At 35.3% G+C, this 144,179-nt stretch overlaps 2 protein-coding genes across 5 annotated transcripts in view; one reads left to right on the top strand and one right to left on the bottom strand.

Moving 5' to 3' along the window:
* Positions 1–422: 422 nt before the first annotated feature.
* Positions 423–121,470, top strand: Phip (PHIP subunit of CUL4-Ring ligase complex). Of its 4 annotated transcripts, none has more exons than XM_075965114.1 (41): positions 423–663; positions 769–827; positions 962–991; positions 1,182–1,241; positions 16,329–16,479; positions 16,567–16,665; positions 32,490–32,650; positions 47,546–47,767; positions 48,041–48,141; positions 50,061–50,131; positions 50,882–50,982; positions 51,071–51,111; positions 51,938–52,036; positions 52,974–53,127; positions 53,520–53,654; positions 65,314–65,442; positions 66,871–67,096; positions 70,350–70,487; positions 70,950–71,133; positions 75,318–75,435; positions 80,608–80,748; positions 85,282–85,358; positions 88,096–88,327; positions 89,990–90,109; positions 90,623–90,730; positions 91,167–91,291; positions 91,418–91,500; positions 94,279–94,390; positions 94,550–94,611; positions 96,650–96,805; positions 97,538–97,658; positions 99,880–100,005; positions 102,678–102,747; positions 103,021–103,071; positions 104,318–104,467; positions 107,232–107,384; positions 108,048–108,211; positions 108,679–108,938; positions 109,477–109,674; positions 115,962–116,591; positions 121,240–121,470. In XM_075965114.1, exons 1-41 carry the CDS (start codon positions 624–626, stop codon positions 121,281–121,283), a joined length of 5,502 nt encoding a protein of 1,833 aa, XP_075821229.1. In that variant the 5' UTR covers positions 423–623; the 3' UTR covers positions 121,284–121,470. The 4 variants fall into 4 exon arrangements, with proteins under 4 accessions (XP_075821229.1, XP_075821230.1, XP_075821231.1 ...); XM_075965115.1 differs by having other exon boundaries at positions 75,321–75,435; XM_075965116.1 differs by lacking the exon at positions 121,240–121,470 and having other exon boundaries at positions 115,962–116,732.
* A 17,921-nt stretch (positions 121,471–139,391) lies between these two features.
* Positions 139,392–144,179, bottom strand: part of Irak1bp1 (interleukin 1 receptor associated kinase 1 binding protein 1) — a 10,994-nt gene continuing 6,206 nt past the window's right edge. Inside the window, exons 2-4 of the mRNA XM_075965118.1 lie at positions 142,669–142,734; positions 140,046–140,176; positions 139,392–139,947 (exon numbers count right to left, since the gene is read on the bottom strand). Of these exons, the coding sequence (XP_075821233.1) occupies positions 139,677–139,947; positions 140,046–140,176; positions 142,669–142,734 (468 nt within the window). The 3' untranslated portion in view covers positions 139,392–139,676. The remainder of the gene's footprint in view (positions 139,948–140,045; positions 140,177–142,668; positions 142,735–144,179) is intronic.

A 144,179-nucleotide genomic window follows, 5' to 3' on the forward strand; every position in this document is an offset into this window, starting at 1 on the left:
TCCTCCCGGCATTTCCCCTCTTTGGGCAGTTTTGCTTCATTTGTTTCCTATTTCTGCTACATAGAAACTAACTTCCATCTCAGCCCAGCCAGCGCCGCTGAATAGAGCCTGTGCTGCGGCTCCGTGTGCGTCAGATTCCTCCGCGCAGCCGTGCCGGCCCCCTCCTTCCCTCCCTCCCTTCCTCCCTCCCGCGGGCGGCCTCCTTAGAGAAAGCGCCAGCCAAGCAGCCCGCCGTTTCGGCTCCGGCATCTTCTCGGGCTGCCAATAGAGAAATAAGTCGCGGCCCGGGCCGCCCGGAGGGGTGTCAGCGCGGGCGTTAGGCCTAGGCCGAGGCACTCCTTTTCCCGCGGGGGGCGGGGGCGGCGAGTGCGGGCCGCGAAGGCGCGGACTCCTTTCTGTGGCGGAGGGATCCCGGCGGAGGCGGCCGCAGCCCGGGCCGCTGCCTGAGAGTTGTTGTTTCCTCCTCCTCCTCCTCCTCCGCCTCCGCCGCCGTTGCTTGAATGGTGGAGCCGAGGCTCGGCTCGTGAGCACACACTGACAGCTACAGGGCAGGCGGCGGCACCGTCCCCGCTTCCCCTCGGCGGCGGGCTGTCCCGCCGGCGGCCCCGAAGTGACCCGCAAACATGTCTCGTGAGAGGAAAGGCCTCTCGGAGCTGCGATCGGGTAAGTCGGGCGCTGCGGGGCCGCCGCGCCGGGCGGACTCGCCCGCGGGCCCCCGCCCCCCGCGGCCGCTCAGCCCGTGTCTCCCCGTCCCTCTCTCCCGCGCAGAGCTCTACTTCCTCATCGCCCGGTTCCTGGAAGATGGACCCTGTCAGCAGGCGGCTCAGGTAGGCGGCGCGCGTCGCGGGCCGGGCGGGCGGGCGCTCGCGGTGGCCGCCCGCGGGCGTGGGGGAGGGCGGCGGCGGCGGCGTTGCCGCGGCCCGGGGCGCGGGGCTCAGCGGTCCCCGCTTTGTTGTTGCAGGTGCTGATCCGCGAAGTGGCCGAGAAGGAGGTAAGGGCGCGGCGGGTCGGTGCGTCCCGCTGCCGTACGGCCTCGGTCGGGCCGCTGCGCGAGCCCGGGCATCGAGCGGGGCGAGGGGCGCGGGGCGCGGGGGTCCCCGGCGGGGCGCGGGCCGGGCTGGGGAGGGGAGCGGCGCGGGCCGGGCCGGGGGCCGCGCTCACCGGGCGTCCTGTCCCCGCAGCTGCTGCCCCGGCGCACCGACTGGACTGGGAAGGAGCACCCCAGGACCTACCAGAATCTGGTGAGACATTCCCAGCGCACAGCAAAGAAACTTTTCCCCGAGTCGAATAAAAATTGAATTTCCCGCAATTTTTTACAGAGACAAAAACTTGGCCTCGGAACGGGAAAGCTGCAAAGGCCACGGGGAGGGTTGGGAGGCAGGAGCGGGGGCTGCGGGGGGCGGCGGCTGGGGGTGCGGACGCCCCGGGGCCGCAGGGGCCGTGGACAATTTATTTGTGATATTTTGTTAATGTGCTAGAAATAAAGATACGTCATGAGTGTTGTGCAGTGCAAGGCCGGAGGAGGAGGGGCCGGCGCGCGCGTCCGTGCGGGCGGGCGGGCGCGGGCGGGCGCGCGCGCGAGGCGGCGGCGGCGGCGGCGGCAGCGGGAGCGGCGCAAGCCTAGAGAGCGCGCTCGCCAGCTCCTCGCTTGCTCTGCACGCGCGGCCGGCTCAGCTTTCTCCAGACCCACACAATAGCTAGTGACTGACTAACTGCTCCGAAGTGGCATTAGCATTTCACAAGGAGGCCATTCAGGCAACGGACGAACCTTGGCAAGATTTTTCCCTTTTTCTTTCCTCCTTCTCCTCTTCCTTTTGCTTTCCGTAGATCTAGACGTAGATTTTATTTATTTTTATCTTTTTTTTTTTTCGGTTGGAGGCGTTCAGATAGATACTTGGTCTTACCTTCCCGGCGGCACATTTTGCATTTACAAAACCATACCTGCCGAAGTATTAATTTAGAAGTTTTAAAATGCGTTTTCTAATTTTGCTGATTCTTGGGGTATATTCCCTTCTTTTATTAAAAACTCAGTAATGAAGGGCATTGAAGAGTTTGATTTTTATCTACATAAGTTGCCGTGGGCTGGACCTTGGGTCTTCATTTTTTTGTTTATATTGAGATGTTTTAATTCCTTGAAAAAATACTTTTAAAAATAGTTGGTGGGTTTTGCAAGGCAATAATTGTAAAAAAAAAATTGCTCCTACAAAATGGAGCTATCTCTTGAGTATTGTGAATGGAAAGGAAAGTCTTGGTGCTAGTTTACTTTAAAGGAGCTGTGGTTTCCGCAGCATCCTCTGTGTACACTGATTGACGTTGTTTGTACTAACGTGTTGAATAGTCAATTATAACAGGGGCCATCGAGCAGCTGAAATTTAGACGATACATTGAGAAAATGTTCTGAGCCGCTTGTGTCTGCTCGAGGTAGTTGCGGTCACTTGTGTTGTCAGGGCTGTCGTGAGTAGGCAGTTTTTTAGTAGTTGAGAATGACTGTCTTAGGTGAGGTGATGGCATAACCTGATTCTCATAGCTTTTGTGTGGTTTTGCATAGGATTCGCATAGCTTTTGTGTGCATGTGTTAGGATTTAATATAAACCATTGATGACTACGGGATTGTTTAGGCTTAAGAAAACCGAGGGGAGACTGTTTTGTATCCATGCCTAAAGTTCAAGCAGCGATTTAGGGTAGTTCAGTCAATACTTGGGCCAATCCTAAAGTGATTGGTATTTGAAGTAAACTCCAAGGTTTACTACTTGCAATATTTTAAGTTAAATACTTTTTTGGCAAAAATCTTCAGTATATTTCCATGTCTTCCTTGCTGTTTAAGAAAAATCAACTCTAAAAATACTATCAAAAAGATACGGCGTGTTTTACCAAACTCGTTTTTTCCTTTCTTTTAAAAAGCCCACAAATTCCAAGTCACTACAAATTGCTGTCCTTTTAACTTTAAGTGTTTTAGATTTTTGATCAAAGCTACTAATAGTGTTTGACTAAATAATGGGAGTGGCTAATCGGTATAGGAATATCATTTTGTTTTTCTGGTGAAAACACTAATGCAGATTTAGATTTAGACCTAATTTAATTTTAGAGAGGGTTCTCATCGGCTCAAATAGTAAAATGAAATATTCAGAGTTTTTCAGGTTTCTTAAATTGTCTTTGTTAGTGTGTTATTTATGAAGAGCCACATGCTTTGTACGAAGGTGGTTTTTCTTGCTGAAAAGTTTTTTATCTCAACAATCACCATGGCTTTACTCTAAAGACAGGTAAAAACTCTTAACTGGAACTTGCAGTTGATTCTTGTTCTCTTTTATTTACTCAGCATAAAACTGCTGAGTGCAAGGTACCCTTTAAAGTACTTGTGCATCCATCAGTCCCATTGCTGAGATGTGTGAGAATATGGCTGTGTTCATCTCATTGGAATTGCAGTTTAAGTTAGCCTTAAGAATATTTTGGTTGCCAGGTTTCTGAGCACATTAGTAGATCAGGAAATTTTCTGTTTTAATAAACACATGCAAAGTCTCTTGCATATTCTTTTATCTTAATTTAATTTCATAATTTATAACCTAAAGTTTTACTTTTTGTATGCATCAAATTGAACAAAAATTGCCTTAAAATTATCTAGTGTGTGAAAATGTAGTTTCAGTAGTTTATACTTGTACATGGAAATGGTTTGTTGGTGTATTAACCGATGAGCTGAGCAGTATTTTAAGTGGAAAAATTCATGTGAAATTGGAATTTTCTAGACAGTCTTTAGGAAAAATATGTACGTTTGTACTTGAGTTTGAAAATAAGTATTGATCAGCATTACTTGGAATACATTGATTGGAATTACATTGGAATCAGCTTTGGTCCAGAAGAAAATGAAGTGTTTAGTGCAGTTTTGAAAGTTTTATAAGTTAAAAAAGTAAAATTCATACATGTATGTGTGTATATGTATATATGATTGAAAAAGGCAATTCTCAAGAACTGAGAATTTTGTCTTTGCTATTAAAAGAATGTGATGGATTATTATCTGGTCGAACACTTAAAATATTTTAAAAGTGAATGGAATTCAATAGGATATTAAAATTGTTTTGAGGTCTGATTTAAGTTTATTCAGAGTTTATATTTTTTAACCTACAATTTTTTTAAGGTAAAGGACATTTTTCAAGTATTCATCAGAATTCTTTTAAATGAAGCCAAGTATTAAGCCAGAAAAGTATTTATTTTTTAAGATAGGCTGGCCTTGAACTAACTCTCCCAGTGTAACTGAGGTTGACCTTGATTTTCCTGATGTTTCTGCCTGCACTCCCAGGAGTGCTGGGATTACAGAGTGGTTTATGCAGTGCAAGGAAATGAACCAAGGAGCTTTGTGCATGTTTGCTGAGCACTTCACAGATTGAGCTAGCTACATCTTCAGTCCGTTCACATTTTATAGAGTAAGAGGTCTATGTTTTGGACAGTGTTCTCAGCTTTTTACTATGGGATTTCACTTACCTCAAGGTGCAGCCTTACAGTTGGTTGGCCTGCGTCAGCTTCCCAAGTGTTGGGGTTATAGGCTCATTTCCTAACTCAGTATTTGAATTTGTTGGTTCTTTAGTTCTGCTTCCCAGTTGCCTCCTTAATTAGTCATGATTGCTCTTTTATCAGATATTAACGTAGATTATTAAAGTATTTTCACTAGACTTGGGATGCTTTGATTACATTACTTCTTAAAGTTACTTCTTTTTTCGGTTGAGTTAAAGTTTTGCTAATTTAATAAAATGATGTAATTTTTTTGCTTTAAAAAAATAATCACTTTCCTTCCTTAAACTGATTGCATCTTACCTAGGTATCTTTTTCTCAAGGTGAAAGATTAGAAGTTAGGAGATATGGTTTGTTGTCTGAAACCTGGTGTTATGGGAAAACTAATTTCTCTCGCCTTGGTTATTTGTAACCATATATGAAAGCATGGACTGAAAAGTAACTAAAACTAAGTTTTGAGTTAGAAATAGCAGTACATTGTTTTTAAGTTCTTAGCATTTATGTTTGGAGTTTAGTTTTTTATAATGGAAAAATTAACCTATAGAAATGATGCCAGTTTTGGAAACTGAATAAATGCTTTCCATAGTACTATTCTTTGGTGGTCATCCTACTTTGGTTTCTGTTGCTGTGATAAAACTCTGCAAGGAAAAAAAAGCAATGTGGGGAGGAAAGGGTTATTTTATCCCAGAACTCCCAGGTCACTATCCATCCCTGAGGGAACTTGGAGGAATTCATGTCAAATACCTGGAGGCAGAAACTAAAGAAGAGGCATGGAAGATGCTGCTTATTGACTTACTCCCTGGTTTGCTTAGTGACTTTTCTTACACAGTTTAGGCTGGGCCTACCTACAGTGAGCTAGACCCTCATCAATACATGGTCTCAGGATGCTTTGATGAAAGCCGTTCCTCTTCCCAGGTGTGTCAGGTTGACGACTGAGTTATTATAATACCATTTCTTCTTGTAAAGATAAAGATTTCTGAGATAGTAGCCGAATTGTAAACCACCTCTTTATTACTCTGTAACTACTGTGTTTTTTCACTTTGGTTTAAGTAAGTTATTGGTAGCTTCAGATTTAGAGATGAATAGAGGGTCCTGAATAGAATTTACTTAAGTATATGTCTTAAGTATACAGTACTTAGAGTATGCTGATTAAAGTGAGTGTCATGGAATTAAACTTAGAGGTTATTTTAAAGAAAGCGCTAGCATAGTCGAGTGTTAAACTAGAAATTTCTGGTCTGTATTAAGATACTTTGAGATTTGTATAAATCTTTTCCAGGTTGAAAGAGAGCATATGAAGAGGTACATATGTGTTGGTAGCATTACAAGGCTTTCATGGGTTTTTCCCTTCATTTTTAAATTCTTTGACAGTTTTCATACATGTGCATAATGAATTTTAGCTGCCCCTTTTTAAGAGTTTCAATTAAATAATAAGCTTAGCTTGGTAGTTCATGAAACTGGACTTTTAAAATGATTTACTGTTATAATTAGGGATGAAATGTGTTAGGTAAAAAAGGAAAATAGTATGTGCTGAAGGACCAAAACTTCATCTTTTTTTATGTATACAGTTATTCTCTTGGTACTTGGTATCATTTTTAAAAAATTGGATTCATTTATAAAATTTATGTGTGTACTTGTTGAGTGTGGGTTTTTATGCATGTGTGATTGTGAATGTCAGGTCAACCTTGACATGGTGGTCCTTAGGCTGTCTAGCATGTACCAAGGATCCATCAACCTGTTTGTCTTTTCAGAGCTAGAATTAATTACAAGTGTGGTTACCTGATATTTTTTTAACAAGGTTTCTCTGCACCAAACCCAAGCAATTAATCAACTTTATCCCCAAGCCCTATACATTTTTAAATTAAATGAATCCATATTAGATTCTTAATACATTGCCAAGTGAGGTGGACATAGAGGAATATTGGAATTGTTCCTTTCCTAACTGTTCATATAACTGAGACAGAGGAGTATCAAATGCATCCATTTGCTAATCTCTAAAATGGCCTAATAATGACAAATCCACCTTAAAAGGCTGGGAGTAGTAATGGGTGTAGAGTTTGGTTTGCTCTTGGCAACCACAGTGACAATAGTAAAGGCTGTAGAACTGTGTGGTGGTGTAGAAACTGTAATGGGATTTATTGTATCAGTTATTCATGGCATTACAGGTGATGGTAGCATGTTATAGAGGCAGTACCAAAGAATGCATGGGTTCTGCCACAGTTGGTATGACGTCCTGGGTTTCTGTCATGAATGGAGAGCATGTATATGACTTAGGAAAGGGTATAGTGCAACAATGCACAAAGTAAGTACTGTGAGCGGGATTGGTTGACTCTGGTTTACTTTTGGAGTGCAGAAACACTAGTTTGTAGGCAACTTGATGAAACACCTGTCTGAAACTTCCATCTATCTCTACGTGTCAGGTGCTTTAGTTATCTTGTACTGAAAGCTGAAACAGCTAAAAATGAAACTGGCTGTTTGTTAGTATTATTACATTGACACTTTTAATAATAGCAGTTTAAGGATTTTTCCCCCTTATCTTTTCATGAGGGGGTATCTTTATCAGATTCATAAATTTGAGTTTTAAATTGTACTCTAATATTAATATGTTTGAGAGAATTTATTGTACATAGCAAATATTTAATTTTAAAAACTCAGGGTGTTGCTCTGAATTGAGCATTCCTGCTTTGCTGTATGGAGAAATCTGAAGAGGTTTTTTTGTTTTTTTTTTTTAAAGCAGAACAGTCAGAGTTTATATGAATAAAGTTGAAGATATTTATGTTGTCATTTTCTTTAACTGACAGGTACTGTATTGATAAGATAACTGAATTATCTAAATGTGTTCTTTTGATTGAATTCTTGAAGACAGGCATTCATGTTATGTTTGTTTCCAAATACTTAGTAAGTAAAGTTCCCAGATTAATTTTGATATTGGCAAGGTTCTGTGTTGTTAAGCATCTTATAAGGAAGTGATGAAAATTTAAGAATTCTCAAATTAGTTAACCTAACTTAGAAAATTTGATTTATAGATTCTATTAAATTTTTAATGCTCAAGCTTGTGTGATTACTGGGGAAAACTAAAGTTTTGAGAAGGAAACAGTACTATAAACTGTTGGAATCTGGAGACCCGGACCTGATTAGTTTGTCTCCTATTTTCTGAAGATAAATTCTTGGACAAATTTACCTTATAGGTAGAGTTTTCTACATTTGTTAGTAAATCTTTAGTCTTTACAAAAAAAAGATTAAGTTTTGAAAAATAGTTGGCACCAAGATGTTTTTTTGTGGAGAAGATAGTAAAAAGTTACTTAGAAAATGTATCCTAGCTTTAAAAATGATAAATAAAATTTAACTCATACTTCAAAAATCATAACAGCTTATAAATTTGGAAGTTTTGAGACTTTTAGTTTTAAAATTATGTAGTTTTTATGAAAAGGCTTATAAACAGTGAATATGTTTTTTGTAATTTTTAAAGTACTAGAATAGTTAGAAAAATGAGAGTTGTATTCTACTCAACTGGTCTTTTATAATGCAAAATACAGAGAGCAGAAGTAGCCAGCCCTTTTGATCTGACAAAGATTTTTGACCTAATCACATGGAAGGAGTGAATATGAAGTATTTTAATTAAAACATATTAGTGCTGAACATTGATCATCATTTTCATAAATATCAATTTGCTAGAGGAAAGGACATTTTTAGGTCAACATAGGAAAAACAAGTAATTGAAATGACTATTGAGTTAACTTCATTCTGAAAGTTCACTGGATTTTATATTGATATGTAATTCATGTGTATATGTAATCCAGAAGTAAAACTGACAAGGGGGACAAAGGGGACTAAAAGGAGTCTGGATGAGAGAATGTCAGGTAGGGACCTGGGGAGAAATATACCCAGTGTGTATTATATACTTGTATGAAAGTTTAAAAAAATAAAGCTATCCCAAACAGTTTCCTGGATTAGGTAATATTTCTTCCCAATATATGGGTAGTCACTATGTAATATACGCTTGGAGTGTCCTTAAAGTAACAGTAGACTCTTTACTGTGTAGTGCTAAGGGCATCAGATGGTTCAAAGAATAAATTAGTGATGCCTTCTTTGTGGTGATGAGGACACTTAGATTTAACAGTGCTTTCTCCATTCACTTTGTAAGTCTAATGCCTGGCTGCTTTGACATGAGATGTCTTTTTCTTTTAAAAGTTGAATAAGAAGTTCTTTTGGTAAGTTGAGACAGGGTTTCTCTGTATAACCCTGGTTGTCTTAGATCTTGCTGTGAAGACCAGGCTGGTCTCGTAACTGCCTTTGTCTGCTTCCCAAGTGCAGGGTTGAAAGTTGTACCTCACCACTGTCCAGCTGAATAAGAGAAGTACTTAATCATAGTATGTCTAATGGAAATCATTGGTTTTCAGTTTCCTTATAGCAACATCCTTCTGATGATACCTTTTTTTTTCCTTAAAAAAACTTAAATATTTTATGAATGAGTACTCTGCACGTATACCTGAATGCTAGAAGAAGGCATCAGTTCCTATTATAGACAGTTGTGAAACACCATTTGGTTGCCGGGAATTGAACTCAGGACCATTGGAAGAGCAGCTAGCATTCTTAATCGCTGAGCCATCACCTCTCCAGCTCCTGATTACACTACCTTCTGATAATTGCTGAACTTAGTTTACTTTGCTTTTGCTGTGGTAAAAACCATGACCAAAAGCTACTTGGAGGAGGAAAGGGTTATTTCATCTTACCCCTTCATGTTACAGCCCTTCACTGAGAGAAGTAAGGACAAAAACTTAAGTGAGGCAGGAACAGAAACAAGCCAGAGAGCAGCACACTGGTTTAATTCTCCTTGTCTGCTTTCTTCGACAATACGGGACACCTGCCCAGGCGTCTTGAGACTTCCCACATCAATTTTCAGTGAAGAAAATGTTTCACAGACTTGTCTATAGATAATCTGTGCATTTTTTTAAAACTGAGTCACCTCTCTCACACAACATTAGGTTGTGTCCAGTTGACAGAAAACTGACCAGAATAGCTTGCTACCCAGAAACAGATTGGTTTACCCAAAGATGCAGATTAACCAGCCAGCCAGCTTAGTTTTGTTCCCTTTTTTCCTGGTATGCTGCAATTCACATTCTCAGATGATTATACCATTCAAATTGCAGTTAATAATTCTAGAAATATTTCTTATGTATGATCTGAGAAAGAAGTGATAAACATGTAATTTTGACCAAAGTGGAAAAGAAATGAGAAGAGCTGTATTGTTTTATAGAGAAGTTTTTACTCTGATGTGAAAAACATTGCTATAGACCTATGGATCATTCTTTGGAGAAAAGGGTCAGTAAAGTGCTTCTGGATTTTAAAGCCGAGTACCCTGCTTTGTAGCATTTTGTGTGGAGGGTCCATGGTTGCAGTTTTCCACATGAGTTCTAAACAAGGAGACTCCTAGGATTCCTGGCGTCCTGAGGAAGTTGAATGACCAACGCTAAGAATAGATGTAAGTTTGGGAATTAGCATAATAGTTTCCCAAAGAGAATATGTAGTGTGAGGAAAACATGTATGGGTTTGGGCTCTGACAACTAGGATCTCAAGGAACACCACTTTGTGGCCAGGTAGAAGAGGATCAACCTGTAAGAAGGAATGGATCCACAGATAGAGCAAAGCCAGAGGATAGCTTGAAAATTAAGGCTAGATGATGGAAGAGACATTAAGATACTGATTTATTTAAAAAAAAAAATCAGTAGTTAAGGTGAACTTCAATGATGCTTTTGTTTTTCTGGTGTTTTGTATTTATTTTAAAAATAAACTTGGGATTCTACTTTCAACATTACTTTTTAATAGAATTTTGTATTAAAGTACTTGGGAGCCTATATGCACTTAGGTCCAGTGAGAATATTTTGTGAACTCATGGTGATGTTAATGACTTTGATACAGTCATTATCATGATTTAGATCCCAGTTTTCCCCGCACTTGCTTATTTGTGTATGTGTGGGGGGCATGTTACATTCAGTGTGATTATTATTTTTATTATATTTATTCCCCAATATATTAATGAGTCAATATGTAATGTGTAACTTGGGATATAAAGTAACAGTTGATTCTTACACCAGGTCCAATGCTAAGGACATTACATGTGGTTTAATTTATTCAAGACCATAGCCAACAAGTACAGGGACCTCTTACATTGTCCTTTTATAACTACTTTCACTCTGTCTTAATGTCTCTAACCTTTAACAATGCTTTACCTGCTTTTCATTTCTAAAATAGTATCTCAAAAAGTGATAGAACTTGAATCATATAGTAGATAATTTTGGGAGATTGCACCACCCACTAGTCCTTGAGCATTTATTCTTGGATGCTTTTTGTTTTAATTTATGCAAATGAAAGCTGTTGACTGAGGCAAGAGAGTGAGAGAAGAAATGAGACTAATAATGAACTATCAAAAATAAAAAGAACATATCTGATGAGGCAAACACTAGAAATGCATCTGGATGATTAAAGCTGAAAAGGGGATGGAGAACAGGTTAGGATTTGGGGGTTTTGTGAAGAAACTTGAGGATATTTAAATGTAGGCATGAATAGGAAGGAGCTGGCTGAGAACTTCAGACTAAGGAGGACTAGCTTATGGTTTGGGTTTCTTTGAAGTCAAGTTAGGATTCATAGCATAGATAGAGAATTTAGATGTTACATATTAAGAGGAACAATTGCTCTAAGAAACAGTAGGTTAAGTTGTAGCTTTAGGGATTTGATGGGGGGAATAGCTCCCCCCATAAATAGATGAAAGGAGGTATGGAAAAGGACTCAGAGGAGCTTATTGTTAGTCTCTTTCACCCCCCCCCCCCCCACCTTTGGTGATACCTTATAGACTGCTGAAGAGAAATAGTGACACCAGAATGCTCAAGTATGTATTCCTTGGGGCTACTTACGTTAGCACACTTTAATGTTTAACACTTACGTTAGAACAATTTAAACCTGTACTTTCCTGTTTAATTTAGAATTTCATTTGGGGAATTTTCTATGGCTTTGAAAAATGTTTGAAACCACTAGAATAAAGCAAAACATTTTTTTTTCTCTATTTTGATGTGCTAGAATAAGTGCTAATAAAATGTTTTCAGTATTGGGTAGTGGCGAGGTCAGCATTTCTTTATTTGTTAACTTGTTTGTTTGCCTAAATAATCATTTATTAACCCTCAGAAGTAAATCGGTCTAATCCTGGGTCTTACACAGGACATAGACAAGTAAGTTGATTGGTGACGCAATGAGCACGAGACCTTTAGAAATTCCTCCTAGAGAGGCATAGAATGAATTTCTGATGAGGATTATAATTACCATTAGATTCCGACTGAGGTTTAAAGTATCAAGACTTATAAAGAATTGTTGTCCTCCTTTTTAATTGTTGCTGCCTTTTAAACTATAGCTGTCCTAGTCAGCAAGTGCAACTCTCCTGCTCCCAGCAGCAGTTGGGCTGCAAGAGTGGGTTCCCCAAGCCCCAATTCTTTTAAAGCTACCAATGGAACAGATCTAAATCTCTGTTGCTCTAAAGAATTTGAGATTCAAAGGTTGAATCTCTCCCTAGAGGCTGAATAGCAAGCAACTCACCTTCTGGTATCTCCCATGAAGTTTTCCTGCTCCTGCACCTTTCCTTATAAACCCTTCTCCACCTGGCTCTCCCTACTACTTCCTGTCAGCTAGTTGCTGACTCAGCCTCCTGATCACAGGTGACTTTTAATCAAACACGTCCTTACATCATTAAACAAATGTTCCAGAGCATAAACAAAGGTAACATACCTTAAAATATTCTGCAACAAAAAATTAAAGTACATAACAGTGCAATGTAAGGGTGATTAAGGGAAACTTGAAAGGAGAACAAAAGGTGTGCAGAAAGAAGGGACTAAGGTAGTATGAACAGCTTATGGAAGGACGTGAATTTTAGATATGAGAGAATGAGGTTTGGAAGTGGCTGGGTGAAGATTTCTAGTAGACATGTCAGTTTCTATATTTAATAGATCAAAAACTGGGCCGGACGGTGGTGGCGCACGCCTTTAATCCCAGCACTTGGGAGGCAGAGGCAGGCGGATCTCTGTGAGTTCGAGGCCAGCCTGGTCTACAAGAGCTAGTTCCAGGACAGGAACCAAAAGCTACGGAGAAACCCTGTCTCGAAAAAAAAATCAAAAAAAAGATAAAAAACTGGAGAAAGCATAGCATTTAAGAACTAAATGTCTCTTCTAACTTGAAAGTGAAATTTGAGTTTGAAAAATTGAAATAATCTGCATTATCAAAGAAAGCTTTAGTCAGAGTGTATTCATAATATTTTATTAAAAGGTACAGATCTGTAGAAAAGGTTACCAGTCTTACTATATGAAATGTATTCTTCCTGCAGATTGTAAAACAATACCGTTATGAACTTCATCTTGCTAAAGTAAGAAGACTGAAAAAAATTGAGTGGTTTTAGAGGTCATATTAAAATAGTTATATTTGGGCCAGAAAGATAGCTCAATGTTTTAAGAGCATTTGTAGCTCTTGCTGAAGACCCGAGTTGAGATTCCAGCACCTACGTTAGGCATCTCGTAACTGCCTGTAACTCCTGTTCTTAGGGATCTAATGCTTTCTTGTCTCGCAGGCACTGGTGGCATACAAACACATAGAAATGTAAAAAAAATTTTTAAAGCAATAATTGTACAAGTTTTGATTTGAAGGGCACATTATAAATACTCCAGGCCTTTTTCATGTGAAGTTTACTTTTAAATTTTTTTAACTTAAGGTATGTGTGTGTGTGTTTTATAGCAGGTATGCTGCTCTAATCACTCTGTTTATTAGACCTTTAAGACAGGGTCTTCTACTGATCCTGGCACTAGACTATCGGTAAGCAAGCCCCAGTCAGCAGTCCTCCTATCTCTATCCTCAGTTATAGGCATGCCTGACCACCTCTCGATTTTCTTGTGGGCTTTAGGGATTTGAACTCGGCTCCCCATGCTCACTCAACAAGCATCTTCTCAGGCTTAGTCATATTTTCAGTCCACCCGAGTTCTTTACAAGGTGAAGGGTGATGTTGGATACATATGTGTTGTATGGTTATCAGTCAGAATTTAGCATATCCATCCCCTGATACATTTATCATATCTATGTGTAGTAAGAACATTCAAGATATTTTGAGCTACTTAGATAACTTTGCTAACTATAATCACCTTGTAACCAGAATCCCGAACTTTTCTGGTGCTTATCAGACAAAAGTTTAAATATAATTTTAAAAATCTTTGTTTTCTTATAAATACTAAAGATAATTTAGTTTAAGAAAAGTTTAAATATAATTTTAAAAGTCTTTTGTTATGTTTTCTTATAAACACTAAAGATAATTTAGTTTACTAATGTGCTAGTTATTAGTGTTTTTTTTCTTTTTCGGTTTTTGAGAGAGGGTTTCTCTGTGTAACAGCCCTAGCTGTCTTAAAGTTGAAAACAGATTTATCTGGAGTCTCAAAGGCTTTACTGACACTGGCCAAAAGAGTATATTGTACATAATTTGTAATGCATATTTTATTAAAGCTCTTTTTTTCTAAAGAGATTCATTCTGCCAAGCCTTTTTGCTAACAACTTACATATATTCTAGACTGTTGTTTTTAATTATCAGTGTGACAGTATGGTTCCATGTTATCTTCACAACAGGAATGTCTTCTGGAGTAAGATTTCTCTTAATTAGCTTAGTGTTAGACAGATATTTATTAGCCAACATTATAAAATATTTATGTGCTGGGTGGCGGCAGCGCATGCCTTTAGTCCCCAGCACTTGGGAGGCAGAGGCAGGCGAATATCTGAGTTTGAGGCCAGCCTGGTTTACAGAGTGAATTCCAGGACAGCCAGGACTGTTTTGCAGAGAAACCTTGTCTCAAAAAAAAAAAACAACATATATACACACATAGGCGCGTATGTGTATAATAAAACCTAAAGATGTATCTTGGTAGTAGAATGTTTGCTTGCATGCTCAAGGCCTTGAGTTTTATCTTCAGCAGTGAGGAAGGGGAAAATAAAAGGAATAAAGCAGATAATATATCACGAAAGGATTTATTTATTTCCTAGCCTTCAGGATTATTTTAAGAAAGTCATATTAAGATTGCCCAGTGGGTGAAATCCTTTACAATTTGGGCTTAAGGCTTTTAGGCGTGGGTTCAAGGCCCCTTTTCAGTACTACAAATTACTGTGTTCCTTTGTTAATGTGTGTTACATTTTACTGGTGTTTGTCATTAATGTTTCATGTTCTAGACTTATTAAATACCAGTATAGTAATCTAATTTGATGTAATCATAGGTAATATCTATCTTACAATTTTTCAAAACAAATTTATACGGGAAGTGGCTTTTTTCTTTACCTTTTTGTGAATCTTTAATATCTGGCTTAGACTATTAGTTTTTGTTGATTCTATTGTGAAATCATAAGTCATGTATGTGGCCTCTGGAATCTACTACCCCACACAGAAAATGGCAGGGAAAAGGCAACCTAAGTGTTATTCTTAGTTGTGGTTTTCACCTGAAGAGTCATCATTGGTTCTCAGCATCTTTTGAGAGCATCTTACTTGAATGGTTATTTTCTATAATAGGACATATTTTATAACTTCGATAGGTAAATATAAAGTTGTGAGATAGTATATTCTAATTTAATTCATTTTAGATTTTGAAAAAAATTACTAAAAGATGAAATATTGAAAAAGAGGTGCTGTGGGAACTCCTTCAACCAATAGCCTTTAAGATACTGGCCCATTTTGGGTGTGGTCAAATGTACTATATATACAGATGTAAAAACGTGTGCAGCCCCTTGGCTGCTGGATTCGATTCCTGTTTTCCGCTCATGCAGAGGACTGCTGATCTGTGAGTCTACCCCTAAATAAAGCTACCTTTTTTATAGTCCATTCTGAGCTAGCATGGGACTATCTTATTATAATCGACAACAAACATGTTTCAAAAGTTAATCAGGTGTGTGGAGTTCTTAATGTGGTCCATCTTTTTATAGTAGATTGCTTATTTTACGGTTGAAACTTGTTTAATGCAACAGTTAGAATTTTGTCTCACGCGCCCCCCCCCCCGAAAGTTTTTTGGTAAATTAAAATTTTAGCATGATGGCGTGATGGTGCACACCTTTAATCCCAGCACTTGAGAGGCAGAGGCAGGCAGTCTCTTAGTTTGAGGCCAACATGGTCTATATAGTGAGTTCCAGAACAGCTGGAGCTATGGAGATAAACCCTATTTCGAAAAACAACAAAAGTTAGCATAGATGGTATATTAAATATCTTTTAGCTTTTTATAATGAGAATCTAAAAAGACTAATTGTTTTTAATTTAATTTTGCATTTTATTATTTATAATAGTTTCAGAACATTGACTTTATGGGTTTTTTTTTTTTTTAAATCTTTTTGCTGCTTTAAGGTTTTAAAAATCCCTATTTTTAATCTGCACCTCCCGACTGCTGCTAGGGTTATAAGTGTGTACCACCAGGCCTATAGTATCTGAGATTAAAAAAAAAAACAACCCAGAACATTATGCACCCTCGGCTACCCCTGCCCCCAAACTGTGTGTTTATCAGTGTGTAGTATTGGCACTGGCTAGCATGTTAATTTACAGAACTACGTTTAGTTTACATGAATTTATAGCAACTTTTTCTTCCTCAGTGTACTGGATGATAGGGTTACTTTGTTATGTGAGTTAAGTGGTTTAACAAAATCTGAACATTATCTTGGAGTGAAACAGTGTTGACTAGCCTAAACAGTATAATTTTTGAATCTCTTTTTACTTAACATTACATAGCAAATATTTTTGTTTGTTTGGACATAATAGGTTCCTATGTCTTTTTTTAACATAATAGGTGAAGTATTATAGACATCTTGCACCTGATCACTTGCTGCAAATCTGTCATCGACTAGGACCTCTTCTTGAGCAAGAAATTCCTCAGAGTGTTCCTGGAGTTCAAACTTTATTAGGAGCTGGGAGACAGTCCTTGTTACGTACAAGTAAAAGTATGAACTTTTTTTTTTTCAATTTAGACATTCTTTTTCTCAATTTTATAGTTTATTTTTGTATTTATAAAATGTATGTTTTGATAGGCTGCAAGCATGTGGTATGGAAAGGATCTGCTTTGGCTGCACTACATTGTGGAAGGCCACCAGAGTCTCCAGTTAACTATGGTAGCCCACCTAGCATTGGTAAGTTGAGTTTACTCATATCATGTTGTGATGTCCTCTAGGTAAAAGACTAATGAAAATAAAGTTTTTAGTTACTGTGATGTCACAGAGCTTTATATTATGCATATCAACATTCAAAGATGAGAAACTTCTCAGATTATGTAAGTAAATAACTTTAATAATGGTTGTAATGTACAATTATAAATTATAGGCATTGTTTCTTATGAAGATTGGGCATCTCAATGTTTTATTTTTTCCTCAAACTTCCTTACTAAAAGTTACATTATGTTCATTTAATTAGTATTATAATTCCAGTTCATTGTAATCTTAGTAAACAACTAGTTTGGTTTTCTTTTAATAAGCATTACATATTTTAATCCAAAGTTTCAAAGAGAACGAATTTGCAAATAAGTTTTCCTCTTGAATTGCTTTTTAGACACAGCCCATTGCCTCCATTCTACTTAGACTTTCTAGACATAGCCTATCACTTCTTGTGAATTTATAGAACGTTCTCAGGTATAGACTTCTTGATCTGTCTTATACTTTTCTCTCTTCCAGTATATTGTCTAGTATTATAATCTTAGCTTTATGACTTTACCTTTACTCTTCCTAAAACAGTAATAAAAAGGTAAATTATGACATTTTAGAGATATTTATTTCATCTACGATTATGTCAGCCCCTGGCTATTAGAGGTCTTCTGCTTGTTCTAGCTTCTTTTCTCACATGCCCGCTCCTGCCTGATATTTTTTAGTGGGGCCGAAAAATTCTTAGTATTTTAAAATAATGTCCACTTCATTATTTTTCCTTTCTAGAGCTTCAGTTAATCAAATAAAGATTTTTTTTTTAGTCTGTTGCTCTCTTTTCTGTTTACAATTTTTTCTTTCTGTTACGCATTCTGGATCATTTCATTTTACCTGTTTTCTAAAAGTATCCTGATAATTTGTATGTTATATAGTCATAGTTGGCTCTATTTTTTTTAATCTTTTATTGGTAAGATTTATCACCATTTTAGTATTAATCTAAGATTAAAATTAATTCTATAAAATATGCTATACTGCTTTTTCCTATTCCTTTCTTCCCTTCAGTTCATACTTTATCCCTCTATGCGTAATCCTCACTTAGCACCCCTCACCTCAGCATACTCATCCCAGTCTGCTTTCTCAGTAGCTGTTCTCCTTTCACAACTCAGTTTCTTGTGCTTTCTTCATCGTAGGTGTTAGCTTAACAGTCTCACAGTTTGTGATTAGTCATTTTAAGCATCTATTTTCTTTACATTTTATATTGCCCTTTGCTTCTTAATTTATCTCTCTTTAAATGTACTTCTCATTTCCATTTGACATAATGCTAACTTAAAATTCTTTTCACTTTTCTATCCTCTGGAAACATTGTAAAAACTTTGTAAAAGGGGCATTGCCCCTCCAAGGTCATTTTTTCCTTTCTTTTTTTTTTCTTTCATAAAATAGGATAATTCTTAAAGCTTTCGAAGATGTGTTTGCATTATACCAAAGTTCTTTTTAAATTTCCATTTCAAGTTACAGTTGACAAAACAAAGGAGTACGTTTTTGAAAAATGCACAATTTCCATGGGGATTTTAGTACTTACAAAGTTGTGCTTTCAGTTCTTAAGTAAATAATTTATCACATTTATTTTTAAGTTATATATGAGATTAAAAATTCCCCCATCCCATGATGACAAGCAACTTACTATGAATTCAGATGCACTCACAACTCCTTTCAGTTCTCTCTATACCTTTTCCCATAGTGATTATTGAGTTTGGTGTTGTGTTTTCATCTTTGTAAATGAAACAGTTCGTCATCTTTTCATTAGGTCTTTGATTTTTTTTTCAATTTCTTCAAAAATCCTTTGAATTTAATATTTGAACATTTCCTGGAAAAATTTTTGGAAATTGGATAATTCATAGTCAGGCTAAGTAGATTTTATATAGATATTAGTGCTTTATTCAGTTCCTCCAGTAAGACTCAATGAAATAAAATAGTCTCCTGTTATAGGAGGAGTGGGCCTGCTTCTCATCCCAGCCACCCGGCTAACTTAACCCCCAAAATAATCACACAGAAATTGTATTAATTAAATCACTGCCTTACCCATTAGTTCTAGCCTCTTATTGGCTAACTCTCACATCTTGATTAACCCATTTCTATTAAACCTGTGTATCACCACGTGACTGTGGCTTACTGGCAAGAGTCTAACCTACGTCCGTCTCAGGCAGAAGATTGATGGCATCTGCCTGTCTGCCCTCCTTTCCAGCATTTAGTTCTGTCTACTCCGCCTACCTAATTTTTGCCCTATCAAAAGGCCAATTCTTTATTCAACCAATGAAAGCAAAACATAGACAGAAGGACCTCCTACACCAGTCTCCCACAAAATAATTTACTTTTATTACATAAATGCTTTGATTGCTTAGGGACAGCAAGTGTAAATAAAGGTTAGTGTAAAATAGTTTTGAGTTTGCAGAACAAGTGGTGTCATTTGCATATCATAGCAGCTCTGTTAAGAGACCCCTTTTAGAACACTCCTGCATTGCTGGTGGGAGTGCAAGCTGGAATAACCCCTTTGGATATCAGTGTGGCAATTTCTCAAAAAATTAGGAAACAACCTTCTTCTACCCAGCAATACCACTTTTGGGTTATATCCAAAAGATGTTCAACTGTGCCACAAGTACATGTGCTCAGCTATGTTCATAGCAGCATTATTTGTCATAACCAGAACCTGGAAACAACCTAAATGCCCCTCTACTGAAGAATGGATAAGGAAAATGTGGTACATTTACACAATGGAGTACTACACAGCAGAAAAAATAACGACATCTTGAAATCTGCAGGCAAATGTATGGAGCTAGAAAACATCATTTTGAGTGAGGTAACCCAGACCCACAAAGACAATTATCATATGTACTCACTCTTAAGTGGCTTTTAAACATAAAGCAAAGAAAACGAGCCTACAAATCACAATCCCAGAGAACCTAGACAACAATGAGGACTAAGAGAGACATACGTGATGCATCTAATCTACATGGGAAGTAGAAAAAGACAAGATCTCCTTGGGAGAGGGTTGAAGGGGAGGGGAGAAGTAGGGAAGGGAGCAGAGAAAAAATATAGAGCTCAATAAAAGTCAATAAAAAAAGAGACCCCTTTTATTAATGAAGACACCGAATTGTAGACTTGGTAACAAATCTAGTGCGTTCCCTGGTTGCTTTGATTTGCAGCTTCTGCATTTAGTTTTATATAATTATTATATAGCACCCTTTTACTTCCGTGAAATAACTTATGCTTTAACATACCAGCTGTGTCCATGTATTATTTGAGAAAAGCAATTGTTGGAAGTGTGCCTTAGTATAGGGACTGTAGAAATAATGAATTGTGGCTATTTTCTCAAGTTTATGTATTGTCAGATAAGTACTTGAATTTGAAATCAGGGACTCAGTTTCCTAAGAAAATTATAGGAATCTTCATGTGTTAGACTTAGAACTGAGGATGATTTTGAACTTGAGATTCTCCTCCCTTTACCTCTTGAGAGCTGAGATTGTAGGTGTGTACCTTACCACACCTTTTCTCACGCAAGGGATGGAACTCAGTGTTTTCACTGTATGAGAACTCTACCAACTAAGCTACATTCCTAACTCCAAATTTTGTAGTTTGAATAATTGGATTTGTCTTACTTAATTAACTTTTACTGTTAGTTGCATCCTTTCCAGTTTCGTTTTCATTGCTGCCACAATAAATTATCTTAAAGCCAAACTTATGTTATTCTGTGCATTTCTCACTGAAGACTTGAATGCATTTTCACTGGAATTTAGTTAAAATGCACCTGCCACATGTTCTTTGTCCTTTTGTATTTTGTGTGCTAATCATCCTAGACTTACTTTGGGGCTTTCTCTCTTTTTTTCTTTTTATTGAGATTCTCATTGTGCATTTCAGGCTGACTTTGCAGAGTTAGAATTACAAGTCTCTACCACCTTGTCTAGCTCTGTCACTGACTTCTTGGAATTTTTATTGCATTTATTTTGTTTGTGAGTGGTGTGCCCATGCATGTACTACACATGTATATGGAGGTCAGAGAACAACTTGTGAGGATTGATTTTTTTTTTTTTCTTTTCATTTTCCCCACCATGTTGGTCCTAGGGATTGAACTCCAGGTAATTCGGCTTGTCAGCAAATCCCTTAACCCTTTTCCTGTCTCCACTTTTTTAATGTTCTTTAAGGCCTCAGGGTGCATGCTGTTCTCTCAACTTGGGACTATATTCCCCTCCTGTCAACATATTTTGTCTATTTTCAGTTTTTAGATTTCTAGATAAGTTACTTCAACTCCCCCCTCCCCATATGTTTGGAACCTTTACTATATGTTCCAAAATTTCTTGATAACATTTACCATTGTTTGTACCAGGCACTTTCTTTTGGGTCACCAATCAGCTCCCAAATTGTGACATGGAGACGACTTATTAGGCTTTTTTTCTGGCTAGCTCTTTTAACTTAAAATAACCTGTTTATCTACCTTTTGCCTAAGGGCTTTTTATTTTTTATTTCCCTGCTTCTTGTGTTTGGCTGACTGGCAGCTGCTTGCTTTCTGACCCTGGGTGTGTCCCCCCTTTCTTTCATCATTCTTCTCTCCTTTCCTTGCATTCTTCTCTAGCCTAGGTTTCTTCTCCTAATTATTCTCTCTGCCTTCCAGCCCTGCCTATCTCTACTGCATAACTATTGCCTGTTTAGCTTTTTATTAGACCAGTCAAACATCTCAAGATACCTTAGGCAGGCAAGGTGAAACAAATGCAACACACTTTTATATAATTAACACACACATCCTTACATTGTTAAGCAAATGCAGCATAAACAAATGTAACACATCTTTGCCCAATTAAAATAATATTCTACAACAATCTTATAAATTCTTATTTTCTGTCTTTCTTCCTTGCTAAGCTCAATCTCCACAAGTGTAAGTACCATGTCTTCTTTGTTAACATCCTATTGCCTAAACTTGGCTCAATGAGCTCTGTAAATGTTAGTTGGCAAAGTTAAATGACTGAGATGTTTGACATAGAAAAAACTATATAACGTTTTAAGGGTAGACATCTAAGTTTGATCCCCAGCACTAACGAAAAACTAATTTTTATTTTTTTCTGAGACAGGGTCTCTCTGTGTAGCCTTGCCTGTCCTGGAACTCATACTGTACACCAGGCTGGCCTCGAACTTAGAGATCTGCCTGCCTCTGCCTCCCAAGAACTGTGATTAAAGGTGTCCCTCACCATACTTGGCCAAAAACTAAAAAAAATAAAGAATTTTTATTAAAATAACTTGATTTTTTTTTTGCCAATGTTTAAAATTTAAAAGTACTCGTTTACTGTAGTATTTTCTAGTTGAAGTAGCATCAGATTGATTTCTAGTAAAGAAAATGGGAAATAAATACCATCTCTAGGAATAATAATAGTCATTCTTTTCTTTTTATGTATTTGGCTCATGTAACTTTTTGTATAATTCCTGGGATTATCATTTCTTCCTGCCTGAAATTTCACCTGCTTTGCTTCTTCTTTTTGGACCTCGTTCATCTCCTATTTACTAAATCTGTTTTTCTGTTTTTTGTTTTTTTTTTTAAAGTAAACCAACTGAACACCAAAACTGAACATGTGAGGATTTTTAGCTCCTAATTATACCAGTCCTTTTATTTACATTAGTAAAATAAGGAGGAAAAACTTTCATGGTTATTCTGTTGCCCAAGAGATTATTTCTGTCTTCTATTTCCCATTACTTCTCTTAATTATTATTATTAACCTGATTATGAGATTGTCCATTTAATACTGTAATCATCATCTTTGGCTGAAGTTGGAGCTGTTCATTATGTATTTTGTCTTGCTCTGCTCTAGGTGGTGCTGTAGAAATGAACCAAATCATGTTGAAATATTTTCCATATGTTATCTGGCCTTCAAATTGGGATTTTTAGTTTGTCATTTTCTGTACATGTCTTTATTAAAAGTATCAGAATAATTTTCATGTTTCTAGAGTGCATTAGATTTTCCCTTTTAAATCCTAAATAAAATAGAACTTAGCTATCTTTGATCTATCTTTTACTTTAAAGTACAGTGAATTTGTGTGTGTGGGGGGGAGCATTCCTGTGTAAATGTATGTATGTGTAGGTACAAACCCATGCATACACATGTGGAGGCCAGAAGTATATCACATGTCATACTCTGTTGCTCTTCATCTCAGTTCTTGAATCAGGATCTCTCATCAAGTCTCTTGGATATCACTGTCTCTTCCTCTTCAAGCACTGAGGCCATAAATGATGTCTGGCTTTTATGTGGATGCCCTGGTCCAAACTCAGACCCTTATGTATGCCTAGCAAACATTTTACTTTCTGAGTCAACCCCTCAGTGAGAGATTTCAAACTTAAAACCAAATGTAGTCGAAGTTTCTTTTGGGTTGCCATTCCGCAAATAATGACATGGAAACTTATTAATTATAAAACTTGGCTGTTAGTGTAAGCTTGTTTCTAGCTAGTTATTATAACTTAAACTGTTTCTATTAGTGTAAGTTCTGCCACGTGGCTTTTTATTCTCCATTCTGTAAGTCCAACTTGCTGTGTGTCTTGCTGGTATCTCCCCAGCACCTAGGTTTATCTCCTGAGTTCCTCTCTCTGCAGAAATCCCGCCTAACTTCTCCTACCTAGCTGTTGGCCACTCAGCTCTTTATTAGGCTAATCAGAATAAAACAGTGAGCATTTTCACACAGTGTGATCAAATATCCCACAACAACCAAAGTTGAGGGCCTGTTATGCTTATCTTCTGCTTACACATCAGAATATGAGATGATGAAATTTTTTTGTTGTTGATTTTGCTTTTTGAGGTGTTGTCTTCTGATGGATTCCTATGCTAGCTTTATGCTTGCACTCTTTCTGCCTTGTCCTCCTTTATGCTGGAGTTACAGATGTGTTCCATTGTGCCTACGAATATGTAAATTCTTTATATCATTTTTAGTCCATATAAAATTGGCAGTGGGCAATTTCTGTAGCATAGTATATCTTCATATTATTTTATCCTTTTAATGCTTTTTGGGATTAAATTTCTTGAATCTTAAGTATTTCCTATTAAACTTTGGGTGTAAGTTAATCTTTTTAGATATTATAAAAAGAATGGGAGAAAGCTTGGAAAATAGAGAAAAGCTTTTGAAAAGAAATGAGTGTAATTGGTTATGTGCTATTATTTTGGTATATTTTCTTTTAGTCTTTTCCTACTATTGATGTAAGCAACATGGAGTATACTCTAGCATCATGGTGTTGGGATCATTACAATTTACTTCCAGTTTTCTTTCTGTTGAGGCATATAGTTTTCTTATGGTAAAGATAAGAATATATGCACAGTGCTTTGAATAGTTTCTAGAATGTAGGATAGTACTCAGTAAATGTTACCCATTATGAGCCATTATTTCCAGATACATTGAATTGACATTTCTCAGCATTCTTGAACTTCATATGCTAATATTTAACTTTTAAAAAATACAATTATTTTTGTTTATGGGTACATCTGTGCTGCAGTGCTCCCATGAAGGTCAGAGGGCAACTAGTAGTCAGTTCTCTCATTCCTGGGGATCAAACTCCAAAGGCTTTGGGGCAAGTAATTTTAACCATTGTATCATCTTTTTGGCCTAGTTTTTATGCTATTGAAGTCCTTCTATCATGACCCTCTCTAGCTGTAATGACTGGAAGTTGATAGCTTTTTTCTTCAGTGATTTTTTTTCCCCAACATATTTGATGTATAGTTTTTAGTGTCATACCTTAGAGATTTATAACTAGTGTTTTGTTGTTTTTTTACTGCCACTGTCATACATCTTTTATATTAGAAGCCTTTTGTGGTCCTTTGAAATAGCATCCTGAGTAAATTAATATGCCATATTAAATACTTGATACCATGCAGTATATTTGTGTGATAGGAATCCTGAAATCACTGTTATCCTGTAAGGACAACTATTTGTTTAGCATGAACTCTGGATCATAGAGGAATTGCTCTCTGAATGTTTGATGAATACAGAACTATTTCACTAAAATTGAAGATGGACATGATAATTTGGGATTTTTAGCTCTTCGTTCTAATTAAAGTTTAGTTTCATAGATTTCCAAAGTCTTTAATACAGATATTGATTGTAAGCCTTATTTATATTCAGAAAGCCTTTTTTGACATAATTACGATTAAATTGAAACCTAGTTACAGATTATTCACAGTTCATTCTTTTTGTTTTAATTTAGGAAATATTTAGGTGTATTATTATAAATCCTACTTATGTAAATATTTTACTTAGTTAAACTCAAAACACTCATCTGTGAATGTTTGTAAACCGTGGTCGTAGAATTAAATTAGACGAAATAGTAAAATAAAATTAATATACATTATTTGAAACAACCTTCTGTGAAAATGCCCCAGTGTTACTTATCTGAGTTCGTATTTTGTATTAAAGAAAAAAAAAGACTTGGGTTGCTCAAATTGTGCCGAGATACTTTCTGTATTTTGCCACTTCATTTTCTTCTCTTCTAATTGTTCTTTTACAGAAATTGTTTCTCTGGGTTTGGAATCTGCAGCAGCGTATCTTCTTGAATTCTTTAGGTTGATAGACAGGCTTTGCTTTCGTAAATTTGTAGTTCCGGGGACCTCCGGTTCTAATGTTAATGAGGAAACAACTTTCCTACGTGAGATTAGGTAGTATATCAAATGTTATATTCGTCTTAAAGAGCTTTTAAAAATTATAGTTAATTTTGATCTTTGAGCTTTGGTACTTTATTTTTTACTTGAATGCTTGTACATTACTTTGCAAAAGGAGAAAAAGTCTAAGATTTGAGAGGGAAACAGTATTCCTGCTTTAGTATTTATTTGTTGATTTTGCCATATGTATTTTTTTTTTTTTACTGTCATTGAAAATGTAGTTACCAGGCAGGCGGTGGTGGTTCACCTCTTAAAAAAAAAGTTACTAAGATTGTAGATGCTGGTCTGTGACAGCTGTTTGTGTGCTTGTGCATGTGCATATACGTATGCTTTTTCCTACCTTAACTGAACTTGGTAAAACTAATGCCTGTATAATAAATTAAACTGGGGTAACATTGCTGAAGTTTATCTAAAATCACCTGCATTGGAGATTTGATCCAGCTATAAGAACTTGATAATGAAAGATGTCAGTTCATGAGCAAATGATTCTAAATTGAGACTTGCAATATTTTTACTTAATTTCTTAATTTACTTAGTTAATCAAGATTGAAATAGTTTAAAATAGACTAATGAAAAATACCCAGAAATATTAAAATGCCATTAATTGTAAAACTAAAATGCTTAGTAATGGCATAGATTAGCCTACCATAATTGTTAATCACAGTTTAAATAGAAAAAAGGAGAATTATTAAAATTTAAAGGCTAGATACAGTGGTTAGTTATTTAGGGGAGTATAACTGTTCTGTTGCTGTGAAGAGCCACTGTGACCAAGAGGTTTAGTCCATTATCATCTTGGTGGTGAGCATGGTGCCTTGCAGGCAGGCATGGTGCTGGAGAAGCAGTTGAGAGCTATATCCTCATCTGCAGTCAGAGAGAGACAGAGGCACACTAGGCCTGGCATGGGTTTTTAAACCCACTCCCAGTGGCACTTCCTCCAAGGCCACACCTCCTAATCCTTTTAATCCCTTCAAGAGTTTCAATCCCTGGTGATTTAGCATTAAAATGAGTCTCTGGAGCTCATTCTCATGCAAACCACCATATTCCATTTTCTGGCCCCCATATGCTTGTGGCTATATCATAATGCAAAATATATTTAATAGTCCAGCTTCAAAAATCTTCATAATTTTTCATAGTTTCAATACTCTTCAAACATCCAGAGTCTCTTTTGAGACTCAAGGCTGTCTCTTAACTGTATCCCCCTGTAAATAAAAAACAAAACAAAACCCATACTTCCAGTATATAATGGCACAGAATAACATTACCATTCCAAAAGAGAAGAAAGGGAGCATAATGAGGAAATATTGTATCAAAGCAAGACCGAAAACCAGCAAATTCTGCATCTTCATGTCTGATGGCAAAGTGCTCTTCAGATTTACAACTGTTTTCAGCTTTATTAACTTCATACTTGTCTCTTGGACTGGTTTCACACCTGGGCTGTATCCTCAGCAGGTATCCCATGCTTCTGGCATCTCCAAGTTTTGGGCTCTCCAACACAACCAAGGCTCCACCTTCACAGCTTGATGTAGGAGCCTCTGAGCATCCATGTAGACACCCCTGCCACATGCCTGGCCTCAGCAGCTTTTTTTTTTTTTTTTTTTTAGCCACAGTGGAAGATTGTTAGAACCCTTTTCTTGATTCCTTGGCTCTAAAGCCAGAACAATGTGGTCATGACTAAAGCTGCTAAGTTCTGCTTGTTGAGACTAGAACTTAGCCCCCCCCCCACTCTCCTTCTTTCTGTTACTATTGGTCTCCTTCACTGTAGCATGATTAATAAAAACCCAGAGACAGAAATTGGGGTTCAACCTGATGAAGGCCAGAAAAGCAAAAACAGCCAGCCACTGGTTTTTACCTCTACTTCAAACAGAAGTAGAGATCTTGCCTCCAGGAATCTCAGAATGAAACTGTGTCTTGAGAGCTGTCTCCTTATCCCTTATATTTCTCTCTAGGGCTGGGATTAAAGGTGTACACCACTGGGATTAAAGGCATGCCAACTAGTGTGGCTTCTGGGATTAAAGGTGTGTTATCACTGCCTGGTCTGTAAGGCTGACCAGTGGGGCTCTTTTACTCTCTGATCTTGAGAAAGCTTTATTTATTAAAATACAAGTGACATTTCATTACATTTCACTGCTTACACTTTCCTGTAGTTCCTTTTCAAAGTTAGAAGCTTAACTGGGTGGAATCTTGTACTGAGGTCATACTCCTTTATTCCATTTATATATGAAGCTATGGAGATAACTCTCAGAAACTCACTTTATAGCAGATGTATTAAAAGCCTAAATGAGAAATGCAAACAAAAATTTATGGTTATTTGTTGTACTGTTTTCTCAGTAACACTACTGAACTAGGAGAAAGTGAGAAAGGAAAAATTGCTAATAATTATTGTATAAAATGTGATAGTGTCAAAGGACAGCATTACATAAGCCAAGTATGTTGTAGAAAATGGAAATGATTTTACATAACATATCTGGAGGAACTGAAGTTTGTAAAGAGTAACTTACTTAAGCTTGTAAGAACTCACAGACTGAAGCAGCATGCACAGGTCTGCACCAGATCCTCAGTGTGTATTTTAATGTATGGCTTTCAGTTTAGTTTTTTTTTTCATGAGACTCTTGAGTGTGTAGACGAGAGAACATCTGATTCTTGTGCCTTTTCCTTCTGTTTCTTTGTATTGTCCAACTTCATTGAGATAGGTTTTGATTTATCTTATTTCTTAAATTTTGTTAAATTTTATTATTATCTTTTAGCCTGTTCTTTTCTAATGAGAGGTAGGAAGGGAGTGGGTAAGGATGGGAGGGAGAGGTGGGAGAAACTGCAAGGAATAGAGGAAGGGGAAACTACAATGAGGATATATTGTGTGAGAAAAGAATATTTTCAATAAAAGGAAAAAAGTAACCTGCTTAACATTTCTTTTGTCAGATTTGAATACAAATACTGCATAGGTTTTAAAGTAACTATTTTTGAACAAAACTTGTATAATTTATGAAATCACTTTGAGTGGGGGTTTTGCATTGTACTTTTGTATTATGTTTTATTTTCTAAATTGACTATACACCAATATTGTGACTAGAGAAGTAATTCAGTTCTTGAGAAATAGCTGGAAGAACAAAGTGATTTGTTTGCGATGTTTTGCGTTCTGGTACAGAAATTAATGGGTTGAACTACATACAGCCTGATACTTTACATGCACAGGTATTTTGCATACACAAGTATTTTGTATAATGTGGGCTTTTCACCTATGAGAGTCAGAGCAATTGATATTTCAGTGGCTAATTTCCAAAATTTTTCTTTTTTTTTTTCAGAGTGAGGTTGAATATTTATTTAGTGGTTATGAAAGGGAGGGGAGAAGGGGAGAAGAGCAGAGAAAGGGGGGGAGGAGGAGAGATGGAAGCCGGAAGCTACCTCTCCGAGCGACAGAAAAGAGCCCAAATTTTTATTTCATTACTGATTTATTTTTAGAAAATTGAGTAAATATAATTTTGTTATGCTCTTTTCTATTTAGCAGAGTAGTTGAAATACAAAGCAGTGTTTGGAGATTGAAAATACGTTTTATTTATTAGATACAGAGACCCTCCGTTTTTATTTTTTCTTAAACCTAGTTATTTTATTACTATGTTACTTATTTGTTAATTCACAAAATACACGTTGATCTAAAAATAGCCAAGTTTTAGACTAAGTACAAAACAAACAAAATATATTATCTATGGAGTTATGTTGTATGTATGTTATGGGAAGAGCCAGGAAATAAATATGCTATATACAAATGTGATTTTATCTGTAAATGAGTTTTTTATTAAATAAATACATAACTACATAAAGGGTATCAAGGGTTACCAGTGGTGAGAGTGTATTGTGATTTTCAACAGACAAATCAGTTTTAGTTTCATAGAAAGGTGACAGACATTTGAGGAAACATTAAAAGAACAAACAAACACCCCCTTCCAACCTCCCACCCCCACTGGGCATGGTAGGCAGAAGGTACAACTAGTGCAAACACCCTAAATTAGAAGCATGTTTGATGTGTTGGAAGAACGGGGCAGGTCATTAGGACCTGAAGCTGACAAAGTAGAGAGAAGTAATAAATGAATGCACACAGGTAGTGGACTACTTCTTAGGGTTGTTTCCTGTTGATGTGGTAAAATACCCTGTCAAAATCAGCTTAACAGGGAAAAGGTTTACTTGGCTCACAATTACAGGTTACAGTACTTTATTAGGAGGGAAATCAAGACATCAGGAACTGGAAATAGCTAGTTATATTGGATTCGTAGTCTAAAGCTGAGAACAGTGAATTCATTCATGCATGCCAGTGCTCAGCTTTCCCTCGCAATTTTATATAGTCTGGGATCCCCTGCTCAGGAAATGATTCCACCCACAATTACGATGTGTTTCCACACATTAATTGATCAAGACTGTCTCAGACATTCTCACAGGTTAGCCTTACTATGGACAGTCCCTTAGATGTGTACCCTGGAGACCTGCTTCCTTCTTGTCATGTTGACAGTTAATAGTAACCATCATGTGAGACAAGTTTATGTACAACCTGGGTAGGTCCGTATTAAAGGAAGTGAAAATACTGTAGGTTTGAATAGAAAAGGTGTGGTAAGCATGAGACGTGAAGTGGGAAACATTTGAAATTCACTAGTCTGCCTAGAGGGATATCTTTTTGTCTTGGGATGATAAGAAAGAATTCCCAAGGGGGAATGATTTAGTGTTATTTGGTAGAATTTAGAAATATTTCATTTTTTCTTAATTAGGAAGATAAACATACTTTTTGACGAAGCTTATATTTCCACTTAAAATTAGAACTATAAGTAACCTCATAAAGGAACAGTTGCTTTTTATCCCATTATATCTGTTTAGCCATGTTCATTTAAAACATTGGTGTTGTATTCTAGTGAAATTTTAAAATTTTTGTAATTTGAGACATTTACTCAATATAATTATTAGAATATGAATAATTGCCATTTACTTTTCCCCCATGAAACTAAGTTACATTAAACAACGTTATATATCTTACTAACCAAGATTCACCTATATTCCTTTTTGTTTAAAAGGCTCTGCATTTGCTTGTGAATGAAATACAAAGTAATTTTTATTTTTCGGTGAAATAGATCTAGAAGGATAGATAGATGTTATAGTAATGGTATAATTAAAAAAGTGAAGTCATTGAGTCCTAAATTATCTTTTAATTTGTAAAAGTAACCTACTTTGATATAGTTGTCTTTTTCCAAATTTGACCGCAATTGTATTTTAATGTTCTTTCCTCTTTAATTCTTACAGTTCTTTGAATCACCAACTCAATTACCTGGTATCTCTATATATTATTTCCTTACCATGTCACATCTTTAGTGCTGTTGATAGGGTCATAACTTACTTGAAAGCATAATGTTTTCTACTACAGGATAGAATGCTAACTAATTAATTACTTGTTAACTGTCACTAAGTGTAGTTAAAGATAGTTTCTTGTGTTTCTAGAATTTTTTTTGCAGACTTCACTGTTTCAGTCATGTGGGTTTTTTATTTTTTCTAGTTGACTCATATCTAATTATAGTTATCTTAAAAATTGACTAAAGCCCCATTTTTAGGCACTAACACTTTTTCATGTATAAATATTTTATCAGTAATTATTATCAACTTTGAGTTTTTAAAAAGTTACAACTAAAAATTTTGATACATACTATTGCTAGTCATTGTGAAATAATAGTTTTGATATTTTAATTTTCTTTAACAGTTGTATCTTTATACCTGAACAATGTTAAATATTCTTATATAGTTTGAGGTTCTAAACATTTATAAGTTTTTGGATAGAAGGAATTAAAGTACATCTTGATAAAACTGTCATCATTGGTGTTGCATGTCACGGTTATTTTCTTGGGGTACAAACAGGTGAGTCTGACATGTCAGTGGTCTGTGGTATTTGAATAATATGGTTTTATTTTGCTTCTGAAGGATAGTTGATAACTGGTTTTGTGTACACAAAATAAAATTGGAGCCAAGCATTATATGGTTTAATACTAGGTTATTTCTGTGTATGAGGAATACATGTCAGAGACTAAACCATCATGGAAACTACTGACTGTTCTGTAACTGTAAATTACTGTATAACCTGTTTAAACTTAACTAAGTTAATTCACAGCTCTCAGATGACTTGTAAATGTTTTCAGGTGTTAGATTATTGAATAACATTTGTAGGCTAACAGTAGGCATTTGTTGTATTCAAATTTATGATTTTATACTGATAGAATATTAAGCGTGATTTAATTTTCCTTTGAAATAGTGTTACTTTAAAACCCGTGAGGCATGCAGTTTTGTTAGCGTTTCAGCAGGACTCACACAAATGTGTGAGCCAAAATTGTATGTGGAAAAACTACCAAGATTCTTTACAATATACCTGAGATACCTTTGTTTCATAAGCTGTAGGGTATAATTGCTAGACTCTTAGTTTGGGTTAAATAGCTTATTGTGTGTGTGTTCATGTGCATGTGTGAGAATATACATAGTATGTGTGTATACATAAATGACACATACTGCTTTTAAGAAATTTTCTGGTTAAGTGCAGGTGAGAAACTGAAGTGATAACTAGCCAATATAGCTGGCATGTGCTTTGGGGGAAATCAGCCGCTTTCTGTTAAAAATAAAAATTAGCCTAGATTTATTGGGTATACCTTCTCTGTACTTAAGTTATGTATAGGAAGTAAATACAGTAGTTATTAGGTTAGGTTTTTGTGTTGGAGTCAGTGTAGAAGACAGAAAGAAGATCAGCTTCAGTCAGCTCTTGAAGTCAAGATCCCCAAGTGACTTCTGTTTTCACTCATGGAAAGGTTTGTTCTAAATCATTCTGGGAGACAGAATATTTGAGTATTATTCAAAGAATTCTGGCCAAAGAGTAAAAAGTTTGAGTTTTAATCCTAGCTTTGTGTCTTACTTATATTGTGACTTTGGATATAATCATTTGACTTTGTTTTTTTTTAAGATCAGAATAAAGAGCAACTATATTGTTTTTATCGTTTGAGGACTTTAAACTAAGAGCCATATAGAAAGCATTTTTTGAAAATCAGCATTTTATAAATGAAATGACTTCTAGAAATCTGAATTTAAGAAACACAGTTTCTTTCTGGAGTACATTTATATTCCCCGTTTTCTTGGTAGCGGATACTCTGTTTTCAAGGAAGCTGAATGGGAAATACAGACTTGAGCGACTTGTTCCAACTGCAGTGTATCAGCATATGAAGATGCATAAACGAATTCTTGGACACTTATCATCGGTGTACTGTGTAACTTTTGATCGAACTGGCAGGCGGATATTTACTGTAAGTCATCTTTAAAGTCTTATCTTTTCTGATAGATAAAATTGAAGAAACATTGCCTAAATGAGAACTTGAAGTAAAAATTTTGATTTTTTTATCTTTTAATGGGAATCTGGAAATTTGGGTAATTTTTAAAAGCATGCTCTAAGAAGCTCTAAGAAGTTTTTATTTAAATTCAAACTTTTTCCAAGTTCAGAAGTTCCTAAAGTATAATCACAGTTACACATATGTGGGTCACTTATGTATTTCTCAATATTCATCACATAGGCGGATGGTCGGGCTTTTATAAAAGGTTATGTCATATTTTTAAGACCCTGGGCAAATTGTAGGAAAGTATTAATCTGCAGAGAACCAGTTGCTAACCTGAGAACATTCTCTTTAAATGGTGATAGGAATTCTGAGTATATCAGATACTCTTTGCTTGGGATTTTGATTCCTCACACCTGATTCTCTAATAGCCGTGATTCTAAAGAGGCACTGGGAGTCGTTTGTTCTGTTCTTTCTAGTGCGCTGTGGGGGAAAGGAGTGGAGCATTTCTGCTGTGAGGGAGAAAAAACATTTTGGAAGCATTTCAACTTACTTTTTTAAGTGCCATAACTATTCAGTAAGGATAATATTTGTCTTACTACTATGGTTGTACTTATTAAACATTATCCTGTGGGCTGAAAGTGTGCATTCACACAATCCTTAATTGTCTTTGAATCAAGAAACTTCAAATAGAAATTCCCATTTTTGACTTTGGGGAATTGCTGCTAACTTTAAAGATTTGTTTTATTTTATATGCATATGAATGTTTTGCCTGCACAATATATGGGTTCACCTGGTGCCCATGGAGTTCAGAAGAGGGCATCAGATTTCCTGGAAATGGAGTTAACATATGGTTGTGAGCATCCATGTAGGTGTGGGAATCAAGCCTAAGTCTTCTACAGTAATAACATAGACTCCTCACTACTGAGCCATCTCTCCAGCTGCTAATTTTAATAAAACTAACAATTATTATAGATTTTTTTGTTTTTCCTTCCATAAATTTGCATTTAAATTGAGAACTACCTATTCAGTTATCTATAGAACAGCTAAAGTAAAGAATCTGAAGGAATTTTCTTCTTTTAGTCCATTGGGCATTTGTACTTCACTTCCACTATCAATATTTCCTACTTTCACCTTCTATCACCTCCATTGGTTTTATGAAGGAAAAATAAAAATTTCCAAACTTCCATATAGATCATTAAATTCATGAAGAGCAGTTATCTGTATTTACTTTATGCTTGCTATATCCACATTAGTAGTTGACTTTTAAATTGTAATTGAATATCAATCAACCTAGCTGTTAATTTATTATGTTAATGTTTAGTTTTCAAAACCTAAATCATGACATTTCTAATATATGAAGCAATTCCTTCAAAAGTAGTAATAAACTAAAATAACAAGAAAAGTATTATGTTGGTTTTTATACTTTGGTGACTATAAAACATTTACATCATTGTCACTTTAATTATTTAAAAACAAAAATCATAGATTTTCTATTTTTGATGTTAGTAAAGTACCTTACAGGAGTTTTAAGAAAAATATGGATTGTAAATATCAAATTTATGCAGGATTATCTGATTTGATAGGAATTTGATGCGTAATCTCTTGGAATGATTTGAAGGAAACAATGAAATAATATATTTGTTCCTATTTTCTGAGCTTAATAATATTTTCAGTACAGCATTTGAGAGTATTTTGAACCAAGAGATAGTCAGATTAACTACCTTTGGCTCAATCTAGCCTACCACTTGTTCTTATAAATACTTTGTTTTTATAAAAATAAACAGTTGCTTATATACTGAATGTAGTCACTGTTGAACACAAAATCACTTTTTACATGGTTTCTTACAGGATTATATGGCCTGCAGAGTTAAAATTATTTATTATCTGGCCTTTTAAGAAAATGTACATCTCAGGGCATTTAATTTGGGAAAGAAGAAACTTTTCTGGTTGTTTCTTTAGTTGAAGGCATACACAACAGGAAAGAAAAGTAACATTAATGTTTATATGATCTTACCTAGACTTAAAAGATACTTTTAAGAATGATATATAATTTATTAGTTGTGCTAACTCTCAGTTTTCATTCATATGGTGATTTGTAGTTATATATTTTGAAATAGTACCTTGGAGTAAAATGCTAATGAACCTGTTTTTTTTTTGTTTTTTAAAGTTTATCCTGTGTGTGCGTGTGTGTGTGTGTGTGTGTGTGTGTGTGTGTGTGTGTGTGTGTGTGTGCATGTGCGTGCGTGCGCGTGCGCCTGCCCGTGTGCTCGTTCACTCACATTAGTTTATGTGCAAGTGCCTGCAGAGGCCATGTGTCAGATCTTTTAGAACTAGAATTAGAGGCAGGTATAAGCAGCTTTATATGGGTGATAGGAACTAACAGGGTTTTTCAGTATATGCTCTTGATTTCTGAGCCATCTTTTTAGTGGTGAGTCCTGTTTTTTCAATTTACTTTTAGCTTTGTATTATTACTTCAATGGGTGGGTAACAGGCCACATTTATAACTACACGTATTTACCTTGTAAAGTCAAAATGATAATGGGTATTTTCTCATTCAGCTTTCTAAGCATTCAACATAATGAACTGACTGGAACTTTACAGTTCGGTCTTGAAAATTGAAGAGGGCTAGGTAAAGCTTGTGACAATAGTTCATGACGAATAGAAAATTGAGGTCTTAATACATTGCCATAATTTATTGAAATAACAATTCGGTAAAGGGCTAATCAGTATTTTCTTTTAGTACATTGGGTATTCTGAAACTTTCAGTTTTATTTCTAAGTTGCTAGTTCAGATATATTGAAGGCTTTACCAAGGGACTATTTCTCTTGAGCCTTCTACAAAGGCCCAACTATAGGCAGGGTTAATCCTGTCCTTAAAAGCATCAGGCTTGCTCTCAGAGTGCTCTAGTCACAGCCCTACCTCCTCTTAGGAAAAAGAGGGGAATGGATAACAGTAGCAGCAACATAATGGGGTTTTTGTGGTAGTAAGTGAAACACTGCATATTATAGTACCTGTCAAAGGGTACAAATAAAAACCATTAAGCTTTAGCTATTGCTGTTAATTTCTAGACAGACTTAAGCAAACATTATCTATTTTTACTGTCTTAAATGCTTGTGTGATGTTAGAGTTTGAACTCAGTGACTAGGCCACTGAGCTATCTTCCAACCTGCAGCTAATCTCTTGTTCATAAATGCTATGAAAAGTTCTACAGGAAATCCTTGTAATTGGTAAGTGAAATTTTCTTTTAGGAAACAATTATTATTTGTGCTAACTTACTTTAGTCATTAATATTGTCTTAGAATATTATTTAAAAGGAAGGAGGTAGCATAATTGTGAGTTAATATACAAGTTAAAATTTACTTTCTAATTCTTAATTTTGTAATCGTTTTACTTGGTTTCAGATTCACTGCCTGAAATTATGTTTATGAAAGGAAAACAGAGTTGATGAATTCTCAGGACTTATTCAATAATACAAAAGTTCATTGAGCATATAAAAGACAGTGATCACAGCTTGGTGCAGTGATGCATGCTTTTAATCCCAGTATTCCAGAGGAGGCAGAGTCAGGTCTGGCTGTATGTAGAGAGTTTAGACCTGCCAGGCACATATAGTGTGCGGGGGTGGGGTGTGAAGGACACCCCTTTTCAGACACGTAACATGTATTTTTTTTTATTGAGATTAAGGCAAAGGAATGTAAAATACTACATTTACTAAGAGGCTATAATAAAGAATATGGGTTGATGTATTTAATGAATTTGAGTCCTTTTTTTTTTTAACCAATCACGATTCTAAGAATTGGAGCTATAAAATTTGAAGACACCTGTTTACAAATAGTAAATGGACAGTAATGATACCATATGATACAAACTTTCTGATATAATGTATTTGATTAGGTCCTTGATTCAACCTTACTGTAGAAAATAGGTAATTTGCTGGAGAAGTAACACTTTAGCTGAATTTACTGGATATTACAGAGTTAAAGAAAGGCATTTACACACTCTGAGAAACTATAATATATAATTTTGCAATATTAGATATAGCTCAGAATTGATAATGGCTTATCATTGAGCATGAACTAGAAATGCTGATGGAACAAACACACCAGGTTCCTGTATGACCTGCTGAAGAGTAAGTTTTCTGAATGCAAGAGAGAACAGGTGATTAAATTTAAAGTATATATTGCATTTCTGTAGGAGTTAAGATAGAGTTCTTAAGAACTCCTACAGAAATCAGGCTGGTCCGAAATTCACCATCTTTCTGCTTCATGTTCAGCCAAAATGCTGGGATTATTGATGTATGCTTCTGTTTATAGATCCTGTTATGATATATGGATTAAACAATAGTGATGTTGGGGTGGTGTAAACTGAAGAGGTTCTGGCAGTGATCCATAAAACAAAGCAGAGCTTGAACAGTTACAAGGAAATAAGAATAAGCTTAGCACATTGAAAATAAGATTTAAAAGACTGGCATATGCCTGCGTGTGCACGAGGACAAGTATGAGAGAATATATATTTAACTTGTTTAATAGGAAGTCATTTCATTTACTGTGTCAGGCTTTTAAGCAGAAATGTCTGCTAAGTAGGACATGCTGCTCTTGTGTCTGAGAGGCCTATGTGGGAAGTCAAGTACACTTTCTTAACAGTAGTGGGAACAAGAATGAGATCTAGTCTACAAGATTCAGCTGAAAAATCATTTATATGAAAAATAACATTACAACTGAAGAAAGCTTAATCTTCAACTTTTAAAACTGACAGGAGACATAATAATTGGGCTGTTGCTTCTGATTCTGGGGGTGGATAGTAGGTAGGCAGAGAAGGGTATCATAGAAGCCAAGAGGTGAGGTTTTCATGAAAGACACAAGAATAAGGCAAAATAAGACTGAAGGTATCCTGTGAGTTTGCCAAAGTTGTTAATTATTGCCTTGATCTAAATGTTTGTGGTCCCCACCCCCAAACTGCCATTTCAAAAGTATCTTAAAACCAAATCCCTATTAAAAGATACACCTTATGTTCATGGTTAGGTCGTGACTTCATGAGTTGGCTGGTTTCCTTAGAAAGAGGCCAAAGGGGACTTCTTTGTCTCTTGGGCAATGTCTGTTAGAAGTTGCCACTTGGGAAGTAGATATAGAGCTTTTTACTAGAAACTGACTCTCTTAGTCTCTGGGTCTTAGATTTACCTGCCTCTAGAACTCTGAGCATTTAAGTGGCTGTTTATAAATTACCCACCCCAAGGTATTGTTAACAGTCGCTCCAGTTTATTAAGACAAAAAAATAACTTTAACAGATGCTAGGTGTCTCTACTTCTGTTTTAGTTACATTGTTATTTTCCCTATGCATCAAATGCAGACCTTTCTTTTTACTGTTCAAAACCTTTCTACTACCTACTTACTCCCTTTGCTAGGGATAGGATTGTTTTCTCAAACCATTCATGTGGTTAATTTCTTTATTAGCAGGTTGAGGTTGAAGATCTTGACATAATCTTGTATTATGCCCCAAAAGGTACCAATTGTTTAAGAGGAAAAATTGGAGGTGAGAAAAATAGTAACAAACACGACCAAAGTAACCTTATTAGTTGTAGGATATGTTGACACTGTTCATTTTGAGAAGTGTTCTAATGAGGAAAATGTAGCCTTTGCAAAAGGCAACATCAGCTGGATCTGGTCAAAAAGACACATTCTGCACAACTGGGTTTTGAGACATTGTACAGACCATGTTATAAACTTCTGAGGACATAAATAAGAAGGAATTACAGGTAGGGGAGCCTGAAGAAATGTGACATTTAAGTATAATGTGTGTATGAAGTCCAGTGCAAAAGAAGAAAACAGTATATTATGAGCAGGGCTGACAGGCTGAATGGATCCTGCATATTAAAGATAATATTATTTATAAATAATAAAGATAGTATTTATATTAGCTAGCTTCCTTATTTCAGAGATTGTCCAGTTTAAGGAGGAAATGGTGTATCAGGTCTGCAACCTACTCTTAAAAGAATTCAGAAAAAGTCTGTCTCTCTGTCTTTGTCTCTCTCTTTCTCTAAGTAATTGTGACTTTTTTCCCCTTTTAAAGTAAGGGAAAGATTTACAGGTTTATGTTTTAATTTTAAGGTCAACTGAGCAAAATTGCTCTGTTCCCAAATGTATATAATTTTCTACATGTATAAACATGAACTTTATCACATCTCTATTATATTGGATATTTTCATTTAATATTTCACTTCCTTGTCACATAAAAAATTTATTTGTGGATGTGTGATGTGAGTATATGTGTACATGTATGTTCATGTGCTCATGTACAGAAGCAAGAGACTGTTGGTATCCTCTACTACTCTTAGCCTGTTCTTTTAAGTGGAGGTCATCTCTCTCTGAACCTGGGCCTCTTACTTTCTCTGATAGGCTAGAATCCAACAAGTTCCGTGTTCTTGTTGTCAATCCCTTTGAAGCTGGAGATACGGGCACTAGCAGAACACTTAGTGGATCCTGGGATCTGAACTCAGGAAGCACTCTTAACCCCAAGTCATCTCCCCAGCCCCTATACTTGCCACTTCTAATTCTCTGGCTCTTTGTTTTATAACCGCAACTGTAATGGACTTTGGAAAAGATTGTTTACTTACTAGGCAAGAGTATTTACTGAATAAGCCATATGAAAAATAACTAAAGTTCTAAAAGCTTTCCTTTTTAATAAATAACAAGTAACTACCTTAATTACATTGAAACTTGCTTCAAGAAAGTAAAATTTGTGAATATAGATTCACAAAAAATACGTGTTTTTTTCTACATTAGATTTATGTGGTTTGTAGCTTTGTGTTAAAGCTTAATGAAATTTTTATGTAGAATATACAGCATTTGTTTTCTGAAGTTTGAGGAAAATCAGAAACTCTATTGCATTACAAAATAAAAGCCATGTCAGACCTGTAGCAGTTTTCTTCCTCAAAAGAACAAAGCCATATGCCTCCTAGGATGTATGTTGCCTAGACTTGTATGCAAAAGAATACTTGTAGCTTTCCCCATCATGGGCTTTGTTACTCATCATCATCATCACCGTTATTATTATTTTTAAGTATGGCCATTTATGGGGATTCATAAAATTTTAAATGTTTTTAGATAAAAGGAAGCAATTGTTATTACCATCACTTCTATGTAATATTTAAAAGAATTAGATAAAAAGCAGTAATTCCAGCATAAAGGCCTGTCTTAAAGGCACCTTTCTTTAGTGTGATAATGTGTGGTCTTTTCAATTTTAGCACTAGAATCAGTGAACTTATAGGTTACATTAAGCCAAATTTTGTTTATATCCTAGTTTTTTATCAAGCCTTTATACTCTATTGTATTTTCAGAATGAAAGTATATTTTAGCTTCTTTGCCTCCATTCTTCATTGACAAGATATCTTGAAATAATAATTTAAAAACTCATTAAATTTGATCTCTTTTTAAAGATTAGGTAAGCTAAAGACTGCATAATTTTTTGTACCATATTTCAGCTTATACTAGGTTTAGTGACCTTAGACAACTAGAAACATGGCAGTGAGCACTTTTCAAGGTAATTATATTATTAAGTAAAATAGCTACTTATTTCTTGTCCATACTGTTTTGCGATTAACACTATATAACATTATAACTGGACTTAGAGTGACCTCCAAAATAATGGTTCAGTTTTGTAGCTAGTCTGATTTTTTTTTTCGTATTCCTTGTAATTATGTACAGTAAGTGGCACCTCTGTGCAGTTATATCTGCTGTTGTTGTCATGTTTAAACTAATAACTAACTTCTCTCTAACCTTGACCTTCTATTATTTCTCTGGACTATTCAGAAACAGGGTCTGTCAATTGAAGTTCTCTAGTAAGAACTTAAGTAGGTTACATCCTTGCTCTTAACACCCTCTCTGATTTTCTATAGATTAAGCTTTTCCAGATTTAGATGCCAGTATCTGGGTATAATGTTCTGTAACTGATGGCTACCAATTTCTACTGGACATTGGGACTTTACTGAAAAAAAGACAATAAAAAAACAAAATAAAGACAATGCCAGTCAAGATGTTTGTACTATCTAAATATACCTAAATGCTATCTAAAAGTATTAGGTTTTTTCACTGTTAATTTTGGAATTTTTTTCCTTAATTTTATTCAAAAGTTTCTTAACTTTGTTCACATTTTTGGTCTGTCCTTTTGTTCCTTTTTCTTTTCTATTTTCTATTATTTGTGTTTGTTGAGGTTGGTTACACAATTTTTTTCTGATTTGCTTTAAAAATTGTTCTCAGTACTCCTTTATACATATTTTAAATTCATTTTCTTTTAAAATTTCTAGTGTGAAAGTAATGAGTTTCAGTATGACATTTTCATGAATATGTGTCGTTCAAATTTGTCACCCTCCTCTACTATCCTTACCCATGTTCCTGTCATTTGGCTTGCTTCCTTACTTGGAAACACCTTCCTGTATAGTCCCTTCATTGCTTTCATTTCCCAAATATCTATTACCTATTACTCTTACTTCCCCTACCTTTTATTTAGAAGTAAAGGAAGGAGTCCTGTAGAGAAATAGGGGGAGAGTAAAGTTAAATATAAAAAGAGGAAAGGATAATAGCAAGGGTAGAAGAATGTTTTGGGGAGAAACAAGAGATTGTAGTAAGGAATGGGCTGCTTGTTGGTTCCCAGCCGCTTAGCACCGAAATAGTCACACAGAAACTGTATTAATTAAATAACTGCTTGGCCCATTAGCTCTACCTTCTTATTGGCTAATTCTTAAATATTAATTTAACCCATTTCTAGTAATCTGTATATTGCCACATGCCTGTGGTTTACCCGGTAGAGTTCCCAGTGTCTGTTCTGCATGGCTTCTCTAACTTGCCTTTCTCCTCCCATGTTATGCTATAGGCCAAGCCAGTTTATTCATTAACCAATAAAAGCAACACGTAGACAGAAGGACCTCCCACACCAACAGATTGTATATTTTTTTAAGTTAAAATGAAACAAAACAGTTCCCAATAATAGACTGAAAAGAAAAAATACTACTTAGTAATGAAAATAGTATAAGTAAAATCAGGTGGTATATGAAGAGGAACTAAAACAAAAGCTTTTTAAAATATTTTAAAACACCAAGAAACAGAAATACATCTAAAAGTGTAATAAGTACACTTCTTTTTTAACCAGAAAAAAATATGTGGCTGTGCTTGATGTCACACACCTTTAATCTCAGGACTCAGGGCCAGGTGAATCTTTCTGTGAGCTCTAGGTGAGCCTGGTCAGGGTAGTAAGAGATTGGTTTTTTTGGTTGTGGTTTTTTTGAGCAGGTTCTTCTTGGGTTCTCTGATTTGAGATGGCCAGTTATCTAATATGAAGGTAGAGAGTGTCAATTGAGACTCTTGTATTTCCTATGGTTTGGACTGGTGCTGTATCTGTATTAGACAGCTATCTAATGTTTGTAGCTCTCCTTCTTTACCTACCAGGAACATTTTCTGACAACACTGAGCTTTGCAGTCTTCAAGACTGCCCTAGTTCTCTCACCCTCCGCACACTCCCCAGACCATCACTGCTGGTGTGGCTATTGTTTTATCTGTCTTCATGCTTTTCAAAGAACTCTTGAGTGTTATTCATCTTCATGCAGTATTTTTGCTCTGTAACAGTTAGCTATAGATGCATGGCTGCAAAGGTCAATCTGCTTGTTGTCCTCAGTAGCATGGTTGCAGAGGTTTCTCGGTTGGTGTTGTTAGCCACCGAGGGCAGGATATCTCTGATGAGGTACCTCCTGTCCTTCATCTAGGCTCCTGCCACCTGATCTTTACAACAGCTTTCCTAAACCTTTCCTCACTCAGTGGCTGAAGTAGGCCAAATTATGACTTCCCAAACCTGATCTCAAGCTCTTACTGTAGCTTAGTTTTTAGTGATAGTCTCTCCCTCAAGATGATACCCAGTTGCTGCCCATCACATTGAGTCAAACATTAGATTTCTACCCACTAGAGGAATTACTTACTATATCTCACCAAAACCATCATTTGAGTTGGCTGTGAGGATAGGGCTTTAGACTCTTGAGAATAAAGTCTAGTTTTTCTTGTTCTCATTCTCCTTCACATGCATGTATCTTTCCTACATATATCTTAAATATATATACCTTGTTGATACTGAACCTTTTCACCATTTATATAACATTGTTCTTGTTTAATACCTAATATGATTTTAACATTTTCCTCTTGTTAGAGTCTGATGTCTTACTCTTTGATTTATTGTTAACTCAGTATCATTTGGTGCTGCAGTTAGGCTTAAGAAAAGAAAACTTGTTTAAATTCTGATCAACAATTTGATCTGTTTAAAGAATAATTTTTAGTCAGTTTTCAACTTACCTTTCACAGTTATGTAAAACACGCGTGTAAGGTATTGAAGCTCTACCTCAGCAGTGATGCACTTTTCTTGCACTGGGTTTAATCCCTGGTGAGCAACAGTAAATAAATAGAATGCATTTATAGTGCATTTATGTATCTATGCTTTCATTTTGGTCTGTAATTTTCTTTTTTACAGCATATCAGTGTTTCTGCTTGCTTATATGTATGTGTCCAGGTGTGTACCATGGAGGTCAGAAGGTGTCATAGTCCTTAGAACTTGAATTAGAGACAGTATGAGTCACCATATGGACCTGCTCCTCTACAAGAGTAGCAAGTGCTCTTAAGTGCTGAGGCATCTCTCCAGCCTACCATGCTTTGTTTTTGTTTTTTTCCAGATAGGGTTTCATGTAGTCTGAGCAGGCTTCAAACTTAGTATGTAGCCAGGGATGACCTTGAGGTCATCTTCTGTTTTTCACATGTTGAGATTACACAAATCACAAGTGTATCTGTCCACATAGTTTATTGTATTTTTAAAAATGTTTTCTCAGAGCTGGAGAGATGGTTCAATGGTTAAAAGCATTGGTTGAGCTTCCAGATGATCTGGGTTTGATTCCCAGCATCCACATGATAACTCCAGTTCCAGGAAGCAGTATGCTCATTTCTAACTTCTACTGACCCTGCATAAATAGGGTATATAAACATGCATATAGGCTACACCCATGCTTGTTAAATGTTTTCTCAATAGTCTATGTTCCTTTCTGGTTGTTTTCTGTTTTTATGGTCATTTGAAAAGATCCTAGTTGATTTTTTTTCTTTCAAATTTCCTTAAAGAAATTATTGATCAAAAGTAATAAAGCACGAGGTAGAATCTGCTTAGGAATACTTAGTGTTCTGTTTGAAATTCTATTAAGATTTATATAGGAGCAGGGATAGGTCCCTGAGTAGTATAGTAGAGATTTCCTAAAGTAGGTGATTAAAAGTTCTGTTATTTGATTGGAGAAAAGAAAGATTACTTTGAATATTAAATATGTAAGGGAGCATTGCCTGCTCTTCCAAAGGTTCTGAGTTCAATTCCCAGCAACCACATGGTGGCTCACAACCATCCGTAATGAGGTCTGGTGCCCTCTTCTGGCCTGCAGACATACACACAGACAGAATATTGTATACATAATAAATAAATAAAATGTTAAAAAAAAATAGCTAGTTCCAGAGCAGGCTCCAAAGCTACAGAGAAACCCTGTCTCTAAAAAACCAAAAAAAAAAAAAATGTAAGGGGAAGTATACTTTATTTCTATTATTGGTATTTGTTTGAATAGGAAAGAATAGTAGTATTAAGTTGATAAAATTATTAGATAATAAGCTAGGAATACAATTGGAATTCTTAGGATTTAATTTGTGAGACGTTGTCGGAGGGAGCCCAAGTTGCCATTATTTTTGTTAAAGCTGACATTTTTATCAGAAAGCTAAAAGTGTTCATAGTTTGTTAACAGGAAATAATTTTAATGGGGTGTAAAGCAAACTCTTACCCAGATTCATAAGAACAAAGTGAATCATACCAATATTTGGAAGCAGAGTTATATATGTTTTTGCTTTTACCTTGTGTTATATGCATGTTAGCATAAAATTCTATTTTTTTATATTAAGTGATGTTTTAATTGTTGGAACCACAAAAATAAACTAAATAGTCTATGTTGGAATCACTCAGAGTATTGTACTTGTGACAGCATGAATTCACTTGTGACCAGAAGGTCTCCATGGATTAGGACTTAGCTTTGACTTCCTTAGTGGAGTCTTCCTTGACCGCCCAGCCAAGTCAGGTCTCTACTCCATAACACAGCACACTGTTGCCAGGTTAGCCGGCTCTGGTAGCAGCTCACAGTTCTTCATAGCTCTTTTCAAAGCTACAGTTCAGATTGGTGATTCTGAAGGCACCATAAGCTCCTAGGGCAGAGCCCGCTTGCTTAGTTGTTTTATTCTATTGTCTCCTCATTGTCCAGTGAGGGGCTTGTCCCATAGCAGGTTTGCATGGAGGAGGGATAGTCATGGGTTGTTCATTCAGTATAGCTTCCCATTTTCAGTCACGTGGACGTCAGCCCTGCCGCTCATACTCGTCCTCCCTCCCTCTCTCTCCCTCATTCCTTTATCTGCTGGTCTTGGTCTTATGAGTCCAAGTTGGCCTGAACTTCTGATCCCCTTGCTTCCGAGTTTCAGGTCCTGGGATTACAGGCACTCACCATCTCACCCAGCTGTTTGTTTTCTTGTTGTGTATTTTCACTAGTGGAGATTCTCCTGTCCATTACAGAGAGTGAAATTTTCCTTACCTTCTTTGTTGTGGGGTCAGCTAGTGGAAGAATTTAGGCAGTACAGTTTGATGGATCAGAGAACTGAGGTCTGCTGCCTTCTATACTGGGAAAGATGCCTTACCTCTCTTGCCTTAATTTCCTCAAGGTGATAAAGCTCTAAGCCTGCCACCCTCGGGGCGTTGTGAGGACGAGGTGGTTACTGGAGACAAGAGAGCAAGCCATTCGACCAGGAGTGACTCTTGTCTGTATTTACTACCTGTGACTATTGATAGGCACACCTTAGATTTTCAGTTGCTTGTATTTTCTCGTTTTCTAAATGGAACAAAATTCTGTTTTTGTGATAAATACAAGTCGGAACTAAATACAGTCAGTTGTCTCGATATTTTGAAGGAGTTGATTCCAGGCCCCAGGCCCTTTGTGGATGGCCAGGCTCCATGGTTTGTTCAAGTTGCTTATATAAAATTGTATATAATTTGTTTACAACCTTGGTTTCTTTTCCCATGTACTTTAAGTCATCTCTGTATTACTTAACAAGAGCTAATGCAATTGGCGAGTGCCTTGTAATGAGTTGTTACATCTTGTTTGTGGAAAGGACTGTGCATGTTTTGCATACATGTGTTTGTTCTGAATACACTTGTTTATTAAAAGCGGTAATGGAAAGTGGTGACATTGCTTTGCTTTCTGTTTTGGAACTGAAGCTAGAGTGGAGTGAATGGGTTGACTCAATTTATGGAATTAAGAGAACTTAGTCAAATGAATGTTATAAAGCCTTTTTGTATTTACCAAGTACTTGTGCTAGACAGCAGGAGAGACTTGTTTTTGGATGTCAAAGACTGTTGTTCTTATTTCCTTACCACAGGTGCACAGATGGACTTTTTTGTAATCTTTCTCTTCTGCTCTAGTAACAACTTATTATTTTACTTTTTACTGTTTACCATTTTAGTAGCAAGTTATTCATTTTACTTTTTACTGATTACCAACTTTGAACTGATTTCCTGTTTTCTAGCCTTATTTACAATGATGACAAAGTACCCTTTGAAAAATATATCTAGTCCTGATACTCCCCTATTTGAATGCACATTATAGATCATCATATTTCTTCATTTTTCACATCATTGCTTTATACTGTAAATTAGTGTGCAGACTACTTGCTACTTGGTAACTATTCTAGTTTGCCTCAGGACTCAACTGTAGCTAGTTTGTATTTAAGTGGACAATGTTTTAGGGTATATTGACAGAGTTTGAATTAATATGCATCTTCTAACTTTCACTACTTTGTATGTGATCATGTACATTTCATATCTGTATTTATTAGTATGAAGCAGAAAACTTGTTTTTTGCTTTTGTAGGTTCTCTTCTGATCTAAAGGTCTGGGCTTTTTGTTGTCGCTTTTTAATTTGCATTAGACTGGAAGTTCTTAGAAGAATGGTTACATGAAACCATAGTAAACCTAGATCCTGCCAAATATTCAATAATTTTCAATTTTAACTTAAAGTATAGAAAATGTAGCAGAAATACTGATAAGTTTTAAATTTCTAGGATCATTATATGAGGATTGATGACATGGTTTATAATGTTTTAGATGTTTGAGATTTTCATGTTAAAAGATAAAAGTAGAACCCAGAAGTTCTTATCTCTGTTTTGGATTGTGAAATTATAATATTTATTACTAGATAAAGAATTTTCTAGGAATAATTTCCTTAAAAAGTTCTTACTTAATTTAAGCTAAGTAAGTAATTTATGTGGTTATTGGCTTCATAAAGCCAAACCTTTTTTCTGAACAATGGTTTTAGCTGATGTCATATAATTTTAGCTGAAGATCAGTGATAGTAAACTTGTTTGTTACACTTTGACTTTCTAGAAGCTTTCCCAAATTACCATCTTTTAATTTTATATAGCAAAATGGCATATATGATATTAGGAACCAGTGTATAATATATTTGTTTTGCAATTAAGTCTTATTACTGTAGAAATTCAAATTCTTTTGTAAGATTGGAGGTGGACCAGGTAGTTGTAAATGGAACCATTGATGCATGACAGTTATTGCCTATGTCTCTTATTGCTTATGTTTACACAGATTTTAATTATTGAATGATTTAATAGAAAAGGAATTTGGGAAGAAGAGTAGTACTTAAGATTTTCTGATTTTCAGTGCCTAAAATGCAGTTGTTGATATATGGACATAACTTATTTTTTTATATTACAAGTTGAATTATTATTTATAGGATTATTTCTATCAATGTGTCTATTCTAATTTCAAGGGTTCTGATGATTGTCTTGTGAAAATCTGGGCCACAGACGATGGAAGATTGCTAGCTACTTTAAGAGGACATGCTGCTGAAATATCAGACATGGCTGTTAACTATGAGAATACTATGATAGCAGCTGGAAGTTGTGATAAAATGATCCGTGTCTGGTGTCTTCGGACTTGTGCACCGTTGGCTGTTCTTCAGGGACACAGTGCATCCATTACATCACTACAGGTAATTGTTTTAAACCCTTTTAAATCTTTTTTGCTTAAAATTTAATTAAGTTTTATGAAGTCAGTTATGATGTAACTTTATCTAAGGTAAAACAGGAAAGTATTCCTGCTTTATGAATTGTATGAACTTGTGATGTAGTAGCAATCGTGAATTTGATTCATTCTGTGTTTCTGGTTACTATTAGTTTCTATTAATTTGGTTTGTAGGGAGAGTTTTGTTATTTGGACTGTCTTTGTTCTTGTAAAGACTGTTTCCCCTGTGATTGCTTTTCAGTTCTCACCATTGTGCAGTGGCTCAAAGAGATACCTGTCTTCTACTGGGGCGGACGGCACTATTTGCTTTTGGCTTTGGGATGCTGGAACTCTTAAAATAAAGTCAGTTGCTATTTTATTTGATAAAATAAGTGTGTTTAATCATTGAAAGTTTAAAAGATAGTCCACAAAGGGAATATATTTACTTTTTTCTTTGAGTAAATAAAATAAGCTTTTTCCACTAATCCCTTTCATTTTTATGCCTCACCATTTTTTTCATGCTTCAGTTTTTCCCCCCTCATGCCTACTGATTTTAGTTATCTTTGTCTTGAGCCTAGTTGTTTCTTTAAAGGATATATGTTTTTATTTATTTATATATGTCTTCCTTGTGCATACCATATAATTTTGTCTCAGTAGCTTAATTTTGTGCTGAGAACATATTAGCATTGCTAATACTATTCTTTAGAATAATTTAAATTACATTACTGACTCTAAACATTAAATTTATTTTAGATTTAGGGAAAGAGCTAAAGTTTCATTATGCTACGTTTAGATAACATGTTCTATGGTAGCACTTCAAAGTTTTGCTTTCGTTTTCTGTTAATGTCTTGGTTTGTAGAGGTGGAAAGATGGCTCAGCAATTAAGAACACTTATAATTCCAGTTCTGGGGAATCCAGTGCACAATTCTGACCTTCATAAGCATCAGGCACACATATGATAGTGGATATACATGATTAAGAGGCAGAATACTCATGCAAATTAAGTACATCTATTTTTTTTTAATTTTTAGTTTATTGAAAGACCAGGGTAGCAGAACAATTTCTTTTTTTTTTTCTTCTCTTTTTTAAGAATGCTGAAGAAAAGCAAGGTTAAATGGTTTTCTTATAGCTAAAAACCATTTCTCAAAGTTGGTTCCAGATAGTACTTTGCTTTATGTGCCATTTTTTGGAAATAGGCTCTCAGTATGTAACCCATGTTGGCCTGAACTCATGGAACCCAGGCTGGCCTCAGCTTTGAGTAGTCATCCTGCTTCAGCCTCCATTAGAGTTATTGTCATACTTTAAATCTATAATGTTACTTGAAACTAAACATGTCAAAGTTAATAGCCTAAAACATCTGCAGTGTAGTTATAACTAGTATAAATATAGTTGAATATAATCTATTATTTGAAGGAATTGTACTGTTAACGTGGGTCATATTGCATTCAGATTTACTTTTAAATTCTTGTGTTGTGGAAGAATATTTTGTCATGTTGTATTAGAAGGTGAACAAGAACTCGGTAGATGGCCTAGTTGGTAAAGTGCTTGCTATGCAGGCATGAGAACCTTAGTTTGGAGCCCCATCACACTGTCAAGAACTATACACAGATGCACATCTCTTGCCTCAGGGACCAGGAATAGTGCTGGGGCAGAGATAGGACGGTGACAGGGGCTTGCTGTCTATCCAAATCAGCCAATCTGTGAGATCTAATATACTAACAGACGTTGTCTCAAAAATGAGATGGAGTCATTGAGAAAGATGCATATTGTCAGCTTCTGGCTTCCACACACATACATTCATGGGTTGTATACCTGTTCATAGCCACCTCTCCCACCCAAACACATACAACGTTAAACAGGAAAAGTTATATAATATAATACATATAAACCACAGAGGCAACACCTATTTTACCAGTGCGTTCATTTTTATCATTAATTTATTTCCTTATATAACTGTATGTTGCTGTTCTTATTTCCTTATATAATTGTATGTTGCTCTTCTATCTTATGAAATTTGTTGAAGTTAATTAAAAGTGGGTATAATTCACTTCTAAAATAATTTAGGGTTGTTCAGTGTAGTAATTGATGTATGTATCAGAAAGTACTATGGAATTTATCTCTAGAATTTTACTTGTCTGCTGATAGTATTTTGATTTTGGCGTTGTTTTTAGGAAGATAGCCATCTGTTACCTATTTAGTTTTTTTCTAAAATCAATTTTTAGATGGAATTACTTCTTGTGTTTCATTAAGACTTTTAAATGATTTTTTTTTTTTAATTAAAGTCCAAGACCTACAAAATTTACAGAGCGCCCTCGACCTGGAGTTCAGATGATCTGTTCTTCATTCAGCGCTGGTATGATTGTTTACCCTTTTAGTTTTCAACTTTAAATTGTGCATTAGAAAGAATTAAAATTAGGAAAATATTTTGTTCTAGAATATTGTTCTAATTAGTCTTCTGTAGTAGTATTTTAAATGGTTACCAGCAGATTTTATAACCTAAGTATTTAAAGTGAATTGATAATGAAAATTGGGTGAATAGATTAGTATGTAATGTTCCCAGTATCTGTTCCCCCAACCGTTTTTATCTACCCTTGTTCATTTGATAATTGTAGGTAGCGTATGGACTGAGGGTAAAGGACAGAAACACATGCTGCTGCCATCAAGACAGTGTTTATTCTAGTTAGACCAAAACATAGACAAACATAGGCTCTTCTTAGGTATTTTATTTTCATACTGTGAATTCATGCTCTTTTTCTAAAGCTACATTGTTGTTTTTAAGGCTCCATTAAGTGGATCATTCATCAAAAGTACTTAAAATGTTTTAGTGTGTATAACAATTTGATGTTGTGAGAGTATTGTTCTCGAGATGAATAAAATTGTCATACGAGCAGTGATTTTTTTTTTTAAGTAAAATATATATGCTATAGTATTCTGACATAAGTGAATTTTGAGAACAGGCTCGTATTATTGTAGAGTTTGTGGGCACGTTACTGAGGTAGTTATAGAATAGGAGTTTGATAGGTGGATAAGAGGTAAAAAGACTTAGCAAAGTTAATAGTATCATGTGGATTCACTTATAAAAGTGTGCTGTTGTTCTTCATAGGTGGAATGTTTTTGGCCACTGGAAGCACTGACCATATTATTCGAGTTTATTATTTTGGATCAGGTCAGCCAGAGAAAATATCAGAATTGGAGTTTCATACTGTGAGTATGGTGAAGGATCTAGATGGGTACAATCTTAACTGAATCAAGTTTGTATTCAGCTTTTGCTTTATTTTTTCTTTTTATACAGGACAAAGTTGATAGTATCCAGTTTTCCAATACTAGTAACAGGTAAAATATGTTTATCTAATTTAAATGCAACTTTAAAATTAGAAGATAAAGATAATTGTAGTCAGATTTCTAATTGTGTAGAAGTTATTCATTCTCGAAGAAAAGAACATAACCTTCTTACCCAATATGCCATAGTGTTAGTTATTTGGATACTTTTCTACTAATAGGAGGATTTTTTTTTTGTTATTTGGGTGGGGGGGCAACAGACTTTATTAACATGATAGAAGGAATAGACTTAAATTCTCTGACCTTTGGTCCAGGTGGACCTGTTGTCATCAACTTTGAGAGCAAAAATAAGCTCAAACTCTTGACTTCCATTGAAGTTGTTTTGTTTTTTAATCCATACCTTTGTCTTTCCCATCTATCAGGAGAGAAGCCTTTGACTAAAAACTAGAAATTTATCACATTACATTTGGGACATTCCTAGATGTTAAAAAGATGTTTTTCCGTAAATATTCTCCTATTCTGGATTTAAAAGAAAATAAAGCCTTTTCTTGGCATCTTGAATAGAACAGATCAAAGTCTTTGATACTGAGGAGCAATTTTTTTTTCCCATTGGAAAATAGTAATTCTGTTTGTTGTCTTTGGTCATTTTGAGAGTTGTTTTTATTAGCTTGTTCATGACCTATTAAAATGGTCTTACAAGCTCATAAATTTTTGGGAGTTCTTAAATTCATAGAGATAGAACCATTTCTGTTATATTGGAATAGTTTGTAAATAAAAATGTCCTTTAAAAAGAGAATTTGGGGGAAAGTACATTTTGAGAAAGCTTCTGTGATCCTTCCCTGCCATTGGTGGGATTGGACATTTTTTGTTGTTTTTACAGGTTTGTAAGTGGTAGTCGTGATGGGACAGCACGAATTTGGCAATTTAAACGAAGAGAATGGAAAAGCATTTTGTTAGATATGGCTACTCGTCCGGCAGGGTAAGAGATCAAGCTTGATTCATTTTGTATAGATTATTTAATATTATAATGTTGCAGGTTGGAATGACATTTGCTTACAAAGGTGTATACCATGCTAAGGTGGTTACTTTTTTTCAGTAATTAGAGGTACTTTTGGAGGTGAACAGTGCTGATTTTTGTGAACTATTTGATTACCGTGATTATCAAGACCTGCTGAATTAATTTTTTAGTTCAGTTTTATTAAGGAGATAAAAAAGTTTGCAACCAGAGTATCTTATGCTTCATGTCTGGTTTGTGATTTTGAGTCTTGATCTCATGTATCATGTACTGGGTTGATTTGAACTTTTTTTGTAGTCAGAGATAGGATTGGATTCCTGATCCACGTGCCTCCATCACTCCACCTGCTGTTGCTGTAATTACAGTCAGGTGGCACCACCCATGGTTTTATTGCTGTGCTGGGGATCTGCATGTTATTAAGCAAGTACCCTACCGACTAAGGCCCCTAAAAGGTTGACTTTTTAAACCCAGTGGGTTTCTTCAGCCAAGAAAAGTTATAATACATGTTGTAACTGTTGTTTTAGTTTTGCTGTTTGATTGTTGCTCTCTCCTTGTATTTATGTATAGTCTCAGTGGATGGGCGAACAGGGTAGTTAGGATACCATGGTAGCAAGTAGAAGGTGGGACAATGAGCAACATGGCATAAAGATGGTAGACCATACATAGATAATTACAGCAGTGGTTTTCCCTCGAGGTCATTCACTGTTCCTTATGGTTTATGGATGCTATAATCGTGGAAATCTTGGTTTTCCTAAATCCGTGCAATAATATCAGTTCAACTGTTTTCAATTATAATGATGACTACTCATGTTAATAACTGTAAAGTGTAAATTAAAACACATTTTACTTTTGTCGTGTATTTTAACAACATCAGTGTAAACAATAAACTTTTCCTTTTCAGCCAAAATCTTCAAGGGATAGAAGACAAAATCACAAAACTGAAAGTAACTATGGTTGCTTGGGATCGACATGACAATACAGTTATAACAGCAGTTAATAACATGACTCTGAAAGTTTGGAATTCTTACACTGGTCAGCTGATTCATGTACTAATGGTGAGAAACAAAACCGAACTTTTAGTATTACTGAGGCCGATTTTAGAATGTAGTCTAAATAGATAAAATAAAGCTGATAAATTATCTAAAACCTCTTGCTTATTTGGGTAACTGAACTTGATGGGTAACTGGGAATAATGTAAAAAATGCAAGCAGCATGACTTGGAAATGCTTGATGTTTTTGTTGTATAGGAAAACATTAATTGTATTCTCGAATATTAGTAATAATACCTAAACCATGGACAGTGCTATTATATTAGCATAGTCTGTTATTTTTTAGGCATGGTAAAGTTGAAGTTTTTGCCAATTTAATAATGATTTCTAGAAACACTGTCATTCTCTTGTATACTTTTATGTATTTATATCTGTTTTGCTACTTTAAAATATTTCAGGGTCATGAAGATGAGGTGTTTGTTCTTGAGCCACACCCATTTGATCCTAGAGTTCTCTTTTCTGCTGGTCATGATGGAAATGTGATAGTGTGGGATCTAGCAAGAGGAGTCAAAGTTCGATCTTATTTCAACATGGTAATTATATTTTTTGTTTAATACCTGTTAAAGATGTGGAAGATATTTTGACAGAAGTGTTCTGCATATCACAAGCGAAATCCATTTGAAAAGTTGATGCCTTATTTTGACTTTAAATAAAGGTCTACAAATAAGGAATTATTTATTCTATATTGAGATACTAAACTTATAATTAGTTGTTCATTTTATAATGCCTGTGTATTCTGCTAAGTGGTTTACTTTTATCCGTGAAAGTTTGATCAGTAAGTCATGTAAATGAAGTTATGCGAAAGAAAATGTGTTTGAAAACCAGTGTGGGTAAATTATAGATAAATCTTCATGTTGCATTTTGATTGGCTTCTTTTTTTCTTTTTTTTTCTTTCTTTCTTTTTTTTTTTTGTTTAATTGAAGCCAAAGAATTATGTAGTTCTTTGGTCAAATTGATAGTGTGCTAGATGTTTATTTTGGCTCCATGCCTTTTCCCTCCACACTGTGTTCTTATGTGCATTTTGCATATTTTTATTGAACATTTAAATTATTGGTTTGATTACATATATACATAGCTAACCAGTATTTGCCCTCCTTTCACCAGTGTATGAAATAAAAGGGGTTCTTAAATACTGCACCTTGCAGTCATTTACTCTATAATTGAGATTCCAGTCAACAACGAGAGGAGAGATTTTTAACAGCAGAAATCTTTTATAAGTCATGATATAATTAGCAAACTAACAAAAATCAGAATTGCCATATACTGTATATTTTAGTTATTTTCAGGCTGGGAATATAACTGATGGTAGTATTTCCTCAACAAGTGCAAGGCCTGTAGGTTTTCCTTCATTGGAGCCGCACATGTGTGCATGTGTCCAGTTATTTGTGAGATATTTCGCTTATGAAGAGATAGAATGACAGTGAATGCTATTCTTGATTGATTATAATATTATAAAGAAATTTTATTAGTGAAGTGACTAACTTTGACCTTCACCATGGGTGATCCTTAGTGTGGATAAGGTCAGAAATAAGAATTGTACAATTCCCATTTTTATGAAAATTACTATTTTGCTTAGTTGTTAGTGATGAATGGATTTCCTTTGTGATTATGTAGTTTTTTTTAAGTAAATTTTTAAATGTGGTAGATTGTCTTTTTTCTATCTTCTTATTTCTGGATTGCTCCTTTTCTAAACATCTCTGTTGAATAAGGAAGTTGATCATTTCCCAGTTGGTCCTTAATTGTGACTGTACACACATTAGTGGTTCCACTTAGTAATTTATATTTCCAAAGAGCATTCTTACACTGCTCTAAAAAAATGAAGAGTAATTTTTGGTAAATTAAACACTGATTCTGAATTTTCCCTCATCAGGTAAGTTTGGAAAATAAACTAACACCCTTTCAGGAGACCTAAGGATTGCAGCACTTTCATATTTACTGATTTTTCTGGTTCTGTTGTTACAGATTAGTTACATAACCAGGCATCTGATTTTTAAAATTCCTTAATTATTGTAAAATTTATTTTTGAAGCAGTGTGTGGTGGTCCACCCTAGTACTCTTAGCACTTAGAAGATGAAATCATGAGGATAAAGAGTTGATGGTCATTTTAGCTACATAGTGAGCTCCAGGCTAGTCTGGACTATTTGAGACTACATGTTTTTAAGTTAAGAAGGAAAAACAAGGAAGTTTGTTTAATTAAAGGTTCAGTTGAGGAGATTTTTTTGTTTTTTTCTATCTGCAATAAATAGTAAAACCTAAGGGTGGTTTAAAAATTTTTCTGTAATGATTATTAGTAACTTCAAACTGAGAAAAGCAAACTAAAAAAATTATCCTTGTTACATAGAGTTACAGAGCATGGACTACCTTTTGTCTCAGTAAAAACAAGATCACCTTTAATTTTAAATGGTTTTTTTTGGTGGTTTCTAGTTTTTAAATGATTTTTATTAGATTTTAGTATCCTTAGCAAACCCTACCAAAGTGCAGCTTTATGGAAACCTTTCATAAGAAGGGTAATTTTTATTTCAGCTTCATGGAGAAAGTATTCATTACAAACTTTGCTCAGCTTTCCTTTGATCATATATTAAGTATTAGATTTTCAGGTTTTATAAGACTATTACTAATGTATTCTTAATACTAAATATAATCAGGTTGGTAGCTGAGAAATTTTCAGTATCATTTTGTAACAACTACCAGTTAATCCCAGCTAGTGATGTGTCTAGAATTGATAAAGTTTAACAGTGATAAAATTCTGAGTGGCTCTTCTGTGATTTTCAAAATTTTTGTCAGTTATGTGACTACCATATGTCCTTTTTGGTCTTTTGTGTTCACTTCATTGCTTTTTTTTTTTTATAGCCTGTGAAAGCATCCAACACTTCTACTAAGATTTTAAAAACTTTAAATTTGCCGGGCGGTGGTGGCGCACGCCTTTAATCCCAGCACTCGGGAGGCAGAGGCAGGCGGATCTCTGTGAGTTCGAGACCAGCCTGGTCTACAAGAGCTAGTTCCAGGACAGGCTCCAAAACCACAGAGAAACCCTGTCTCGAAAAAACCAAAAAAAAAAAAAAAACTTTAAATTTTAAGACTTTAAAAACTTTGGATGAAATAGCAGCTGATGGTCTTAATGTTCACTCATGCCATTGTTGAGTTGTGGCCTCAGTTTTTCTATTTGGCTTTGTGTAACTAATCAGAGTTGTTAAATACCACAAAGCTTTGATGAGTCCAAATGAAATCTCTGATGTTACATTGAATGTATGTATCATCCTAAATCACAGTTGAATTTAGTGAATTATTTGTCATATTTTTAGAATTTGAGAATGAATAATTCTCAGTACTACAATTTAGTCTTAGAAATGCTGAATGCTTATATCAGGATTTGAAGAATTTCAAAAATTGAAGCTTATAAAATGAGTAAGTAAACTCACCATTGCTCCAACAGCTAGAAAATAAGAAAGCAATGACTTTAAAAGAATTAACATTTAGATTATATACAAGATTATACAAGTACTTAAAAATAAGTGTTTAGGGATGGGACTGTAGCTCACATGCTGAAGTAAATGTTTACTTGACATGCCCAAGGTATTGGGCACAGTACTGTCACTGCAACAACAACCCCCCATTATTGTTAAGTATATTTTTATAATATTGTTTCAGCATTAGTCTCTGCTTTTTGAATAATTGGGTTCATGTCTAAATACATATATATTTGAAAGATAATGGAATTAATCTAAAAAGTAACTCAGTGTTATGGATAACTCATTATTTTCTTTACTTGGCCAATTAGCAAACTTAGAAGTCTGTTCTTAGAATCTTAAGTAATTAAAATCCTGTATTATTAAAGTTTTTCAAGTAAAAAGTTGAATTTTTTAATGTATATGCTTGAGATATAGTTGTTATTTTAATAAAACTTAAAAAGCTGTATTAAGAGACAATATTTTAATAAGCACCAATAGTCAGCATTCAAGTAAGCATTTTTTTTTTCTGTTAAATTGAGACTTTTTCCAAAAGTTCTTGCTTTATTTTAGAACTATTTAAATTTGTGAACAAAACAAAAGGTTTGGGATTGAGAATTTCTACTTTGTTTTATGCTTAATAATTTGTAACTGATTTCACTTTGAAGTCGTATAACTGAATTCTCGTAGTGCTCATGGTATTTCAGAAAATAATATTGGTGTTAACTTGTCTCATTTTTATTACCAGCTCTTCTTTTCAGAGTACCTGAATGATAAAAACAGTTGTGAGGCAGGCTCTGGGTTTGTTTCTGTTAATTCTGAGATATACAAGAATATAATAAGTGATATGCTTGGTAAAGGGCTGAAACACATTGCTGTCAGCTCTTCTACTCTGTTGTCTCATGGCGTTTATGGAAACAGCCTTCACTCCTCTCCTCCCTTACTGCTTTCCCATTTGTTCTATCTTTTCTTCCTCTGGGGAAGAAAGAAACTTAGAGAATATTGTAAAAGAAATTAGCACATTCAGACATTATTCCTTAGAAAGACGCTCAGTTTCTAGAATTTGTACTTTATTCTTGTCTTGTAAGTGTTGAAACCATGTTAGTACTTAATGTTTCAGCTTGAACAGTTCTTGCATAATCTTAAATAATCAAGGAAAGGTGCTATATACTTGGGCAGCTTATTAAAACATGTTGTGTATATTATGAACACTTGAAACAAATTGTATATAGTTTTAGCAAGTCATGGTTTTGCTTGGTGTTGACATGAGTAAAATGTCTTTGTAGATGTTTTATTAGTTTTCTGAACTACAATGTCTAAATGCCAATTAAATGCTTAAAAGCAGTTGTTTGTAGAAATAACTTGAAAATGTGTGCTATATATTCTCTGTACTAAAATTTGTGTCATTCACAATCCTGGAAAGAAATAGGCAGGTTTGAAGTTTACTGAAAGCTTAAACGGTCCTTTAAAAAAATAAAAACAAAAATTGGTTTTGGCCTTCCTTTTCCACTAAATTGTCAGACATTGTAACTAGAATTAAATTTGTGAATCGATTTTGATTTTAAAGACTTAAGACTTCTTCACTTTTACATTCTTTGTGCTAGTGTACATTAATATATAGGTTATACAAGTAATATATATTAAGTAATAAGTTAGCAGTGTTCAGAGTCGAATCTGGAGGCCTTGTGTTAGATTGTTCTTGTGTCTTTGTTGCTTCTGCTTTATCTCGTTTGCTGTTCACATTTCCTAGTCCTCACTGATTTTTATTTCGTATTTTCTTGTTTTTGTCGGGATATTCAAAAGCTGTAGTTTGTTGCTTCTTACCTGGTTTTTATTTTAATTGAAAAAAATACAGTATGTCTCATTAGCAAATGCTTTTTGTTTTATACTGAGTTTGATAATCTGCTTTGCTTTTGTTTTTCATGGGTAGATTCCAAATAAGAGATTTTATTTAATAAAGTTTTCTTTATTTTTATAATTGTTCTCTTAACTGTTCTTTACTTAAGAGTCTTTAAAAAATGTTCCAGTGTCCTCTAATCCAGAACAATGTATTTCTCCTTGCAACATTTCAAATGAGTAGAGGCTGCCAATAAACCACTCAGAATTTTTGTAAATGCATACTCTTGATATTAGTATGTTCTCAGTGTGACCTTCGTTTTAAGTAATTGTAGTTGTACATATCTAGAAAAGAGACTAGCTGAAAATAGCCATAGTTTTTCATGTTAACCTCTTCAAAATTGGGAATTCAAGTTTGTTCGCCCTGCCCCTTTTCATTTTCCATTTCTTCTCACTGTCTAGTAAGATAGTATCACATATCTACAGTCTCTGTGTAAAACATTCTCAATGCTTGTAGTTTCTGTTCCCATTGTCTCTGATAATAGAATTAGTGTCACTTTTCTCAGTATATATAACTATTCTTATTTTCAAGTTTTCCAGACTCTTATTCTTTCATCTTTGTCTTGGTACAAAAAAATTATAAATTAGTTTTTGTTGCCATAAACATTAGTTTTCAGTTTTGTCATACTGTTGAGCAACTTAAATAGGTTTATAATTTATGATGTAAAAATGAAGTTGAAGGTATTTTGATTAGCAAATATTTAAGTATGTATTTTGTGGTTATAAATTATCAACCTCCCCAAAATGATAGACATGGCTGTCTTTAGCAAGTAGTTAACGTGTAGAACTAAAACATGATTGAAATGATAAATATTGAAGTCAAGTAAAAGCAAGACATATTAGAAGAAACAATTGCTACATGTGAAGATACAGTGGTCAGTTCAGGCTGGATGGTCCAAGTTTTGTTTATGAGAATAAACTGGAACTCTGTATGGAAGGTTAAATAAATATAAAGTCAATAAGAAAGAATCAATCATATAAAAAAATAAGTGGACTAGTGAGATGGCTTGGATTTTAAGAGCACTGACTACTCTTCCAGAGGTCCTGAGTTCAATTCTCAGTACTCACATGGTGACTTCACAACCATCTATAGTGGGATCTGAGGCTCTCTTCTGGCCTAAAGTCATTAGAGCACTCATATACATAGAAAAAATAAATCTTAAAATAAAAGTGTTGATAAAATAATGTAGAAAGTTTATAATAGACTTACTTACAAATAATGGTTAGTGAGCTGAAGCCATAAGCTAAGGGAGATTACAAAAAAAGAGCCTGAAGTTATCTTGTAAATTAAAACAGTGAAACATTGTAGTAGTGGTTTTCATAAATACAGCCTAAAAGCTAAGGTTACAATAGTTTTGTTGTAAGAGGTTGTATTTCAAGTATGAAATTAAGTAGATTTTGGGAGGACTAGTTTAGTTATTTAGAGATAAAATGTTATGTGGGTAGGTATTAGGAAATTTATGAATGAAAAAGTTATATGTAACACTTTTTTTTCCTGAGTGTTGAATGGCAGGGGAATGACAGGGAGGAAAGATTCATTACATGCATTCAGATAGTTAAGCTTGAGTTACTCTGACCACAATGGCATTATTAACAGAAGTTCAAGACAGTGAAGAGAACAGATTTTTTCTTTTTAAGTTCATGTTTATTTCTTCTAGACTTCCTATTCTGGAAGTTTTCAGCCAGCTTTTGGAGCTACTGTGACTAGAAATTCTAGGGGTTCAGAACAGAAAGTTTAAAGTGTGCCATCTGGAATTGTTTCTTCATAGAGGTGGAAATATAGTGGTATAAAGAGTTTAGAACTAAATTCTTTAAAACTCTCCTGTTCAGCAGAGTGGACAGGAGAAGAGATCAAAATCTCCAAGGTGTCTAAGACAACTACCATTTCATTTTTCAGAGAGTTGGGAGAAGGAGAATAAGTACCCACAGAATTCCATTATACTTGGAGCTGACTTATTTACTTTTATAATATTTTAATTTTGATGAGCTTCTAAAGCTGATTCTTCAAAAATCATTCTTATATAATAAATTGTTCTGTTTTATATAGTAGTTATTTCACTAGTTTCTCCCATAGCAGGTTTTGCAATTTTGTCTTTGACACAAATTTCTTTAAAGAAGCTCTTCTTAGTTTATATGTAGTTATCTTACCACAGTTTTTTTAATTTCAATTATTAAAAACAGCACCAGCCTTTTAATGTATTTAGAAAGTTACTAGATCATTAGAATATGGATAATGTCTTAATATATTCTCTAAGTTACAGAAATGATTGGAAGTTCTGTTCAGTAAATTTGAAGAATTTTTTAAAACTGTCTTTTATTATTAAGTGTGTGTAGATAGGTGTGTAGGTGTTGGTCAGAGGACAACTTTGTGGAGTTGGTTCTTAACCTTCCACAATGTTGAATTCGGGGATGAAACTCAGGTCATCAGGCTTGATGCCAAGCCTCTCTGCCCACTGACTCATATTACTAGCCTATGTAGTATTGGTTCATTCTTATTTTTCCCAGTGTTGCCTTATTCCAAAGGTTCTTTATACACAAAGGAAGTTTTTCTAAATATAAGTTCTATTATATGATTTTTCGGATATAAGTCTATCATAAAGAAGGTATTGGAATGTTTTCTAGCTCAGTGCTCCCTTCCAACTAGTTGTCCATTTAAAGAATGAAAATATTTAAATGAGCAAAGCAAAGTGGCCCTGGTCACAGAATTGGTGTGCTTCTTTAATAGGGTGATTTATGTATGCGCTACTTCATGTGTTTCATCTCTGTGTTTGTTTTGAGGTCTTCTAGAAGTATGTTTTTCATCCCAGTTGGTATTAGACCTTATAGTTTTAGTCTGCATTTTAGTTCTTTTTATATAATTCTTGTTCAGATTTATCTAGGTCTTTGAATAACCCCATTGAAACATCATGATTTTAGGACTGGGTAGGATTCTCAGTGGCTGTTTCACTGCTCTCTATTCTTAAACAGCTAGGAGATTATTATTTCCCCATTACTAGAGAGTTCTTCTTGATCTTCCACTTCTATTAACAAGGGTTTAATACTCATCTCCTAAAAATACTTTTAAGACTTAGTCACATGGTATTTTCTAATCAGGGGGACACTATTAAAATATAATCCTCATCTACTTTTAAAAAGCAGAATATAGTAATTTTAATTATGTCTTTTATTAGTTTTTTTGTTTACTGTTTAATGTATGGGAGTTTTGTTTTATGGTCATTATATTTGAAGACTAGAGGAATGGTTCACCTGGAAGAAGTCTTACTTGGCTTTAAAATATTGTCATTGCTTTGTTGTGTGTGACTGTTTTATTATAACATGAAATACAAAGCAGAAATCATATACATTATTAATTTTTATGTTGACTTATTTTTGTTAGGTAGTATATAGGGCTCACATGTTTATAGACATATATTCCTTTTACAAATACAGTTATTTGTTTTTGTTTATTTGCTTGTTTGTTTTGTAAGATTCATTCCTTCATAGTTACACATATATATTCAAACTTTTACTTATAAATCCCTTGACTGGCTGGGCGGTGGCACAAGCTTTTAATCCCAGCACTCTGGAGGCAGAGACGGGCAGAACTCTGTGAGTTCAGGGCTAGCCTGGTCTACAGATGAGTTCCAGACAGCTAGGACTTTTTAAGAGAAAAACCCTGTCTCCGTGTAGGGCAGGAGTGGGGGCAATAAATAAATAAATAAGCAAACTTGACGGGTTTAAAACATGAGATCCTTTTCATGGAGAATTATTTTCTGTTGTCGTTGTTGTTACAGAGTTAGTCATAATACACTTCATAAAAAAGATGCAACTAGCCGGGCGGTGGTGGCGCACGCCTTTAATCCCAGCACTTGGGAGGCAGAGACAGGTGGATCTTTGTGAGTTCTAGGCCAGCCTTGTCTACAAGAGCTAGTTCCAGGACAGGAACCAAAAGCTATGAAGAAACCCTGTCTCGAAAATCCAAAAAAAAAAAAAAAAAAAAAAAGATGCAACTAGGATAGTCTCTTAGTTACTTTCCTGTTGCTGTGGTAAAAGACTATGACCCAGACAGTGTAAAGAGAAAGCAGTTGATGATAGCATTTCAGAGGGCGAGTTTATGACCATCGTGACAAGGAACTTGGCAGCAGGTAGACAGGAGCCCAGAGCTTACATATGATCCACAAGCAGGAGGAAGAGTGATAGGAGGAGGAAAGGAGAAAGGGGGAGGAAGAAATACAAACTATCTGGGAGTGTCACTGAATTTTGAAACCTCAAATCTACTCCCAGTGATATACATCCTCCATCAAGGCCACATATCTTAATCTTTCCCAGTTATACCAACTGGGAACCTTGTATTTAGAGCCTACAGGAATCATTTTTATTCAGATCACCACATTCTACTTCCTATCTTCCATAGACTTGTTTCTATATCATAATAAAAAATTCATCCAGTCCAACTTCAGAAATCCCAGAGTCTTCTACTCTTATGACTGTTTAAAAGTTTAAAATCTCTTTTGAAACTCAGGACAACAGTCTTTTAATTATAACGCCTTGTAAAATAAAAAAGCAAATTATATACTCCCAACATAAAATAGCACAAAATATACATTACTATTTCAAAAGGAAGAATCAGAGCATAGTGAGGAAATACTGAGCCATAGCAAGACATTAACCCAGCAGGACAAATTGCAAATTTTTAGCTCCATGTCTCGTGTCAAAGGACATACATGGTTCTGTTCCTTCAGCTTTGCCGACCACAACACACTTATCCCTCTTGGACTAGTACTAGTCCCCATTTGTTACTCCATTTGGCGATAACCCACTGCTCTGTCATCTCCAACATCCTTGGGTCTCTAACAATTCCTTTCATAGCTTCTCACATTAGGCTCTTCAGGCCTTCCTGCAGGAAGTCCCTTGCCAAATGTCTGACCTCAATGGCTTTTCAGGCGCAGTGATATGTAGGACAGAGAACTTGTATTATTGTTGTTTTAGAGCTTTATGACTTCTGATTCAATCAAAATATTTTTCTAGGCATCTACTAACTATATGAGCACACTCATAGATTATACATGTAAACTTGAGTAGCTCCCACCCTACTCATGCCACCAAATTAAATGCAGTACAAGATTACTTAGATACCCAGAGAAGATGCCATGCTCATGGAGGTTTCCTTTTTTGTTGCTAAGTGTAACTACACTCATATCTCTTCCATAAAAATATATAGTTCCAGAAGCATTTGCCTTTTTCCTGAGTGAACTAAGTACTAAGACATCTTAATCATGGCTTAGACAGTTTCTTAAAGTTTTATATGAGATTCTCTTAGAGATTTTTTGTTCTTGTTGTAGTTCATGTGGTTAGTTTCTTGTAAGCTTGTGTAGCATTTATTTGCCTATAAAAGTACTGAACATTTAAATTGTGAGTCGTGACATTTATATTTAACAGTTTTTCCGTTCTGGCATATGCTGTTTGGCTAATGTCCTAGACTACTATAGAAAAAGTAGTTCTGTCCTTCCTTGTTTTTTAAGTTATGCTAAAGTGGTACCTTCTTCTGCTGCCTTATCTTCAAGTTTCTTTACTCCCAAGAAGCTATCCTATGTCATTAATGGTCATTTCTTTTGTGTGGTAAGTTCTTTATATATTAGCATTAGGAAAGCTTACTCGTTTTCTTTAATAATTTTTATGGAGAGCTGCTTTCTTTTCCGTTGTCAGCATCTGGGATATTAATAAATATCATATCTATATCTGTATATTTAATCTTCAGAGATCCAAAGGCAAAGCTAGTTTTCTTTTTGAGGCCATCCTGTGTGCCGAATTTTAGAGTGATATTTTCTCTTTTGACTAAAGTACTTATTTTTCTTGAGAAATCAGTGGCTCTTCTGCATTTAAATCTGCCTTTCTGCTGAACTTTTAATACTCAAAGTTACCACTTCTTTCTTTCCAAGCATTTCCTAGAATATAACCAATCAAGTTCAGTTTGTTCTAGATCAGTGGATACCGGAACAGAAAGGAGGTATTTCTTACCTGATAATGTGTGTGTTCCGATTCTGCTAATCCAGAAATCCAGTCACAGTTGTTGAAAATCATCCTTAGTTATTATTTGTTTGGGAGTCCACTCCCTATTTTAGATGTTTCTGAAATTCAGTCCCTAGATGTGCTTTAGATAGGGTAGAATTTTTACCTCTTTCAGAACACTGCTAAAGAAGTTTTCAACTGGAACATAGTCTGAAGAAACACTGAGAGCAAAAAAATCAGAGTGGTGATTGGCCACCTCTGTTTGATTGACAGGTTGCAGGGAGAAATCCATTCGTTCTGGATTAATGGAACTGGAAAACAGAAAACAATTATCAGGTAAAAAAACCCTTTTCTTTAACCTTTAAAATTCACCATTAAAAGATGAGTCAGACCACCAAGGGAGTTGTTTTTTTTTTTTTTAACCAAACGAATGAAATTTAGTGTCTTGTAAACAGTGATCTCTGGCTACTACTTCTGAGTGTTACAAAATACCGTTGCTCCATGTTCTTAGCCTTTACGTAAAGGGCAGGGATGAATGGAAATAGTTGGAATGTATGGTTCATTTATGTTTTAATCTGGGTTAAAATGTGAAGTAGAATTCTCTGGGTGGGGGTGCAAATCTGTATATTTTTATTTTCTGAATTGTGTCTGGTCTGTGACTGGGATTCTTTCTTTTTCAATGCTGTTATCTGGCAGTTTTCGTGAATTTTCACAAGTTTTACTGTACTGTTATACTTAATCTTCCCTTTATCAGGATTTATGTATACTTTTAAATCTTTCCATTATAAAATTCTAGTATCGGTAGTACCAGTTCTTTATATTTTAATGATAGTTTTCTGATTTTTGGTTAAATATATTTCAGATTGAAGGCCAAGGACATGGTGCAGTGTTCGACTGCAAATGTTCCCCTGATGGTCAGCACTTTGCATGTACAGACTCTCATGGACATCTTTTAATTTTTGGTTTTGGGTCCAGTAGCAAGTATGACAAGGTGGAGTATAATAAATGTGCATTATTTTTTTGTCATGGGTGTTTAGGGGTTATGTGTTTTTTTCTTAGGAGTGTGTAAGAATGCTCATAATTAAAATCGGAAAGCTTGGGGTTGGAGAGATGCTCATTGGTTAAGAGCACTTGTTGCTCTTTCAAAGGGCCTGAGTTTGGAACAAGTTATATGGCAGGCAGCTCAAAACCATATATAATTCCTGTTGCAGGGGATTTGATGTCTCTGGCCTCTGTAGACACCTATACTCAAATACTCAAGTGCACACACTCATGCAAACACACACACACACATACACATATAAACACATCATTACAAATGATCTGTAAAGTCAGCTTATCTTATCATATCTTAAATAGTATGGAGACTTGCTTTTAGAAAGCATTATAAAGATAGCATTATAAAGATAATCTATACATCTATAAAATCTTACTTTTCTGTAATTGGTCATTAGTTCCGAAGGAATTACTTTTTATATATCTTGTTAGAACAGAATAGATTTGAGTCTTAACTTGGGATAAATAAACTTTGAATAGAAGATGGTACTCATAGAAAAACTTTTCAAATATGTGAAATTTTATCTAAGTAATAAATATATTTATGTAGGATATAACTTCTTAGCTTTCAGGTGATTCACAAACTGTGACCAGCTAATGTTTTGTTGTTAAACATTAGCAATCAATATTCTTTAGAACTAGTGGTTAAAATGATTAAATGTTTTGTTTGTAGTATGATGAATGAATAATTCATAATTTAATTTAAGACATTACAGATTACCAATGAAAAATTGAAGTCATAGATCTATCAGGGCTGAGTTCATAATGATTTTAAGTTATTGAAAATACTCTAGAGACAATGCTTTCTTTTCCCATGTTACTTTTTGTTGTTAATATTACATAAATCTTGAGACTAGGAATGTAGCTCAGTAGTTATACCATGTGTTTGGCATGTTTGTGAGTCTTTGTTCAGTTCCCCCCAAAATACCACAATTTACAGATTTAAAATAGAGTACCGTATCTGTGAAAGTAAAAATATATTTGAATGTTTTATGCCTAGATAGAATTTTTCTTACTATTTAAATTAAAAATCTTACTTTTAATGATGGTTTCTTTTTTAATGTATATGACTTGTTATACTTGTTTACAGAGAAAAAGGTACCAGATCTTATAGTAGCCAATGAAGACTATATAGAGATATGCTTAAAATGAATTAAAAATTGAAAATTGTTTTGTTCCTTCAATCCTTCCTTTTAATCCTAGAGATTAAATATCATGGATGCTCAAATCTCAACCATATTGTTTTTTTAAATTGATGTATAGTACCACTTTTATCAAATAGTCTTAGACTTTTATTAGAAATTTTATCTTTTTTATGTTAAATTTTATTTTTCCATTATTTTATGGACCTTTCTTTTTACAGATAGCAGATCAGATGTTTTTTCATAGTGATTATCGGCCTCTTATCCGTGATGCCAACAATTTTGTATTAGATGAGCAGACTCAGCAGGCACCTCATCTCATGCCTCCTCCTTTTCTGGTTGATGTTGACGGAAATCCTCATCCATCAAGATACCAGAGATTAGTTCCTGGTCGTGAAAATTGCAGGGAGGAACAGCTCATCCCTCAAATGGGAGTCACTTCTTCAGGTAGGCATCCATTTTCATAACGGCCAAGTCTCTCACAGATTCTAAGTTGTATTCATAGAGATCCTTCTGCCTCTGTCTACTGAGTGCTAAGATTAAAGGTGTGTGCTGCTAGACCTGTCTAAAAGTGATAAAATTGTAAAGGTTTGTGAAATGATAGGGCTGAAAACTGAGAAGAGCTGTTTTTGTGAAGCCATGGAATATTGAAGTCAGATGAGTTGAAGAACTGGGTGGTTGTTAAAATGTAGACAAGGTGTGCAGACTCTTCTTCCCCTATTTCACAAGTGTAACACTGACTGCGTTAAGTTAAGATAATAAAGAACCTCTAAAGATTAAACCAGTTTTGTCATTAGGAATAATATTTTAGACTAAAAACATGTTTGTGAAGGTACTACATAAAGGTTTTATTGTAATGAACATAGCTTCGGAATAGAATGTATGCTGAGTTTAGGTCCTATAAATAGAACAGAAGATCCAAAATGTGGTGATAATATCAAGCCATAGGATTGAGTATAAATAAAATTAAAGTAAGGATGACATGTTAGATAGAAAGTGTTGGTTCTTAAATTAGACATTTCCATCCCTGATAGATGGTTAAACAGAAAAAAAAAAGGATTGGGGGATTGCTTCCACTGCCACTTTTATAAAAGTATAGGCTTGAATGTCTAATATGCAAAACTAATGTTTCTTAGACATATTCATATTCTCGAAAGATTCAGTACTAGAGAAATACCATTCATGGGATTAAAATTAATGAGGATGTGTGAAATATCTTGGAGTACAACTGGCAAAAATCAGATTTTTCTCAGGTCTCAAACACCATTGCTATTATAATTGTTACTTTTACTCCATTTTACTGCTTATATAAGGCTTCCACAGATAATTAATTATTTCATCCTAAGAATTTAGGAAACAAATTTTGCAGTTGTGTCGTAAATTTAGAGACATTTACCCTATGCCTGATTCTGTTGCTGATTAGAGAAGTAGTGCTTGGTACCTTTGTACTTGCTAAAAAATATCCAACAGTAACAACTTAAGCAGGAAATATTATTTTAAGGTTTCTAATTTCTGAGGATGACATCCATGATAGAATGATGAGTAAAGTGGAGCCACTCAGTCAGTGGAGCAGGGCATGTGGCTGCAAAGAAAGGCAGACTAATCAAAGTTGGGTGTAACCATTACTCGGCCACTTCCTCCAGCAAGGTTCCACCCATTTCAGAGGAGCACCACAAACTGGAGACTGAGCTTTCATAGCATGTGTCTATGAGAAGTTCTCCAGGTTCAAAGCATAACAATTATAAAATGGCGTGATCTTAAAACTGAGATGGGTAGCAGTTATTTAACAATGATTCATAAGAGAACCTTTAGTCATTCCAACTTCTTAGTATTTATTTTCAATTTTTTTTCTAGTTCTCAAAATTGTAATTATTTTAGAATTCTGAAATACAAAAATACTTAATACAAAGTGAAATAAAACCTCATGTTTTTAAGAAATATTAGCATCAATGCAAATTTAGTATTTTTGAAAATTTGCTAAATATTGCAAAGCTAAGTCAACCTAGATGTAGCCTATTGTAATTATAAAATTGATTTAAGTGGAGTTTTGTTGTATTGATACCTAAATGTGTTTAATTGTAAGCTTAAGGGGACTATACTGAATTATTAATCAATATTCAAATATGATATAGCAGCAAATTAGAAAATTGAATGTAGACATTCTCTACTTTTTAATTTTGTCTTTCTCTACTTTTTAATTTTGCGACCTAGTCATATTATTTTTCCTATTTAATTAGAGTTTTCTCATATAAAATAGCTCAAGTAGTACATGATATTTTTTTTTCTAGACTTTTCTTATTAGTACTTTATTTCAGAATATTGTTTGGGTAGTCTTTTTACAATTCATGTCTACCCTAAAAATTCAGATCTGATAAGAACTTTACTTAGATATACAGCTAATATTAATTATTCTACTTGTTATTTTTAATGTAAATAGTTTTAATTTAATTCAATAAGTCTTATATTAGTAAATATTTTTGTTTTTTGGTTTTTTTCTTTTAAAATTCTATCTTCAAGATTGAGCTTTTCAAAAACGATTGTCATTTTAATTGTGTTTATGTAGGGGAGTGGGCTAGTGTGCGTGACTGCCTGTGCCCAATCCCTCAGGAGCTGGAGTTAACAAAGGAAGTTGCAAGCTGCCTCATGTGGATGCTGGGAGTTGAACTGGGATCCTCTGCAAGGCTAGCACAAGTTCTTAACTGCTGGATTGTATCTTTCCAGCCCCAAGATTGAACATTTTTATTAGCTGCAAATTATGCTAGATTTGAGTAATTACCTTGCTTTCTTTTATATTCCATATTTGCCTAGCTACTAAGATAGACGATTGATAAGGACCTGAAAGAGAGGAACAGGTTGTTCTTTTAAGGAAAATTTGGAAAATATTCACAGTGAAAACAAAGTATTGTTTTAGTTAGTATTTGAAGGATAAATTAGAATTTTATTATGTATATCATTATGGTGAAATTTCAAAGAACAAAGAGAATTCAAGTGTTTTTGTATGACTGGCATGAATAGGAGGTGCTAATAAATAGGTTGGGTTAAATATATGAAATTCTTCCATGTATCTGAGCCCTGATATGACGTGTTCTTCACCTGCTTAGCTTAAGTCTCCATTTAATTGCATGCATTTTCAGAGAAGACTGCTCTGACTTCTGACTTACCATAGGTGTCTTTCCATTGCTCTTTTTCTTTCTCCTCACTTATTTTTGCATCTTTTATAGTCTGCGTTTACCTGCATGTTTATTGTTTAATTGCCCAATCATAATTTTAGTTTGCTGTAGTACAAAGATCTTGACATCTAATTTGTCACTGGATCTTCAATATTAGGCGTAAGTCTTAAGCACATAGTAGACAATCAAGAGTTGGTTGAATTAATGAGACAGTGTCAGAAATTCAGGTGGAAGTAGGAAATCCGACTTTGGCTTCTTGATATATGCCTCTGAGTGTTCGTTTTTTTAATTGGATAATGGAGCTAATAATTTTGTTTCCATAAGATTTATAAACATTTGCCTCATGATGAGCACGAACAATTTGCAGTCATCTTTCTTATCGTTACTTTTATAAATTAAAAATAGGTTATGGAGGTCATCTTTTCATTTCTTCACTTATAGGTAATCATTTTAAGTCTTTACCACAGGGAAATTAATATTTAGTTATGGACTTCTGTGAGACTGGTTAGTATTTTTTGTGTATTACATAGGATTGAACCAAGTTTTAAGCCAACAAGCAAACCAGGATATCAGTCCTTTAGACAGCATGATTCAAAGACTACAGCAGGAACAAGACCTGAGGCGTTCTGGTGAAGCAGGTGTCAGTAATACCAGCCGTTTAAACAGAGGTAAGCTGAGATTGTACTTCGGAAAACTGAGACCATCTAATCATCAGCATTAGAGAAGTTACTAAGCAATTATAGTACATCCATAAAATGAAACAGCCTACCAAAATGATTGTGTTTTTTGAAGAATAAATACAAGGTTTGACATTACAGATGGATATTCTTCCAAATTTCCTAAAGTAAACATTAGAAATTGGATTTTGTTCACCAAAGTAGTGTTTTGTAGTCACAGTACCTAAACTTAACACTCCATAATTACGATTCATTAATATATCCAATTAGTTGAATAACCACATTTCTGTTTTCACTAAACTTTTACCTGTGGTTTTGTTCCTGATAATGGTAGATGAATTATTTGCTGTAAAAGCTTTTTATGGAAGAAAATATTTTTTTTTATTACGAACTAAGTGAGGTGACTGTCTAAGTAGAACTTAACCACCCCCACCCCCCACCCCCTCCCCGTAGGCTCTGGAAGTTCTACCTCCGAAGTTCATTCACCACCAAATGTAGGATTGAGGCGCAGTGGACAAATTGAAGGTGTGCGGCAGATGCACAGCAATGCTCCTAGAAGTGAAATGGCCACAGAACGAGACCTTGTTGCTTGGAGCCGAAGGGTGGTGGTACCTGAGCTCTCAGCTGGTGTAGCTAGGTAAGGGGAATTATCAATTGGTATTTCCCATAGTTGCTTGTATTCATTTTGACTAATATTTTTGAAAATACCTTTCCAACCTAGTGATTTCTTTTAAGCTAATATGTAAAGGCAAAAAATGAATTGGCTAAATTTGTTTTTCTGGATCATTTGTGTAAATGGCATAAGATGAGGGGTGTTTAGATAGGAGAAAGTGTTGTCCATTAGGTTGAGTTCTGGTTCACATTTTACTGTGTCCTATTGCTTTCCTTTGTCTCTATGTGAGTAGGCACATATATGTTTGTGTGTATGTGTGGAGCCTAGAGGTTGATGTCAGGTATTTTCCTTTGTCCTTGTGCGCTTTATTTTTAGGCACCTGGTCACTAACTGAACGTGGAGCTCATTGATTGGCAAGGCTAACTGGCCAGTGAACTCATGGGACTCACCTGTGTTGTGTGTGTGCCCTCTCCTATAGTCCCAGCACTGGGGTTAAGGATACACTCAAGCTGTTGCATCTGGTATGTGGGCAGGTGCTAGGGATCCAAATTCAGGTTTTAATGCTTGTTCAGTAAGTAATTCTTTTAACTCGGGAGCCTTCTCCCAACCACTCCCATTTAATATCTTAAAACACATCTTATGGGATTAGGTATAATTATATAGTGAATTTAGTGTCCTTTACTCATTTACATCAGGTTATTCAGAGGCATAAAGAAAATATACCTATTAGTGGTAATACATAAATATTTTGCATTTGAAAATACTTTTCATCCCTAAGTACGTACGTATATGCTAGAAAAATTTTTACATTTATTTTGTGTATGTGTAAGTACATGAACAGCAACATACGTGAAATATCAACCTATCTACTGTCCTCCATAATAAATAAAAAGCATGAACAAAATGTGAATTTGAGTCTTTAGTTTTTTTGTTTTGTTTGTTTGGTTTGGTTTCTTGTAACAGTTCTGGCTGTCCTGGAACTTGCTTCATAGATCAGGCTGGTCTCAAGTTCCTCCTGCTACTGCCTCTTAAGTGCCAGGATTAAAGGCTTGAGGTACCACTGCCTGGCCTTTTTTAGGCTTTTAATAATAGTAATTATATAATTAATTTTTAAAGAAAGTCCTAATATTCACATAGGTTTTACTCCATGATTAGATAATTATTAGAATTTGTGTTAGGATATAGGGTTGAATATCTGATATATAAACAATTTTGATAATCTCAATCTTTAACAATGTTGAGGTTTGAAGGAAGTTTAGTAAAATTTATTCTTTCAAAAAATTTTAGTTTTATCGTTTTACCTGTATGCCTGATGCCTGTGGAGGAGAAGAGAAGTTGCCACGTTCGTTGGAGCTGGAGTTAAGATAGATGTCAGCCACACTGTTGGTGCTGGGAATGGAAGCTGGGCCCTTTGCAAGAGCAAAAGTGTCTTAGCTGCTAAACTATTTCTCTTGCCCCTGACATTTTTCTTCTCAACACCGGTTCTGAACTGAACGAGAGAATATCATAGAGGGAAAGGATTAAATCAGAATAATTATTCTTTTTGATGATGTTATGAATAATGTAACTTTAATTTCACTTTAGCCTATCTAAAGCTAAGTAAACTCCATTCACAGATAGTTAATGAGCCACAGTTTTCCCCAGAGTTGTGGAGAAAATAGTCTGCATTCAGTGTATAGGAAGGACTAGGCTATGCTAAAACTACATTTTCATTCTAGACATTCTGCATCTTCTGCTTCTTCACTAGAAAGGATTGAGTGTAAAGATGTATTTGCTAGTTGATTGTTCTTAACATGAAGTAAGGAAGATTCCCCCCACTCCCAAATAAGTTTTACTATTTTGTCACTATATCCTTTTGTTTATTATCTTTAAGTCTAAGGTCCAACAAGATTGTGACTGTCACTTTAAAGGTCAAAGTGTTTGATTCAAAACACCTAATATAAGTACATTCAAAATCTTACTATGATTTAAACTTGGTGGGCAATTTAAAATTTTGCTCAAAGTGGCCTTGAAATGAGGCAGGGTAGTGCACTAGTTCACTTCCAGACAAAGGGCTTATAGCTTAACATATAAAATACTTCTAAAACTCAGTAAACAGAACAACCCAACTGCGTGAAGTGGCTCATTAGTGTGACCCTAGCTCTTTGCAAGAAGATCAAGAAGCTGGGCTGTGTTAGTTTTTTTTTAAAAAAATCCAACCACAAACTGGGCAAAAGACCAGAACCAGCATTTCACCAGAGAGGATGGTAAACTAAGCGTATAAAGAGATACTCAGCACCATTAGTTATTGGGAAAATGCAGAGTAAAACGAGAATGAGATACCTCTGTGTATCTATCAAATTATCTCAAATAATAAGTGAAAGCAATGAATGTTGAGTAGTTAACAGAAAACTGCTATATTTGCGCTTTTTGTTTGTTTGTTTGTGATAACATAAACATGACACAGACTGGAATACTGTTTTGTACTTTATTATACAACTGTCATATATGACTCAACAATAGTATCTTGGAAATTTACTCTTATTTGCATATAGTAATCATGCATAGTAATGGGCTTCATTATAACATGTGTGTGATTATTTTGATCATTTTCATCCCATTCCCCTTTGCTCTCTCATATGCCTCCTGATAATTTTCATTGTCTCTACTGTTACCCTTTATACTTTCTGTATTTGTTTGTTGTTTAATTAAGGTTGTTGAGTGAGCATAGATGAGAATAATTTATAGGAACCATGGGTAACTTCCCGGTGGCTATACCACCGATTCTGACTCCTCCCTAGCAATCATTAACTACCCAACAGCTTCTCAGGGAGGGGTGAGAACTCGTGCCCTTACCCTAAAACTACCATCTGTAAATCCTTAGAGATGTTTGTGACCTCATGGATTCCTCCCACATCCATCACAAAATTTAAGGGCCTAGTCTTGTAAAGGCAGTCACATTTGCCATGAGTTCATGAGTGCAATAGCCAAAAACTAGGGGAGCAAACCAAATTTCCTTCAGTTGTATATGAAGTTAAACTGTGGTATATTCTGCTTTGTTGAGGAACAACTTATTGGTGAAATAACTTAGATACATCTTTATTGATGGACCAGTCCAAACGTGCATACTGTTTGATCTTATTTATAAACATTATTGAAATGATTAATGTTACCGGGTTAGAGAACAAATTATTGGCCAGTAAGATGTAGGAGAAGGGAGAGTTGAGGTGGAAGAAAATGTTGGTATGATAAGAAACAAACAAAACAAGACATTTTTGTGTAGATTGAGCGCTCTGTATATTAACTGTTGTGGTAAATAATATACAATGCTATGTGTAATATATTTGCTTAGAGCTAGCATCCACAACAGTAAAACTGGACAAACCAGATAATTAATGGTTTGCATCAATATCAAGACCTTGGTATTGATATTATACTACACTTTCACAAGATTTTGCCATTGAAGAAAATTGAATAAAGACTACAAGATTTTCTGTGCTCTTTTTTACGTCTATGTGAATTTAGGATTATTTCAATATAAAAGTATAAAAACTCAAATTTAAATTTGAGGTTGGTTGTTTTCTGAAGATTTAACTTCATTTTTCCATTAAATATGACTATATACATTAGAGATTTAAGTAAAATGAAAGTATCAGTATGCTCTAGTATGAAAGTATTGACAATGTAAGTATGCTTTAAATATTAATTTCCTTCCTGTTATGAAATCTCTTGGGAAAAATTAAGGCTCAAAAATCAAATTACCTTGCAGGTCAACAAAACTTCCAAGTTTAAGTAAAAGTGAAATTCTGTTGTTCTAAGGAGTTGGATTAAATGAAATTAAAATCCAAAGTCAATTTTTTTTTCGTTTTATTTAATTTTATCTTGATGTCTGGTATAAAACCTGATTTTGTTTTGAGTACTAGGTATCTTGTTTGACATGTAAGATTGTCTAGGCACAAGCCATATAACCTAATAAGCTGTCTTGATATAACTTCATAGAATTTAATACTTGATTGATTTATCATTACACAGTAGAAACAGTTTGAAATGAGGGGAGAAGCAAAAGAAATCTCTTTTTAGTATTTTAGTTATGACCTGAACCACATGTTCTACCTGGAAAGAAAATACAAGACCTAACTTCACATTGTTACCTTAATAACTAACATTCGTTTGAAAGGAAATCAGTTGTAAAATTGTAGATGAATGTGACTTTTAATATTCTCTTTTAGTAGACAAGAAGAATGGAGAACTGCGAAGGGAGAAGAGGAAATAAAGAGTTACAGGTCTGAAGAGAAGAGGAAACACTTGACTGCTGCAAAAGAGAACAAAATTCTTACTGTCTCAAAGGTAAATATTAATTTGATATTTAATATTATAGGGGTAAATATAACCACTTTAGTGCTTTCTTTTAAAATTAAAAGAAGGATTTAATATTATAAGGAAAATAGTACTAATTAAAAGTTTCTATATATCCTGGTTGTTTATTTCAATTATTTTATTTCTCACTTAAAACTTTGTTTCTGTCCGGGCGATGGTGGCGCACGCCTTTAATCCCAGCACTCGGGAGGCAGAGGCAGGCGGATCTCTGTGAGTTCGAGACCAGCCTGGTCTACAGAGCAAGTTCCAGGACAGGCTCCAAAGCCACAGAGAAACCCTGTCTCGAAAAACCAAAAAAAGAAGAAAAAACAACTTTGTTTCTGTATTTCCTGTTTTTTTAGTATATCATGTATATATTATATTCACTAAATTATAATCATCCTATTGAAAAGTAATTTTTAGTTCTTCCGTAGCTTATTTTTCTATATGTTGATGTTTTAATCTTATCTGTTATTAACTATCACATCAGCTGATGTCTATTAAAAAGAATAGCGAATAGCCCCCTTTTCTCTTAATGTGGATAGGTTGATGGCTGGAGAGATCCCTTAGTGGTTTTGAGTACTTTCTGCTAGTAGACAGAACTTGGGTTTAGCCATTAACAATTGTCTTCATTTCCAGGGGACCCAACACCTTCTGGCCTCTGTGGGCACCAGGAATACATGTGACATGACTCACATATAGATATACAGCCAAACATAAATAAACGCTTAAAAAATAAAGACTGGTAGAGTGTTCCTAGTGTAAATAAACCCTTAAAAATAAAGACAGGTAGTTTGTTCCTAGTATTTTTTTTTTTTTTCAGTTCAGTCGTTCTACACTCTAAGGCTCTTATTTGCCCTCCTCTAGCTTAGCTGGAAAAGTTTTAGAGCCATTAGTTTTGAAGTTTAGGAAAAGTACATAAAACAGCTTCTCAAGGAACATTCATTATCACTGAGCAGTGATCTTAACAGAGAAAAAAATTACTGGTTTTTTTACTAGCTTACAGTGGGCTAAACAAATTGAAAAAATTCTTTTCATATAAAATTCTTTGCAACTTTGCTGTTAAAGGCTACACTTACAACCAAAAATATAAAACCTTAGCAGAGGTTGACAAGATTGGCTCAGCTGGCCAGGAGTTTTCTGCCAAGCCTGATAAGCTAAATTGGATGCCAGGAACCAACATGGTGGAAGAGATCTGACTGCACAACATTGTCCCCCGACCTCAACATGGACACCACATATACACAAACACACAAATAAGGAAATGTAATTTAAATTTAGCAAAAAATCAAAAAAGCCTTTGTAATCCAGGGTTGAGAATGGCGCCATTTGGTGAGAACTGAAGACTTGTTTTCCTACTCCTCCAGGATTGGTCACATACCTGAAGATAGTGGAACTCTTCAGTTCAGGTTATAGGATTAAGGGTCAGTCAAATGAGAAAAGTACAAAGAGTATGTATGCTTCTCCTGTGGGATGCTCTTTGATACTGCTTTAATAACATTATGCCAGACTCATCATTGGGCAAAGCATCATCACTTGATACTCTGATAAAGTAGATTTCATTTTGTGTTGAAGGACAAAAAAAAAAAAAAAAAAAAAAAAAAAAAAAAAAACAAGTGTTAGTTAATAGCCAGCTTTCTGTTTACTATACCGATCATTGAGGCATTTAAAATTCCCAACTATGATGTGTGATCCTGTCTCAATGAAAAACAAAACAGTATTCTTCTTAGATTTTTATATTTTTCTTAGATTTTTTTGAATTGGAATTTATCTTACCAGAAATATCAAATTGTGAATGATGTTTTTGACAGTAACAATATAGCAATTTTAAATGACAGGAGTTTGAGTAGTTAGAAATTTTTATGCCAAATGAAAGGAATGCTATATTAAATTCTTAACAGTGGATTTAACAGTGTTTAACAAAGTAGAACATTATTTCCTTTATATACCTTTACATGCTTTCTAAGATTTCTATAACATTTAGAACAGATGTGTTTGGTGAATCACTTTTAGCAGTGAGGATATAATTTTAGATTTAGAGTTACTTTGTATAAGGTTTTTCTACTATTATCTTCTTAGTGTCTAATGTTGGGTTCATTTTTTTTTCTTTTAAAGATTTGTTTTGTGAATGGTTGCCTGCTTGTATGTATGTGTACCTCATGCATGCATTGCCAGTGGAAGCTAGAAGAATTCAACAGAACCCCTGGAATTGGAGTTTTAACAGATTGTTAGGAGCCACCCACTGTGTGGGTACTGGCATCTATACTGTGGTCTTCTGCAAGAGCCCCCAGTGTTCTCAGTTGTGCCATCTCTCTAGCTCCTAAGTTCCTTGGTTTTAGGGGAATCCTTAGGATTTTGCTTTACTTTTTGTGTTTTCATGTTTGACTATGACGTGTCTAATGTAAGTTTTCTTTCATTTTGTTCAACTCAGTTCTGAAACATTGTTTGGGGTGGAGTTTTGTTTGTTTGTTTTATAGATTTGGGGTTTTTTTTGTGTTTTGTTTTGTTGTTGAGGCAGTTTCAGCTCTGGATCCTCTTGTCCCAACCATCCTTCCAAGTATTGTGTTTTCCAGGCATTCATGAATCAGTAAAATTTCTTTTTATTTGAAGCTTTGAGTAGTGATTAGCCTGTTTCATAGTCTCACTCACTAGCATACATTTCAGTCTGTATGGTCAACCTATTCTCTTTCCCCATTACTAATTAAATGATTAGGTTTTTTTTATTTTAAAGACCTTTAGTAGATTATTTTTCATAGTGTCTGATTTTCTGTGACAGGGTCAATGCTTATGGATGCTCTGCTTCTCACTCGTGAAGTTGCTTTAACTTTCCTAGGAACATGTTTTATTTGAATATATCTGTCACTGTTTGACTTTGTCAATTTTTTTCTTGATTGTTTTCATGTGCTCTTCTACAGATGACTTGTTTTTGGTGGGGGTAGGGTATGAGACAGCCCTGGCTGCCCTGGAAAACCAAGGCTGACTTTGAACTCATAGAGATCCACTTTGCTCTACCTTTCAAATGCTCAGATTAAAGTGTAGTGATACCTTGTTTGTAATCTAATAAATAAAGCTTACCTGAAGATCAGAATGCAGAGCTAAGCTACTGGTTAGCCATAGAGACCAGGCAGTGGTGGCACCCTCCTTTAATCTCAGCACTCAGGAGGCAGAGGTAGATAGAACTCTGAGATCAAGACCACCCTGGGCTACACGAGATTGATGTAGTCTAAAAGAGAATCAGAGCCAGGTGGTGGTGGTTCACACCAATAATCACAGTATTTGGGAGTCAAATGCCTTTAATCCCAGCACTGGGGAATTGGAAACAGGAATGATATGACTAGACAGAGAGAGAGGAATGTAAGGTGAGAAGATACAGGAGTTCAGAGGTAGTCTGAGGATGTAGCCAGAGGTTTTATAGAGATAGTAGCCGCCTGAGGATTCGTATGGACAGGATCACCCCTTTGGTCTGAGCATTGGTAGAGGTAAGAACTCTCCAGTGGTTCTAGAGAATCAGTGATATTTTTTTTTTATTGAGAAAAAGAAAAAAAAGTTTCCGCCTCCTTCCAGCCTCCCATTTCCCTCCCCCTTCTCCCACCCTTCTCCTCCTCCCCCCACTCCTCTCCCCCTCCCTCTCCAGTCCAAAGAGCTGTCAGGGTTCCCTGCCCTGTGGTAAGTCCTAGGTCCTCCCCCCTCTGTCCATATCTAGGAAGGTGAACATCCAAACTGGCTAGGCTCCCACCAAGCCAGTACATTGCGTTGGATCAAAACCGCGTGCCATTGTCCTTGGCGTCTCATCAGCCCTCATTGTTCGTCATGTTCAGAGAGTCCAGTTTTATCCCATGCTTTTTTTGGTAACAGTCCAGCTGGCCTTGGTGAGCTCCCAGTAGATCAGCTCCACTGTCTCAGTGGGTGGGTGCACCCCTCGTGGTTCTGACTTCCTTGCTCATTTTCTCCCTCCTTCCGCTCCTCATTGGGACCTTGGGAGCTCAGTCCAGTGCTCCAGTGTGGGTCTCTGTCTCTATCTCCATCCATCACCAGATGAAGGTTCTATGGTGATATGCAAGATATTCGTCAGTATTGCTATAGGATAGGGTCATTTCAGGTTCCCTATCCTCAGCTGCCCAAGGAACTAACTGGGGACATCGCCTTGGGCTCCTGGGAGCCACTCTAGGTTCAAGTCTCTTGCCAACCCTAAGGTGGTTCCCTTAACTAAGATTTGTGCTTCCCTGCTCCCCTATCCAACCTTCCTTTATCCCAATCATCCTGTTTCCCCAAGTTCCCCCCATCCTCCCCTTCTCCCTTTTCTCTCCCCATCTCCCCTTACCCCCATCCCACCCCACCCCCAAGATCCCAATTTTACCCCCCCGGCAATTTGTCTACTTCCCATAGCCAGGAGGATAACTATATGTTTTTCTTTGGGTTCACCTTCTTGTTTAGCTTCTTTAGGATCACCAATTATAGACTCCATGACCTTTATTTATGGCTAGAAACCAATTATGAGTGAGTACATCCCATGTTCATCTTTTTGGGTCTGGGTTACCTCACTCAGTATAGTGTTTTCTATTTCCATCCATTTGCATGCAAAATTCGAGAAGTCATTGTTTTTTTTACCGCAGCATAGTACTCTAATGTGTAAATATTCCACACTTTCTTCATCCATTCTTCCATTGAAGGGCATCTAGGTTGTTTCCAGGTTCTGGCTATTACAAATTCTCAACAGAAGAAGTTCAAATGGCCAAAAGACACTTAAGGTCATGCTCAACCTCCTTAGCGATCAGGGAAATGCAAATCAAAACAACTTTGAGATATCATCTTACACCTGTCAGAATGGCTAAAATCAAAAACACCATTGATAGCCTTTGCTGGAGAGGTTGTGGAGGAAGGGGTACCCTCATCCATGGCTGGTGGGAATGCAAACTTGTGCCACCACTTTGGAAATCAGTGTGGCAGTTTCTTAGGAAATTCATGATCAACCTACCCCTGGACCCAGCAATACCACTCTTGGGAATATACCCAAGAGATGCCCTATCATATGACAAAAGCATTTGTTCAACTATGTTCAAATCAGTGATATTTTAAATATGTATGAATTTTCCATAATATGACTGTTAAACAAGAAAACCTATTCCCTTAAATCCTATCGTGAGTAAATTTTATTTTTTTCAGAATCATGCTCATGAACATTTCATGGATCTTGGGGATTCTAAAAAGCAACAAGCAAATCAACACAATTACCGTACAAGATCTGCACTGGAAGAAATGCCTAGGCCCTTGGAGGATATAGAAAATGGGACTAGTTCTTCAGATGTAAGATCTTAGCACATTCCCAAATATCTGTATCACTTATACTTATTTTTCAAATATGACTTTCATTATTTGCATTCTTTGATTACAAATGTAATTTTTATATGGCATGTTAGATTTCATAGTAGCCATATCTTTGATTTACTATAGATCTACTTCCAGAGATGCCACAAATTCAGCCTCAAATTTGCAAAACAAATAGTCCATATGGGTTATTCTTAGTTCTCTCTGGTAAAATTTTAGAATACCTCAGGAGTAGAGTATGTTAAGTACAAAATGCTAATTAATAGAAATCCTGCTGTAGGGTTTTTATTGCTGTGAAGAGACACTGTGACCACAACTTTTACAAGGAAAATATTTAATTAGGGTGGTTCACTTAAGAGTTCAGAAGTTCAGCTTATTATCATCATAGTGGGGAGCAAGGTGTGTGCAGGCAGACATGGTGCTGGAGCTGAGAGTCCTACATCTTGCAGACAAGAGGAAATTTACTGGCAGTCTGGCTGAGGGAAGCTTGAGCAAAAGAGACCTCAAAGCCTGCCTCATGGTAACACACTTTCTTCAACAAGTGGAACTCCTATGGGAGTTATTTTCTTTCAAATCACCACATCCTTTAAGGGTTCTGAGATTCAAAATGTCTAAACTTTATATCATTATAAATGTTATTTTATATATATAATGTTGTATCATTATAACATTAAATGGTGACTAATCATTAAATGAGGTTCCCTTTACATTAAAGCAGAACTGTGAAATTGTTACCATGCTGCTCTGCTTTAGTGTGACTAAGTAGTAATTGGAAGCAGTTGACCATTTTGATTACTTTTAACCTCAGTAACATGCTTTACTATTACTTGTACACAGATTTCTCTACAGGTATTGTCCATACCAGTTTGTTTGTACATTTTTAAAAGTGAAGTCAATCAGCAAACAGCAGTCATCTTATACAGAACTTCAGTCTAAATCCTTTTCTCCTCCCTTCATACTTCTTAACTGTTTTAGTCTTAAGAAATGTATATACCCTAGATGATGATAGTTATTCTATTTTGAAACCAAATTATATCTTGGTGTTAAACATATTTAAGAATTTCCTTGAGTATCTGAGGTAGCCCTATTAACAGTGTAAGTTAGTCTCCAAATCTCTGGTAGAATGAAATTATATTTCTACAGCCCAGCACTTAGGAGACTGAAGCAGGATTTCTGAGTCCAGAAATTTGAGGCTTGTTTTGGCGATAAGTGTTTAGACTCTATCTTAAAAACATTTTTTTTAAACTAAAAGTTAGAAGAAAAATTTCAGTTAATAATTCTGTGATTTCTTTTTCCAGTAGGATTTACCTTTTTTATTTTCTTATAGACTAGGGTTTTGACTAATAAAGAAGATTCTTGAAAGAAGGAAAGAATCTTTTCTCATATTAGCCAGAATAAATCATCTGTTTAGTCACTTTTCTTTGCAAGCAAATTTTCTCTTTTGTCTGTTATTTCTTCTTTTCCATGTGGTTAGTCTTTGTCAGACTATGCTGCCTCCCACAGCCCTGCCTTTTTGTTTTCTTAGAATAGTTGCTTTTTGCTAGGTCCACATTTTCTTCCAAGAGTAACCAGTGGCCTCACAGTGCTTAACACAATGTTATAATTACCTAAAAATTATGTTAGTATACATTAAGTTTTAATGGTGTGCTTATTCTAGCAAAACAACAGAACTACAAGTTAATTTAGCCTGATATGAGAAGTTCAAAGGAAGGTTTGATTTTTATTGAATAGTATATTGCTCAAACCTAAACCCAGTGATATCAGCCTCATGAATAGGTCTTTGCTACCTTGTCCATCTGTTGATTATTTGGGAAGACCAAGGAATATAAAGTACACATGGACAAATCATTTGCTTTATAAGATCTTTATTTTTGACAGATTTATAATATTTTTTATTACTTTAAAAAAATGCCAATCCAAATTCCCTCCTCCCACTCCCTCTACACACTCTTCCCCCCCACCTCCGTCCAATCCTAAGATAGGGTAAGGCACCCTGCCTTGTGGAAAGTCCAAGACCCTCCCTGCTACATTTAGGTTGAGCAAAGTATACATCCAAAGAGAATAGGATCCCAAAAAGCCAGTACACGCATTAGAGACAAATCCCAGTGCCACTGTCATTGGCCCCTCAACCTACCCCAACTGTCAACCACATTCACAGGGACTAGTTTGATCCCATGTTCGTTCACTCCCCGTCCTGTTGGAGTTGATGAGCTCTCAGTAGCTAATGCAAACTGTCTCAGTGGGTGAACCCTTCATGGTCTTGACTTCCTTACTCATACTCTCTCTCACTCCTTCCGCTCTTCATCTGGACCTTGGGAGCTCAGTCCAGTGCTCCGATGTGGGTCTCTGCCTCTGTTTTCATCTATTGTTGGCATGAAGGTTCTATGTTGATATTTAAGGTAATCATCAGTCTGACTACAGGGCAAGGCCAGTTCAGGTACCCTCTCCTCTACTGCTTAGGGTCCTAGCTGGGGTCATCCTGGTGGATTCCTGGGAATTTTTCAAGAGCAAAGTTTCTTGCTAACCCCATAATGGCTCCCTCAATCAAGATAACTCTTTACTTGCTCTCATTTCCGTCCTTCCTTCATCTCGACCATCCTATTCCCTCAAGTTCTCCCCAACCCTCCTCTCCTCCTTCTCCTCTTCCTTCTACCCCCTGCCCCCATGCTCCCAAATTTTGTCAGGCAATCTTGTCTGTTATATTCTTTTATATACAAAATTTTATGAAGTACTTTTACTATTCAATTTATTAGGAACTTGGATATTTTGACAGTTACATAAGTGGCATGAAAATTTCAGTTAAGTTTAGCATCCTTTTAAAGCTGTTAATAAATTTTTTTAGAAAAACTGAAATATGTTAATAGAACATAATTTTTAGTGGAAAGAAGCCTAACCTTTTTGGTTGAAATATTTTGTCTTTTATTGTTTTGAATTTAGAAACAATAATTCTATATCTTTTATTTCCCTCTAAGGAAATAACATGAAATACAAAAACAACTATAATTTGTTTATAGATTCAGTTAGTTTTCCTAAACACTTGAATATTTATATACTTCGCGGTCTACACTAAAACACCAAAATAGGAATTCTTTTTCCTTTAGAAAATAAAAAAATACACAAGCAGCAGTAAACAGACTCAACAGGTTGGATTTATGTGTTTATTTCTAATAAATATGTAAATAAATAGACTAATAAAGAAAAAGGCCAGTGAGAGAGAGAGCTGAGGGTCTAGAAGGGTGAAATGATACGATCATATTTTAATTAAAAATTTAAAAAATAAAGTATTCTGTTACTAGAAAAGTGTCTCAGCAATTAAAAGCACTTACTGCTTTTCTAAAGAACTTGGGTTCAGGTCTCAGCACTCACATGGAACTCTACAACCGTCTGTAATTCCAGTTAATTCCATGGTACTAACCATCCCTCTGGTGTCCAAGCAGCAAGCACACTTGTGGTGCAAATGCAAAAATGACACAGACATTAAAAAAAAATAAAAATATATGTATCATGAAAAATAAATATTTTTTTAAAGATTATTTTATTTAAATTATAAAGAATACTCTCTTCTTGGACTGGTTTGGATGTGCCCAGCAGGTATTACAGCAGGTATTAAGACTGAATCATTTTTGTTGAAAATTGTTTAGGCTTTGGACAACAATGACATAGATTCAAATGAAGCTTTTTTTTTTCTAATAGTTGTGCTGCCTCAAACTTCTGTGACTTAAACTTTTACTTCTTGTATTGAGATCAGTTATTATTTCTAATCCTTGTTAAGTCTAAATATAAGATGACAAACACAAAGCACTTACAGCATTTCCGTAACTCTGGGAACTGTTACTATTGGAGCTTTTTTGTATGAAGAAGATTCATAAGAATTACAACAAAAGATATAATATAGCTTTTGCATGGTATTCTCTGAACTTTTAATATAGTCACTAAGAGGAGAAACAGTTTCTGTCTGTTTTTTCTTGTAATAATCTCTCATTGGATAAAATAAATCTAGAGATGGAATATCCTGTTTTGTAAAGTTGTCTTAAGAAGTAAAATATAAATTAACTAATTTTAAGATTCTAAAATGGTAAAACAGCTTTTAAAAGGTTTAAGAAGTATAAATAAGTTTCAATTATTAACTATGGGGTTTGATATCAGTCATTTTAATAAATTTGTTTTTAGTATTTTTTAAATGAAGCCTATTGTTGTGGTATAAACCTATAATTCTAGAACTTGGGAAACATGAAAGAGAATTACAAGGCTACATATAGATGCAGCTAAAGACCTGACCTGCTATGTCCAAACCCTGTATTCAATTCTCAGTTCTGAAAAATAAATTAAAAATGAAATCTGGCAATTATCTGAGAGGTGTTCTGAATCTGCTATTAATACTCTTATGAACATTTGTTTAAACTTTTTTTGAATAAAAGTACAAAAGTTGTGTTTTTCTATTTACCAAGTCAGGTTTCAGATATCCTTTCGCTCTTGGGCATTATCTTAGGAAGTCTGTGCTCCCTCTTTCAGGAAGGTGAAGTGGTTGCTGTCAGTGGTGGGACATCTGAAGAAGAGGAGAGAGCATGGCACAGTGACGGCAGCTCCAGGTATAAGCGAGGGGAGTTGTACTTTTCCAGCTGCTCTACTTCTGCCCATCCAAATCTTGGATACAAAGTTATTTGGAAGGGTCTTTTCTTTTTAGGTATTCTTTTACTTTAGGTTGTCTTTATAGAAAACTTGCAAGTAGATTCGTAAAGTATTTTTTAAGTCATCTGCCTACTTTTTATTGTATTTCTGAATGAATTATTTATCATACAAAATTTTAAATTAGCTTCACTACTGATTTTGAGGAGTAAACATAAGATTATAAAAGTAAAGAGGGCCTCCTATTGACTTACCTCTTATATGGATGTATTTATGGGACATTACTACTTTTTTCTACAGCACTGAAAAGAAGCTATATCTTTGTACTGATGTCCTATTTTGATCATGCAAGCAAGTTATCCTTCAACTACTTATGGTGGAATTTCACATTTTTAGAGGCCTAATAGCTTTAGCTGCATTATAAGTTTTTAATAGTCTATGATAATATACCCTTGGGGAGGAAATTATTAGTTGTTCATTATATTTTTTTCCTGCTTTAGCAGTTCCTAAAATAGACTTCCAAAGGAAACATTAAGTGGAGGCTCTAAGATTTCTACAAGATTCTAATAAGTTCTAGGATCAAAGGCTTTCCTGTCCTTTAGTGGTGATTCTTAATTAGTTTTCTGTTTTTGAAGGAGTGCAGGGAAAACAAGTTTGCATTCTTTTGGTTCAGCACTAGAAATAATATATTTTTAACTAGAATTTAATAATTCTTACACTGAAGGAGCACTGGTGGTGTTAGCAGTTGAGGATCTTCGTTATGAAAAACATGGCTTATGAGGCTCATATTTGTGTTGGCATCAGATCTTCTATGAAGAACTGAATATTCCAATGACCAGCAGCTGATGCTCATATAAGTTGAAGAAAACCCATACTAGAAGAGAGTGTTAAAAAGTATTATTTAGATTCTTTAAAATTCATTTTAAAGGTCATGCATGGTGGCACATGGCATACATAGTGAAGTCCAGGCCAGCCAGAAGTAAATAGGGAGGTACCAGAAAAACCCAACAACAAAATCTTTTAAAAAGTCAAATTGTAATAGAAAGTACTTTTTATTTCTTTGCTTTTCATCTGGAATAATTGCTCTTAATAAAGAGTTGGGTAAATGAAAAGAGGATTTAAATCAGGGAAAAGGCCTTGATGGAGTAAAGCTACAGTCTAACATCTGCTGTTAGATTACTGGTTAATATTGGAGCTTTAACAAAGAGTCAGGTAAATGAAAAGATGATTTAAATCAGGGAAAAGGCCTTGGTGGAGTAAAGCTACTGGCTAACATCTGCTGTTAGATTACTGGTTAGTATTGGAGCTTTGAGATCATACATCACATGAAGCTAGTGGTTTAATGTAATTTGATTATATATTTTGGCATAATCTAACTCATCTCTTTATGACATTTATGATTATAAACCTATTCAAATTAAGGAAATATTATAATGTATTAAAATTAAACAGAAGATAATATAGCTAGATATGTGTAGGGTGTCATCTCAGGACTAGTATGTCTATAAAGGTAATGGCAAGTATGATTGGCGGTGTCATGTAAGAGTTCATCCTATATGCTTCTCCATATTGGGGGTAGATAAAATAGTATTCACTACATATATTACTGTACTCTTAGAGTTGGAGAAAAAATACATTTTATTACCAAGCCATACTACTACCTTGAAATTAACTTTGTTTTACATGCTTAGTAATGTTTATGCATTTAGTTTTCCTATTGTGTAGACATACTTTTTAGGTACCAGTTCCGTCTCTGCCTAGTATAAGAATTTGAACTTCGTCCTTAAGCCAGGCATGCCTTTAATTAAGTCCAGTACTCTGGAGGCAGAGGCTGGTAGGTTTCTATGAGTGTTGCAGGAGCTGTGGGCTGCGTTACTTGAAATAACAACACACAAACTGTATTCATATAAACACTGCTTGGCCCATTTCTATTAATGTGTGTAGCACCCCAAGGTGTGCTTACCGGGAAGATTCTAGCCTGCGTCCATCCTGGGTCGGAGCTTCATCACCACGTCTACCCTGGAGAGGAGCAGCGGCATGGCATCTGTCTAAAGCGTCTTACCTCACCACCTCTTCCTCCCAGCATTCTGTTCTGTTTACTCCACCCACCTATGTTCTAACCTATGAGGGCCAAGCAGTTTCTTTATTAATTAACCAATGACCTTCCTCCATCATATGAGTTAGAAAACAGCCAGACATATTGAGGCGCCCCATCTTAAAAGTAAAAAAGAATTTCATAGTAGTTAGTTCAGTGGTAGTGTGTTTACAAGGCTTCAATCCCAAAGCACTTCAAAGACCTTTCTGAAAGGAATTCCAAGATCCCCTCATAAAAGAAATCTCTGTGTTTGCCTACTGTGGTATGTGCATGCTGGTTTTCCAGAGTCTGTTCTACTTCTATTTGAACTGAAAAAGATGATACTCCATTCCATATTTTTTTTATATCATACACACACACTCGTATGTATATATATATGCATATATGCACAGCAGTATGCTTCTTAAAATTATAAAAGGTTTTAAATTTATTTTTCCACGAAAGTTACAAGATTTGGTTTTAGATAATGAAGGTAATGGGAAGTTGATCAAAATGAAATAACTTTTATGTCATTCATGCTTTTTTATCTTTTCATATTTTTTCCTTTAGAAAATCGTCTTCAAACTATACCCTGTGTGATTTAAAAGTTTCTCCTTTCCTTCTAGTGACTACTCCAGTGATTATTCTGATTGGACAGCAGATGCTGGAATTAATTTGCAGCCACCAAAGAAAGTTCCTAAGCATAAAACCAAGAAAGCAGAAAGTAGTTCAGATGAAGAAGAAGAATCTGAAAATCAGAAACAAAAGCATATTAAAAAGGAAAGAAAAAAAGCAAATGAAGAAAAAGATGGACCAACATCACCAAAGAAAAAAAAGCCCAAAGAAAGGAAACAAAAGGTTGATTTAAATTTTTTATGTCTAATGTTTTCTTCTGGGGTAATAAAGCATAAATGTGAAACATCCAACATAAACATTTTTGAGGTTAATTAACAAATAATAGAAAAAATTCAGAGCTGAGTAGAACTAGTAGTTGCTTCTGTGCTTTGACTGCTTTGCATAACACCTTTCAATGCTATAAAGTAGTCATGTTTCCTAAAAGAAGGGGCTAGCTATTCTCCCATTATAGACTGAATATAGCCATATATGATATGCAAAACAAATATGTGTGGCTATGTTTTGGTAAAACTTGATTAATAAAATACTCAGTAGATTATACTTTTTGACTATAGCTCATTTGCCGTTTCTCCTTATTCAGTCATCTTTTTAAAATCGGTCAGCTCTTAATAGTTTTTGTGCCTACAATTTGCAGTGAAGCCATCTCTCCCACAGAGGAATTATCAAAGGCTTTTGCTTTTTCATCATGTTCACTATGTGAGAGCAGTTCTGAGGCATTAAACTGAAAATGCCCTATACGGTCAATAGGAATAAGAGGAAAATGTACACTGTGAAGTAATTCTAGGAGTGCCTCCTACAAGTGATGTTCTTTGCTATCCTGGTATTGCTTCTTTTGTATGATAATGAGCGCATGCAGGGTGGTTTAGCTGTAGGTGTAGAACACAGCTTAATTTTATATTAGTTCATAATTAATTCAGTTAAAAACAAACCACAACAAAACAAAGTATAGAACGCATAAAGTTTCTATACTTAAAGATATTAGGTTTCAGTGGGGTTTTTTTCCGTCCATTTCTCATCCATGTAATATAATACTATAGAGGCTATTGTCATTAGATCATTTGTTGGTGACCAATAATATTAAACTTTTACTCAGGGGCATAGGGTTGTTTTGCTGTTTTTGTTTATTCCATGGGAGTTAAAAAGTAAAAGACCTAGTTTGACAGTACTCATTTCAGAAAAGGTGTGTGTGTGTTGGGAAGAGTATAAGTGAGTAAAAGAACAAAATGGCTACTTTCAGTAAGGGAGAAGACTTTTCTGTGGGGGGTGCATTTGTATCCCAGCAGGGAGGAAGTGGAAGGAAGGAAAATTAAGAATTCAAGATCAGACTCTACTAGCATAACAGGTTTGAAGCCAGTCTCGGGTACATGTCTAAAGAGTGAGTGACAAAGACAAAGTAAGAGGGAATAAATGCGAGTAGATGAATGAATATTAAGGAGACTATTCTTAGGTTATTTTTAGTAGTGCAATGTCCAATTCATGGAAGTAATATTAGCTGTCATAAAAGCAACTACTAGCCTTCAGAATCCTTCACACTGTTTCGTCTTACTCTGTTACTACTCTCACACTGAAGCTGAGTTTTCAGACTGTTGAACATATTTTAATTTGCTGTATGTAATGTTTATAAGATAACTTATTTGAAAGGGGAAGAAACCTCAAGAGTTTATAGTTTGTTATCTATAAGGATGTTTTTAGAGAGTTTTGTGAAGGTTGTGCCTTTTGCTTTTTCTCCAGCGCTCCATCAGTGATATGGAGAAGTTAAATAACCATTGCCAGGTCTGCTGCTTTTCTAGAATAAGGCTTTAATGCTCGAGACTAAAATCTTTGTACAGAGGTCATTTCCTTGTATTTTAAGATATTACTAATGCTGTTCCATACTTTTCTCAGAGATTGGCTGTAGGAGAACTAACTGAAAATGGTCTTACATTAGAAGAATGGTTGCCTTCGACATGGATTACAGATACACTTCCTCGAAGATGTCCATTTGTGCCACAAATGGGTGATGAGGTACCACTAAACTTTAATTTTAAAAATTATTTAAGTTTTTTTACATAGTAACTTCAGTATCTTTTTTAATTTTGAATCATACTTCCAGAAGATTGCAGTAGGTTCCTAAAAAAAGCATCTCATTCCAGTATTGGAAAAATACAACCAAAGTTTTCTACATATGTACAAACATGTCATATAAAAGTAGAAACAAAAGAATGTGACCATAGCTTAAAACCCCTGGTCATGTAGTATAAGAAATAACTTTCTTATACTACATGGATTAACTTATTTTGATTCCAAAAATAAAACAATAAAGTAATAAAAGAGCTTAACATCTTTTTTTCTGGGTATATACTCAAAGGAGTTGGTAATTATAGTGCTTCAGTTTTGATTAAGTGTCTTTAGACAGCTTGAGGACTAACGTTTAAAAATTCAGTATTAGAATTTGTATGTAATGTCTAAATTAGATTTTCTCTTCAATGTTAGTGTTGTCTTACACTTTTATTTTTTATTTTTATTTATTTATTTTAGGTTTATTATTTCCGACAAGGACATGAAGCATATATTGAAATGGCCCGGAAAAATAAAATTTATAGTATCAATCCTAAAAAACAACCATGGCATAAAATGGAACTGAGGGTATGATATTGGCATATTTCTTAATGCAAAAGATGCTTTTTGAATTATGAAGGAAGTTGTCTGGTTTACTCTTTTTGGCTGTAAGAAACTGTATGGTGCTGGAGAAACAGTGTAGTGGAAATTGTGCTTACATGAATGTGGGAGGCCCAGAGCAGATCCTTGGCACCCTGAAGTGTAGCTGGGTGGTGCCTGTCATTTGTGCCCTTCCAGTCCTTTTAGTTCAGCACTTGGGAAGCACAGACAGGGACTCAGGCAAGCTGGTCAGACTGTAGCCAGCCTGGCGAGTTACAGAATCAAAGAGACACTCCTGTCTCAGTTAATAAAGACAGATAGTGTTAAAAACAAAAAACAAAAAACAAAAAACAGGCATCCACCTCTTGCCTACACAAGTACACACTTTATTCTACAGAGATAATTCTTGTTTTCTGTATTGTAGGAACAAGAACTGATGAAGATCGTTGGTATAAAATATGAAGTGGGATTGCCTACCCTTTGCTGCCTTAAACTTGCTTTTCTAGATCCTGATACTGGTAAACTGACCGGTGGATCTTTTACCATGAAGTAAGGACTGATACCAAGGCAGTGCTTTGATAGTATTGGAATATTTTTCAAGATTGAAATAAATTTGAACATACCTTAGATATTTTTAGGTGTGTGACCTAATCAATCTGTTTCTATTTGTAATAGATACCATGATATGCCTGACGTTATAGATTTCCTAGTCTTGAGACAACAATTTGATGACGCAAAATATAGGCGGTGGAATATAGGTGGGTAATTGATTTAGAAGCCACAGGTGTTCTGCATATCCTCTCCTTTATAAATAACTTACTAATTTTTAAAATCAGAGCCTTTTTTATAAGTTTAATGTCAAAATAGTAAAGTACCATTTTTAAGTTGTGAGAATGAAATGCTTTTGTTGATGTTTAAATTTGAAAACGAAACATTTTCCATTCCTTTTGGTTAACTGTTACAAAATTACTTTAGAATTTTTTAAGTTGTTTTATATATTGACTTAAATATTTATCCAATCATATTAATAGTAAAAATGAGGAAAAAGATGATATACTATCATGAGTTAAAATTTTTGAGCTTGGACAAACATTAAACTCATTTGATTATTCATAGCTGTTTGAAATTGTAACATCATAGATTGTGAGCCTTATAAGCTATTTTAAATCATACGAATGGGAATGTTATTCCTTGACTAGTTCTTAGTTTCAAACAAGTCCACTATTTCATCTTTTAGAGGATATTTTAGCAGATGCATACATGGCATCGCTTAACAAATTGCATCAGTTGGTCTATCAATCTATTTTTTTTGGGTACTTTTGGAAGACATTGGCATGTTGTTTTCCATGATTGATCTGCTAAAGTTTATTTATAACTGGGCTAAGGAAACAAACAGGAACATGAAAAAAAAATTATAATAACACATATGTATTACATTCCCATAGTGAAAGTGAGATTTTGTTTGCTTAACTGCAAGAGTAAAACCCTGAAAGAAGGGAAAGAAGTAAATCAGAAGAAAACTGTGACAACCTCTTAAAAAAAAAAAACAAAGTCTAGCACAGGTAAAATGTAAAGCAGTCTATAGGAAATAGAAACCCTGAAGTACATTATCACCAAGAAGGAAATCTTCAGAAAAGAGTTGAAGTCACATTATCAAAAAAAAAAAAAGTTGTAGGAAACTATATTGAAAAGTGCTTTGTACAACTTGTGTTATAGAAAGATACTTTAAATATATAAAGAAACATAGAAAAGTTGAAAACAATGAGAACATTGAAGCAGTTAAAGTTATTTGAGGAAAATAAAGGAATTGTAAGAAGTATTGTAATCTTATTTGAATAATTGCAAACAGTAATTATGGTCAAAGATAAAACTATTCTAGGATCAATGCAGCCCACATTTCTTTTATATACAGTTGTATTGAAATAAAATAATATTGTGTCATAAGCTGGTAGTGTAAATAAGATATTTCTAATGAATAGAGAAACATCAGAGCATTTTTATTTAGATCTTTTAATATTTTTAATTCATAGATTATTATGTTTTCCATAGTCAGTACTCAGTGGTTTTTTACTTTTAACATGTCAAGTATCTTCTGCCACTTAAGATCAACAAGGATATTTCATGGTTGACTTTGACTGGTATTTATTGTTAACCCAGCAGTCCTGTTGTGGTTAGATTCACACACAGTATCTGATTGTTCATGTAGCAAAGCTTGTCAGTCTTGGGATAGAGTTCTAAGACATTGGTCTATTTAGTTCATATTTTTGTATGTTTTCATAGATTTAAATAATGATCTTAGTCCTAATTTTTTTTAAATAACTTCTCCTTAAGTTCACTATCCGTAATACATATTTGAGGAACAGTGATAGACTTAGTGCATCATGCTTGAATCTAAATTTGGATCTAACTCTCCAAGTCAAAATTTAATAGATTATAATAGGTTGTAAATATTTTCATCGTAATTCGTAAAGAATTCTAGTTTAAAAGATCCTTTACGTTGTTTTTCTGATTTTAACTATTTTATGTATGTTTACACAAATCTTCAACTCAATTTTTTTTTTGTAAAACATGAGCAAACACTTTCCTTGAAAATAGTAACTGACCAATTAGTTGCAACTTAATTCGTTATTCCTAATTGTGTATTAAAAATGAAAAAGCACTGCAGTGGGAGACACTTAAAACTGTTTTAACATAAATAATACACTTACTATTGAGTATATGAAAGCAGTTAAAAACCAATTAATATGTTCAGTTATATGAATTTTTTATTTGAATCCGTATCTTTTAGGCTTTTGCCTATGCTAAAAGGAAAAAACTCCATACTATGACCACCACCAAAGAGAAAAACACTACACAAAAGAAAGAGTGCCTTGTAGTTTTCATATGACAACAAGAAGCTGAAAGGATTGACATTAAGAACAGTGACCCTTCCTTGTATTAAAGTTTTTATTACAAGCAATTTTAGTATTATAACCATAGCAGTTGCATAAGGAAATAGACAAAAGGCATGCTTTCTTTTCCTACAAGGACAGACAGTTTTCGCATTGTTTCTTTCTGTTGTTTCCTTTAGAAAAGTAAGGGAGAGTGAGTGTGTGGTGCAGTGTAAGTATGATAGAGATGGAGGGAGCGCTGAGTTTGTTATGGTTTTGCTTTAATCTAAAGTCTTGGTTATTTGGGGGGAAATAATACTTAAAAAAATTAAAAATAAGCTGTAAATATTTTTAACCAGAAGTAATCCAAGTATAAATATGAAACATAGTTCTAATGGTTACTTTTTAATGCTGTGTTCACAAAAAAAAAAAAATGATTAAGATGAAAAGCTTCATTACTACTGATACCTAAGAAATGGTGTTAATCACATTTTTGCTATGTGTGCTTATATTCTTGGCTTATTATTGGAATATATAGATCTTCTGTCTTGTGAAATCATCCAGTTTAAGAACCTTAGAGAATTATACTTTAGGAAAAGGTGTTTAACCAAAGCCAGCAGTACATGCCAATGTGATAAGACATATAGGCTTTTTTTTTTTTTTCAGGTGACCGCTTCAGATCAGTCATAGATGATGCCTGGTGGTTTGGAACAATTGAAAGCCAAGAGCCTCTTCAACCCGAGTACCCTGATAGTTTGTTTCAGTGTTACAATGTTTGGTAAGAAAATATTGGTTGTATTTTCAATCAGACCAGGTTTTAGTATTTTTCTCATCTATCAGTAAAGGAGTGAAAATACCTCTTTTAATACTGAAATTATTTGTTTAATGTGATTTTAATTTCTAGACTTTTTAATGGAATAATTTTGCTTTCTTAAAGCTGGGACAATGGAGATACAGAAAAGATGAGTCCTTGGGATATGGAACTAATACCTAACAATGGTAGGTGTATGTTAGGTCTGTTGCTTATACCTTGTGGAATTAGAATCAGGGAATAACTTGTAGAAGTTGGTTCTCTCCTGCCTTTGGTGCCAAGGATTGTACTTAGACTGTCAGGTTTCATAGAAGGCACCTGTGCCCTCTGAGCCATCTCTTCAGCCCTAGAGGGTTTTTTTGTTTGTTTTTGTTGGAGGTGAATCCCCACATTCAAGAGGCAAAGGCAGGAGGATCACCCCATCCATGTATTGAGGCCTAGTGAGGGCTGCATAGTAAGAAATTTACTCAAAAAACAAACTTGATACCATTTAAGGTTATTGTGACTAACAGATATATAATATTCCACATAAGTATTCATTATAAACCTGTTATTAGCTATAAAATTAGATAGGGTTCAGCAATGAATATTGTAAGAGGAGGGCCTGCTTGTTTGTCCCAGCCTCCTGGCTAGCTTACACCTATAATAACCACACAGAAACTGTATTAATTAAAACACTGGTTGGCCATTAGCTCTAACTTCTTGGCTAACTCTTACATATTAGTTTGACCCATCTCCATTATTCTGTGTATTGCCACATGGCAGTGGCTTAATCAAGATTCTAACTGGCTTCCATCTCAGGCAGAGCATCCATGGCTTCTCTCTGACTCTGCTTTCTTCCTCCCAGCATTCAGTTCTGTCTTCTCTGCATGCCTAAGTTCTGCCCTATCAGGTCCAAAATAGTTTCTTTATTCATTAATCAATCAAACCAACACATGAGCAGAAAGAACCTTCTATACCATTTCTCTTTTTCTTTTAAACAAAAAGGAAGGCTTTAACTTTAACATAGTAAAATTACATATAACAAAACAGGGATCAAGCAAAAACTACAGTTAAAATATTTATATGTATTTTATCTTTTATCATAACTGAGGAAAACTATAATAATAACTATCCTTCAACTCCATGAAAGACTCCAGAAGGGCATAATATTACCTAAGTAAACAGGAAGTTCATTTTAAGCAACTTCTAAAACTCTGGAATTGACAGAGACATCTCTCTGCCTGTACAGTCACCCAAAGTTCTTCTGTACCATTGAGGCATCCATCTTCAGCCTTCAGGCCCATGGTATTCAGCAGACATTTCCATAAAGCAGGAAAATTCAAAGTCAGTTCAGTCACTTTCTTCTATATCCTGTAGAATGTCTTGCAGACTCTTTTTATGAATCAGGAATCCTGAAAGATCGTCTCACCTTTTGGCAAGTTTAGCAGTCATCTCTTTGTGGGTTCTTCTTGTCCAGTTTATGCAACAGTCCAGGCAAGAGCAGTTTCTTGCCCAAATGGCTAATAAACTCCATAAGGAGCCTCTTCAATGCCCATCTTCCTCAAGAAGTAGCTTGGTGCTGCTAGGAGCAGACGTGTCTCATTGTCATAAAAAGTCCTAAGTTATTAGAACATTTTAAATGCTGTATTCTGTAGTCTTTGAAAGATATGAAGAATGCCTATCCATCTGAAATATATTTATGCACATCTAGAAAATTTAATTAACGTGACTACAAACTTGACTATTATAGATGATTATCTATTAACCTATATTAATTATACATTACATTTTTAAATGAACTACACAATCACAATACCTTAATCAAGAGCAGAAATATATATACATATAACAAGATTGACCTTAAATTTGTGTCAATAAACCATGATACATAACAATGCAAATTATTCATATTTATATCGTATCCCCCTTTAAATATAAAAGAACATTTATAAACAATATTTGGGAATATGGGCGTAGTTTTTTCTCTCCAAACTGCTTTGTGCTGTATAGGGGTGCTGTTAATCAGGTCTTTTATGGTGTATCCTGTGTGCTAGGTTCATCTCAGCACTTGGGCGAAGTCATTTAGTTTTAAATGTGGCATCTTTTTTTTTAAGAATACATTTGCATTTAAAAATTCTTCCATTATAAAAATAGTGATTTTTTTTATGACATCAATTTCTAAAGGAAAACTCACCAATACATACTAAAGATGTTGATTGACATGCTTTTCTATCTGCATTTCAGCTGTATTTCCAGAAGAATTGGGTACCAGTGTTCCTTTAACTGATGTTGAATGTAGGTCACTAATCTATAAGCCTCTTGACGGAGAATGGGGAGCCAATCCCAGGGATGAAGAATGTGAAAGAATTGTTGGAGGAATAAATCAGTTGATGACCTTAGGTAAATAATGACAGTGCGTCAGTGTAGTAGATCCAAGATACATGAATTGTGACTAAATTTTATGAGTCTGCCATAAATGCCACAGGTCTTCCACAAACCAGTTCATAAAGCCTTTATACACTCAGCTGACACGATATGAACTGGAGAAGGAATGTAATCAAAAGTTGAGTTTAGTTATTTGGTTAGGAATGCTCGTTTTCTCCTGGCTTGACAAGTCTTTGCAAAGGGACAAAACATGGAATGTGGACTGATTTTCCTTGTTTGTGAAAATGAAAGTAAACAGTGACATAAAACTTGCTTTTGAATTCTGGGCTTTGAAGGAGATCGTTGTAATTTTAACAACCTATACTAGAAGTTCAGAATCAACTTCAAAGGACATAGGGAGAAATTAAAAGTAAGAACTGAAGACTTTGGACATGTTGTTATATATCCAAATCTAGAAATTTTGTTTTTGTATTTTTTTCCTCTCCCTATGTTGCTGAGGATCCGTCTGAGGGCCTTGCACATAGTAGGCGAATGCTGGACAACGGAGCTGTATACAGCCCCAAAGTAATAAAATGGAATTCTTATAAAAGTCATCTTTAAATACCATCAATATTTTAGATTTAAAGTAGTTTTTTAAAAAGTGATCTTTGTGCTGATAAGTTGACGTATTTATCTATTTTTCTTCATCCTAATGTATCGGTGAATTTTAAAATGCAAAAAATAGATTTATAACCTTATTTATTTTAGATATTGCTTCAGCATTTGTGGCCCCCGTGGATCTGCAAGCTTATCCCATGTATTGCACTGTGGTGGCATATCCAACGGATCTAAGTACAATTAAACAAAGACTGGAAAACAGGTTTTACAGGTTAGAGCCATTTGATGTTGCTGATAACAAAAGAACTCTAAAACCCTCTCAGTTTTGTGTATATACAGATTGAAATTAATCCCATAGTGAACAAGTGAAACTAAGAAATACAAATCATCAACTTCTGAGTAGGTCCTTGTACTCTCTACATTTCTTGAGAGTTTTCCTACAAGGTTGATGCTCATTTATGGGATTTTGAATGCATACTTAATTCTCTCGTAGGCTTTTTAGAAGTCAAGCCAAAGATTTCATTTCTTCTAGTAATATACTAGAATATTGAGTAGATTTCCTATAAATCCTTGTGTGTTTATTGAGCTTTTGAATGCCTGAGAAAATACAATTTAAAAGGATTCACAAAATTTTTTTATAGTTTTTGCTTAAGCTATTATGGTTAGTTTGCTTCTTCAGGATAATAGTATTTGGTTGCTGGTGAGTTCTTTAGTTTTCTTGAGACAGTCTAATTATGTAGTGTTTGATTTCCTGGAACTTGCCATGTAGACCCTACTGGCCTCAAAGTTACCTTTCTCTGCCTCCCACATGCTGGGATTAAAGGCTGCCTACAATACTTGCAGAAGAAATATGTTTAAATCTATAGTTTGGAGTGAAATTGTATTTTTTATGTTTTTCGTTTCTTAGTGTCTGTTGCTTAATAGACCAACACCTTAATGTACAGAATAATTGCATTAAAAATTCTTTTTATGATGAGTTGTATATGATCACTGCTTTACTCTTTTTCTATGTTAAGTTTTAATTCATACCCTAGACTAATGTTTTTCTGTAAGAAAAGAGACTTTTGGTTCTCTTACTGCTGTAAGCTATATCCTTGGATATAGCACTGAAAACACTGCTTCTTCTTTACTGAGTAGCATAGGCTTTCTCAGTAGCAGTGTTATCTTCTGATGATGAGAACCAATTGAACAAAGTAAAATAGAATTCAACTTGGATTGAAAGATATTCTTATTAGTATTAGATTCCCTTGCTGTTGTATTATTATTGGTAATTCTTCATAGACAGATGAACAAATCCCTTTGATATGTTGTTTGCCACCCTATCTTCAAGGCTTCCACTGTCAGGTGCTGAAGTTCAGAAGAACAAATGGAAAAGATTAACTGTGTTCCTAGACCTGGAATTGCTAAGACTTAGGAGAATTTATATAGAGTGCTACAGGATAAAGCAAAACATGGGAGGATGTGAGAGAGATTCACTAGTTGTTGAATTACAGCTTGCAAAAGGAGTTAGCATTTCCAACTATTGTTAATATTCTCATAGACACACTGCTAAAACATGCTGATTTCTAAATTGTAACTTATTTTCAAGATGCAGTTATGTCTTAAATAGGCTTCTTTATAATCAGTTTACAGTAAAAAGAAACTTATGCATGTGTAAATAGAATTCACTTGTTTTCCAACCTAAAACATTTAAAAAGCTGAGTTATATACTTATTTAATATAATGTTATCAAATGATATTACACTGTTTTAAAGGTTTTTATATTGTTTTGTGTCTTTATAGTTTGTTTTTCTTCTGATGCTATTCATTTCTTGGTTAAACTACTATAAGTTTTGTCTACAAGTAATTTAATATATTATTTTATGTTTTTAAATGCACAGAAGTTCTTATCTATTTTTCTATAACTACAATTGCATGTTTTTAATTCTTTGTAATTGCATCTGTTCACAAATCAGTAAGATTAACTGTTAAGCAATTGCATTGTATTCTCAAAAAGTGTCTTCAGATTTTCCTTTACTTTCAGAAATAAAATTACCAAGCCCCAGAATTTTTTTAGCTTTGCCAAATGTTCAGAAATAATCCTTAGTTAAATTTCTTGCAGATTCTCATCATCTTTTTATGTTTTATAAGCAATCTATTGATTATATCTTTAGTTAATTACCATTAGTATAATTAAGATGGTTTTTTTTTCTGTATGGAAAAAAATCTATAAACTTACTCCTCTTCTGCCACTATTCCTGTATAAGCCACCACTTCTAAAAAACAACATTGTTAATAGTTTGGTATGTCTTATTCCAGACATTATCTATACAATAAATTTTTCTCTCTTAATGAATAAGTTTGATTCTTATTATAAATACTATTTTAGAGATAGGTTTTTAAGATGTGAGCAATATGTTTTAGAGTGAAACTAAAAAGTCAAATGTCATAATTTTAATATGTGTACATATTTATACATACGAGATTAAGATTTCTGTATTTGTCTTTTTAAGGCGCGTCTCATCCCTTATGTGGGAAGTTCGATATATAGAACATAATACCCGAACGTTTAATGAGCCAGGAAGCCCAATTGTGAAATCTGCTAAGTTTGTTACTGATCTTCTTCTGCATTTTATAAAGTAAGTTATACATTTTCAGTATAATAGTTGTAATTATTAATGATGTCATTTTAAAATGTGAAATAATTTAAAGTATAAAGTGCTAAAATGTAAGCTGCAATCATCTTATACATAGGTGATATTGTCACATAAGCGTAGTTAATTTTTTTTAAATAAGAAACATGCCTTTCATCCCAGTACCAAAGAGGCAGAAAGAGTGAACCTATGTGAGTTTGAGGCCAGCATAGTGTATTTATACCGTTCCAGGCCAGCTAGCTCTGTGCAGTAAGGTCCTATCTCAGAAAAAGAAAGAAAAATGTAAAATCACCTCCAAACATTTAGTCATAAAAATCTTAATTATATTGCTTATGTGTTCATGGATTTCTTTACCTTCATGCATGTGGATGTACCACATGCATGCAGTGTTTACAGAAGCCAGAAGAAGGGGTCAGATCTTCTAAAACTGGAGTGACAAATGGTTTTTAGTTGCCATGTGATTGTTGAGAGCCAAACCAGGGTTTTCTACAAGATCAGCAAATGCTCTTAACTACTGAACTGTCTCTCCAACCTTTTGCTATTAATAATAATAGTAAATATTTAATGAATGGATTATTTTTTATCTTTCATTGCTTCTTCTAAACCATGTATAATCTTACAGGTGATAGAGATTATTATCTGACATTTCTAATTGAGGAAATTTGTCTCAGCCAAATTGCACATTTAAATGAATGCCTGCATTTTATTTGAGAACTTTATATTTTAACATCATACATATTTACTCTGTCAAGTTTTATTAACAGAACATTAGTCAATACAGCAAGGTACTAAATTTGATTTTCCAGTATTGAAGTCATCACAGCTATTGAGGAAGCTGAGGCAGGGTTTGGAATGGCCTAGCCATCATTAAGATATTATTCCTTTTTTCTTACTGCATCTTGCTCTCACTTTCTAGCCTTAAACTCAGATCTGCCTGCCTTTGCTTTCAAAGGTTAGGATTAAAGCGGTGACATCTCCAAAGAAAGAAAAAAAGGAAAAGAAAAAAAAGTTCTTCCACATTTTTGTGTTCTGTACATTACTAAGGGTAGTAACTACCATTTAAAGCAGAAACACTTCCTCCCTTACTCACCTGTTATGTGTCCTTAGAGTGGATTGAGCCATAGAAATTGAAGCCAAAGTCTTAAATAAAATTTTGTTGTAAAAGACTGTTCAAGTTGCATATTAATGTTACTATTTTGTTGGAAAATTTTGTTTTTCTGTTTAAAATGGGGTAATACTATATTTTATCCAGCTTTTATTTTTATATTTTAAAGAAAATACTTTTAAACCAGTTGTTCTGAACCTGTAGGTCATGACCCCTTTGGGGATTAATATCCGATATACTACATATTAGATATCTGCATTACAGTTCATAACAGCAGCAAAATCACAGCTAGAAAGTAGCAATAAATTAATTTTGTGGTTGGGGTCACAACAGCATGAAGAACTGTGTTAAAGAGTCACAGCATTAGCAAGGCGGAGAACCACTGTTTTTAGCAAAACTTCTTAACATAACCTTAGGATTTATCCATTTTCTTTGAAATCAGTGGTTTTTTTGCTGAGTTACAGGTAGTTCCTATACAAGATTAATAACAAAATTACTGAGTAATTATAAAGTAATTTGATTTAGTTATATTGTGATGATACTATACCATGAGACCCTGTTTCTACAGTGTCCTGTGGTATTGCTCTGTTCTCTATGTGGTTTGGGGGGCTTTTAATATTTACTGTGCTTTTGCTTTTCTTGAGTGAAGTTGGTAACATGTACTCATTTTCTAGGGAACTCTTTTCTGTGACATTTCTTTGAAACAGTCTGTAGAATTATATAATCAATTCATTTTTAAATGAAGGAGAGGACAAAAGAAATTCTGATTTGTCTGTGAAAACACATTGCATTTAAATAATTAGTATTTGGTGGCTGGAGATTTAGCTTAGTGATTAAGCACTATAGTAGCTTTTGATAGACCCTAAGTTTAGTCCCCAGTACCATCAACAAAGTAAAAGTCATGCCATTATGAAGTGCAGGTTAATATAGATTTAAAGAATTTATATTACATATCTCTAAAACTAAAAAATTGACCTTTTTAGATACAAATAAAATTTGTAGCTAATACCTTTTAAGATAGGCTTTGAAATTTTGATTATTATACTTTTTAGTTGACTGTTTAGCACATTTTTAAGATAGATATATTGAAAATGATGTAGTAAGTATTTGGTAATAAAATAATCATACTTTGTTTTTTCATAGAGTTTTATAAGATAGCTAAAAGTTGCTGTAAGGATAATGATCTAATTCATTCCAAGGTTAAGGGAAAATAAAGAGCATAGTAGAAGAATGATAAGGTCACAAATAATGCAGATGCTGATTAAGTCAAAAGTTGGGTCAGAGGAAAGTCATTTTGGGAGGAAGCAGTAGAATTATATGAGATGATAAAAGTTATTAGGACTGAGTTGTTGAGGCCAGTGAGATGCCTTAGCAGATGAGGATCTTGCAGCCCACCCTGACAATCTGAATATAGTTTCAGGAGCCCACAGGTGGAAGGGGAGTTGTATTCAACAAATAGAAAAGTTGTTTGGCTTAAAGTTTTTGTATAAAATCTAGTTTTTATACAAATTCTTAAAAATTACAACATCAACATTTTTTTGTTGTTATTTAGGGATCAGACTTGTTATAACATAATTCCACTTTACAACTCAATGAAGAAGAAAGTTTTGTCTGACTCTGAGGTATGTAACATTGTAGTATACTAAAGATGTAATGTAGGAGTTTTCAGGTTAAAGTTAGAAAATTGGTTATGCCCAGCATTATATTGTTTACTGTTGCTATCATTTTTAACATTTACTTGAGATTGAAAACAAATTTTTAAAGGGGAGAGATTTCACTGACTCAGTGATGTATCATAAGATATACGTTATGAATTTTCTAAGATATAAAAGGAATAACTACCAAATGATGAGATATAGGATGATTCATGATTTGAATGTTTTATTACCTCAAAGGAAGAAGAGAAAGATGCTGATGTACCTGGAACTTCTACCCGAAAAAGGAAGGTAACAACATTTTGGTTTTTGATAACATTTGTTTTTACAAAAGTGTTTTTGTGGGTGTGGAGAAATGACTGCTCTTCCAGAGGTCCTGAGTTCAATTTCCATCAGTCACATGGTGGCTCACAGCCATCTATAATGAGATCTGGTGCCCTCTTCTGGCATGCAAGCTTACATGGAAGGAATGTTGTATACATAATAAGTAAATTAAAAAAGGGTTTTTGTTGCATTAATGTATATTAAAAGCTTATTCTTAGTAATTTAATGTTAAAAAATTTAACATTAAAATTAATTTAATTAATTGTTAAAAAGCTTTGAATTATAAAATAAATATTTTTCTGAGAAATAGTAGTATTTTATTTGAATTAATGTTTTATATGGATTGAATACCCCTAATCTAAAAATCTGATATTCAGAATCTTCAAAAACTATTGGTTTGAGCACTGACACTTAAAAAGGTTTTTATTTTGGTTTTCAGATTTTTGATTTTTGATTAGTATTTCTCAGCCAGCAAATACTGCAAAACAAAATGTTTCAAATATAAACACTTCTCATGCCAAGCTTTTCAAATCAGGGGTGCTCAGTCTGTGCCTAATTACGTAAGAGTATACATAAAAATACAAATTGGAGCTACTATGGTATCTTAGTAAGTTGGATACATGTTCTGTAGACATCAGGACTTGAGTTTAATCTTAAACACCCACATGAAAAACCAGATGTATGTAGCTCAATTGCAGTCCCAGTGATAAGGGGAGGGGGTGAAAACAAAGGTTCCCTGGGACTGACTAGTCAGTGAGCCCAATGCCCCTGTAAGAATCTCTGAATAAACTAGGCTTTCAGTGTTTGAAAGAGGATACAGATTGGTTTCCAGCCCCGGGTTGCGCAGTTAGCAACCACGCTTGCTCCAGGGGTGAGGGTGTGTCTAATGCATATAGCCTTTGCAGGCATGTGAGTGCTCTTAATTAAAAATGAACTCAATCGTTGGGCATGGTGACACACACCTTTAATCTCAGCACTAGAGAAACGGAGGCAGGCAGATCTGTATGAGTTTGAGAAGGCCAGGGCTGCGTAGAGAAAGACTGTTTTTAAAAATGTAGAATAAGTACTTAAAGAATGAAAACAAAGTTGATGGCTCCTGAAGAAGGGCACCAGATGTGTCACATAGACCTCACGTGTTCACACACAGTCCAAAAATAAATGAATTGTATTCCATAATAACTATTAACAATGTACTTCTGTGTTTTTATTTTAGGATTATCAACCTAGAAGAAGGTTACGCAACAGAGCTCAGTCTTACGATATTCAAGCATGGAAGAAACAATGTCAAGAATTGTTAAATCTCATATTTCAATGTGAAGATTCAGAGCCTTTTAGACAGCCAGTAGATCTTCTTGAATATCCAGTAAGAATTTCTAAAATGACTTTTATACTGCTGTCTGTCATTCAACTAATTTTTATTGCTCTACTTCGTTTCCTGATGAGTTTATACATGTTCTCATTACCTATTCAGTTACAAAGAACTCTTAAATTGGGAAGTGTGGTAAAAATGAAAGAGACTTAAAATATGCCTCTAAAGAATTGGTTTATGCATCTAGCTATTCTTTAAATTTAGAGTAAATAACTTAGTTTTCCCATGTGAATATAATTTTTACTAACTCTGTTAGTTTGCTTTTTTTTGTCACTTTAATGAACACTGTGAGCAAAAACAACTTGGGGAGGGAAGGGATTATTTGATTTACAGATTATTTGATTTATATGATTTAGGGAAAGTCAGGGCAGGAACTGAAGCAAAAGCTGTGGAGGAATACTGCTTACTACCTTGTTCGGCTACCTTTCTTACACAACCCAAGATTGTCTGCACAGAATTAGCACCAAAGAGGACTGAGCCATTCCATATCATTCATTTATCAAGAAAATGTTCTCTCTAACTAAATAGCAGTTTGATGGAAGTGATTCCTTAACTGACTTATCTCTTCCCATATAATTCTACCTTTTGTCATTTTGACCAAAAAAAAAAAAAAAAAAAAAACAAAAAACTTTTCCAGCACAAATTCTTTGCTTCTACATACTTATTCTAAGAACTTAACAGTGATTATCTAAAAAAGAAGAAAAATAATACCCATTTTTCTAATGAAGTGATGTTGATGAAATGAAAATACAAAATAGTTTTGTAATGATGAAACACTGCATACAGATATCACTTGATAATAATGCCAGTGTGTGAACTTTAGAGAAGTTGTGGCTAAAAGTGTTTGGATTATATGATCCAGCTGTTCATAATTGCAGAGATATAGAAATTTCAGTTGAGTTGAAATGATATATATTTTTTGATTCTTCTAGTTAGTAATCTGGGATTTTACAGTTTATGTTTCATTTAGCTTCATTATTTCCTTTTTACACACGCACATTAAGTTGAAATGGTGAATATAGATAATATTTTTTATTTTATTTTTTTTAGTTTTGAAAGCCAGAAACAGACACTTTAAATGTGCAAAAGGAATGTTTAACTGTAACAGTGGAATAAATTGGGTTAATGAGAAACTCAACTTCCCAGGATTCCAGCATTCATTTTGTGTTATATACAGTGCTCTGATTTTCAAAAGCTAGGCTTTTGAAAAGCTTTATTTCCTGCAAATTTGCTGTAGTTTCAAAACATGATTTACAATTTACTTGTTGCTATTAGTTTTTTTTGTTTTGAATCTTAATCTTTTTATCTAGAGATAAGAATATTAACCCTATGCAAAAACAAATGATTCCTTGGGATGTGGTTAAGAAAGAATTGAAAACTCACTCTAAACCAACTGAGGAGGATTTGCACTCTGATTAACAATCTAGAATAATTCCTTCCATAACCAAGGTCATTTTGTCTCTGGTGTGAGAGAGATATTTCCTTTATGCATAGGCTATGCGTGGGCTTAGAATCTAAATTTATATTTTGGTGGTATACAAAGTGAAATTATAAAACCTCTTTGAGTAAAATATGGAAAGGTTGGGGGGAAGTAGAAGACAAATCAGTAAGTGGGAAGAAAAAACAGTAAAAACTAATATTCATTGAACTTATTAAGAAAGTGTGTATCTATCCATAATAGAATTAGAGTAAAAATCATGAACAGGAAAATTTCCAAGGAATATGATCAAATTGGCCTGGAACTCATAGTCCTTTTGTCTCTGCTTCCCAGTTCTGAATTACTGTACATAACTACTATATTAGGACCAGTAGTACATTTGTGCTTAGTAAGTGACAAGTCTGTAGTAATTAAAAAATTATCTCAATGAAAATGAGTACAAATTGAATATCAGAATTTGCAGTAATGTAGGGAATTTTTAAATTCTAAATTTTAAAACTAAGGGTGTATTGCAGTATATCAGAACTCTTGAAATCAATAACGTATGTTCACTTCTCAGTATAGGAAAGGAAGAGTAAATGCAAAAGGAAGTGGGAATGAAATAATCAAAAGCTGAAATTAGTGCTGTTAAAAAGGTTCAGTATACTCTGTAGTACGACATTACTAGTTGTACACAGCAGTGATGATTAGCTCCTCTTTTATCTCTTGTTTTGTTCCATCTTATTGCCTTATTTTATATCTAGAGTGCAGGCTTTTTGATATCTATTTATATTTATTATTATTTATTTAAAAATACATAATTAGGTAAATTCTGAAACTTGGAAGTTGCTCTAACTTCAAAGCCTCTATTTTGATGGGATGTTTTGGGGAGTTATAGATTTTTTTTTCATATTAGTATTTTGCCTTCATGTATGTATGTATGTATGCCATGTGTATGCCTGATGCTTGCAGAATTCAGAAGAGAGCATTGAATTCCCTGAACTGAAAGGATGATCATGAGCCACCTTGTGGGTGCTGGAAACTGAGCCCTGGTGCTCTGCAAGAACAGCAAGTGCTCTTATCTACTGAGCCATCTATCTATCCCCACTTTGATTGTATAATTCTTATATTTATATATTGTATCATTTTTATACTTTTATAGTGCTTCAGTGAACATTTATTAGATTTATAAGTGAACTGAAGTTTTTAAGGTTTTACTGTTGTTGGTTTAACAAATGATTATTAAAGTTTTGTGACTTAACTTCTAGAAATCCTATGAATTTTTGTGCTGGAAAAGGATACTTTGGTAGTAATACTAATGCTATTTTCTTTCTCTCTTAGGACTACAGAGACATCATTGATACGCCAATGGATTTTGCTACTGTCAGAGAAACTTTAGAGGCTGGGAATTATGAGTCACCAATGGAGTTATGTAAAGATGTCAGGCTCATTTTTAGTAATTCTAAAGCATATACACCAAGCAAAAGATCAAGGGTATATCATCAGATTATTTTATTTTGTTCAAATGATGTCAAATCTCTGAATATGTTTTTACTTTTTATGATGACCTGCTTTCTGCTGTGCTTTTTTTTTTTTTTTTTGTGATGCAGACAGATGCCATTTAAGCATTACTATCACTTCAGGAATAGTTACTTTTAAAGACAGTATGATTGTCTTGTTAAATAGAGCCTACTGGGCTTAACTTTTTTACCTAATTCCATATTATTAATGAGTAGAAACAGTTGATAATGAGTTGTAAAAGTTGAGGCTGCCACTTACCTTTGATCAGAACTCAGCTTCACAAAATAGGCAGTACAAGAGTGAAGAGATCATATTGATGATCGTCTTAGGTAGCAAGGGAATGAGTTTCCAATCTTTTGGGATAGTTTATGTATGATAGAGTTCACAAAGAGGAATTCTGCTGTTCTTCTAACATGAGAGTATTTTCTGTTAAATCTCAAATGTCTAAATTCAAAATAATTTATTTGTAAAAAATATTTTAGTTTACTTTGTATCAGAAGAGACTGAAAAGAAATACAAACACCAGTATTTAAATTCTAGAAAATTTTACAAGAAAAATATTTATAGTCTTTACTAAATAGACATTTTCTTTTGAAGAATGTTAAACCAGTTTTATGGATGTTTTTTTCTCTCTAGATTTACAGCATGAGTTTACGCCTGTCTGCTTTCTTTGAAGAACACATTAGTTCAGTTTTGTCAGATTATAAATCTGCTCTTCGTTTTCATAAAAGAAATACCATACCCAAAAGGAGGAAGAAACGAAATAGAAGCAGCTCCCTTTCCAGCAGTGCTGCATCAAGGTATTTAGTGTCTTTTAGATAATATTAGCTAATCTGTGACTTTGTCGTCCAAAATGGCAGAACTTGGTGGTTTGTAATGCTTCCTTTACTAGTCCCTATATTGCAGAAGGATAAATTTGACATGCAAGTTCCTATGGTGGAGGATTTTTAATCTTTTAAACTAAAGCTTTACTGGTGTAAGTGCTTAAATTCAAACTGCTATATCTATACAGTAAAACAGCATTTTTAGGATAGTTATGGCATCATGCTTTCTGCCATATAACTGTAGCATTTATGATGATCCTTCACTAAATATTCACTTTTCAAAGGCTCACAACCATATGAAATCCACTATAAATCTCATATTTTAACATATTTCATGATATTACAAATATTGAATTGAACAATATTAATTCTTAATATATATGCGGAGAATTGTTAAGTGTGTAACTGTTAAGACTTAACAGTGTATTCTAATCCTATTACAGCCCTGAAAGGAAAAAAAGGATCTTAAAACCCCAGCTGAAGTCTGAAATATCTACCTCTTCATTTTCTGTACCTACACGATCAGTACTGCCAAGACATAATGCTGTTCAGATAAATGGTAAACCAGAATCCAACTTTGTGGTTCGGACGAGGAGCAACCGTGTGACTGTAGATCCAGCTATCACTGAGCAGCCATCTACATCATCAGCCACAAAAACTTTTATTTCGAAAACGAATACATCTGCAATGCCAGGAAAAACAAGTAAGATTTAATCACAATTTCTACATCTAGGTGTAATTTTTCTCTAAGAAACACTTTTATTTTTCCATGGGTTTCAGTAATTACCTGAAGCTGCTGTTGTTTTCTTTATTGTTGTTCCTCTTTTTGAAAAATCGGTTAAATGAGAAGAAAAATTGAGGTTTAGGGATATTTTTGTAGGTCAGAACAATAACAAACTGTTAGAGACTGCCAAATATAAACCCTAGACTTGCTAGCAGTTTGCCTCCTAATATTAAACTGAGGAGCGAGCTTCTATAGCTGGACTGTATTTGTTAAAATTTTCTTGTATTTGTTTCTTACTATAAGGTAGATTACTGGGCTTCTTTAGTGTGCAGGGGCTTTTGGTTACATCCCAGCACAACAAAAGAAAGATTTTGTGAAGAAGCCTAGCTTTAAGTATCCCTCAGTTTTTGTCCTCTTGGCTAATTGAAGCAGTTCAGGTTAGAAGCAATCCCAGACCTTTTGCTTATTTTGAGTTCACCAAGTCTTACCTTCTGATCTTTTTACATTTGTGTCTTAGTGCTAGAGAATTCTGTGAAACATTCCAAAGCCTTGAGTACTCTTTCAAGCCCTGATCAACCCACATTTGGCCATGGTACGAGGAATAGCTCTGCAAAAGAAAACATGGAAAAAGAAAAGCCTGTTAAACGTAAAATGAAGTCTTCCGTACTCTCAAAAGCATCTACACTTCCAAAGTCATCATCTGTCATCGATCAAGGTAAAGTTACTTATATACACGGCTTTTCAGTAGAGAGGCTGAGACAGGAAGATCACAGGTCTGAGGGTAAGCCAACATAATTCGTACCCTGCCTCAAAAAGAAAAAAAAAGTAAAAATAAAAATGTTACTTTTATATAGTAGGTCCTTCTTACAACAAATGTTTTTTATAGGCATTAGCCTTTAATTTTGCTTTGTGGGATGTCAATTTAAAAGTTAAAGTTTGTAATCTTATAAATCTAGTAACTTGCAGCCTTGTATCAAAAGCAAAACATTTTCGTTAAAAATTTTAGAGATTTTAAAAAAATCTATATTGAAGCAAAAATGTATTTTAGAATTAAAGGCTTCAAATGTTGTTAACTAGTTTTAAAAACCTGAACAAAGACATCCTCCAAATTGGATTTTATTAGCCCAGTTTAGCATTATTCACATAATATAAACAAAAATGTAGAACAAAAATATTAACTGTTAACTACACCAGAAGTCACAAAATAAAACACACTGACCTTTACTAAATGGTAACTCACTCGTTCTCTCTCTCTCTCTCTAACTCACACACACACACATTTGTTTGTTTTGCTTTATTTATTTTCCAAGATAGTGTTTCTCTGTGTAACAGCCTTAACTGTCCTGGTAGACTCTGTAGACCAGGCTGGCCTTGAACTCATAAAGATCCACTTGCCTCTGCTCTTGAGTGCTGTGATTAAAGGCATGTGCCACCACCACCTGATCTCCCTTTTCTCTTTCCTTGTTATACTTCATCTGGAATGACTTTAGTCTCTAAATATCTTTACCTTCTTCCTTTTTTGGATGGTCTTATTTTTTTCCTTCTCCTTGTTTATCCCCTGTTATTATCTTTTAACTTTTGCAATATCATCTCCAGGAATCCTTAAAATTTTGTTTTTCATTTTATATGTTTGGATACATGTATGTTTTATGAACCACATGGCATACAGTGCCCATGGAGGCTAGAAGAGGGGTCAGAGCCCCTGGAAATGAAGTTGGAAATAGTTGTTAACCACGTTGTGGGTGCTGGAAATCAAACCCCAGGTCCTCTGAATGGCAATCACTTGTACTTGCCATATGTGCTTGCTTAGTGTTTTAATAAGCAGATGACTTTGATCATGGCAGTTTTGCATTTCTTAATTTCTTATTTTTGAAAATTTAATATATTTATACAATATATTTTGATCATAGCCATTACTTATCCTACAAACTCTCACTATTACCTTCCATGTTTCCCTCCAAACTCCATAGTCTCCTCTAATACCCCAAGTCCAGTTAATACTGCCGTTGTTTACATGTGTTTGGGACCACCTACTAAGACATCCACAGTATACTAGCAGCCACATCCCCAAAGGAAGTGATCGATTCTCTGCTGCAGCCTGTGAGAACAGCTCCAGAATTGTATCCAGAGTTGCAGAAAAAAATATCTTCAGAGCATCAAGGACATTAGGAAAATTTCTTTTCTATCTAAAGGAAAAAGACATACAATCTGAAGGTCTTGCTTTTTTTTTTTTTTTTATTTCCTGGTCTTGTACTCTAGTTCCAATTCTCTAGCTCTAATTCTCTCATTCCAATTCTCTCCATTTCCTTTGTTCACATAGCTTATATAAACACATTCAATAACAAAACTTTTTTTAAATTGATTTTATTGAACTGTACATTTTTCTCTGCTCCCCTCCATTCCTCTCCCCTCCCCTTCATCCTCCTCCTATGGTCCCCATGCTCCCAATTTACTCAGGAGATCTTGTTATTTTCTACTTCCCATGTAGATTAGATCCACGTATGTCTCTCTTAGTATCCTCATTGTTGTCTAGGTTCTCTGGGATTGTGATTTGTGGCCTGGTTTTCTTTGCGTTATGTTTAAAAACAACTTATGAGTGAGTAAAAGATAATTGTCTTTTTGGGTCTGGGTTACCTCACTCAAAACAATGTTTTCTAGCTTTATCCATTTTCCTGCAAAATTCAAGCTGTCGTTTTTTTTTTTTTTCTGCTGTGCAGTACTCTATTGTGTAAATGTACCACATTTTCCTTATCCATTCTTTGGACAAGAGGCATTTAGGTTGTTTCCAGGTTCTGGCTATGAACATAGTTGAGCACATGTCCTTGTGGTATGATTGAGCATGCTTTAGGTATATACTCAAAAGTGGTATTGCTGGGTCTTGAGGAAGGTTGTTTCCTAATTTTCTGAGGAATTGCCATACTGACATCGAAAGGAGCTGTACCAGCTTACACTCCCACCAGCAATGCAGGAGTGTTCCCTTTACCCCACAACCGCTCCAGCATAAGTTTCCATTGGTGTTTTTGATCTTGGCCATTCTTACAGGTGTAAGATGGAATCTCAGAGTTGTTTTGATTTGCATTTCTCTGATGACTAAGGATGTTGAACATTGTCTTTCAGCTATTTTAGATTCCTCTGTTGAGAGTTCTCTGTTTAGGTCTGTACTCCATTTTTCTTTTATTGGATTATTTGTTCTTTTGATGACCAATTTCTTGAGTTCTTTGTATATTGGAGATCAGCCCTCTGTCTGATGTGGGGATTCCCAATTTGTAGGCTGCTGTTTTATCTTATTGACCGTGTTCTTTGCTTTACAGAAGCTTTTCAGTTTCAGGAGGTCCTATTTATTAATTGTTTCTGTCAGTGTCTATACTACTGGGTTTATATTTAGGAGATGATCTCCTGTGCATTCAAGTGTACTTCCCACTTGAGGTTTAGTGTGGCTGGCTGTATGTCTTTGATCCATCTGGACTTGAGTTTTGTGCATGGTGATAGACATGAATCTATTTTCATTCTTCTACATGTTGATATCCAGTTATGCCAGCACTATTTGTTAAATATGCTTTCTTTTTTCCATTTGGTATTTTTTGCTTCTTTATCAAAAATCAGGTGTTCATAGATGTATGGATTAATATTTGGGTCTTCAATTCAGTTCCTGTCTGTTTTTATGCCAATATCAGGCTGTTTTCAGTACTGTAACTCTGTAGTAGAGTTTGAAGTCAGGGATTGTGATGCCTTCACAAGTTCTTTTATTGTACAGGATTGTTTTGGCTTATCCTGGGTTTTTTGCTTTTCCTTATGAAGTTGAGTGTCGTTTTTTTTTGAAGTCCGTGAAGAATTTTGTTGGAAGGAATTGCATTGAATCTGTAGATTGCTTTTGGTAAGATTGCCATTTTTACTGTTATTCCTGCCTACCCAAGAGCATGGGAGATCTTTCCACTTTCTGGTGTCTTCTTCAGTTTCTTTCTTCAAAGATTTAAAGTTTTTGTCATACAGGTTTTCCACTTGTTGTAATATTTTAATATGGCCCCTGTGATTGTGTTTATCTTTCTCTTCATTTCTATATATTTTTCCCATTATCTGTAGTACTTGATGTTGTGTTCTTAAATTCCTTTAAGTATTTTTATCCTGGGAAGTTTTGATTTCTCCTTCTATGAATAGATTTTGCTACATATCATAATCTAAGTTGACAGCTTAAGCTTTCAGAATAAGCTTTCAGAACTTAGAATACATCTTTCTAAGACTTCCTGCCTTAAACATCATAGTTGAAAAATTAGGTATTACTTTTGGTAGATGTACCTTCGAGAGTGACTTGACATTTCTTTCGGTACCCTTTATTCTGTGCTTCTAACGTTTTGACAGTATGTTGTGTTGGGGTGGCCTTTGTTTTCCTTTCTCTTTTGGTCTTTTCTATTCAGTTTTCAGTTAGACCTCTTGAATAAGGCATCTCTTCCTCCAGGTTTGAGATAATTTCTTCTGTGGTTTTCTGGAAATTCTAGCGTAATATTCCAGTGTGTGTATTTTGTTTGTTTGTTTATTTTTAATGCCCATAATTTGCATGCCAGATCTTTCCACAGTATCTGAAAAGAAACAGACCAAAAAAAAAAAAAAACTCCCCAAAACCCTGAATTCTCGTGTGTGTGTGTGTGTGTGTGTGTGTGTGTGTGTGTAATTGACCTTTGTTTGTTTGGGTTTTGAGTGTTACATTTCCTCTGCTTATGCCTTTTAGTTGAGTGTCTTCATAAGTTGTCTGTCTTCATGTAAAGCAAAAATAGCACACAGACCTAAGGCATTTTGCTTTGTAGACAATTCTTTGCTACTTTATGCACATTCTCACATTTCTCTACCATGCCTTTACCTTACAGATGTAAAATGGCTGATCTGAAGAAAATTGTTTGGGGGAGATTTGCAGTTTTTGGATTGTTCTGTTTTGTTTTCTCGGCACTTCCTGTTCTGACTTGTTCTATTTTTTGGGTTTTTAGCATGGAATTAGTTAATAGTAAGATTTTTAACCAAGATAATACTGGTCATCATTACAGAATTGATACTGTATCAATATTGAATGATTAGAGATTATCATTTGCCATTCATTTACATGAAGAGATAGACTATTTGAATAGCATATAAAAAGAGAAAACACTGCTCTTCAATTGTTTACATTGAATGTGGATTTGTGTGTGGGTATGTACACATATGTGGAGGCCAGTAGTTGATGTTAAGTGTCTTTCTCAATCACTCACCTCATATTTGGAGGTAAGACCTTTTGCACCTGGCTTTCTCCAGTTTGCTAGGTTGGTTAGCCATGGAGCTCTATGGGCCTCTGGGCTCTATTTTCCCAGCATTAGACTTATATATTGTGTATCACAATGCTTGGCTTTTTGGTGGTTTCTGAGTTTTGTTGGTTGTACACAGCAAGCACTTAACAAACTAATCACCTTTCTAGCCGTTGGTAGTTTTGTTGTTGTTTAGTCTTCTTAAAGTAACCAATTATAACTTATTTATACAGTTGTAGATGTATAGTACAAGAGTAGGTAAGGAGTGTCAAAGCCTTGGGAGTTTTTATGGAGAGTAATTGATATCAATTACTACAGCAGATATACTGTTGGATGAGGATGGGCTGCTTGTTCATCCAGGCTGCTCAGCTAGCTTAGCCCCCACTAAATGAACTGTGTTCATTGAATCACTGCTTGGCCGATTAGCTCTAGCTTCTTATTGGCTAACTCTTAATCTTAGTTTAACCCATCTCCACTAATCTGTGTATCACCATGTGGTAGTGGCTTACCAGCAAAGTTTTGGCATGCCTGACTCTGGCCAAGGCTCCATGGTGGCTCCCTGACTCCACCCTTCTTTCTCCCAGCATTCAGTCCAGCTTTCCCTGCCTATGTAAGTTCTGCCTTTCCTTTAGGTCCAAAGCAGTTTCTTTATTTATTAATGGCAATCACAGCACACAGAGGGGATTCCCACATCAATACACTCTTAATTATCTTGGGTAGGGAAAATAAAAAGAAAGATTCTTTGTATGTCCAGGGAACATACAGAGATCTTGAGACTCCAGACTCTTCTATGATAATAGAAGTTATTGTGTTCACATTTATAGGAGATGAAATAAAAGCTAGAATTTTCCCAGTCTTTGTTGTCTGAATTTTCTTCTCACTGATGAAATGACTGGAAGGAAGAAAGTAACAGTTAATGAATGTGCTTATTTATTGTAAAGGTCATAAAATTAGTATGCTAAGAACTTTTTCCTGTGACTTAACTTCTTAAAAGTGATACTAAAGAAGTGAGTTAAACAACAAAAAAACTTTGCTGTGATAAATTGCAAATGATCATGATCATTTCATGCAATTCAAAAAAACTCTTAATACATTAGAATGTGTAATAAAGGAGGTAGACATGGAATTTCTACTCTTTGCTATCAATGACACCATTAACTTGGGTCTTTTATTTGTCTCTAAGTCTGTCTTTCTGTCTTGCTTAAGCATCTTTTCCAAAGGACCAGTCAGATGGGCCAGCAGGTAACTGTGCTTGCCCCACAAGTTTGGCAGCCTCATTTCTGTCCTCATAACCCATGTGAGAGTAGGAGAGAACTCCCTCCTAAAGGTTGCCCTCTGACTTCACAGTTGCATGGTGACTCAATTGTTACTCACACAAGTCATCATCATCATCATCATCATCATCCAAGTGCACACAAATAAATAATTTTTCGTTAATTGTCTTTTGTTTTTGAGACAGGGTTTTTCTCTGTATCTCTGGCTGTCCTGGAACTCACTGTAGACCATGCTGGCCTTGAACTCACAGAGATCTTACAGCCTCTGCCTCCCTGAGTGCTAGAATTAAAGGTGTGCACCACCATTGTCTGACTAATAAATTTTTAAGAATAAAATCAATATCTAGGATCAATTCTTTTATTTTAGTGGAAGTTTTTTTTTTTTATTAAGTATTCTAGTGTCTTTACCGGTTAGTTGGAAGGCTAAATAACATACTAAGTGTACTGTATTTCCTTTTCAGGAGATTGTAAGAACAATGTTCTTATAGCAGGAACCATTCAAGTAAATGGCCATGGAGGACAGCCATCAAAACTTGTGAAGAGAGGGCCTGGGAGGAAGCCTAAGGCAGAAGCTAACACCAGCAGTGGTGAAGTCACTCACAAGAAGAGAGGTAGAAAGCCCAAGAAACTGCAGTGTGCAAAGCAAGAAAACTCTGAGCAAAATAACTTGCCTCCAATCAGGACTGACTTGGTTCCTTCTTCAACATGCAACTTTCTTTCTGAAACTAATGTTGTTAAGGAGGATTTGTTACAGAAAAAGAGTCGTGGAGGTAGAAAACCCAAAAGGAAGATGAAAACACAAAGCCTAGATTCAGAACTCATAGTTCCTACAAATGTTAAAGTGTTAAGGAGAAGTAACCGGAAAAAAACAGATGGTCCTATAGATGAGGAAGAAGAGTTTGAAGAACTCAAAGGCTCTGAACCTCACATGAGAACTAGAAACCAAGGTCGAAGGACAGCTTTCTATAATGAGGATGACTCAGAGGAAGAGCAGAGGCAGCTGTTATTTGAAGACACCTCTTTGACTTTTGGGACTTCTAGTAGAGGACGGGTCCGAAAGTTGACTGAAAAAGCAAAGGCTAATTTAATCGGTTGGTAGCTGGAAGTAAAATTTATTATACTTCAAAATCTGTGAAGCAGGTACAGTTAAGGTGTTAGTAGAACTGAAGTTTCTGCTTCCTGGCTGCTATGATGGATTAGGGAATGTTACAGTTTGACTTGGGTAAAAAGGAGGCAAAAAAGAAAATAAAAAAAGACAAATTTAGAAAATAATTTACGTCTTTGAATGAAAAAATCTATATACATATATATTTCAAATGTTTGCTATTTATTGCCCTTAGGTAGGTTATCATTTTCACATTCATTTCATTCACGGTTTGAAATTGAGAACCTGTTACAAATTCTTGCTTTATTTATGGAAGAGACAGTTCTGCTACACTCTTAAGTATTACTAGTGATAGAATGTTTCCTGGTAAAGTGAATTATTTTTGACCAAGTAAGGTACATTTTTACTGATGCAGAAGTCATGCCCTTAGGAAGAAAGCTATTACCCAGTAGCAGTACATTAAACGTTTCCTCTAAAGATAGCTTCAAAGTTCCCACCATTCGTTATCCTGAAGAATGTTAGTTGTAGGGTGTTCAACACAGAATATCTAGAGGAAGCTTTTATTTTACTCCATTTCTGCCAGACTTAGGAGAAAATGTATTGATGCAAAGAAAACATATCCACATTGGAAAACATTTGACTGTCTAATTTTTCAGACCTTGATTCTTATATCAGTCACTCTGTCTCTGTTTATTGTGCCAAAGACTGAGAATCAGTGCAGTGGAAAGCCTGTTTTTGACTGTCGGGACAGCATACACTTTTCAATACTGGAAAAGCTATATATTCTAAAGAGCAAGTTATTACGGGATTATGCTGAGTTGTATCTTTTTTTGGTACTAATAGTAGGGAAATAATGCACTGGTGGGTCCTTTGACAGAGATATCTTAGAGAAAATGGTTAAGTGGTTAAAGGATTCAAGGAAAATACAGGAAAAAAAAGTAAGAAATTTGATGTTTACTTGATGTGGATTAATGTCATTTTTAAATTTCAGATATATCCAATAGGCTAAAATGCTTACAAAGAACCATGTCTGTGTGCGTGTGTATATTGCTAAATGGGTGTGATTGAATATATATATATATAAGTATATATATACACAAATGCATACTGAAGTACTATTACCCAGGTATACATTCTTTTTTCAGGATTTTTTTTAGATAGTAGTAGAATGAAAACAATTTTAAAATGTCATACTTTATAGTTTAATTTTAAGAAAAAGATTGGTTATTTTCAACTATTAAAAGTTAAAAATAGGCCAAATCACTTTTTATGCAATCATGTTTTATACATTGGTCTCATTGCACATTGTGTTTTTTCTGCACTTTTTACGGTATCCTTATCACGCTGGTATCTCAATATACACTCTAAAGAGAAACACCCATTTAATGATTGTGCCTTGTATTCTATTATTTTTTGCATCATTAGTAAAATTAAGTTGTCTATTGTAAATGATAACTATATGACTTAGGAGAATGTATTACTATATGTACTGCTATGGAAAAGGAGAGCAGTTATTTATTTGTTTATGGTACATTAGTTATTTTATACCTTGAAAACCAACGTAAATGCCATTTCTATTGTTTAAAATTACTTTTTTTAAGTTTTAAGAATGTAGTATTTTCTGAGGACTGATATGGTACAAAAAAATGTAACCAAAATTTTCAGATACTACATTTTTAAAGAGGAAGAATGGTGAAAATATATATCAGCATGACTAATCCTGATGTAGAGAATAAAGTCTTTAATTGAACCTTGGCAAAATATATAATTAGATTATATAATTATTTCCTTGTTTCCAATAAGGATAAATGTTATCTGTCATTTAACTGTCTCGAAGAATGAAAAGTGATGCATTGGGCTTTTTAGATCATTTCTAACAAAATTTGTAGAGAAACCCTCCAGTGAAACTTAAGTGAACCATTTTCCAGATCTTAACTGGATTGCTATGATTTTACAGTTGAAAAATAATTTCAAATTTTTTAGGTTTTTGTACATTTATTTTTTTCTAACAAATATATTGAACTATATAATTGAAGTTAAGTAGTTAACGCTTCATAATGCAGAAATGGACGACGTGTTATATAGAAAAAAATGAGTCAATTTCACCGTTATTAAAAATGATAGTGTGTATGTTGGAAATTTAAGTCATTAAAGTAATTAGTTGCTTTTGAAGGGAATCTATTTGAAAAATGTAATTTCCTGATGTTATCTGCATTGTATTAGAAAAATAGACTAAAATCCATTTTTATAGAAAAAAATGTAGTTGTAAGGTGTGTTCAGTAAAAGAAAGCTCACACAGTCTTAGTGTGGAAGACCTCTTGGATGGTGCACAGATAGTTCCAACTTCTGAGCAATGAAATAAATATTTCCATCTTTCTTATAACAAGGAAATATATTATTTCTGTTTTAAAGACACTGTATATTTATGACCATGTTTGGACATTTTTTTCAGACACTGGTTTCTTAGTAAAGCAAAATGACTTGGATCAGATTATTTGTAACTGAAACACTTAAGATATATTAATACCAGATACAGATTTTATATTTTTATAATTTAGCTTCTGTAGATTGTAAAAGTTGAATTGAGAAATTTAAGTCATCATGTTTTGGGTTTTACCACTTGGAAAAGTCTCATTTGAAAGACATTAACATCATGTATGTTTATAGACCAGAAGGAATTGATAGCATTTGTCTTAGGTAAGCAATAAGAAAAATATCAAGTTTACTGAAACTTTCAGAAATAAAATGTGTTATGCTCATGGAACATAAAAAAAAAAATCAGTCTTCAGGCTGAGCTCAGTGGTGCATGCCTGTAATCCCAGCGTTCAGGAGATTGAGGCAGGACCATCAGGAGTTCAAAGTTACCTTTAACTGCAAACCAACTTCAAGACTAGGGCTACAACAGCATCAACACTCCCAAAACTAGTTTATATGTCTAATATTCAACCATTGTATTCTTTTATGCTATCCTGACTTCACAAAACATGAGTTTAATAGCATTTTAAATGTTGTCACAGGGTAGTTCAAAGATTCCGTCTAATTACAATCTACCAGCATTTGGAAGTGGAAATGTAGGTTCTTAAAATCTCACCCTAAACAGCCTTCTCTAGAGCAATCTGTCTCTGCATATGAATATACTGAAGATTAAAGGCCTTATTGCCATTGTTTTATTGCATTGTATTACTGTGACTCTAAAGACTGGATTACTACAGAACTGTCTTACTATAATTGAATAACTGTAGAGCATTCGTCGGGTGATTAGGCCACATTGGACCTAAAAGATTGACTGGATTTAGTTATACTTGGAAATTATGTAAGACCGTGAACAGCAAACACATTCCCTTTCCACAGAATTGTTAACGGAACTGTCCCTTAGCTGCAGCATCGTAGATTAGCCAGATACCTTCACAGGTCTACTGAAATCAAATTTTAGCCCTGTGTGATGTTAGCAGCATTTGTATGATTAATTTCAGTCAGTAGTGTTCTTCACATTCCATTTTATACACCCATAGCTATTTATAAATTTGTTTCAAATGTTAAGTTGAAAGGAACTGGTTTTAAGCTTTCTATCTAAAGAAAACAAATTGATTTTTAATATCTTGTTCACCTGAAATTTATTTTTAGTAGGTTGAATGGACCAAGGTACTTGTGTGATAAAGGGCTATTATCAGTGTTCATCCTATATGCAGGAAGTATACTATTTTAAAAGTGAGAATGGGCTTGGGAGATTACTTTCGTCTAGACTATTACTCCTAATTTATCTAGAAGCTGTTGCTAACAGTAGTAGCTTGATTAGGTAATAAGCTGTCTTACACTAAAAGTGGAGAAGGTACCTTTGTTTGCATTTTTTTAAAAAAAGTTCTCGATTTCTAGATGATTTAAACTAAAATTAATGCATTTACTAAGAAACTATTTTGTTTATAATTATACTTATCAAAGTGCTCCAAATGAAAAAATCAATTTGAACTATGTACAGTACCCCAGGAAGAGGTCAAATTGAGTCAGAAAGACTGTAAGTACCACTGTGAGCGCTCTGGAGGTGAACCTGCACATGTTACAGTGAGTAGACTATCTGAGCTATAAATATATTTTTTAGTTTCAATAGCTGTTTTGAAATACTTTTTTAATGCAGATAAAAATATCAGGAAATTAACCTTATATGGCACAAACCAAATACATAGTAGTCTATGGATGAGTTTCTACATTTAAAGAGCTAAGAAGATAGGTTCAGGATTGTATTATAGTACATGCACTTACAAGGCAGATGCACACACATACTGGTTACTTTCAAGGATGTGGGTGTTGATTTATCACAACAATAAATTAAAAAATAAGATACAATGTTATGTTTTTTAGACCATACCGAAACTGCAAGAAGAGACAGGTCTTAAAAAGTTATTAAGAAAACTACTAAATCCTACCATGGGATACTTAGATATGTGTAGGACATAGCTCAATTTTTAAAAAGCAACTGACCTAAAGGGTTAAAGTTGTAACTGACACATTTCAAATTAAAATTATGTTTATTTTGTACAGAAAGCAATGTTAAACACAAGCAAATCTGTTGTATGTAATAAGTGACAGAGTTTTTAAAAATTATTTAGCTTTATTGATGTTTTTGTTTTATTTTCTAGACCTGGAGTATCATGTCATAAACGGCAGTCTTGCACCGAGGTAGCAGGCCCTTTCTTTTTGTACATACTGATTGGACCTTTATTGTTCTGTGGACACTTTCTATGTTAGTTTTGATGCATAATTCTTGGAATCCTTTTATACAAACTAGAATGTATGTGTAAGAATTCCCATCCCTGCAATGTAGTAACTATAAACTTATTTTTAAATAAATAGAAAACTTGTTTTTCTAAGCCATTTTGTAGAGCCTCATGATTTCTTTGCTGTTTTATTTGTTTTGGTTAGTTTTGGGTAACATTAAGCAATTGGTACATACTCAGTAGGCAACTTACCAAAGCAATTGTGATATAGAAGCCATTATGTAAATTCTAGTTCATTAGAGGTTCCATTTTTCTGTCTATTTGTGAAATGTTAAAATCACTATCAAAGATTTCAAACACCTATTGTAATTCCAGAGTGACTAAAGGTTAAAAATAAAGACTCCTTTGCCTTTCTATGTGTCTATTTAAAACAGCTTTATTGGCTCATTGTACGTAAGTTATTACATTGGTAATAATTATTATATTTTTATGAGGGCTACACGTCGAGAACATTTTGCATAAACATTTACTTAAAGGTGAAGTTTTATAAAGGCATTTGTACAGATTTGTGAGAATCCTGTTTTACAGTTTGGCATGATGGTGCATATTTTAATCCCAGAGGATCAACATTTCAAAACCAGCTGGGTTACATGAGACCCTGTCTCAAACAACAGTGCTTTTTTTTTTTTTAAGTGCTATTTTTTACTCTTTTCCTACCAATCTGTTTAGGTTGGCATACATATTTAAGAACTCTAAGAATCTCCAGTTTTAGGATGAATATTATATAGAATTATATGTAAGACTTTAAGTGTAGTCATGAGGCGAGCAGGCCTGCTTTTAATCCCACCCAGCTCCTGCACAGCTAGCTTAGCCCCGGAAGTAATAACAGAGAAACTATATATTTAAACACTGCCTGGGCCATTATATCTAGCCTCTTCTTGGCTAACTCTCACATCTTAATTAACCCATTTCCATTCATGTGTATTGCCACTTGACTGTGGCTTACTCGGATGAGTCTGACCGGAGTCCATCTCGGAAAGGGGAGCCATGGCATCTGCCTGACTGCTTTCTTTCTCCCAGAGTTCTGTTTGGTCTACTCTGCTTATATAAGCTGCTGTCCTATCAAAAGGCCAAGGCAGTTTCTTTATTTGACCAATGAAAAGTAACACATAGAGAGAAGGCCCTCCTACTCCAAGTAAGATTAAACATAGTGGTAATTTGTGTTACTACTAATCATTCTCCCTAAGAAGTTGCATTTAAATCATTAATTGCAAAAACATTGCTAAATTGAAACATGTAATGATTTTCAGGTACATTTTCTTTTTAAATTATTCTGATGCACCTAATATATACTTAGGAAAAACAGCCAAGAAAAATTAGTTCCAAGCCATCAGTTTGAATTGATTTTTCCTAACATCAGTTTTATCATCTAGGTCTTCCTAATATTTAAGGACAGTAAGATTAAAGTCCACAAAGCCCCTGTCTAAGCTTAGTTACAGGACCTTGTAGTTCTGGTTCTAACACATCTCCCATATATGTTGGTACTATTTAAGGAAAAGGGTTGTAGGAAGATACAATTTATTAGTGTCTTGGCTTATTAGTGTCTTGGGCTTATAAGACATGCTAAGCATGATGAAATGAAAGCTCTGTTTTTTAAACTGAAAAACGGGAGTTTGACATTCCAGACATTTAAAAAGAGTAAGTAACCTAGCACGGCCATTTTGTGTCTGATCTTCATTGTAAAATATTGGAATCAATCTTTAAAGTCTAATTCAATCCAAGCAGTGATTCTTAGTCTTATCTGAATCTTGACTTTTGTATTTAGGTCTTAAACTTACCTTTTGATATAGACCACCAAGCAAACTGTTTTGTCATAGTCAAATTGCAGTGTGACATTTACTGAATCTTTGAAGTTTTGATGAGCTGTTATAATTTACTGTAATAATGTAAATTGTTGTTTACTATTAATTAAAAACAGTGAAGTATGTCATTTTCCAAGCAGAAATCTCAAAGATAGTTTTAATGTAGAAGATCCTGAAGTTTTAATTTTTCTAAATTTAGGATCTAGCCTTGTGAGAAAGCAAAATAAATCACCTGGAAGAAGCTGCTTCATTTCTAGAATGGCAAACAGTATTTTGTCTCATCTGTCTACCATTCCCAGTTCCCTACCATGAACATGCAGCCTGAATTCTTGGTACTAGAGAAAGCCTTATAGATTCTGTTCTCAAAGAACGGTGTTAGGGCCTAACTAGGCTCAAGGATTTACCTTTTTTTTTTTCCTGCTTGGAACTTCCTCAGGGCTGAATTGCTCCTCCAGCTGTGATGTATTCTAAAGCATTTAAAAGCAGATCCATTAGCTATAGCAGTCCTAGCACAAAGGACAAGTTATGGGAAAACACAAAACTCAAAACCTGCATGAGTGAATAAAGACTTTGGAGAGCTCCTATGTATTTTAGAGAGTCTAGAATGTCATGTGCATGACCAGGGCTGAACATTTGTTCAGAGAAAAGTAGTTAACTGCCTGCATAAACATTGATGCGCCAGTGAAGAGTTGGGGTATGGCAATTTTATTTAGGCTTCAGAGATTCAAAGAAGTCTCAGTGAAGTTACTAGCTGATCAATTGATAGACTAATGGAAAAGGGAACTTAGTGACCATACATGACGAAAGATTCTATCTTTATTTAAAAAAAAAAAAAAGTTTAGAAACAACCAAACAGCTGCAATGAGCAAGTGCTCAGAAGGTAAGATTGCTGGACTCAACAAACTGGTTTCATAGAACAGAGGTAAGATTGCTGGATTCAACAAACTGGTTTCATAGAACAGAGGCATTACTTCATCTTCATCTCTGAGTCCCTGTTTGGCTTTTATGCATGAGCCTGGTAATTCATCCCTGTAGCAATCATTGCCACTTAATTAAAAAGCACTTGGCAAAATTTAGATGTATTTCTGTCATTACTATTGGGGAACCAAATGTTAACTATTTTCCCATAGTAGTGAAAAGTGGTTTGTTTTTTTAAATAAAATGGAATAATGTCAGTTCACTGAATGACAAAGTAATAAAAAATCTTAAAAACAGCAAAATTTGAAGCAAGTGCTGTAATCTTATTAGTTAAATGAACAGATTTGGTCAGTTCTAGCCAGTCTTCTGAGTTTTTGTTTTGCTTTTATCAGATGTGTATTTCCTGTCCTAGATCTCTTGCCAGGCTTTTCTCCAGTGCCAGACTTAGAGATAGTAAGAACAATGGCTTTTGTTGTTATTAAGAATGATACTTTCAGCACTAGTCTGCATATTTGTGAAATTCATCTAGTTTTTACAACTTCCAAGAGGTCAGCACAGTTAGCTGTGTTGCATTAGAGAAAACAGATCAAGGAATTTAACTCCTGTCAAAGTAGCTGACTGAATAGTGACTTGTGCATTATCCTCTAGAGATGGTTCTGATTTGGGGTCTTTTTATAAAAGACAAAACCAATAGTAACTTTATGTGTCCATGGCCATTTTTTAATTTAGAATTTAACAAAACTTAATGCTTTTAGAATAAATCATGATGTATTTATGGGTTAATCTGTGATATTATAAAGCAGATTCCAAGATGATATTAAATGTTTAAGGATTTTAATAAAGGATACCCATGAAGAAAATAAGAGGGAGCCAGTAGAGGATATGAGATCTGTTAGTGTGACTATAAAGTCAGCCCCCAAATGAAGAAGGGGAAAGGTTGGGGAGTGTTTTTACCTTCCCTAAGGCCCCAGGAAGGTTGGGTAGAGCTGCTGGGCCAACTCTTGACAGGAGTTGCTTGTGTCTCAGATGAGCACCAACTTAGAAACCCTCAGGTTGCTTTGACCAGGCAGTCTAAAGGACGTGTGCATCCACTTAAGAGGTTCGGAATGTAGCTTCTGGGGCTCTGGTCTAATAATCTCCATGTAGATGGAGTTCTGCCAGGCACAACATGCTTTGCTTTCCCATCTTCAAGCCCTGGCTTTACTTGAATCATGAGGTCTTGATCTTACTTTTACAGAATTGTCATCTTTTTCAATTTTTGGCTTTGAATCTCTGCCAATTTCAGATGTTTATAATTCAATGGCTTGCCTTCAGCCTGCTCTACAGACTCTGTGGTGTGGATTAAAGTTTACATTTGATGACAGCTTGATAAGAGTTATAATATCTAGGTTATAAAAACCTAAACTTTACCTGATATTGTTTAAATTGGTACCTACAAAATTTATTGTCTTATATTCTAAGTAATATACTCACCTGAGAAAGGAAATGGACTATTTATCAGAAATATTACAAGCAAATCTGTATATCTGTGCCATGTTCTGATTTTTTAATGTTGTAGTGAATGAATTTTTTACATAATGAGATCATCAACTAATGAGCAGTAGAAATGGAATTATAGGCAAAAGAGCTCTGTTGAGGTCAGCACAGCATTGTCAGACTTTGGGGGGATAGGCCTTTGCAGCCTGGGAAGCACTCTTGTTCCTCAGGAGCTATGGCTGCCATAGCAAGTTATTTAATATCCTGGATGTCATGATACCAAAACTCAAATAATGACTAATCTTCAGAGTTAAAGTTTATTTTTAGTCAAGATTTTCTTTGGGTTAGCTTCTGTATGATTCTTATTTTTAACATTTTAATTAAAATATAGTTTTACCAATTCCTCTTTCCCTTTTCTCCCACCATTTCCATGTCTACCCAATCCCCAAAATTGATGACTTCTTTTTCTTTATTGTTACATAAATACATAGGTGTGCATATATAAACACCGTGCTAAGTTCATTTTTATTTGTGTGTGTATTGTCATTGTTCAGGTCTTAGGCAGTCATTTTTAGGAGACATGGTCTCACAACAGACATTCTGGTTCTTTGACTCTTACAGTCTCTAAAGCTCACTCTCCCACATTGTTCCCTGAGCTTTGGGTGCAGTTATGTCTGCATTAAGTCCAGTTGTGATTTTCTGTAATATTTCCACTTGCTGTGAAGAGAAGCTATTCTGATGAAGGGTAAGAGCTACACGTATCTGTGGGCACAAGCGTAGGTTTCAGAATATAGTTTGGAATGGTGCTGATTTAATGAAGTGGCAACAGTGGATTATCTTCTAAGATCCCTGACCTCACTAGTTCCGAGTATTTGGCTAGGTTTCTAATACCAGGCATTCTTTCCCTTCTGTTGAATGGGCCTTAGTCCAATTAGATAGCTGCTGGATCTATTACTGTGATAAAACAGTGACCAAAGCAATTGTGGGTGAAAAGAGTTTACTTAGATTAAAGTCTGTCGTTGAGGAAAATCAAGGCAGGAGATTAGAGGCAAGAAATGAAGCAGGGGCCATGGAGGAATCCTGTTGAATAGCTTGCTTGCCATAACTTGCTCAGCCTGCTTTCTTATGCAACCCAGGCTAGCACTGCCCACAGTGGGCTTGTTTGGGCTTTCCCTTATCAATCCAAACAAGAAAATACAGCCCCTCTCCCAAAACAATGCCCATGGTTCGGTTAGATACAGGCATTCCCTCAATTGAGGTTTCCTCTTCTCAGGTGACTAGTTTATGTCAAGTTGATAAAAAATAGCCAGCATACTCCTTCAGGAAAAAGTTTTAGTAAGAAGTATTCTTTCAAGAATATTTTTCATTCCATGTGGCCTTCTAATTACCTCTAACACAAATATCAAAGAAAGTTTCATACTTTCTTAAGGGTTTAATTTTCAAGTTTTTGACCATCTCAGGTTCTTCTTGTCCTCTAAACAGATAGCCGGTTGCTCACGTGCGTCTTCTAGATCACTGGTTCTCAACTTTCCTAAGGCTGCCACCCTTTAATACAGTTCCTCATGTGGTGGTGACCCCCAACCATAAAATTATTTTTGTTGCTACTTCATAACTGTAACTCCACTACTGTTGTGAATTGTAATGTAAATATTTTTGCAGATGAAGGTTTGCCAAAGGGGTCACGACCCATAGGTTGAAAACTACTATTCTAGTGACACAAATGGTTTTCTAGTGTTCTTTTACATACTGATCATGGGCCTAGCTCTTCTACCACACCCCTCCCAATCCCATGCCGTCCCTTCAAGTCTCTGGTATATTCAGCACGTGAGATGGATCACATATGCTCTATGATCTCTGGACAGCCCTTTCATCTTGTTTCTATCATCTAATCCTGAAGATTGGCTAGTTCTGTGGCTTTCTTCCCAAACTTGATTTATTTGAACAGTTTGGCTGCATCTTCGGCTTCTTTTTTATATATCCCAGTGTCATGGTTTCCTGTGTTCACTGTCACTACCACCTTTGATTTGATTCCCATATGATAGGAAAATATGCGTATGTAAGAACTATTAGCTATTTTTTGTTGTTGTTGTTTGTTTGTTTTTTGAGTCAGTTTCTCTGTGTAAAAGTCCTGGCTGTTCTGGAACTTGTTTTGTAGACCAGACTGGTTTTGAACTCACTGAGGTCCTCCTGTCTCAGCCTTCTAAGTGCTGGGATTAAAGGTGTGCGCCACCACCACCCAGTTAGAACTATTAGTGATTTTAAACACATTCATTTGCTGTTTTTTTTATTTTGATGTACCTTATAAATTTGAATCAGAAGAAAAAACATTTTATTTTGTTAGGTCATTTAAGACAAAAAAAAAAAGCCCCGAAAACTGTTATGTAAACAGATTGAATGATTGTGTTCTTCAGATGAAATATTCTTCAACTGTGCTGCCTTACCCTAAGTGCAACTGTAAATTTGTTGAACATGCTATTATGTCTGTTTATGTATTTTAATACTCTTGTTTTATAAGAAGTCTTTTTCCTCTTTGTTTGTATGTTTGTTTTGTTTTGAGACAAAGTCTCCTCTTTGTAAACCAGGTTGGCCTTGAACTCACAGAGATCCACCTGCCTCCACCTCCTCTGGGATTAAAGGTGTGTGCCACCACTGCCCAGCTCCTCTTAGTCTTAAAGGAACTACATATGCTTAGATAAATTATATGGCTTTCTTAGAAATGACAGTTCTAACCTTTGTCATATTAACATACATGCTGCTTTTAAAGTTTTTATTACTTATTAGTTCTGACTGTCTGAAGAAGGGTGCTGGTAGCTGAGCCTACAACCCCAAGCATGCTAAGCACACATGACTGCTGGAAAAGCTTTGGAAAATCCAGGCATATATGGCTTATATAAAGCATTCATTACCACACACAGGAAGGGAAAAACTAGCACATATGATCTGCTCTCATATTTTGTTTTTGGATTCTTACTCAATTCACATTTGTCCTTTTCACAAAATTATTTTGAGTTAACTTATAAAACATATTTTACTTAGATATTTTGGGTTTAAAATAAAGGTTAGGGAAGTTGTTTTCTGATTTATCAGATTTACCAGGCTTCTTGCAGCAAAAGAGACAGCTTGGATGTTAAGAGCAAATATTGCTCTTTCAGAGGCCCAAGGTTGGGTTCCCAGCACTCACATCAGATGGCCCAAAACTGCCTGTTGCTCTGGCTTTGGAGGGACCTGACATCTCTTCTCTGACGGCAGCTACATGTGTGCACATACTCGCACACAGATATATACACATAATTTTAAAACAATGAAAATAAATCTTTAAAATGGTTCACCAGGATTCTAGTAGTCTGTACATGTTATTTTCACATAAACATTCTAGGTTTAGGTAACAAAGTAAAGGTAAGCTTTTTACCAGGAAGAAATAGTGTGCTGGTGCTGCTTAGGAGGCTGAGAAGAGGATTGTTTGAACCCTGGTGCTCTGGGCAACAGCGAGAACAAGCCTATTACATAAACAGAGCAAGGCTGATTGGGTCTCCTTAAATCCTAAGTAGCAGTAGAAATGGAATATGTCAGAAAAGTAATCCCTTTCTCTGCTTTGGTATTTTTTTCAATCTTGCTATCTAGATTTCTCATATATGATTTTTATATAAATTTCCATATAATAATACATCCATGGGTTTAAACCCATCAATAGCTCTTGAAAATGACAGTAGTCTAAATAGTTTCTGTGTAAGGAAGCTATTGGCCACAGGCAAGATGGCTTAATGGTATGTAAAATGCCTATGCAAAGTCCCTTTAAAGTCATGAAAAACGAATTCACTTGGAAATTTTCATTTCAATTTGAGTATGTGTTTTACATTTTGTTTTATTTTGTTTTGCTTTCTATGAGTAAATTGTGGGAAACAATTGGGGTAACCTGACATCTATTCTAAATATTTGTTCCAGGTTTGGCTAAAAAAGATGGATGTATTTTTGGAAAAGAGTATAATAATAGAACTTTATGATATGAATAATATTCTTAGTTTCCATAATTTTAGTTAATACCATTATAAGGTTTTAAAATTACAAAGCTCATTTCTGCCAAATCAGTCATGAAAACCCTTCTGTCATTTCAACTTCTCACTGGCAGTAGTGACCAGATGTCTGGCCATGGCTGTGGTATGGGAGACTCAGTTATGTCAGGTACCATGTGCAAACTTGGAGGCTGTCTGCTTTGACTACACATGACTGCAGAAAGAGCATCCTTGGGAACAGCAGCTTTGTACTGCTCATGAAGCAGGGTAGAAAGGGACATCAGAATTTCTTTCTTTAAATGAAAAGCATGGTCTTGCTATTTAATTGTGTTAAATTTCAAGCATTTTAGCATTTGCCATTTCTAATTAAGTGATATTGCTTTCAAGTTTAACAACAACTATATTAAATCCCATCTTTCTGATGATTTAATGATTCTTTAGCTTATTCACAGTTCTTTCTAGTCTTAACATCCACTGGTCTATAAGTGTTCAAATATAAGAGCCAACAGTCTTATAAGCAGGAAACTGAAACGTTAGCATTGAAAATACTGCCTGGTTTCCATCCAGATTTCTGGAAGCGATATCATAAAACCTATAACAATAACTATTGTCTTTCAAAACATGTATTATTTCCAACTGCTACCATCTGCTCCTTCCAGAGTGAAAAGTGACTCTGGTCCCTGTGAATGGGTGCTGCTGGCCTTTCTACCTTACTGGTGGCAGGGATTCTGTGGTTGCATGAAGGCAAACATTGTCCAACTCTCAGCGCTAGCTGCAGGTGTTTGTTGTCAATCAGTCAGTTGTGTGGTTGCTGTAGCGTTTGTTCTATCATCTCCAAACAATATAGCAGCCATATACTTTAATAGTATATTAAATAATATTTTAATAAGTCAAGACAGTGGGCTGGAGAGATGGCCCAGCAGTTAAGAGCACTGGCTGTTCTTCCAGAGGATCTGGGTTCAGTGCCCATCACTCACACGGCAGCTCACAACTGTCTGTAACTCCAGTTCCAGAGGATCCAACATTCTTACACAGACAAACATGCAGGCAAACCACCAATGCACATGAAGTAAAAATAAAAAATTTTAAAAAGTCAAAATTTTAAAAAGACCAGTGAAACATCTGATCATCTAGATAAAATAATCAGGAGTAGACTCAATTCTATTTATTCTTAAACATCAAATAATGTTTAAATGACTACAATGTTTAAGAAGAAGAAAATTTTGTGACTTCTCAAATTTTCTTCATAATGAAACTAATAGTTATTCTTCAAATATATACCAATCTTGTGGTTTTCAAAGAAATTCTTGTTTAAAATTTCACCTGCATATTAAAATTGGCTATTGAAAGTCACGTGACTCTGTATCACTGAATCTACCACTTTAGGAATGGGTACAATGTGGCAAGTCATAAGAATGTGTACCCACTGACTATATCATTTTAGGAATGGGAACCATGGAGATGAAGAAATCTGTTTTGCAGGTATTGAGGTAGGGTGGTATTTGGTAGATTAAGAATGATTTTTTTTTAAATTTTATTTGGTTGACATTCAACTCTGAATTAATTATACATCATTCCCTGCTCCATTTGGAATGTACTACTTTGAACTTTACATGATTAATTTAGCATTAACTTAAAAAATGCTTTTGATGATTTTTCCTTCCTTGGGCTAGAGTTGATTTATTTGAATCACTGCACTAATTATTTTAAGATGAAATTGTAATGCATATATATGATTTATTTAGTAGAAGGAAAAAGTATAACTGTGTATGTGCTACACATTCATTATTACTATCAAGTACACATACAATTTTCTAAATAAGCTTTGGAATTAAATTAATCCCAATGGAAACAAACTCAATTTAAGCATGTTTATTAAAAGTTGTAAGTTAATGAAATTTATTAGATGCTCTTTTGCAGTAGCTACATGAGGTCTTCAAAAACATATTTTATTCTGGACAGAAGTTTATGGCTTGCCTGCTGGTGAACACAAATGTGTGTTATCCTCAGTGGCATCAGGAGATGCAGAGCAGAGACACACTTCTGATGCAGTTGTAACACAGTGTGAGAGTAGTTCACACAATGGAATGTATGCTTTCACACAACTACAGACCAGGGCGTCAGGTGTGTCAGCAAGCCCTCTGCCTCTTGGTTGTACTCTTTGCTTAGATGTTCTTGTGAGAAAGATGGATTTTGGAGAAATAGCATGCCCATTAAAGACAATATGCAAACACAGATGTTTGCATGTAAATGGACATTTACATATAAATGGACAGATATTTGGAATCAATACCATGTCTTTCCTTTTTTGGATTCTGTGCAAACTAGCATTCAGCTACTCTGCTACTGATGGTCCTGTGGCTTGAAAGTAAAGTATAATATTGGACAGTTTTCCAGACACTGAAAAACTGTCCAACATAAGGAACTGACAGTCAGGTGGGAAGGACAGATAAAGGGTAATTAAGTTGCAATTAATGTGATCAGGATAAAATGGATGCATATAAAATGCAAGAACTACGTTTCTATTTCCTGTCCAAAATAGTCAAAGAGGACAGGTAATAGAATTTTATATCTAAAGGACACTTCTATTTTGAAAGATAGACATCCCACACTTCCATCTGCTGCACTAAATGGGAAGCCACGTGGCAACTGGAAGATTTAATTCTGAGATGATTAGCTTGTTTCTGGATTGTTGACGGAGGTTGCTTGTTTGTTTCCTGGCTGCTCAGCCCCAAAATAATCACACAGAAATCATATTATTTAAATCACTGCTTGGCCCATTAGCTCTAGCTTCTTATTTCCTAGCTCTTACGTATTAATTTAACCCATCTCCATTAATCTGTGCACCACCACAAGGCTGTGGCCTACCAGCAAAGTTTCAGCACATCTATCTCTGGCAGCTGCTCCATTGATTCTCCTGACTCCACCCTTCTTTCCCCCAGAATTCATTTTGTTTTCCCCACCTAGCCCAGTTCACCTTATCAGGCCAACCCAGCTTTCTTTATTCGTTAACCAATGGTATTCACAGCATATAGAGAGGAACCCCACATTTCCTCCACTTTTCTGTTTAAATAGAAAGGGAAGGTTTTTAACTTTAACATAGTAAAATTCCATATAACAAGACAGGTATCAAGCAAGAATTACAGTTGCAATATTTCTATCTACTTTATCTTTTAGCATAACTAAGGAAAACTATAACTATATAGTCTTCAACTCCATCAAAGACTCTAGAAGGATATAACATTACGTAAGTAAACAGGAGGCACATTGTAAGCAACTTCTAAAGCCCTAGAATTGACAGAGACATCTCACTGCCTGGACAGTAGTCACCTAAAGTTCTGTACTGCTGGGGCATCAATATTTAGCCTACAGGCCCATAGTATCCAGCAGACATTTCCATGAAGCAGGAAATTTCAAAGACAGTTCCACTTATATAGGCAGTTTGTCCATCACTTTTTTCTGTATTCTGCAGAACGTTTTGCAGACTCTTTTATAAAGTAGGAACCCTGAAGGACTGTCTCACCTTCTTTAGGCAACTTTATAGTCATATCTTCATGGGTCCTGCATGTCCAGTTCACTCAGTATACCTAGAGCAGTCTAGGCAAGAGCAGTTTCTTGCCCAGATGACTAGCAAACTTCATAAGGAGCCTCTTTGATGCCTCTTTGATGCCCATCATCCTCTTGAAGTAGCTTGGTGCTTCCAGGAGCACATGTGTCTCATTGTCATAAATAATCCTAAGTTCTTAAACATTTTAAATGTCATATTCTTTTAAAGGTTTTAAGAATGCCTATTCATCTGAAATACATCTCTGTACATCTAGAAAATCTAGCTAACATGACTATAAGCTTGACTATTATAGATAATTATCTATTAACCTATATTTATTAATTATACATTTTTAAATGAGGTACACAAACACCTAATCAAAAGAAGAAATATACATATAATAAAATTGACCTTAAATTTGTATAAATTAACCAAAATCCATACCAGTGCAAAGTATGCATCTCTATAGAAAATCCCCATTTAAATATAAAGAAACATTTATAAACAATATTTGGAAATTTGGGCGTAGTTCTCTTCAAACTGCTTCCTGCATTTTTTTTTTTGCTACTGCTGAATCAGGAAAACCTCTCTTAAAGGAGCCACAGCATTCTGCCAGCAAGCAAAGCCCATTTGAGAAAAAAAAATGTGGCCAAACTTTGTTTTTTAGTGTCTAGAATTCCTTTCCAAGCCCTCTCAGGTTTTATGTGGATTTTAGTTGGCCACATTGGCGCCAATTTATTGACAAAGGTCACTTGTTTATTTCCTGACTGCACAGCCCCAAAATAATCACACAGAAATATAAACCACTGCTTTGTCCATTAGCTCGAGCTTCTGATTTTCTAGCTCTTACATCTTAATTTAACCTATTTCCATTTCTACTTCTTGATAGATGTTTATTAGATGTCCGAGAGAATAATGTCAGGTATAGATTAGTAACTCATATTTAACATACCTGAATATTTTGAACTAACAGGTTACATTAAGTTATGAGTAAACTGTTTTTACCCAGCACAAAGTAAAAGTGATGAAAACCATTCACTTTTCATCAAAATTGCATTGTGGTAAATGTATTAATTCTGTTTGGACCATGTAATTCATTTTTTTTATGTTTCTGGATCCTCAGTATCAAATTCTTGCCAAAAAAAAAATCTGACTGAAATGGAATTTCTTTGACATACATTCTGGAGGACACATTAATTTCTATGAAGTTATCAGGGACTATGTCTTGAATTATACATTATTTTCCAGTTCTTATTTATATTCAGCTCCTACAATCATATCAGTAGTCATAAAATAAGCTAAATTACAACTACAACAGACTTGTACTTGTGACTAAGTGGACTCCTAATTTTATCAGTAATTATTATAAATAAACATTACTTAATAGACTTCTCTATTATAGTTATATAATAGCTATAATAGTGGGTAGGTTTCAAATATACTTCGAAAAACATTTGTTTGCCTTTTAAATACCAATTTTATTTTATTTTTTTTGGTTTTTCGAGACAGGGTTTCTCTGTGGCTTTGGAGCCTGTCCTGGAACTAGCTCTGTAGTCCAGGCTGGTCTCGAACTCACAGAGATCCGCCTGCCTCTGCCTCCCGAGTGCTGGGATTAAAGGCGTGTGCCACCATCGCCCTGCTAAATACCAATTTTAATGTTCTGTTTTTTGTACCTTTTTTAAAAGGGGACCCATAAGAAAATATTCTATAAGGAATAGGGTCAGGAAAGGTTTGTTCTAGCTTTAGAGTGAAGGTCCTTTACTTTGTCAGTGTTCTTTAGCAGTTTCTTACAGATTGAAACATTCTATCCTGCAGGTAAGTTTTTTTTTTTAACGACAGAAACCTTGTTTCTGCAGTTCTGATGCTGTCCTGGAACTCACTGTGTCTGGATCAGGCTGGCTTTGAACTCACAGGGATCAGCCTGCCTGTTTCCTAGCTGCTGAGAATAAAGATATCCAGTTTAAAGTTTATGATTGGTTGTTGTTCTTTATGTGTATGGGTGTTTTGCTCACTTGTCTGTGCACCATGTACATGCATTGTCCATGGAAGACAGAAGAGGGCAGCAGATCTCACGGAACTGAAGGTACAGAAGGTTGTGTGCTGCCGTATGGGTGCAGGAGAATTGAACCCTGGTCCTCTGAAAGAACAGTATTTGTAACCACCAACCTATCTCTCCAGTTCTACCTGTAAACTCCTTAAAACAAAAGGTAAACAACTCAATATAGCTTCAGAAAGGAAGTCTCAGAAACTGACCATATTTACTGGGCCCTCCGTCCCAAGAGTAAAGACTGCTGAGGGGTCACTCTCAGACAAGCCAAACTTCAAAGACTCTTGAGACCTTGAAGAAGCAGAAATCAGAAGAGCTGCCTGGAAGAGGTTTAGACCAGCTGAGGTACCTGGGAATTACACTCTCTGTTGAGCTGCCTGGAGTCTGGGCAGTGTGCTCCAGGTTCCCAGCTTTGTGACCTGCCACCATGCTTCAGCGGGCTTTGGTGATGCAGCTGTCTTTGAGTCATTTCTGTATCCCTTACCTGTATTTCTGTAAATGACTCCTATCAAATTCACTAGGTCACCAATTATGCTTTGGTGGTATTGTAGGGTAAAAGGGACCAGCCAATCATTGAGCACCCTGACTCTGAACCCAGAGTCAAAGAAAGAAACACACCCTATATTTGAGACCTAGGCCAGGGAGAGAAACACCTTTATCCATGAAACATCTTTATACCCAGAACTAAAGACATGTGCCCTCGCTCTGAAACTAGTGTCAAAGAAACACACATTGTCCCTAGAATCAGCCAGTGAAAGAAATGTGCCCTGGTCCTAAGATTAGAGTCAAAAAGCTAAAAAGGACCAGTGAAATAAACATTGTTTGGCCATGAAGTCAGAGTCATCTCTTCCCCTGACCAGCTAAACTGACCAATCTCTGAGCAGGAAAGAAATAACCAATCCCCCTTCTTTCTGGGAAAACTCCGCCCCTAAGAAGCCCTATATAAGCAAGCCTCTCTATTCCCCTCACTTAAGAGCAGATGAGGGAGGGTGACTTGATCGGGGGAGGGGGAGGGAAATGGAGGCAGAAATCCTTAATAAATAAATAAATTAAAAAAAAAAAGAGCTGCCCTTAATCCCTTCGAGGCAGACACTCTTCTCAATTCATCCTTCCCAAATAATTCTCTTTCTCAAAAGAGTCTTGGGTGACGACCTTAATTTGCTGGTGCAGAGCAGAAGAACCTGGCTGGGGTGTCTAAGAGCTGAGCTGAAAAACTTTGCTGAGATGCTCCCTAGGGGGCCTCAGCAAGGCTGAACAGAACAGAAGGAACCTTGCTAGGATGCTCCTTAAGGGGGGCTGAGCAAGGCCAGGCAGGGAAAAGTAACAACTTTTCCCGAAGCTGAAGAGAGAGCTACATTTCTGCAAGGGCTTCCCCTTTAGCAGAGAGTTAGCAAAAGAAGAAACATCTTGGGCTGGAGAAGCAGATAGCTCTGCTAGAACGTTCCCTTAAGGGAACAGAGCAGAACTCAGCTGTAATGGCTCTCTAGGAGAAGAGTAGGATCCCTCTATCCTGCAGGGAGACCATTCCCCCACCGCACCCCAGCTTCAGGTAGCCTGGCTTCCTGATAGTCAGGACACCTTTACTCCAGGGCTGAGCTGTCCTATGGTGGCTCTACCTCCCCTAGAGCTGTCCTATTGTGGCTCTAAGTATATCCTGGCTTCCTGATAAGTCAGGGTATCCCTGCAACACTACTGTAACACATTCCCCTACCGGCATCCATACTTGGGCCAGCCATGGGCTCTCTATCTGGGTTGACTGCACGTGTGTTGTATCTCACCAGGAAAAGTCCTGTCACACAGCAATCAGAAGTTAAATTTCATCAGCTGACAAACAACTTTATACCTTTAGTCTTCCTCTGTAACCATAGCATGCCTATGGCAAATGGGAGGTAGGCACAGGAGGGCTGCCAGGAAACACTCAGTCAGCTTGTCTGGAGTACAAACTTAACAGCAGAAACAAGGAAGGCACCACCCCAGCAGGGTGGAAGGTGAAACTGACTCGACAAAGTCCAATGACCTCCACTTGCAGGCTGTAGCATTTATACACACTACAGAAATAATCTTTAAAATGTGCTTGATAACCTTACAGGTTTATCTACAGATATTTCACACTTTCAACTTAGAGAATCATATAATCAGCCAGGCATATAAATGCGTGTGTGTACTAACGTTCCATTGTTGAGAAGAGTCTACCAACATTAAAAAGTGACTGGTTTCTCCCATAACATCTGTGTCGCTGTTGTACTACTGGGCATATCTTGCAGGCAGGTTGCTATTGCAGCTCTCGGGTTTATAGCTGGTGAGATTGATGGTTACTTTTTTCCTCCAGTAATAGGTGTAGTACTTTAGTCACGGGAGTAAAGCTTCTTGTTGGGCACCAGCTTAATTTCTCCATGGTCAATTGCAAAGTAAGTGATGTTTTCATCAATAGAGCCTCACCATCAGGCTATAGAGAGTAACCAAGAGCCTTGGCAAAGCCTATGATATTTCGGGTGTGTCTATGGGACCCCTTTGGCCAACATCTCAAAGAATATGTAACCTATTCCTGTCATTGAGGAATTTATTTGGTGGCATATGATATCTACTCGAGGTGTTGTCTCCTCCACTATATGGTAAACCCTATTTTAACTACTTTTATAATATGTACATTTTAGGAAGCTTCTATAGTAGTAGGTTTCACATGTCTTCAAAAGTTAGTGTTTGTTGTCCCTCCCCATATTACCCTCCTCTTCTGCTCATTTCATATAACTGTTCTTTTTTTTTCATTTTTTTGTTTTAATTCCATTTTCCCTTTACCACACTATATTGTTTCCCTCTTCTTATTCTCTAATATGTGCCTAACCTTTCTGGTCATTCTGATTGAAGCACATATATTTAAAGCTTAAACCTTAACACCTACACATAAAGCAGATAATGTCTATCTTTCTGGGTCTGGGTTCCTTCAGTTTAAAATGATTGTCTCTAGCACTATGCATTTACCTAAACATTTTATTTTTCTTATCAGCTGAATAATATTCCATTGTGTAAATCTACTACATTTTTGCTAGCCATTCATCAGTAGATAAACATCTAAACTGTTCCCAATTTCTAGCTTTATGAATAAAATAGAAATGAACATGAAAGAACAAGTATCCCATGGAACTCATACCTGACACTTAATGAGAACCTAGGAATAGATAGTCCCTGGGCCCTAGGGAGAAACTACTAATATTCTACTAAAGGATCATAGCAATAGAATAACTTGTAAGACATAGTGCTATACCCACAGATCAGAGCATTGCTCAACCCTCATTAAAGAAGCTGCTTGCAGTGGACTGTAATTAACACAGAAGTCCACAACTGGACAACGTGCAGAGTTTTTGGAGCACTCAGTATCAAATGGACATCATCATCAAACACACTCTCTTCAAGGCTCAGGGGTCTATTCAAAAGAAAAGGCAGAAAAGTTGTAAAAAACAGAGATGATGGTTGACTCCAAGGAAATAACTTCTTCCAGACACAAGGCTGATGCACATGTGAATTTAGAGACTGTTGACAAGCCTAAGCCAGACAAAATTCCAGAAAAAGAGAAATAAAGTCATTCCCACTCATAACCAGGAAGATATTTGCAATTGGTAGTTGCTGGGAGAGAGAAAAAAGCAAAAACACTTTTCTTCAAGGAAGTATATAAAACTGGGTACATTAACTGCACCTCACCACAGGCCTCATGATCAGGAGTATTAGATCAATAAAACTGAAACCCATTCTTTGTGTTTGTGTGCGTGCATGTGTATGCTTTGGCTTGTTTTGACTTTTTAAGAGAAAGAAAGAGTATAAAGTTGGGTGGACGTTGGGGGGTAGGATCTGGGAGGAGTTGGGGGAGGGTAGAGCATATAATCACAATATAATGTATAAAAAAAGAGCAAAGATGCCGGGCGATGGTGGCACACGGCTTTAATCCCAACACTTGGGAGGCAGAGGCAGGCGGATCTCTGTGAGTTCGAGACCAGCCTGGTCTACAGAGCTAGTTCCAGGACAGGCTCCAAAGCCACAGAGAAACCCTGTCTCGAAAAACCAAAAAAAAAAAAAAAAAAAAAAGAGCAAAGATATAGACTGATGAAATTGAAAATATTTTTATGCAACATAAACAATTTTTTTCTTGATATGCAGCTTAGATTCTGTATTTCTATACAACTGGACAAATAAGAACAAGACATAACAACTGCTTCTAAAAGTAAAACTTCAACATCAGCTGATTTTTGTTTATTTTATTTACAATATATAAATTGTTAGTATGCAAAAGTGTGTTTTAATACATTTATTTCTCAGAATTTTTCTCAGAATGTTTTGGAAACTAGAAAGTGAACACAAGTATTCTGTGGGATTATGTTCAAAACGTGGCAGATTTTTATAGAGAATCAGTCTACCATACAATACGTATGTTCAGGACAGAAATAAGCACTATAAAATGTATAAAAACACATTTAAAAATACAAATACAGTATGTTTTAGTTGGAATTTTAAAGATGCTTTTTCTTCTTCTCTTTCCCTTTTACCTCAAAAGTAATAAACACTTTTGAAGCTGCATGCATTGTTGCACTTTTGATTTTTTGCTGTACAGTTAATGAACCCGGCAGTCTGGATATCTGATGATCATCGATTTGACCTTCCCATTCTTTGGTTTCTTCTTCTTTGATTAGTATAGGTTTTCCCAGAGTTTGGCCAACAAGGTCACAGACTTCTTGAGCTTTGCGCCATGCATTCTCAACAGCAACAAGACAGGCTTGCCGCCTTAGGGATTGAAAGTAAAGATTACTATGACATTAAAAGAACTGCCACCCTCAATAGTTTTATTTAGAATGAATAATTTAAAGATGTACTTAACTTACCGAAGATTCTCAATGGAACCAGAAGTGTGATAGAACTCAGGTGGGCTGATGACAACAGAGCTATCTAGCTTTTCAACCAGAAAGTTACAAATATTTTGCATTTTTCCAAATTCAGTAAATGTAATGCAGACCTGTAAGTGAAATATACTTGAAGTTATTTCCATGCTTCATGTAGGTTTAAAATTTTGTCTAAATATGAGTATAAAAAGTAAAGTCAAGCTGGTGTAGTAGTGCACGCCACTAATCCCAGCACTTGGGAGGCAGAGGCAGGCGGATCTCTTTGAGTTCGAGACCAGCCTGGTTCCAGGACAGGCTCCAAAACCACAGAGAAACCCTGTCTCGAAAAAAAAAAAAAAAACTTTACCATTTTACATTGCCATTGGCAATGCACAAGGTTCTAACTTCTCCACCTCCTGGCCTAACACTGTGTTTTGCTGCTTTGATAATAATCACAAACAAGTGTGATTCTATAATTCATTGTGGTTTTGAGTTCTATTTCTCTGAAAATTAGAGATGCTGAATGCCTTCGCCTATCTGTTGGTGCATTTTGATAAGTATCCATTCAAACCATCTATAAATTTTAAAATCATATACATGTTTTTGTGCTATTGTTGTTTTACACGTCTAACTACCATTTAACCATATTACATATATCTAGTAGTCCATGAGAGGACTAGAATATGTTAGATATTTATTGGCTCTCGGAGTTTGCTACATTCATAGCCATAAAATCAGCCATCTTTTCTTTTTCACTTTGTACCTTGTGAATGTGTTATCATGGTCTCCACTGACAACTGGTGATGATCTAAAAGCAACCATGTACAGGGATGTACAGTATAGTGTAAGGTCTGGATTCCAGGGAATCCTAAGTGAAATATAATCACATGTTTTCTTATGAAATCAGAATACGCAACACTGAAAAGGAAGAACAGAGTTTGGCTCAGTTCTCATACAGTCAAGGTAGTGCGGGAGAATTGTCTGTATTCTGTCAATCATGTATTTTAATAAAACGCTGATTGGCCAGGCAGGAAGTATAGGCGGGGCGATGAGAACAGGAGAATGCTGGAAAGGAGGAAGCCCATTCCTCCCACTCCTGGGCATTCCACCCAAGAAGCAGGATGTAATCTACCTGGCTGAGAAAGATACCGAGCCATGTGGCTAACATAGATAAGAACAATGGGTTAATATAAGCTACAAGAGCTAATAAGTAGCCTGAGCTAATGGGCCAATCAGTTTTATAACTTACGGAGATCTCTGTGTGATTTTCTTTGGGACTTACCTATTGTGGGGTACTGGGTGGGAAAGAAACCCCAACAAGCCGGTCCTCATGTTACACAAGGACTCTTGCTGAACTGGTAACTTTAATCTTAGAACTCTGCAGTCTCCCATCCCTTGTTCAGTTCTGGAACTATCTCTTCCCTGTGCTCTTGGTGATACTTTATAATAATAAACTAAGCACACCTGGAAGTGATGGTGCCAGACTATAATCCCAGCACTCAGGAAACTGACACAGGAAAAACATAAATTTGAGGCTAGTGCGGGCTACATATTGAGACACTGCCTAAAAACAAACAAAAACAAAAAAAAAATACCTTCCTAACTATGATTCTCCCACATTCATTACAGCCTGAAGTCCTAACAGGTAAAACCCTTAGAGGGACCCACTAATCTACTAACATTAAACCTCTACAATTCAGAATCTTGCCTGACCACTCTTCATTCTGTCAAAATAATCTATGCCAAATGATAATTATAAGAATAATTATAAATTTCCTTGAGACAGTTAAATTTTAGATGGACTAGTCACAAGGCTGAGTCACCTTTCCAATGTCCATTCTGTCCTGCTACTCTGATCTTAAGCTTCATCTCTGAGAAGCAGGAGCCTTAATATTAATCTAACCTTAATATTAATACCAGGATGCATTAACATACTAACTACAGGAGGCTACCAGGTGACTTCCGGAGGTGTTTTCCACCTCTAGAGAGAAAGATTCTCTCACTGGTAGACAAAATTCCACTCTTACTTAACTCACCCATCTTTGTTTCCAAAAGCAAGGTGGGGAACTGGATAAAGCATCTGTCTGATAACACGAAAGTCACAAACAGAAGTCTTACATTACATTACTAGACACACTGCCCTAAAACCCTGCCCGCCCCAGCCCTCAGAGGGATCCATGCTGGGATCTCAGTTATCAAGGACTGAGCACTCTGAAAACACTGTGCTCCTTCTTAATGTGGACAGAGACCGCACGATTCAGAATTTAAGTAACATACATCTCAGTGGCCATGAAATTACAGCTTTATCACATAGTTTCTAATCTAAGGAAAATTTCTTTCCTGAAATGATTCCTGCTCACCAGCTGGTAAAATTACAAAAAGTCTGTGGTACCTAGCTGCTATTTCCCTGTTGCTGTGTTTATTTCATTGTATACCATTTCCCTTAAGGTAGATTTCACTAAATGTATTTGAAAGCATCATCAGATATACATTATCAGAACCATTTTTAAGAAAAACCATCTTTTATCATCACCATAAGAATCCTTTCTCTGGTAAATTTCAGTTTAAGAATAAAACTCGATTGCAGTTGCTGCCACAGAGTCAAGGGCTTTCAGCCATTACATACCTCGGCTTCCATGTGATAAGCATTTTCTACTCTTCTAATATCTTTTGTCACTGTTACATTTTCTGCCTGAAACAGAAAGTACCAGAGTAACGTTATCAAACCTTTGGCTACTAAATTCAGTTGTTTCTGCCTGACAATTAAGAAGCCTGAGTTTGAAATAGGAAGACACACAGTACACAAAATGAACTGCCTGCCTTGATGTTCCAAACTTCCTTAAAACTGCCATAAAATCAATCAGAACCTACAAATACTGTTAAAAAAAAAAGATCCGTTTTCACTTCAGGTTTTAGTCACTTGTACAGAAAGAATGAACTAACTTGACAAAGTACCTACCATATGTACCTTTGGGTAAGTTACTAAGAATCTCTTGAGCCTTTGCTTCCACATGTATAAAATCAGGTCAATAGACCACATGGCTGATATGATGATTTAAAAACAAGTTGTATGTAAAGTACTTAGTAATGACAAAAGACATTTGCAGAACCTATAATATTACAGCAGAGAATTCCACTATGCCTTCCTTGACACAATGTACTTCTCAAACTATGATCCAAAGGAAAAATAGGAAGGGAGGGAGGGAGGGAGGGAGGGAGGGAGGAAGGAAGGAAGGATAAAGAAAGATCCCACAACCAATAAATATATGACCAGATTGTCCCTGAATCTTCCCACAGATATGTAAGGAAGCTAAGCAGTCCTTCCGCCTGGGAAGCAAGTCCTGAGTAAATGAGTATATCTGACATGTGTAGCATGGATCCTAACAATACAACCCAGAGTCAGATATAAGGGTTAATGTTGAAGGTCAGAGAGGAAGAGCGGCCAGTCACTAGTTCTTACTTTTACTGAATCCTCAGACTGAAATGGGTATCCTGTCTCTACAAGTCCTCAGACTGAGTGTTGTCTCTACGGAACCTCAGACTGCCTTTAAGCTCCTGTCTCCTCCTGCCTCATATTCCTCTCTCCACCTAGCCAGAGCGCTCCTGTGCTAACAGGAGTATATGAGTTTGTTATGTTTAATTAAAGGCGTGTGATCTCAAGTGCTGAGATCACCTTTGTGTGAGCTGTTTCTCCTTTGGACAGATTCAAGCTCATGTAGCCCAGGGTGACCCTGAACTCACAGAGATTCGTCACCTCTGTCTCGTGAGTCCTGGTGTGTGCCACTACTGTCTGGCCTCTATGGCTAATTAGTGGCTTAGCTCTACACTCTGACATACCTTTCCACACCCCCTTTAGTACAGCTGTGTTCGCTGTTTACAAAAGAATTGGGTTCATTTATTGTACTCTGAATTCTGTCCTGGAAATAATGTCTGACAGCCTGTTTGATACCTCCCCCAGTTTTCGACAGTTTTGACAGATGCTGGTGATGTAGCAAGCACTCCAGCACAGTGAGAGCTGTCCTTCACATTAAGGCTCTCCTGTGCAACCCCCTTTACAGTTAACCACTTAGTTGCCTCCACAGGTTTGTGTATGAATGGAATGATGAAACATCTGTTTTTTTGGTCTGGCTTTGTACT

The sequence above is a fragment of the Microtus pennsylvanicus genome, chromosome 3, assembly GCF_037038515.1.
Source record: "Microtus pennsylvanicus isolate mMicPen1 chromosome 3, mMicPen1.hap1, whole genome shotgun sequence".
In the NCBI taxonomy this organism is placed as follows: Eukaryota; Metazoa; Chordata; class Mammalia; order Rodentia; family Cricetidae; genus Microtus; species Microtus pennsylvanicus.

Bases quoted from the DNA above. Each gene is read 5' to 3' on its own strand.
- Phip (XM_075965114.1), top strand. From the start codon at position 624: ATGTCTCGTGAGAGGAAAGGCCTCTCGGAGCTGCGATCGG. The intron at 1,242-16,328 runs GTGAGACATTCC...TTAACATAATAG, and splicing joins CCAGGACCTACCAGAATCTG to GTGAAGTATTATAGACATCT. The intron at 90,731-91,166 runs GTATGATATTGG...TCTGTATTGTAG, and splicing joins GGCATAAAATGGAACTGAGG to GAACAAGAACTGATGAAGAT.